This window comes from Colias croceus, chromosome 6 (assembly GCF_905220415.1).
Source record: "Colias croceus chromosome 6, ilColCroc2.1".
NCBI lineage: Eukaryota > Metazoa > Arthropoda > Insecta > Lepidoptera > Pieridae > Colias > Colias croceus.
In genome coordinates, this window is record NC_059542.1 from 1111706 (window position 1) to 1255884 (window position 144179).

General features: G+C 32.8%; 2 protein-coding genes across 3 annotated transcripts in view; one reads left to right on the forward strand and one right to left on the reverse strand.

The window, feature by feature from the left end:
* The window catches only part of LOC123692567, a 5547-nt gene extending 1683 nt beyond the window's left edge, over window positions 1-3864 (reverse strand). Inside the window, exon 1 of the mRNA XM_045637323.1 lies at window positions 1700-3864. Coding sequence (XP_045493279.1) covers window positions 1700-3298 — 1599 coding nt within the window. The 5' untranslated portion in view covers window positions 3299-3864. The remainder of the gene's footprint in view (window positions 1-1699) is intronic.
* Window positions 3865-20126: 16262 nt separating this feature from the next.
* On the forward strand, window positions 20127-87550 carry LOC123692438 (netrin receptor UNC5B-like). 2 transcript variants are annotated; one of them, XM_045637183.1, is made up of 12 exons: window positions 20127-20292; window positions 32090-32175; window positions 41690-42256; window positions 54546-54745; window positions 58152-58230; window positions 65423-65593; window positions 72284-72442; window positions 81511-81648; window positions 82052-82193; window positions 82774-82895; window positions 84661-84891; window positions 85509-87550. In XM_045637183.1, exons 2-12 carry the CDS (start codon window positions 32115-32117, stop codon window positions 86651-86653), a joined length of 3015 nt encoding a protein of 1004 aa, XP_045493139.1. In that variant the 5' UTR covers window positions 20127-20292; window positions 32090-32114; the 3' UTR covers window positions 86654-87550. The 2 variants fall into 2 exon arrangements, with proteins under 2 accessions (XP_045493139.1, XP_045493140.1); XM_045637184.1 differs by having other exon boundaries at window positions 81514-81648.
* Window positions 87551-144179: the final 56629 nt, after the last annotated feature.

Here is a 144179-nt window from a genome sequence, read left to right on the forward strand (position 1 = left end):
CTAACCTGTCTCCATTTAGTGTTTTTCTATATAATCTTTCATCTTTAATTTTGTAATTACTAGACACCTCTGTACTACAATTATTATGTTTTAACTGTTCAATAATATTATGAAGTTTACTATCTTGCATTTGTACTGTCAAAAACCAATCATTCGCCGTTATCTGATTGATATTTATAGTGTCAAATTGATTAGGGATGGGATCACATTCATTTGTTTCTAGTTGTATCGGACTCCGACTTAATGCATCGACGTGTTGCATGCGTTCTTGTGGCCTATATTCTATACTCAGATCGTATTCTTGAATCGTTAACCACCATCGCGCTATTCTCGGAACGATCTCTTTTTTTAATAATGTATAACGAACTGCTGAACAGTCTGTGACAATTTTAACCGGTTTCCCTATAATGTATACTCTAAAATACTTTAAAGATTCGACAACCGCAAGCGTCTCTAATTCATAACTGTGATAAAAAGATTCTTCCCGAGTAGTCACACGACTATAAAAATAAACAGGTTTTAATTCTCCATTTTCCTGTTTTTGAAAGAGAATACCCGCTAGGCCGTTTTTACAAGCGTCAGTATGAACCTCGCAATTTTGTGCTGGATTGAATATCGCGAGAACTGGTCTAGAACACAATTTCTCTTTGAGCTTAGCAAAACTATCGGCTTGTTCACTGTCCCATCTCCAAGGCTGATTTTTTTTTGTTAAATTAGTCAATGGTTTAGCAATGATGGCAAACCCAGCAATATATTTCCGAAAATAACTACATAACCCTATAAATTGACGAATTTCGCGAACGTTTTCGGGTTGTTTAAAATTAGCAACAGCTTCGATTTTATAGTTACCGGGTCTTATACCCTCAGCACTAATTTCATGCCCTAGAAATGTCACTTGTGATTTAAGGAACGAACATTTTGACATATTTAATTTTAGGTTAGAATCTCGAAATTTTATCAAAAATCTTCGGAGTAGATCTATTCCTTGTGTAGTTGTTGATGTTGACAATAATATATCATCGATAAATGCTATTATATCGTTACTATTTACGGAATTAACTAGTTTTTGAACAATGCGCATGAACACGGCAGGGGCATTTGCTAAACCAAATGGAACCTTCATAAATTCAAAGAGACCATCCGGCGTAATAAAAGCTGTTTTGTGTATAGAATCAGGACTTACTGATACGTTATGGTAACCTGAGTACAAATCTAGACTTGTAAAGCAGAATTTACCATTTAAACAGGCGATTTGGTCATCAATATGTGGCAGTGGAAACCGTTCTTTAACAGTGACAGCATTTAGATCGCGATAATCTACACACAACCGATAATCTCCATTTTTCTTTCGGACTAAAATAATTGGAGAAGCATATTGTGACGTCGATTCTCGAATTATATTACCTTCTAACATTTCTGATACCTTATTCCTAACTATCTGTCTCTCGCTATGTCCTAATCGGTATGGTTTCTTATTAATAGGTTTGTCTGTAGTCAAATTAATCTGCATTTCACCTAAATTAGTACAACCTATATCCTTATTAGAACCAGCAAAACAATCACTATATGACTTCAATAAAGTAATCAATTCATGCCTCTGAATGCTATCGACCTCTCCTATGTCAATGTCAGCAATATCAACACCACCAATACTCTCCTCACCTCTTAACTCACAGCTATTAACAGTAAGTATGCTCACCTCTGAAACCTCCACAGCATCACACCTCTCCGCCCTTGATATAGTACTGTCCCTCTTCCAGTGAATCTCTGCGCTCCCAAGATTGCAGACTCTCACATAACCGCTACCATCTCGAATCAGGCTACTTGCTATTGCATACTCCACCTCCCCAAGGCTGAACTGTCTTGATCTTGAACACATCATGCCTATTGGTTTGTCTTCTATGTAAACTTTCACCAAGCTATCACCTCTTGGGATTGTTATATCTTCTTCCAGCAATACCTTATAACTTGCAGTTGCCTCAATAGCACAGATAGTGTTCACTGGGTTAGTATTATTCATGCTTAATTCAGCTTTCAGTTGAGAAACATTCAAGTTGATATCGCTTCGGTTCAAGATTGTTTGTCCAATAATGAGAGCTATACTTCCCATTTCCACATCTGCAACTAATGCACTTGTATTCATTTGTATCTGATCAATTTTTATGTCAAAATTCACCTCTCCTTTTGCTTGAACTTGTGCACCAGTAAAACCACTTAGTCGCTTGAATGAGGGTTTCAGTTTCAAATTCAATGTTTCTGCTGCGGTCAATGACATGACATTCACCTCACTCCCTGTGTCAATATATGCTTTTGTCAATATGTTGTTTACACATACAGTTTTCACAAATGAATTTTTTGTTTCTGCTAGTATTTGTATTTTCTTAGTCATTTCTCCACCTGTCTTTTCTGCACACCGATTAGCTATGTGCCCAGTTTTACCACAGCGATAGCATTTTCGCATATCTGGCATAGTACACTGTGGTGCTGTGTGTCCGGGTTCCTTACACCGATAGCAAATCTGGGATGGATCTTGGGTTCCATTGTTCTTTGCAACCATTCTCTGTGTGCTCACATAATGGCCTTTATTAATAATTCTTGAAGATTGAGGTATCAATGTAGAGTTAGGCTTTTCTGAGGGTTTGTAACTGTCTAAAGCGGACAAAAATCCTTCATATAGGTCATCCGGGCTGCCACTCTGGAATGCTTGAGCATTAGCTTGCAGCTCTAAGGGGAGACCTCGGATGATACACGAAACAGCAGCTTGCCCACTTATTTGGCATCTGTAGCACATTGCTAGCTTCTCTTGATAGTACTTAGTCATGCTTTCACCCGCTTGTTTCTTCCTATTCATAAGCTCATCTAGGAGTGACGCATAGTCATGATATCTAGGGAAAGCTTTAGTTAGCTTCGTCTTCCATTCACTCCATGAATACTCGTATGAGTCCAATCGGTTGAACCAAGTGCGAGCTTGTCCTTGTAATTTTGATTGTAGATGAAAGGACTTCACTTCATCGCTCCACTTGTAGATCTCTCCAAGTTGTTCAATCTTTTTGATCCAACTAGTGACATTCATGTCTTTGTTTTCTGGATCAAAATCCGGTATAAGACGATCTGCATTCACTTCACTGTTCTTAGACTTGGTCATTTTTTCAGACGCTAGATCATTTAGCTTCTTAGTCACAATAGACTCGACGACATTACGATACAGAACCTCCTCATCTTCATCACTTACTTGATCCTGATAAGCTTTTGGACGTTTCATCCGCACGAAGCGGCCGTTTCCTGACGACCTCTTCATCCCACCGCTGCCACCAAATATAATGTCCAAAAGATATAAATTAAACACTTTGATTAATTAATATGTCTTTAATCGCAGATCACTCACTATAAGTAGTTCACAATACCAGCTTACATATAACAGTCAAGGTATATCTGTTTAGAACACACTTTTCTTATACAATCTAAGTCTATAATAACAATATCAAGTAATTAAACAGATAACAGTGTCTTTTCACTAAATAACTCACTCACAATACTTTCTTATAAAAGATAAAATATTACAGTGTTAACGCTATCGCTCCTCAAAACTAACTGTCGGAGGCAAGACCGCACCTCTCCTCTAACAACTCGCCTCTCAGGGACTTTACCGTCAGGGGATTCACCGTAGGGAATTTTCCATGGTACACATTACACAACTAGAACAAGAGAGCTTTGTCTCGACATCCGTGAATCCCCTTCGGTACAGTCCCGTCTCAATTTACAACGCATAGCCAAAATGTCTTGCCCCCTCTGCACCTCACCTCACCTCACCTCTCCTCTACACACCTCACCTTTACGCGCCTCTCATCGCTCCTCGTTACAGATTATTTTCAAGGTTCGTAAAAGTTATCATTTAAGATTTTTAATGTTTGTTCAACAAGTTGTGCCTTGTAAATGAATTTAAAGTTTAGCAAATTTCTGACATGACGTATTATTACGGGAGCTAGCAACGTTTAAAAAAAAGTCATTTTAGTATAGTTGGGTTTTTGATATCTTGATAGAATTTCACTTATTTCGATGACATTTTAATTATTTTAAATAAAAAATTGCGTCTGGCACCTATTTAACAACGAATAAAACGTCTTGCAATAAAAAAATTATGTCTGTTGGATCTATCTAAAGGCAAAAGATTAAAAATTACGCGTTAAAAAATGACTTTAAATTAAGGATATTTTCCTGTGCAGATAAGATGCGCACTAATAAACGCAACCACTGCGGCCAGCCAGACAGCCCGGACTGTAACCGAAATAGCAAGAGGAACAGCATATCAAAGAACCAACTATACTAAAATGCTCACTTGTCAACGTTGCTACCTCCTATACTATATAATATATACAGGCTAACAAAATAATTTGTAATTATATTTATTTAAGCACTTAAAATAGCAGTAACGTAATTATATAAGTTTTCTTGTGCATACCTGTAATTGGTGATCATATTAGGTGGATTTATTTGTTATAATTTTTATGTGTACTCTGTTGGTATGTCTAAATAAATAAATAAAATAAAGCTCGCAATAGATATTTTTTGGGTTAATAAATAGTTAAGAAATAATACACTCTTAATAAAAATAATGCTTCTGAATTGTTATAATAATAACATACGACTAATAAAATAAGTTCCAGATAGGAACATATTGTTTAATGTTTATCTTTATTTCATGTCACATCCGAGCTTTTTTATAGTTTTTGTGTCTGCAAGTGTTTAGGATAATATAATTATAGGCTTGTTTAAACATAAAATTCCAATGGAACTTCTTTTCAATACTCACCGTATCCTTGCTCAGAAAGCTAGTTGACAAGACAATATCAATACTCATTGAGAATAAACATTCATCGATATCGTTATCTCAAGATCGGTTCCATTGCTATGCAGGCGTTGTGCATCCATCCGTCGTGACACTACATTGATAAGATCGTCACGTATGGCATAGCGTGGCGTTAAGGACTCGTGTGTGAGTCCTTGAAAGTTGTAAGAGCCTAATATCATCTAAACTTATAGGAAACTAGCTTACCGCCCGCGGCTTCGCCCGCTTTGCCTAAAACCTAATAAATTATATTCTAAAACCTTCGTCTTGAATCACTCTATCTATTAAAAAAACCGCATCAAAATCCGTTGCGTAGTTTTAAATATTTAAGCATACAAAGGGAAATAAGGACAGAGAAAGCGACTTAGTTTTATACTATGTAGTGATACTTTTTATTTGTTACGATTTTACACAAAACTATACGATCCTATCACTAGATAGAAAACATCAAGATATATTTGACATTGAAAACACACTAAATTAATATGAATTTAAAATCATTATCAAATTTAAATCTTATACTTTTAAGAAGTAATGGAAATAGTGTAGAAATATTATGCTAACATATTATAGGCATCCGTGGCCTTTCTAGATATTTCTAAAAGTCAACTTTGCTGCAGCAACATTCAACATGCTTATCACGATCGGCGATCGCTGTCTATCAGCCAATTTTAACTTCGATAGTATTTTCTTGTATGTTATTTTTTAAAGTCTGTGGCTAAAGATGTCTTTCGAATATGAGCTTAATTTTTAGCAGTACCAAATCTATTACAGGCAAGTAAGGTAAAACATTTATACGATTATGAGTTTTATTATTTAGCAGCCGTCTCTTACGAACGAGCAGTGCGTGTTAAAATAATTGAAACATACTACATACTATGATGAGGAATTTTAACAGTTTAAAAGACAAATTATACAATATAATATTATTCAACTCGAAGTTTCAAACGACAGCAAAACACTGCGATAATACATATTACTAAATAGTTACTGCCGACACTAAAAATCGTTTTAATAGAAATTGTTCAGGTCACAGGTTCAAAGATAGTGAACGTAACGTCATGTCGGCACTTTGTGGCTTTCCTAGAGCTGTTATCAGTGACGTATAGTTTATTATTTATTGTTTCGCTATTTTAGTGTAATCAATTTGTTTGCGTAATTGTTTTGATAGGTGATAAATTTTGTCGGTTATTGCAGTGACTTTGTTGCAAGGAATTTGAATTATACATTGGAGTCATGTTATTAATATGTAGTACTAGTTATTTGTTAAAGGGTTACTTATAGTTTTAATATTCTAGTTACAAAAAAATAAAAATAATTCACGCTGTGGAAAAAATCAGGACTGAGGACACACATATTTGAGAGTAGGGTTTTGAGATGAAAAGATGTATTTTTATTTTACTGGGCGTCTATTGTCTATAGTAGCACCTGGTTACTTTGATTAATTAAGCGCATTCTAAGTGAATATTTGACTAAAACTGCTCACAATAGGAAGACGTGGATGGAGGGAAGAGAAGCCTTTGCCCAGCAGTGGGACAACCATGGCTGAAAAAAAAAGGCTGAATATTTAGACTCTAGTTTCTAAGTGAATGTGTTATCACAAGTACTATGGTCTTTAAAAACATTATTTTACCTATTGATATTATCTATTGAAACTGTCTAGACAGTTCGAAATATTTAAGACAGTCATGGAATATCGGTAGGTATTGTAAATCTATACAAAGCCTAGCTGGTCGTTGGAAAGGCATCTTAGAATCACAAATACTTAACGGTGATGGTTCGTGACAATTGATTCTAGGCTTCTATTGTATTGTACGTAGAAACATTATTATTGATGGATACATTGTGATCGATTTTAATGAAGCTTTTTCATTTGATAAGGTATGGTAAGTAGAATTGAAACAGATCAGAATAAATATTATCACACTAGAAAGTGGAACCGTAAAGTATTGTTTGGAACGTAATAAAACCTATACATATAAATTAATTTACTGTCATGATTTTAGTTTTTCAAAATCTCCAAAGTACACACAATTTTCAAAATTTGTGTGATATATTTATTGCAATTATCAACGGTTTCAATTGTTTTTCAAAACATCATACCTAAGCATCATACATACCTAGGTACTGATACACATTTAACCTATAGAAATGTAAATTCTGTACATTAAAATTTAAAATTATTAATTTTATGCACAGAACTTACAAATAAGACATAGGTACAACAATATACACAATTACCGTCTTACCACAGTCTTACCCTGTAAAGAAAAAGACCAGTTCACAACAAAACTGCGCCATACTGGGTACTGATTAATTTAGCGTCTGCCCCCAGGGATCTTCAGCAATATAATTTTATCCACATCTTATAATCAACGTCGGTGCAAAATGTATTCGCTACATTTGCATCGATGAATATGAAATTTTAGACTCGGCTAATGGGCAGCGCAATAGAAATGGTTTACTCTAGCATATTTATTAGACTATGTTAACTATGTTCTTTATGAAGATAATATTACAACTCGTAGATGGTTTCATTTATCAGTTAGTTTTGTACCTAGCGAAATTGTATATTCTAATTTGTGTTTTTTTAGTTTTACTTACATAGGTACCTAATAATTTTACGGTCGTTGAATCTATACTGGCATTAGCTTAAAAATATCAATGTAGCATAAGCAGTATGCACTCAGAATACTGGAGCTTCCTTCTTGTATAATTATTAAGTTTCCTTACTTTAAAAAAAACCCACAAAGTTCTATAAACATCAACGAAATTGCTAAGTTCCTATGAAGCCGTTATTATAGAACTATGAGTTTATTCTTCAGGAAACTCAATATGTATTGTTTTTAATCTTTCTTAGACATAGAGTAAATGTGGGTTACTGAAATAAGAAGCAGAATTTCACTGCAATCGAAATTGATAAATTCACTGTACCTCTTGCAAATTAAGATATTTAGTACAAAAACGCGAAAGGTGGCCCTTTCCAATTTTAAATATCTAATATTCTACGTGACTTTTTGCTACTATTCCGTCTGAATCCAATGGGCGCAGGTTTTTGCTGCTTTCCTTTGTTGGTGTGTAATCTTTCGTAACGGCTTTCTCGTTACTTCGCGTTCAAATATATTGAACATTCTTTAAGATATTTCCAATAAAAAATTGCTTTCACTGATTTTTCTAATCTCCATTCAATTCGCTTTTTGGTATTAGAGCGTTTGGAAATAGCATGAGCTTTGATGGAAAGTATGTTAAATACGAAATTGGCTTATTTGTTGGTGAGTTTTTCATGCATAATGGAAATGTTATATTTTCATTTGCTTTTTATATCTCTTTATATGGAAACCATGTTTTTTGGTGTTCGTCAAATATAGGTGTTATAAGTTGAGCTTATTGATGTCTATTTAAATTCTTATTTTATTTGACTTTCAATTGATTCAATACAAATCACAAACCTCGTAAGAGAAAGCTGTATTATAAAGATTTCTCGTCATCTGGTATATTATTATTGAAATATATAGTAGCAAAGAAAATTTTGCTAAGCTCTGTTTGATAACAAGGATGGTTAAGTAGGTACTTATTATGATACTTTATGTCTTTTATCTGGTATTTTTTCCTTTGCATTTCATTTTTTTTTCTTATTATTTGATGAATAAGAGATTATTTATAAGTTTCCGAACTTGAACAAAAAATAACACTCATCAAATCAACAAGAAAGCACCAAGACGAACACAATGGACTAAGAATAATTACAATTTTATCTCGATTCTATCAAATTGATTTCCAGACTCCAGTACCGAAGATAGCAAATTGATCTTACAATAACCCACTTCAGGAAACTGGATCGGGCTTTTCTAGAGCATTTTAGTTTGACCGCAGTGAATTGTTGGATTGTAATGGAATTGAAAATATTTTAAGTTTAAATTCAAAAGCGCAATGAGGCCAACGTTGTTGGGATAAAGGAATTTCCGGTCGCAGTCTAAATAACGTTTAATTTTATAAATTTAGTGTACCTTCAGGTATGGTATTGGGGAACGTGACCTATGTTTGGTATTTGGTCGTGGATTGGGGAATTTTGGTTAAAATAAATAAACTTAAAATAAAATAAATGTATTCAATGAAAATATTTACTTCAACTAGACCTTTACATCTTCAACAATGTAAAGAATCTCATAATCTTCACCAGGAATCGAACAAAAATAGAAGTCGTACACATACCAATTATTATCTAGTAAAAAGTACAGCTTACCTCTTATAGCAATGACGACCAGAAGTCAGAACACATTAACAGTTGCCCCACAGCTCCACTACTCAAACAAAAATCATAGCACCCATCACTCAAGCAAGATCTAGTTCCCAACCAAAGACGGAGCATTTTGAAATCAAGCTGGTCTATAATAGTAAACCCCGCGGCGCCGTGTGCTACCGGTGTGGCGTACTCACGACGCTATTTGTTAAGTGCCTGGGGCTCATAATTTCGCACACTCCCACTGGCTTCCACACTGCATTCGACTACCTTTCCAGTAGGGGATATACTGGTTTAGGGATTATTCAATGGTGATTGGAAGAGATTATTGTTGTTTGTTGATATGAGGACTTAACTGATGAAACGTAAAATGGTAATAACTGTATAAATTATTACGGGCGGCTTTATAAGGTATGTATAGGTATGTATAGGCGTATAGGTCATTTATATGACTAGGTAATGCAGTAAATTTAACTATTCGACGAATTCCAGAAGAGCATTGTAGTCAAGTATATGGAACAGTTAAAACTTTTGCTTGTTTGAACACTTCTATCCATTTCTTTCTTACCCTCCAATTGCGCATCTCCAACACTCTGTGGAGCTTTGAGTTTGAATTTAAATGTTTCTTATAGGAAAGGTTGTCTTTACTTCCTTTAGCTTTGATACAGCATACCAGTGGAAGCCGTTCCTAACAAACCCATTGTCCTAGTAATCCAGTGTGATCTTTAGCTATATCGTGTCGTGTCCGCTCGCGGTGACGAGTGACATTTGCCACTTTGATACGATTACGAGAATACATTATTTTGTAGAGCAATTGAAATATAGTACTTACCTACTTTTGTTTTCCAAGTAAGTAATATAATTGTTTTTTTTAAGTGATTGAACGTTTCATTGGAGATATTTTTAGGCAAATCTATGCTATGGCATCCATTCAAGAAATTGCTTCCTGAAACATAATTTTTTTTAACATTATAAATATAAATTTGATATTTTAAATTATCCATAAAAGTAATAAGTAATACTAACAATACTTCCCTTCCTCCTTTCCATATATTTCACCACCATCAAGTTTTATTTTTGCAATACAAATAACAAGTTGTTGTGCATTTCTTTTTACACATTTCTGACTTGAAATTCCTATAGGTGCGTAAGTTTATTCCGCCGCGTGTGTGGTGTGATAATACAGCAGTTTAATCACAAAATTATTCTTGAAACTGTATCCAAAATATATTTCAATACGCCCCATTTTAATAATAAGCTTACTGTAATTAAATCATTGCGTTAAAATTCGTTAACAAAAATCTCATTTCCCGTGCAAAGTGTTTTTAATCAATGTTTCATACAATACTTTAATAATACGCGTTAAAGTATGCGAAGTAATCATTTCTTAATTACATGTTACACACAATATACACCCACCTATAATTAATTATTTAATCCACAAAGCTGGCACGGCAAAAACAGTTTTATCTAAAACGCAACAGGGAATAATTTAGCGTGTAGGTATTAATTTTGCGTCGTAAATTTATCAAAACTTCCTTGAATTTTTTAATGTAAAACTGGTATGCAATATTAGGCTCTATGTTACCAGAGTATGAGACGAGATTGGCGTCAAAATTTAATAATTTTTCATCCTGTCTTGTTACGCTTTGTAAAAGATGTAAAAGAATTTCATTCGGCGCTCATCACAGTTGCTTGAGCGTCTTACCGTCAGACGAAATATGAAATTCTCATTGTATTACTAGGGTAGAGGCTAAAATATGAAAAACAAGAGCAAATTCTAGTTATGACCACACTTTGTGCTATAAAAATAGAAATGCGAAAGGACAAAGGTTGTGAGAGCGAAAATCTGCGCAAATCTTTATCAAGATTTCCTTTAAAGAAATTATCTAAATTGCAGGATTCTTTATTTTATTTGAACAATAATAATTTTATGAGATTTATATTGTCGTCGACTTTCGTGATATATATAAAGAAAATATTCAAATTTTTAATATCATTAATAATAATAGTTAGGTATTCTGTTCAATGCATTTAGAATTCATCTCGTCATCATCATCAGCCCATATACGTTCCCACTGCTGGGACACGGGCCTCCTATGAGGGTACAGGCCATAATCCACCACGCTGGCCAAGTGCGTGTTGGCGGATGACACATGTCGTCGAACTTTTTAATTCTTCGACATGTCGGTTTCCTCACGATGTTTTCCTTCACCGTTCGAGCAGTGGTGATGTAACAACATGCGCAGAAGAAAGAATTCATCTAATACAGTTCAACTAATAGATAGTAATTATAATTTAAAATACTACGCCCAAGATACAATACACCTACTACATATACAATATGTACTAATAATAATCTAAAATAATCACAACCGTGTTAACACAATCCTTTATTTAATCGCGACAACGGATTTCATAAACAATTAATCACTTCAAAAAACTGTCGTAAACAGAAATGATAAACGTAGCATTCTCGCGTCAAAACTCAAAGGTTTCCGCATTAAATGAGTACAAAAATATATAAACAGAGTTGTTTTTGAAAGACATTTAGACGTCAAATAAAGCGTCAAAGATCCCGCGGAATGGGATTATGATTTATTAAACAGGATAAATGGGTTACGAAAATGTTAAACTCCTCAGTGAGTTTTTGGCTGTCGAGTTATAATCATTTTGATGTTGCTGTTGTCTGTGTTTTAAAAATAACAAGGGAATTAGATGATTTTTTTTTATACAATACCATAGAAGCGATTTGATTTTTACTAATATTCGTCATGCAAAATCTTACCATGGGATAGATACTCATAGATACTCATTCAGATACGCTAAATTTTGCACTGTACATTGCCAAAATATTGATAAATACTTGCTTGAAGTTCATTATTTAAAATTAATTAATATTCTTAAAACATTGAACGACGAAAACAAAACATTTTTATCTAAAATCATTTTCAAATCAACAACTTTGTGGTAAAATCTTAAAAAATTAACCCCTAAATGAAAGATGACACGGCTTTAAAGTTTAAAATTTGTATTTATTGTACCCTAATTAACTAAATGAAGACACAATAAATTTAGACAGATCCAATATCGGATAAAAATGCACTAAAAAACAATACCCTCAGTTTCTCATAGACGTGCCATAAGGTTCAATCAATCAATGTCCCTAAAAATAAAAAAGGCACCGCTACGAGCAACCCACGTAAAGTTGGAATATGAAAAAAACTTGTATATTTTTTGTGCTTCGACCACGTTGTAGGAATTGTTTGAATACACATTAGGGACTATTTCGGTTTTGGGTAGCTTGTGTGCAAGTCGAAATATGCGTTGGGCGCATTTCGAAAGCCCCTTGAGGAGCGGAAATTTCTATATTCTTCTGTTTTAGTTTTATAAGATGTAGAGCATAGTTATTCTTATAATATATTTCCATTTAGATGATAATTACGTCAATATGAAGCTATAATTAAATTTCTCCGATTGTTTCAAAGGGACAGATCCTATCGAATTACTATAATATACGTGTAGAGATTGTTCTGTTTGCATAGTTAGCTCTGAGGAGATTTCAGACAAACTATAAGTTGATCTTAGTGGAATTCCTATTGTCAGTGTGAGTGCTGATTACATTATATTTTATATAGGTAACGTATCTATTTCCATTTCAAGATCATTAATTTTTCATTCATTTGAAGAGCGAAATGTAAAAAAACAAATTAGTAGGTATGTATAAATTTTACTATAATATAGATCTTATCTATCTAATAGTAAAATTTTCATTTCATTAAAAACATAAATCTTCAACTTAAAATCTACGCCTCCACGACATAGTCTCCCAGTAATAATAATTACACTAAATATTCAACTCAGCGTAACACCATCACCAAGACGTCTAATGTACGCGCGTTTAGGGTTATAAAAAATTATGATTACTCTTTGACAAAGCAATATTTCCAGCACTTAGTACCCTTCCTTGGAACGAATGAATATTTATGTGGGAGGGTACATTTTTATCATTTGAAGGGACGTTTGTACCTGTTCGGCTCGGTCACAGAGACAAAAAAGGGCTCACACATACACGCTCTTATTAGAGGGTTAAATTAGAATCCGCCTTGTTCCAAATTTGGCGTGGGTTGCGGTTGAAATTTTAAATTTTGGTATTGTTTTTGTTAAAGTTTAAATTCTAGTTTGGGTTTATATCGAGGTGTATGTTTATTCAATGACTAGCTGCGCTCTGCAGTTTCGTCTGTATAAATCAAATCGTGCGACTAAAATTTATTTAGTTTAATATGATAGAGCGTAAATTAAAAATATGTTTACACAATTTTAACTGTTTTAAAAATGTAATAAAAAATACATTTTCCTTTATATTTCAGTCTTTATGAAAATACATAATAGGTATATTCAATTTTTACCTTGACAGCCTTAATTAAAAACAGAGCCATTATATTGTCAGTCCGTAATTGGTATACGCAGCTACGTCAAATTGAAATAAAATTTCAATATGGAATGTAAACGTATAAAAAATAAAAATGTTATTATTCAATGAATAAATGTAAGTATACGTTGTATAAATTATTAGAAGTCCTAAAAATTATTATTTTATAATTACCATTTATACGCATTGATACTTTCATCCATGTCCTTAGGCGGCTGTAGTTCGAATTAGCAAGAAATAAAAGCTCCTTAGCTTAATTATTATAATTAATAATTCTTTTATAGACTCATAGATAAACGCTCCTTACAATTACGACGATTATTTAGTACCAACATAACTACAAAGACAAAGCGAAAATTGTTAGAAACTAGGCAACCGTAATTCAAACATGAATCAACGTACTTATATTTGCTATTTCTATATCCTACATTTACATTCAAAAATTATCGCTCACCTTCTCATTTATTTCTAGGAAATAGTCTATTACTAACGTTAGCTACTTTCAAGTATTCTGTGCTATTAGGTACTGTAAAAGTGAAGTCCCATGTCCCCTTGTGGGGGCAGATGCATTGACATCTGTTTCACTGATCAATCTTTACGGACACGTAAGTGTCATCCTTCTGTGTACTGCCAGACTAAGAAATTTATTTTTTCCATCGGGAATCGAACCCAAGACAGCACACTAACCACGATGTAGACACTTATTAGTATGTCAATCTTCAAACAGCATCAGCAGTCAATAAATAAATAAAATTATCTAATTAATTTCCAACATAATTAATCCCACTAAAAACTTCAATAGAGAGCCCATACATCACTCTAAATAAACCAATATGAGTATATAACTTAAAGAATATTTCTTCACGCAATAAATCGATAAGATACCATCAATGAATTAAATACCTTCCGATGATATCATGTTCAATTACAAGCGAAAAGAATTTTAATTGATTTAAAATTATGACAAGTCGATTATGCCTCTCGTATGTCGATGGAGGCATATTGCGCGATTTCTCGGCATGATAATATTTGTTTTAATCGAAAATTGTGTCACGTACGTATTTTTTATTTCGATGGTTGTAGTTTCGCGTAGCGAATTGCAATATGGATATTTGATTAATTTAGAATTATTACCAAAGATAGGAGATAGAGTTATAAAATGTTCAGATAGCAGTGAGAAAAAACGTAATGCAAGCCCATCATCATCATCATCATCATCATCAGCCCATATACGTTCCCACTGCTGGGACACGGGCCTCCTATGAGGGTACAGGCCATAATCCACCGCGCTGGCCAAGTGCGTGTTGGCGGATGACACATGTCGTCGAACTTTTTAATTCTTCGACATGTCGGTTTCCTCACGATGTTTTCCTTCACCGTTCGAGCAGTGGTGATGTTACAACATGCGCAGATAAATAGAAAAATCAATTTAATTCCTGCGCGCTCGCCTGGTCTCGAACCCCGGACTTATCGATTCGAAGTCCGAGGTCTCACCACTGGGCCACCACTGCTCTGCCCAAAAAATGTTAAAGCCACGAAAAATATACTTACATTCATATTCAAATCATAGTAGAGTAAATGGGCAGAAATACTAGGTATACCTAGTAAGAACTAAAGTTATATCAGTCATATCAAGGATACCTACCTATTAATCGATTCTTCATCAAATTTTCATCTAAAACTCCTCAACTGTTCTTACGTCATATAAAGTTCTACGTACTTCACTTTAACACCAGTCTGTAACACAGAAATAGTAGTCAATACACATTTATGATATAATTACACTAATTTTAATAATAATGGATATAAAGTACGATTAATGAGTATTTCCAATAGACTAGTTACTTCTTCTATTTTGACACCGCAATTACCTACTGAAACTTTTTAAACAGTGTGAAAATGATAACAAAAAGGAGAGGTGAATGGTGATAAACTTTGAGATAATATTAAGCAAGCTGCATGCATATGTTAGACATGGCTTGTAAAAACATTCAAGAGGGTCATAAAAATACGCCAAAGGGTAAATTGTTCGTAGTTAAACTGAAATTTTAATTGACGGATAAGGGAAGTTCTTATTGTTTTTCAGAATATAATTTTTAGCATGAATAAAGGGAAGGAAATAACGAATCAACAATTGTTATATTTATATTTTTTGGTTTTTATGGCATTCAAATGCTTTATAAATATAAATTTATAAAGAATAGAAAAAATTCGATCACGAGGAATGGCGCGAAGGATGCGGGTTCGAGTCCCGCCTCGTGATCGAATTTTTTCTATTCTTTATAAATTTATATTTATAAAGCATTTGAATGCCATAAAAACCAAAAAATATAAATTCAACAAAAGGTCGTGTTCCATCGTTACAATATTGTATTCACTGAAATGTGCTTCATATTGGTTGAGATGGTTGTTAAATCATCTCAATAGATGGCGCGCGGTGTGTCCCTTAAGACACATAAAACTGAAAGAATAGATTAAATTCGATTGCTCAGGCGGGTCACGAGTGGCTGAGTTGGTTAGGCATCCGCCCCGGAATGGCGCGAAGGATGCGGGTTCGAGTCCCGCCTCGTGATCGAATTTTTTCTATTCTTTATAAATTTATATTTATAAAGCATTTGAATGCCATAAAAACCAAAAAATATAAATTCAACAAAAGGTCGTGTTCCATCGTTACAATATTGTATTCACTGAAAAGTGCTTCATATTGGTTGAGATGGTTGTTAAATCATCTCAATAGATGGCGCGCGGTGTGTCCCTTAAGACACATAAAACTGAAAGAATAGATTAAATTCGATTGCTCAGGCGGGTCACGAGTGGCTGAGTTGGTTAGGCATCCGCCCCGGAATGGCGCGAAGGATGCGGGTTCGAGTCCCGCCTCGTGATCGAATTTTTTCTATTCTTTATAAATTTATATTTATAAAGCATTTGAATGCCATAAAAACCAAAAAATATAAATTCAACAAAAGGTCGTGTTCCATCGTTACAATATTGTATTCACTGAAAAGTGCTTCATATTGGTTGAGATGGTTGTTAAATCATCTCAATAGATGGCGCGCGGTGTGTCCCTTAAGACACATAAAACTGAAAGAATAGATTAAATTCGATTGCTCAGGCGGGTCACGAGTGGCTGAGTTGGTTAGGCATCCGCCCCGGAATGGCGCGAAGGATGCGGGTTCGAGTCCCGCCTCGTGATCGAATTTTTTCTATTCTTTATAAATTTATATTTATAAAGCATTTGAATGCCATAAAAACCAAAAAATATAAATTCAACAAAAGGTCGTGTTCCATCGTTACAATATTGTATTCACTGAAAAGTGCTTCATATTGGTTGAGATGGTTGTTAAATCATCTCAATAGATGGCGCGCGGTGTGTCCCTTAAGACACATAAAACTGAAAGAATAGATTAAATTCGATTGCTCAGGCGGGTCACGAGTGGCTGAGTTGGTTAGGCATCCGCCCCGGAATGGCGCGAAGGATGCGGGTTCGAGTCCCGCCTCGTGATCGAATTTTTTCTATTCTTTATAAATTTATAATTGTTATATTTCACAATTTATTACTATAATTATTTATTTTACTTGCCTAGAAAATTAAAGCGACAATAGCCTGTGGTTTCATACCTGTACAGGATTTAAAGTGACGTATTAAGCCGTACCACAGACTAATAATAATATACTACGTATGTACCATCGTTTAATACTTAATTTCGGTAAGGTAAGTTGTTTACCTACGCGAAATATACAACGAAATCAGAGCCACATATTTTTTCTACATCATTATATGTATAAGAAACAATACAAACTTCATGTTTTCTTTATTAAAATAGTTTACATTCCGGCACCAACCTAATTAAAAACACAAAAACTCACAAGCAGGTGTTCAGAAGATGCTTTTTGCCGCACTCCAACACACGCCATCTTTACACATATAATATTACCTATTATCTTTTAAGATACTCCCCTAGTGATGACAGATTACGGTAAGGTGCAGGGTGGGTAATGATCTACCATTTCTCATAGTATATCTACCATTTGTATGCTCTTTGAGGGTTAGGATGATTTCTTATAGAAATACTAGATTTTCGTACGCAGCTTCGTCCGCGTCAAAGGAGAACCGACATAGGTATCGCAAACTACCCTTTGTGTTAATCAAGTAGTGTGTCAATTTTAATGAAAATCAGTTCAGCAGGTTTTGCGTTAAGTAGCAACAGACAAAAAAAACAAACTCGCATAAATGCGAGTTTTAAATTTAAATTTAAAATATTAGTAGGATTATTTCTAGCGTGGGATAGTGATGGCGAGGCGAGGGATGGTACGTGGGCAGGAGTTGTTATACCTATTAAAACAGGAAATTGATAAGCAAATAATTGTGTAATGATCACCAAAAATTATACACGGAAGAACAGAAAACGTCCTCCACTTTTTGGTAATCGATTAAAAAGTGAGAACTAATTGCTGTCGACAGTCAAGACTTGCTTCTACATAATATATATGAATTAACAAATTAATCAATAAAACTTTTATAATAATACGCAAAAAATAGCATAGTAAGATTACTAAAGATCAATATTCCGTTCATTTTCAACACGAAACAGAGAAAAGCTCAAAAATGTATAATAAATATATATATTTCAGCTTCCAGACATGTAAAAACTGTCATTGACAGATGACACTAAGCTCCAGACTCCAGAGGAATGCTAGTTGGACCACAACGATCACTCATTACCGCTTCCACTATTTATCTTTACTTTTCAGTTCTATTTACTGCAGAATATTCTAGAATTAACATTGAAATATACACGAAAAATATATGTATTGTAAAATGTAATAATAATAATTAATAATGTAGGTGATCTTAATTTTATAAAAAGCTTTAATTTTGCAGTCTACTTTCGCTCGTAGTAAAGTTGTTTTTAAATCGAGTAGTTTTTTTTTTAATAATAAGCAACAAAAAACGAAAAAATATTTCTATTATTATTAGTTCATACCATAGATTATATTATTATATGGTATTTAATTGCAAATTGCTCCATAAATATAACCATTTGTAAGTGTAGATTTTCATAAGAGATTATGGATATGTATAGAATTTATAGTTAACACATACGTAGCAAAATCTGATAAATATTTACTAAGAATCGCACTCGACCCTAAATAGGAACGCTCACGAACGCTGCACTTCACAAACCGAAACAGCGGTCACGGATCAAATAATCGTAAAGATGCAACAAGAATCCGGGATTATAAGATTTAAATCCACATCGCACACCTTTGGGAAAATACTTCATACAATGTAGCTACTTATTGCTAGTAACGGTACGCCTCCTAAACAATTCTACTATCATATTGATAATCGATGAGAATGAAGTACAGGAGCCTTCAACAATAGGACAATGCAGTTGTAAATTTTTTGGGATATCAATCCATGGGTTGTAACTCGAAGCTGGGGTCTTTTGTACCTGCTATGGCCTTTTGTACCCCTGACATATGCGGGGACAAAAAAGCCTTGCGCAATATCTGAGATGGAACGTCTTTTGAGAATATTAAAATGCAATGCGACTCTAGCGTTAGATTTTAAGATGTATGGACTATGCTGTATGCATTGTATTTATCAGATTCTATGCGAGTGTAAGGATAGTAATCATTTTTAGGAAAGCGAAAGACGAATGTAGTAGGTACACAGTAGTAATAGGTTTTAAAATAACAATTTATTGGTCTTTCCTTTAAATTTATATACCTAGGTAGCGACTGGTTAGGTAATTAGTGGTGTAAATTTGAATCTTGTTTCTAAATTCTATGAAATACAAAATTTATATTTTAAGCTATAAAATAGGTTCGTACGTAAATAAATTATAAAGAGTACCTAATAAGTTATAACTGACCCGAAATTATTAATAGCATTATTCCAAGAGATAAGTAATAAATAATCACTTATCGTTAGTTATTGTTAAACAGAGTCGTTAAACTACATTTATTAACATGTTATTATCGTTATGTTATTTAAACAAGTAAGTAGGTAGGTACTTTGTTGTAGTTTTGTTGAAATAAGTTGCGCGCGGCATGTGAGCTCTAAGCTCTTGTATGGACTTGATAACAAATCAAAGATCTACGTAGGTAATTAAAACTGTGCTGGTAGGTATTAGGTAATTACTGTAAATTGTACAGTACCTACCTACCTACTAAGTAATTAAAAGTATTTTCAAAATTGTAACGGTTCTTTAGTTCGAACTTTAAATAGATTTTAAGGACTGACTTTTTATTATGGCTCTAGGGAACTCGAACATCTCCGCGTTGACATCACTCGTGTCCTCAAACCTTCCCAATCAATCGCATTTTTTTGTTTCCAACCTCATATTGGGCTATTTATAAAAATGTCACCCGCAACCTCCGTATCGCTTTTTCTAACACGTCGTTTCCACTAAGCCCTTGACATGCATTAACACTTAGTGCACTTTTTCTATCCAATCTCCAGATGTGAGTGTGTCATTAAAATCTTCTATAGCACCAAAAAGATCAAAAGTTATCTTCTCTGTTGGAGTTCCCTCTCCTCACCCCGCCCCTTCGTTCCTGTTCGGCGTCCCTGTGTTTAGTTAAGTACGCGACTCCGCGGAATGTAGACGCTTCGATGGGCGAACCGAGTTTGTGCCGCGTAAAGTAAAACTATTTTCTGTTTTCATTCTGTGCGATTTGCATATCGAAGTGAAACTCGATTCGTTACTGAAGTGATGTGAACATAATTAAACGTGATTAGTGATTTCTGGATTTCAGTTTCAAAGTGTAAGTTTTGTTTTGGCCGTTATCTTTGCGATGTTTTGTAATTGCCGCGATTGAAATGTTACCGCGACGGCAGTTAACATCTCGTTAAGTTTTTATAAGCTCTTTTATTGACTTTTTGTTGTGTGTAATGCATGGAATAAATTAAGATTACTCAACATTGGTTGAAACAAAATTGTTAATCACTGATGAAGCACAGAATAATTAATAGTAGCTAACGCTAGATGAAGTAAATATGTAATACATCTAGTGTATTTGTAATGTGTCTTTAAAAAAACCTTATGTACTAGTAAACATCTATTATTATTAATACTAGATATTATTTAAGTAAGTAAGAATTTATAAACATAGGTATTAGGATGATTCCAATAAGTTTTACCGACGATATCTAGCTCTAGGTTTGGCTGACTCATCCAAGTTCAGGAGCTTTATTTTATTACTGTTATCGTTGGCTTTTTACGAGAGTAAGTACCTACTTACCTATTTTGTATTTTTATCTCCAACAGTTTGACATTTAAAGTCTATAAATTGAGGAAAGAAGAAAGATAAGTTTTATGCATTCGGGAGTTTTAATTCACCAACTTATTTAATTATCTACGAGAATTTAATTATTCAAAGTTTGCATTGTTTAATTAAATAAGATTTTTTATTTAGGTACCCATAATATTTTAGAATTAGATACCTACTTAACGAAAGAAAAAGCAAATTTAAATAGGTAGGTAGGTAGTCAAATGAGAATTGATTCATTTGCATAATTTTCATTAACATTTCTTAAAGGTAGTTGTAGGTCATAAAACTACATAGGTATATAACAACATATAACATATATAACAAACTACATAGGTATATAACAACGAACAGCATAACCTCTAAGTACATAGGTAATTATATCAGGCTTTAGGCGTTAGAATCTGTAGAGCGGGTGTTTATCTATAGATTTCCCTTGAGGTTATCAAGCGTAATCAATTACAATTAGAAGTGATAATTACATCGCAAATAACTTTAATAAATTGTATTTCTTGCACTCCGGGGGGTTTTGCGAATGATAGATGGGTTTATTGTACATAGATTATACCTACCTAACTATCTTGGTTTCTATCGCCGCGTAGTTTTTGAGGTAAAAAATGAGAGAGAGCTCAAGAGCTCAAGAGCCTTCGGATTCATTCATAAGGTTTAACACGGTTTCTGGGTGTAATTTAAATGGATTGATTCATTCATTTTTTTAAAATCAACGATTGTTACACATTATCTTACCTAGGTACCTCATTTTGGTGAAATTTAATAATATCTTGTTTGAAACAACTTAAGTATAGTTACATACCTATACCTATAATAATTCATTGTTTCTAAACATAGTGATTGCTGTGATACAGATTAAAAATGACATAAAAAAAAACTCAAAGGCGCGAGCCGTACGCGTAGTTTTTGTTCGGAGGCATTTTACAAAAACTTGCATAACCACTAGTTATTGCTTTTCATTTCAATCTCAAAGCTCAATAGAATTAACGGAAAACTAAAAATAAACGACACTTAGGCCGAGTTTACGAGCAAACGGTACACCATTGTTATGGGCTCTTCTGATAAAATATAATAAAAAACATTTTAAGATATTGCTGATGGAACTGCCTTTTACTGCCGTTATGTGTTTTTATATTGCCTTTGGATGTTTATTATGTCTTATGTCACGTTGTAGAGGTTTTTAAAGATATTGAACAAAACTCAATGAGGGCCACAGTTTCAGCTTTAAAATTTGAACAACCTCAAACTAGAAGTTAGAACAGAAATAATAAATGCGGAACAAAATTTTAATTTTTAACTGGAAAAGATTTCTTAAAATGTTTTGCAATTTTATTAAAATTTCTAGCAATATTTTTGGACACTCATCACTAAGACTGAATTGTTTATTTGTTTCGAACGTTTGTACAAACAATAGATTTATATACCTAGGTAGGTATGTACCTACAGAGAGTCTTTCGGTAAACTCAAAAATTCTTTAAAAAGCCTACGGATGGAACACGTGAAGTTTTCATTCAGCATATTTTTACCAGTTGTAGGTACCTACATACATTTTAAAGGTTTTCGTTTCGCTTTATTAATTAAATTTAACAAATACAAAGCTGATATTTCTGAACGTTAACAAGGTACCTACCTAGCATAATAATTACTTATAACGCACTAAATTGGTTGTCATACGAAATACGAATATAAAACATCAAAAACTTTCTTCTAACTTTCAAAATAGTCAAGTTTACGAGTATTGTATGGGAGCTTCATCAGATAAATTGTGGTATTATATAAATGGGTTAATGTCATATAGCAGTCGTCACGCGGAGATGGGCGTCGATAGCTAGCTAGTACGTGCCTTGTTATGGAAAGCGGTTTCCGCAATCAAAATGTTATAACTATTTGGTATGTCCACACAGAGCTTAAACATGAAGGTACCTACTTAGGTACCTAAATGTTTTTTTTTACTTTTGATATTCTTAATAGATTCGAATTCTTGCAATGACGAACAGAGTAGAAACTATTGATTAACTACTACCTATTTACCTAAGAATTAAGTAAGGCCAAAAAAGCCCTCGTAGAGATTTTTGTTTATGCGCGTTACCGTAATTTACAAACGCGAGCAACAATATTGTTTATCACAAAAAAGTAGTTTGAAAAGCCTTACAACCTTAGCTATCCGAACAGTGAAAGTTTCAAAATCTAACTAGCCATTTCCTGAACCCGGAACAAACAATTATTTCTTTGTACACAGAGCAAGAATTAACCGAATGTTCGTTCGTGCACTGTGTGGACGTACCATTACATGTAGCTACCGTGGCCCATCGCACATGGTCTATCTTAGAATCAAAATATATGGTGAAATAGTCGCATTTTGTTTGTGACTCATATTTTATCTACCATTTTATGTAAGCTACTTTTTAGAGTTTTTATTGAGAGGTTGATGTTTGGTACTCCGAGTTTCTAAAATATCGTAAATTTGTTATTTTTTTAATACCTCGATGTAGACTGATTTCTAATTAGTTTAGGTAGGTAGGTACCATAGTTATTTTAAATACAGGTTGTAACATGTCTAGACATTAAAAATGGATTCGTGATCGTGATGAGAGTCTACAATAACTTGGTAAATAATAATATTATTGGATTGAATAGCATTTATTTACTAATATATAGATGTTTAAATGTGTGTTTAGGTACGTTCATAAAATATTTAGATCGAATAGCTTTAAGAAAACTGTCTTAACTATGGAAAAAAGAAATGCCTTTTTCGTGGATGTTTATGAAGATCCGAAAACGTAATATTATTAAATTATTTAATCTATTTATACATATAATAAATCTGTAGAAGGGTCAATTCTGTACATTGAAAATATTGAAAAAATAAATAGCAGGGGGTGTTACTGGATCGATACCAACCCCAAATATGTGATTAAAAAAAATTTTTTCTGTCTGTCTGTCTGTCTGTCTGTCTGTCTGTCTGTCTGTATGTGAAGACATCACGTGAAAACTACCGGTTCGATTTCGATGAAACTTGGTATAATTATACCTTATTATCCTGGGCGTAAAATAGGATACTTTTTATCCTGGAAAAATACGTAGAAAAAAAATAATCTTAATTTTTCAGTTATCCATAGACGTTGTTCTGTAGAACCGCGAACACACGTTGCGTATTATTATTACTAGCTGTTGCCCGCGACTTCGTCCGCGATTAGGTCGTTTTTCGTCATTCGTCGTTTAAAAAAAATACGTGACACTTTATTTTAAAATTTTCTTAATTAGGTATTGTCTCTTATAAAATTTAACTACATTAAAATTGAACACTCTGATAAGAAAATCTTAAAATCTGAAGAAAACATGAATGTGGTTTAAATTCTACATTACTTAGTATCAAATAATAATCTACTTAAATTAAATGTAGATTAACAGTTTGAGCACACCATTATAGAATATGTACCTAAGTATTAAATTACGTTAGTTTACATAGTAACTTTACTAAAAACACGATGACTATCTTTCGCGCTCGATACCACAAACTAAGCATGTTTGTGGTACGTGGCCCGCGTCACTTGACCCCCCGCGAGTTCCCCTCCGTTGCTATGCGAAAATACATTCGTCGCCCTACTGTAGGAAAAATTGTAATACTGTGGCCTGGGCGTTATAACACGTCCAGGGAGTTCCTGAGTGCCGATATCACCATCTTGAGGAAAAGCTTCTAATGTCGATTTAAAACTGCATACATACGAATTTACCTGTTCTAAAATTGTGAAATGAGTTCAGTTTTAAATTTGAGAAATATTGATTTCTTGTATTCCACTATTCGTTGTAGTCGAATACAAAATATATTTAAACAAACTTAGGTTGGCCTTCAGGCAAAAGGGATCCTATCAAATGGTAAACTTGACCTTGTATCTTAAAAGTAAGCATGAACGGATCTTCTGATAATTATTGAGCACCAAAGGATCATTTGAAACGCACTACTATAAGAGCGAATATTGTCTAATAACAGTTTACATTGCACCACAGAATACATAATAGTAGCTAAACGCTAATTGCACAGTATGTTCCTCTAAAAGTAGTGATTTCAAAGGTTCCGGTGTATCTTCAAACGAAAGCCGACTCGCCTTACTACACTTTAAAGCATTACAAAAAGAACATACTACGTTAATATCGCCTATACAGAAGATGATCTGTAATCAATTGTGAGGTTATAAGCAAACCCACTTTTATATTTGTCAGACCACACCACCGAATTCGTAGATTGTTTACCTCAAGACATTAAGACTATGACGAAATCTGTCTGCAGTAAGACGGGCCTCTCGCTATTCGTACGTTTCCAGAGACTGAATAGTTTCAATTCTTAATCTTTCATTAAACAAACTTATTAATCGTTCTTGTCTCATATAATTGTAATATTCGCGTCCCTACTCTAGTCATTGCTTATGCTCATGTTCATCTTATTATGATGCACCCTATCATTTGTCAAACGGTCTTCATATTGAGTAAGTAAAGTTTTTAATTGTGAAAAAATGTATTATGATTTACACTACATATTAACACTCTTTTAACATTTAACATAAAATATAAGTCTGTGAGTGTGTAAAAATAAATCCAGCTAATTACACATTAAACTTATGTTTATAATTTGGTATACGACATGAAAATATATTAATTGTCAAGAAATAATAATACAGATAAATACTGAACATAAGTATAATAGATATTAAGTAGTATTAGTTAAAATATACTTTGACTACTTTGACTGTAAGTTAAAGTTTATTTTTACTAACAACATGTAAATGAAGAAGAAATAATAATTACCAACGTACTAACCTTTTCTATAATACTTAACACGGCACATTTTTCAAATTATCTTGCTCAACTCTACTAAAAAATTTGAGGGTTTTGTTGGAACTTTAATATGTAAAAACTATGATATATCTAAACTACAATACAACTTGCATGCGGAAATGCTCATTACAATTGTGAATCTAAAGAACATACTGTTTCTAACAACATACTGTTCAATTTTATTGAGCTGATGAATATCTTTTGCCTGGAAGAAATCACCGTCGCCTAACAAATATAATGTGTTTTCTTATAAAACCGTTACATAATTTATTTTATCTACTTAAATAATGAAAATGATATATTTATAAAATATAAAACATATTATGTAAAATGATTAAAAATAAATAAATGAAGCAACTACGATTCAAAGAAAACATCTTTTTCAGTGTGAAAATGCTCTAAGCAATCCTGGATTATGAACTGTATATCATGTACCTACTCTGATCCCAGTACGGTCGGTACGTCGATAGCCATAACGATAAATATTATAATCAGATAACCGCAAAGTCAAAAAAAAAAAAAAAATTTGACTTTGCGGTTATCTGATAACTTAAAACATTACTTGTAAAGTTGTGAGTGCAAAATTTACGTTTCATTTGGCAATAACATTTTTTTCGGTACTAAAACGTAGTAGTTTGATATGTGGTTGGCTGCCCCTCCTCTCCTTCCTGAAAAATATCCTCCAAAATTTCCCGAGATACTTCCAATGATTGAACCATTGGACGTTGGACATTAACTTCAGTCAAAAATTGACGAAGCGGATGATTACTAATTTCCACTTAATCCTCGCTGCTACTGTCTTTATCATCAAATCATCAATTTTCAAGTGGTGTAGTAAAAATATCAGCAGAAATCGTCTTCCAAAGGCGATATAATTTTATTAGCATTAAATCTGTAAATAAAAAAATCAAAAGTTAACTGTAAATCTATAAAAAAAGCTACTTACAAATAAAATTTTATCAAAAACTTCTGTTCCCAATGCACCTCAAAATAATAAAAGAATCATTCATTTCATTTCATTTAACAACTTACCAACAAACAACAACAACTTACCTTTTGTGGGAACGCATGATGGTGAAAATTCACAAAACACGAAGATTGCATTTGATATTTTTGGTTTTATGGCATTCAATTGCTTTATAAATATCACTACATAGTATAAAAAAAGTCGCTTTCTGTGTCCCTATGTCCCTATGTCCCTTTGTATGCTTAAATCTTTAAACTTCGCAACAGATTTTGATGCGGTTTTTTTAATAGATAGACTAATTCAAGAGGAAGGTTTTAGTACATAATTTATTAGGTTTTAGACAAAGCGGACGAAGCCGCGGGCGGTAAGCTAGTAAATTTATAAAACACGAAGATTTTTAAAATTGTAACTAATGAACACAACAATATATTATTATACTCTTTGGAACACAATCATTAGATTAACTGTAGATAATGGTGTCTATTTTTACTTAAAATAATAAACATCTACCCTCACTTTAAAAAATGTAGTTTATTATTTACACGAAATATATCTTATAGGGAACGGAAGATATGGGTTAAAGAGTTAAATAAATAAATAACATAATTAAGTATATTTAAATTATTAATTTTTAACATTGTGTTCAGTAGTGTTAACATGTAAATTGATTTGATTTTTACGAAATCTCATAGATGGCGCTGTTACAAAATTAACATTATACAACTTACATTCTTTAAGCTATGTTTCTCTTCCCAAGTTACTTAAGTGGCATAATTTTTTATAGTGTCAATCTAGATATTGTCAAACAACATTTATATATGCGTCATTTGATTATTAATTTCCAATAGTTAACGTGTAAATTGATTTGATTTTTATAACATTTAATAGATGGCGCTGTTTCTAATTTGTCTTTATACTACTAAATTCATTAAACTGTTTCTCTGCCCAAATTACGTAAATGACATAGTTTTTATTTTGTAAAGCTAGATAATAGCATGGCTTACTCGAAACCAACATTTAAACATGAGTCTTTAGATTGTACGCTGTCGTAATACACGGAATACGTAAGAAAAATAAAGGTTCACAGCTCCTCCCCCGTAGGTGATAGCTTAATAATATGTAGCCTATAGCCTCACCCGTCCTGTTAGTAATATTCATGCAAAATTTGAAGTAAATCTATGCAGTACTTTTCGAGATTAGCTCGGACAAACATACAGACAAACAGACAAACAGACAAACAGACAAACAGACAAAAATTCTAAAAACTATGTTTTTGGCTTCTATATCGATTATAGATCACGGCCCAGGTATTCTTTTAAAAAAATATTCAATGTACAGTTTTGACTTTCCTACGATTTTATTATATGTATAGATTATAGGCCTAGCCGTATTTGGGTCCAATAGATATTTATAAGATGTCATTGTCAGAGTTACTCAAAATGGAGAAATAAACCATCCACGCGAAGACCGACATCCGCGCGGACGGAGTCGCGGGCGGAAGCTAGTAACCAATAAAAATCTGCAGTTCATAATATAAAATCTATTGAAACAATTCGATACAGCACAACAAAAAGTGAGAATTATTTGAATGAATGGATTTCACGGAACTATGACTCACAAAATAGACCTATGAAAAATATTCTCAATTGAAGCGTATTAATTTATCGAATTATCGGATTTTATGCTGAAAATCCAGTAGAATCTGGTGAAATTGATAACCAAAATCATAGCGGATTGTTTAAATTAATTTTTCAAGTAAATAAATATGTTAAAAGCTATTTGAAGAACATTGAATCACTACAACTAAGAATATTAAAACAAATAGTATCTCCTAAGATAAAAACATTATGTAAAAATAGTAATGAAAATCTCTTTCACCATTGTAAAGTTTTGCCGGTAGAATCTTTGTTCCATTACACTATAATAAAAGAACAATTCTTTAACTTTGACCTGCAGAAAAAACTTGATAACGTAATCATTACCCGTCAACAAACCAACCAACGCTTAATCATTCCAAAAATAACTAACATTTACGGTAAAAGAACAACTCGTTATTTAGTTCCTCAATTATTAAATAATCTTGATTTGAACTTTAAAAAAACCATAAATAATAATAATGTTAAATCTAAATTAAAATTGCATTTTGTAAACAACCTGTATAATGTGGCATAATTATTGTATCTAACTTGTCGCGAGCACACGAGCACGCTGTGCATTGAATTTTGTCGTGGATGGATTGCTTTGCATGCCGGACAAATCTTCGTGGTTTTTGGCATGTTCAATTATAATGTATTTTTCTTTTATTGATAAATAAAAAAATAAATAAAAAAATGTACCAACCTAAATAAATTGAGACTCACGTTTGATGATAAATAAATATTTCAAGTAAATAAATATGTACCAACTTAAATAAAATGAGACTCATGATATAATAAAATCAAATTGCCTATTTTGAAGAACTATCGAGAAAACCTGAGATGAGATCGTTCATAGTTATGATTATCACCTCTAAAACAAGGCTCGTCTTACTATTTATTTCAATGTAAAAATAAACAACTTTGTAGAAGCCAGTCAATATCTAAAATGTAATCTCAGTTTTAAAATAATATTAAATAGAGTTACACTTCAAAACGCTGAAATCCTAACTCCCATCAAAATCAAGTTATTAATTACGCTAAGTTACATCCAAGTTGTTCGTAAGAGGCCTTTCATAAACCCCTTTGACAATAACGGTATAACAAGTTGTAAGTTACACCTGTAAACAGTATTCTATGAGTTTCAAGTTAAGCCTTTGTGCATAACATAAGTTTGACAAGTATAATTGCTGGCAAATATTTCGTTCATTGACCTTCAATGTTCGCGAGCTTTTTGGGTCTCTTTAGAATAACAAATATCTTACTACGAGAATGATTAACAATCGGGAATTGATGTAGATTAGGGAATTTAATTTTAACTAACACCTTGAAGAATCCATTTCAAATTTTGATTTAACGAAAAAAGGAAAAGTAGCCCTTGAGATTTTGAAAGATTTACTCACATTTTAATTAAGTGGAGTTACGTTGAGTGTAAATCACACATACTATTACCATATCACAGTCAGTAATCCTATAATAACAATATAAATAAAGCGCTAAAAAATCTTCAACTTTATCACCATCCTACCCAAGCAGCAAAAAACACATCCACACACAAAAACACGATCCTTAGTTTCCAAACACGATTAGGCCTAGTATTCACGATCACTACATCAAAGCCAAGAGGTCGATAAATATGCAAAGCTAAGGAGCGATAAGGCAGCGGAAGTAGGCCTTATCTCAAATAAAACAATGTGCTTCAGGCGTTCAACTACTGGAAAGTTATTACTTTTTATGCACCTCTCTGATAACCTGCTTTGAGCTTTCTTTGCTATAAAATCTTGAGAATTGTTAAGAGAATTATATTGCATACAATATAGAAATAAAGCCATAAATAGTCATAAAATTGCATAGGAAAGTGACGTAATGGTTGGTCTGTGCGATAAAAATTACTGCATGCATTTAAATTAATCAAATTTTCGACTGTAGGTATTTGAAATTTAAAATGCATTTTGTAGATTAACTATCTATGCAGGTAGGTTAAGTGCAAAGGTTATATTTTAATTAATAAAACATACGTTTTCATATTAGCTTGAAAATAATTACGACGCGCCAAAAGATAATTAATATAGTTACAACGACAAAATCCAAGAGATATTTACCCAACTAAACCGCGAAGGAAAGGTAAACTCAACGTTATTAACTGTAAAATCCACAATTTAGCTAACTTTCAAACCATTAGTTAGCTGTGTACATAGATCGGAATTACTGAGCAAATCATGTATCGGTTACTCGCCTTTTAAGGTCTCGGAAATTTGATCAGATAATTTCAACAATAGACGACAATAATTTAAATAAGGAATAAATTTAATAATTTCACCTTCACCTTGTGCTTGTATGGTAGGTTTCATATAATGTACAGGTTGCAGTGTTCTTAGGATAATGGCTGCAATATTTCGACTTATCATGAAATAAATATTTGTACTTATAATAAAAGTTATCACATCATTTTAACAGTAAGTACCGTAACAAAGTATAAAACTCCTTGAATATAACTATATTTTTATCGAAAAACCACCTCTATAGCTAAAATCAATAATGTTTTAGAAAATCTTCAAAAAGCTTTTACACCAAATATCCAAACGCTATCTCATTCATAATTCATCCAAATATTTGTATCAAGATTATCCGGCGAGGTAAAAATGTCGTCACGTTCAAAAGAGCACTAAATCATTTCTAATACATTAATCTCGGCCGGCTTATCTTGCCTTGATAAAGCTATTATGAGCACTTAACAGGTGCTACTGTATCATCGATGTTATCAGATGCCTTGCGAGACCCCACACGAGTATTACATCACCGTATAATATGTGATTAATTAACAATATTCTAGGAACGTGGTAATAAATTTTAATTAAAAGATCGACTAACAGATTATTTTGTAAATGTGGTGTCATACCGAGTTAGCATACATTTTTATTTTGAAGGGAAAATTCGAATAAAAAGTCGAAAAAAACCTGATTTAGAAGTTAGATTGTATCGACTTACAGATTATTTCATAAATGTGGTGTCATACCGAGTTAGCATACATTTTTATTTTGAAGGGAAAATTCGAATAAAAAGTCGAAAAAAAACGGATTTAGAAGTTAGATTGTTTTCACATCCAAATGTCGCTAGAAATTTTAGAAAAAAGCGAAATGTGAAATGTCACTAACAAGTATTTGTAAAGCCAAAAGCTGATGAAATAGTGTTAAAACTCGTCGACGTTCCATTCGGGTTAAAGTAAAATCGAATATCTAAAATTTCATGCCCGCTGAATCCATTAGCTCTCTATTATTTTAAATTCCTATCCCAAACGCATTTTTTGTTCGAGCGCTGTTTGTTTTTTCCAAAAACCCAAAGGGACCAATCTGTTACGGTGTGTTGCCTACGAAACCGCATTGTTACCGATGTCTTAACTAATGAACCAGTTCGACTTCGTGACTATATTTCAAAATCTAAAACGTAGGCTTTAAGACATTTCAATAGATAATTTTATTCACTCTGAAATATATTTTTACATAATGACACCTATGAATGATGAATGGTCAGTTTCGTTGATAAAATAATTTTAATCAAGATTTTTGAAGTGAAACTTCATGAGAGTAAAATTTCTGAGCGCGTCCTGACAATACCGTCACGTCATGAAGTAAGGCGATTTTTTATCATTGAAAGTTTCACTTCTGACAAGTGTGCTCGATAAACACAGTCTTTTTTAGTAACTTCCAAAAGGTAGATAACTCAGAAAAGACATTCCATTGTTACGCGACGAGTTCATTTTAAAATTATAATGAAAAAGCAAACACTCAAGCGACATGTCTTCAAATATTAGTCAGCTTTTAAGTATTCAAACAATGTATTGTTTTAGGTGATGAGAGCGCGAGTGTGAAGCCATGGCGAAGAGAGCGCTGCTCTTGATATGGGTGGTCGCCGTCGTCACTGCAGAACAACATGGTGAGTTACTATGCTACTATATATTTTGATTTATCGAACAGTTTAAGACGGCTGATAAGCGTTACTTATGGAATAAAAAAATGTACCTTTTTTGTAAGAGTTTAAAAGCTCAATACCTAGAATAGGGAATTAACCTTATTTTCGTAATACCTTGAATTTATTATAAATAGAAAACAACGTAAGCTATAGATTTTTGATAATTCGTCTCAACATACCTTGGATAAGTGGTGCTATTACCGACATACAGTTAATGGATCCCGTAGTTCTTGACAAAACATCACTGCAAAACCTACATTAGCTCCAAATTGAGCTGACAAAAGACCGATATCCGAAGAGTACTCTCAGGCCCACTTAAAACTCCTTAAAAGTGTGAGGGTTGATAAAAAATTTAGAGATATCGCCGAAAATTCACTAAGAGTCTTGGCACCTAATCTACAATGAGATAAGAAAAGGTACAAAAAAGTTAACAGTCCGCTTGGATGAGACGAATCTTGTGGATTAAAAAAACTTTTAAACTTGGGGTTTCGCATTCAAAGTCGTCGCATTAGGGGAATGAAAAATTCAGTTATATAATAGATTTTTCTACATTTAACGGATGGGTTAATCAAATTACAGATATTTTTATGGATCAGATAATATTATCAGTGAACAAACCGTCATTACATTTCACGTTTATTATATTCCGTTTGTTAAAATAACTTCTAAATTGCGTATACAATAAATGGAAACAAAAAGTACATCGAGTTCTAAGCATCACTTTGACAAAACAAAAATACTTAAAAAGAAATAATATTTACGAATAACATTTCACTTCTTGCGTACAATAACGGAACCCTAAACCCATCCAAAGATGAAAAAAGTAATAGATTAGAAAGGTACTGGAGTGAAGATCGCAAAAAATGCTTAATCGTGACGGAGCGAGTGCTACTTCCGAACATGACTATCCCATTTAACTTGTCGATAGTAATTTTTATTTTTCCTTCGTGAATTGCAGTCGTGGTTTTAAAAGAAGTCCTTGATTCTAGACATTTAAAACGTATATGGAAAAGCTTTAAGAAAGTAACCCAGATTGAAGAAATCGATAATTGTTTCTTAATCTCTCTCCAATGGAAATGAAATGCAATTTCGTCCGTACAGAGCAATAAACGTACAAAGGACTCATTGAATCGAACTATTCCAAGAACAAATTCTCACTTAAAAGCTATTTGCAGAATAAAGACACAAAACAGTTATAACATCTCAGTTGCAACAGGATAGCGCACTAGAAATTAAAGCAACATTAACTTTGAAACACGAAACCCAAAACATCACAGCTGCTGTGAAAATAGAAAATAATAGAAGTCTGAGGCCATTATAACTCGACTAACAAAGGTATTATCTTGTTTGGGAACCTCTTGACTGGCACTCGACGTCTCTTTAAATATATCGTGTTACAATTCCTAAGGCTATTCACAAAGTTTTTGTAGGTGTGGTCGGTCTTTGTATTTTTTCTGCAACAGGGGTGAGAATTCGGTTCCGAGCTCAAAGGATACTCGAAGGTAATTTTAGATTTGGGTTTGCACCTTGCTGGTACATTGTTAATGGAAGACGGTCGCTTTGTCGGCCGTTATTTTTTATGATCCTGTGTTGTTATGAGTATGGCGACTTCCGTTAGCTTAGTACATGCTTGAACAGTATATCGCTTTTTAATTCAATAACGCATTTTGTTTTTAACTTGATGCTTGGGTTATGTTAATACTTTTACCAAAATGTTTACTGTCTGAGCTTTGTTCCTATTTCACATTTTAAACAAGAAATATCTAAGAATAAGGTATTTCTTATCGTATGATACAAGTCATAAATTTCCGAAAGTCGACTTTACTTTAGCCTTAACTGTATTAAAACACGGAAACAAATCGCAGTTTCGCAAAAATAACCAGTCGGCAACAATTACAAACGCATTACCCAATCCATGAGTCAGACAATACAAACTTTTGATTTACTTTAAAACTCCCATAATGTAACTAGCTGCATTTTATGTTCCCACTTGAGTGCATTTACGAGTAAACTGCAGTTCGGCTGAACGGATGCGAATTCTCCCCTTGAATGTTTTATGATGCTCTTTGAACAGATGTATCAGAATTCAGATTTATTTCGTCCTTATCTGTATTATTGGTGCGATTGAAATGGAGTGCCTTAGCGTGCATCGCTTTGAGATTCCGCTCGGAAGTCTGGACGTAATAACACTGGAATGGTCACTATTGCGAGATTTTATCGCAGTATTGCATACAAGGGATTTGTTGTTTAATAGTTTGATATGTGAGAAGAATGAAAATAAAGAACTACATGTTGTCATGTTTTATTTTGAAGCTTTGGACGATATTTGTATTAACAAATGTCCTATGAGAAATTTGATAGGTACTAGCAGAGGCGGCTCGTGACAAAATTTTATGGGTGTTCACTTGAAATAAAACACTGAAAATACATGGTGTAAATCAGTACAATTTAATTAAAAAATTACTTATAAAGGAAATGCATACGTCTTTCTTTTTGGTGTGCAATAATATCTATAACTTGACACAATCTATTTAACCTTCGTAAAATATGTCTGTTTTCATCGACACGGTCATTGAACTCGCGTATTGACTTTCGGTACGCGGAATCTAATGCTTTACGAATGTCTTGTCGTTCGATAGACGCCAATTGCAGTTCATTCAACAAATGGTACCTACCGAGATTGTGAATGTTTTTTCATCTTGATTGAAAGATGAGCTAAGTCGTCAACGCCCGTTTCAGTCCAAGCACTCTCACCTCCGCCGGCCGCGCCCGCTTCAAATAAAAGACACGGAAAACAAAATATTTTGTTGCTTTCATGTTCATCACAACCACACAACCACGGTGTTTTCACATATTGTTCGGATTTAAACACACGCGTATATGTTTTCGTTTTTGTCGTACATTTTTGCGTAAGGTCAAGTTCAAGCCGTGGCGGTCCCTTAGCTTTCAATTCAAGCCGAATTTGTAACGTTTTAACACACTTTTTAATGAACGCCACATTATAATTGTCCATTTTAACACTCACAAGTAATACTGATAACTACAGGCTATTTCAACAGTCAACACGTATCTTATGATTTTAATTAGACAATTCCCGAATATACATTCGCGCGCGTGCAGTCAAGTTGACTAGAGTGTTTGTTTATATAGACAACGTCGCGCGAAATCGCTGTCTTGTGTACGGGCGCGCGGTAAAAACGAACCGGCAACGTTTGCGGGAGCGGCGCTCCGAATTTTGCTATTTTTTCATAGAAAATCTTCTGTTTCACGCGCAGGACTCTGACAAAACTATCTCTTTCACTCCTATTGGATTTCGTATTAGAAAATGTACTAAATATTTTTTCATTGGAGCGCAATCGTGAGCGCTCCGCTTCGCGCGTTTTATAATACAGTATTATACCTACAGGTGTATGGAATGATGGAATGATGGATATATTCATTGGTATTGCCAGTAGTTTTTTACGATTACGATTGATTTTAAATAGTAATAATTAATATTAATAATGAAATTAAGGAGCATGATTTTATTATAATTATTTATGGGAGTTCACTGCACCAGCGCTCCTTAGGGCGAGCCGCCTCTGGGTACTAGTAACGTAATAGTTGGTATGAATTTTAAGCCCTAAAAAATTCTGATACTCATAGTGGGATTATCATCATATCCTTTAGGCATCCTACAATTAATTGAATACAATTATAATTTTCAATACGGCATAACATACCAAGTCAAAATTCCAAACTACATTTAAAAATAAATCAAAAATAGAGCACGCTAAGCACCCAACAGTTTTATCAAAGCTCAGAATGATCAATTTATATAACGGTATAATGTTACCATCTCCATTCGGGAGTAACGTCCGATATCTTATAGCGTTCGTCTATATTTGGTTCAACATATTACTGACATCTGTAATGCTGAGCGATAAAAAGTGGGTGTTATTTTTAATGACTATTACTCAATCTTAAAGTACTTTCCATTACGCTGATAAGGGAGTGTTTTTAATGTTCAGTCGGCAATATGGATGATTTAATAGCTGGTGCTTAATAGTTTTTGTAATCAATACATTTGCTGCGTTTAGATTTATACTTTATAGTTATAGTGTGTGTTGTCCCAAGGGAAAGCAGTCAGATTAGAGGCGTAAACAAATATTGTTTTAAGTGCTACTGTGTTTATACAATGAATTAAAGTGACACGGTCTGGAGCCTGGAGGCCATTATTCGTCTTTTACTTCTAAGAGTCTCTTTATGTGTGAGAGTCCCTTTACAAAGTGTTTGTATTTTATATCTGTATGAAAAGACATTTCAAGATTTGTCACACGCAGAATTTTATAAGTTAACTACAATAGTAATATTTACTTGCTGTTGTTCAAAATCATTAGTCCTTCTTTTATAATTCTTACAAGTAACTAATGCACTATGACCGGAGGAAAGTCCGTAGTATGGTACTTGAATTTACGAGCACAAAACTACATTTCTCAGTCAATCAAGTACATAGATTTAAAAGCCATTAAGTTTGTTCTGTCACAGTCTAGATAGGGCATTACTCGAGGATCTTTTGTGAGGCCGGCGGCGACGAGTGCATTCGACTTAAGACGGTGATTAAGTACTCTTCATCAATAAGCTCTCAGCTCGTGGACAGAGATCTTATTTTTATTGACTTCTAAAGGAGATGTATTGATTTTCGGTTAGTAGATACGAATACCCTTTCTGATAACAATATGCACACTAATGATAGAGTTTAGGTAACGTTTAAACGAAAGTAAAATAATAATGCAATGCTAAATGATGATGATGGTGATTTAACTCGAATTTACGGATGCATTATGAATGCACCTGACCATGACATAAGCCTGACCTCCCAAATAACCACTACGACGGGAATTGGCCTACTAAATAATGTAAATGTGAAAACATGTGAACGTGGTTGAAATTGACATTTATAAGGCAATCATGTTTAAACTGATGAAAGGAATTTAATAGTATTTGACGCTCATATCGACGATTGAGGAAAATAATAGCAGAAATATGGCAATAAATATGCATGAATATTTTGGGATAACTTCTAGAAGGTTATCTGAACCACTTAAATTGGTCTAAAGCAATGGTAACCTTCCTCCAAGTATGAATTATAAATAAACAACACATTATTCAGCTCCCTTAATTAAATGATTACCGTGACAAGCGGTCTCTTTCATCCCAACGACGATATACAGTATTTTTAGATCTCATTAGTGCTGTAGGAATGCGTCCATTCATCAGTGTGCGCATACTTTAATTCGTGGCGATAAGGCATTTCTCCATTTGTATGAGATTCCTTTTGTACAGAATTTTAAGCGAAAGAAAACACGCTGTCAACAGGTTTGGTGACAGCTGGTTTTGGAAGACGCCAAATGAGTGAATTGTCCCCTAAGTGTATAAATAATTTTAAGTTTCTGCATTTCGAGCTAGGAATGCGTTAAGATAACTTTAATATATATTTTTTTTATTGTTCAATAATTGCTTTTTATGTTTTGTGTTTATAATGTAGATATGTTTGGCGTTCTGTGAATAAACGTTTTATCTATCTATCTAATAGCTAAATGTATGATGCCACAAATCATAGTTTAAAATATCGTTATTGTATGCCACATAAACCCTAAGTTTAAGTTTAATTAAAACCCTGCCATCCAATTACTTATCATCAAAGACCATAAACAAAAGGATACACAGAAAATAGAAATAACATGACTAATGAATCCATTTCGAGTATAACGTAATGAGGTCGCTCTGCTACTTACAGATAATCCTTGACATAGTTTCGCAAAGCTTACCTTAATCCTGAGCCAGAATTTTCCGTCCATGTTGCACAAAAACTGACATCGCTACACAATATCTTGTTACTTTCTAAGTCTCTTTATACACTACATTAGAATTCACTTATTCTCTTTTCTATACAGCTAAAGATGTGATATAACAATACCAAATATAATTTATGGTTCACAAAAAACCTCTGATTTTTCAATCCTCTGTAAAAACTTATTCACCCGCATTATTGTGTGAATAAACTGTACTACAAATACCTTCTTATATGGACAGATAAAATTTTAACAAATTAAGTATTGAAAATTTGCACCTGTATCTAATTGCGTTTCAACACAATGCTCAATGTCATCAATACTTGACTTAAATCTTCATTATGCAACAACAACTACATCAGTTAACTTATTAAAATCCCACATCGAGAAAAGTACCATAAAGCGGCTAAACGTTTCACTCATAAAATTGCATCGTTGAAGCAAACACTAAAAGCTATGATGTACAATAATTTATAATAATCGTTACTAAATTCACGCTAACACCACATTATGAGCAATAACTCTTAGTATTATTTAAAGTTTAAACCTCTTTGTAGCACTTTAAATAGTCTTTCGTAACGAGATAACTACATAGTTATAAGAATCGTGAACAGCCGATAAAGGGCGAGCAAATGACGAAACAACTGATTTGAACTTTGAAATTAATGGCATACATTCGTGTAATAATAGGGAAGTAAATAAAAATACATTGATGCAAGTACTAATACTTGAAAACGTTTAGAATATGCGGATTTATGATGTTAAATATTGTTAATCCAATTCTGGAATTTATTACACGCATTGTTCTATATTTGAAAGGAGTTGTAGATTATAATGTGAAGCTAAAATACCCTTTATAATAAAAATCTGATATAATAATAACAATGTTCAGTTGGTAGTTAAATTAATATAGAAATTAAACCAACTAAAGAAACAATTCGAAAAACAATGCAAATTTTCTTCAATATTTACATAGCCAGTCGCTTTCATGGTCATAAGAAACGTGTAAGATTCTTTTTACTGCATATTACGTACATCGAACCGATAATATTACTGTTTTACTGCATATAACGTTCCACGAACTAAGAAAATTAATGCAAATCAATCAATAATTAATCTCCCCTTATTAATAGACACTGTTTTAAACACAACAGCTAGAGAAACTAGTCATTAATCAAAGTAAAAAGCAATTAAACATGGGAGTTGCACAATGATGGCGGTTTGAGTTAATCAAACGGTTCTCGTTTGATAGAATATTCAATAGGTGTTCGACGGGTTATTATTGTTATGGTGCAGGTGTAACAAAATATTTAATTGGAATATTAAATATTGATGTTACTGAAATTGTATATTATTATAACTTTTGGTTTGTCCTACAACTTCAACAACCCAATAGCTTTTACAACTGTAGACTGTAGACATAATAACTCAAAAGACGTTCTGTGACAGCCAAATACTTATTTTACGTTACTGAAATTATGTATTTTCCTACGCATCTAACTATACCATCTTCTCTTTCAAGATTAGGCACTACAAAAAAGCAATTAGCAACTTATTACAAAACAATATACAATTGATTTAGATGACAAGAGTCATTGAGTCGTGTGGGACTGTTGTTAATTTATTTAAATTAACCTGTCTATATGACGATTTAATTTAATTTGAATGAGAATTAATGTGACGATTTAGAAAATCGATTTATGAATGAGAAACTTTTACTAATCAACATAAAAGAAGAATTAATGAATTGATACTAACTATTGCTACATCATATAGTTATTGTATATAGCTAAAAGCCACATCATATGTGTGTAATTGTGTATATACCAAAATATTTTAAATCAAACCCAATAGCTATAGAATAAAATACCCAAAATTAATGCAATTTGCGTCTATGATGTAGGTTCTAGTCTAGCCTTTCGTAGATTTTTGTAAATATGCAAATTAATATACTGCTTAGGAAAGGTACTTTTGAAAATATGCATTTAATTCACAATTATGTAACTTCCTCTACGCCAAACTTTCACTCGTAAAACGCATGCTGGAGTTGGGACAAAGTTAAAATTGTCTTAGATATAAAATATGAAAGAAAGTTGAACTGCGATCACAGTTTCATTCAAAAATATTTCCTAACACTGATATTGTTGTAAGTACTCCTTTTATTTTTACCTTTGATGTTACGTGATTGTGAATAGAATATATTAAAAGTTTTTGCTCATTAATTCACAGTCCAGTTCAGTCTATTGTTCCAGCATTATCTTCTTTCAATCAGTACACCATTTATCACGTTAGAGTTGTCAACAAAAACCGATCCGACTCAAGCGTTAAGTTTCCCCTTTTTGTTGTGTGCCAGAATTATTGATTCAAGCTTGATTCAAGCTCATGATTATACAATATCGGTTCGAGAAGTTACCTCCATAAATATTGATGTTACAGTTCTTGGAAATTCTAAGTTGGCATTTCAACGGTTACGCATGTCAAATTGACAATCTTTTATTGAGTTTTGCGATCAAGTTCCCAAGTTTGCTGGAATTGCGTCATTGATGGTGTATTGGGACTTTCAAAGACTTTAACTAATCTATAAATGTGGATTACACGAGCATTGTATGGCATAGTTATGTAGCTATCTCTTATATCGATGGGTAGAAGTATAATCTACCTATCATTATAATCTCATTAACTTTGGAAAGGAACATTTAAAAGTAAGCAACACTTAATATAGCTTAATTCAAATATAATCTGTGAAAATACTTGCCTCTTTGTTTCACATTAGAAATAAGAAATTATAATTGCATGATAATAAAGTCGATACAGTAAACGCAGAGAAGAGGCGAGCAAATCCCATTAAAGAATAATAGATTCCTAAAGGAAATCACACTCCGTCCCCACAGGATCGGAATTAGAAATACACATCGGAAGTGAAACTAATTAAGTTATCTGCGCTTCACGTGACTTGCGGTTTATTTTCGTACTCCACGAATCTATTTCAAATAGTAACACAATACTAGAGGTATTACTGTCAACACTGTTGGAAGAGAAACATACACTGATGTACTGATAACGATTTCGAGCGAAATTTTGTCGAGGGTGCTTAAAATTTAGGCGATAGAAAAGCAACTTTCGCGCCAAGCCGCTAGGAGCAATTTCGGGTGTCGATTGTGAAATTGGTAAAGTGGGGTATACAATATCCAAATATCTATATTTTGCGTGTAAACAGGCGCGAGTGAGGCGTCAAGCCAGGTGCGGACTTTTGAGAGAAATCGATGGCGGCACTCGAGGTAGGACTTATTATGACAGTTGCCGTTTATTTCCAATGACACCCGAGTTTATTAACAGTCTACAATTAGAATGTATTAAGAGATCACGGTGCTTATTTGTATATGTGCTTAACATTACGACTTAATCCATGGGAGAGAATTGTGATTTAATAGCTCCATTAAGAATGACTCAACGTAACTTAAAGGGCTGTTATGCTATAAAATGACTCAATATTTACGACTTATGTAAAACATTTAATAATTTATACATCTTATTCAATAGATGTACATATTTTAAGCGCTGCTTTTTCAGAGCAATTCGTCCCACGAATAGCTTTTTTTTCATATCGGTTGATAAAAACTAAAACTGGATTTCCTTTGTTTCAGATGACACAAGTTCCACAGAGCCAGAGCACACCACAGCCGCGCCAACACCACCGATACCTTTACGACCAGAATATGCTCATCCAGCTGGCGTAGAAGCATTAGACCCTTACAACTCTGAAAAGAATCCTCCACCACACAGAGACTATTTAGAAGAAGATTACGACCACGAAGGTCACAAAGAAGACGACCATGACAACAGAGACGACGCAGACGAATTGCCGTCTCTGTCCGGAGATCATCTGTTACAAAGTTCTACAGATGACTTACCAATGTTTTTATTAGAACCGCAACATGCGTATGTAGTGCGAAATAAACCGGCTATGTTGAGATGTCGTGCTGCTAATGCGTTGCAAGTGTACTTCATGTGCAATGATGTTCGGTCGGTTGGTAGTACACAATTTGAGTTTGTGGACCCTCAAAGTGGTGTTCGTATTGTGGAAGCAGAGTGCAATGTGACGAGGGACCATTTGGAAGAGTATTTTGGTGAAGACAGGTTCGAGTGTAGATGCCATGCTTGGAGCAGTAGAGGTGATATTAGGAGTCAACCAGCAGTTGTTGAATTGGCATGTGAGTATAAGTTTTATCGTATAATTCTTTTTATCTTGACAAATGAGCGCAAATAAACAAAACGTTAATAGATCGTAAAGATTTATATTAATTTTATTGGGTTTTACTGAAAGATGATTTCCTGTATTTTTACTAATCTCTTTGAGTACACATGGCGAGAACTTCAAAAGATATTATTTTTTCGTGGTTAAGAAATAAAATATGCTAATGCCAATTAATAGGAAAAGTTTTTGAATCAGCATTAATCAATATCAAATATCCACCATTCAATATATTAAGTCATGAATGTTGAATAAAATATAGACGCTTTATACTCCGTTCACATATTCGTACTTTTACGACTTAAAGATTTTACAACACTTAACATTCAAGCCCATTTTAACAAATGCTTTACACCTGTTCCAAAAGCTATGAATATTAAAGCAAAGAATCGGATAAACTATAGCAATAAAGACGTCAATATAAATTTGATACAACCGTAAAATCACGTCCGGACTAAATGCGGCGTGATGCAACATTTCGTCAAAACTCATAATTTGAGTATTTCCGCTGGTTATTTTGATATAACCTAGTTTTTAGACGTCGCTTGAACCGGAACGATCCTGTGGCTATAATTAAAAGTTTCTACGAATTTGTCGCCCTATCTTGAAAACTAATAAAACTTGATATTTTCACGAAAGTTTCAAGGTTTGGAAGTAGACAGTATTGGAAAAATAATCTTGTTATTTATCTTTCTCGTGTTTTCTTTATTTATCTTTTTCGTGTTTACGCCATATTCAGGTTCATGGACATCTAAGAAAGCTGTGTACGTGACGTGACTTACTGCCATAGAACTACGCTTAAATTCGTAGCTACGTAATACCTTTTCATATTCCTCTTTTAATTCAAATAAAGTATGTACAACCTATTTTTTCCGACATTATTACATTTTTCCATAAATAACGTAACATAAATTAAAAATTCCATTAATTTATATCGAGCCTTTGCACCACCGCAATAATTTCCCACCAAATAAATTCTCAAAACACGAATTGTAGATTCAATATTTATGAAATACACTAACGTAATGGCACCGAATACCGACCACTGATTGATACGGCTAAATGAATCCTTTAAAAGATAAATTAAATACTCTAGAGGTCATAAGAAAAAATGATATTATGAAAGATTACGAACTTATATTTTAAAATATGAACATAATTGTATTTCATAATGGCTTTTTATTACCTAAATTTGGATTTTAACTGTCACGACTGGAAATTAACTGAAAGCACCATTTTCCGACCGACTGAGTACAAATACACGTGTTTCCGACCACTGAGTAGCTAGATTCCGACCAGTCAAATATTTTCTACTAAATTCAACTTTATGGTAATAGAAATACAATGGAAATTCGTAAAAACCCGTTTCGTCTTTTCACTGCATCACGCGTGGACCGATTTCGATAATTCTTTTTTTATTATATTACTTGAAGAACGAGGATGGTTCTTATGGAGAGATATTTTAAATATGTACCACGGGCGAAGCCGGGGCGGACCGCTAGTTCTAAATAATATTTGAGCATTTATTATAACAACAAAAACTAACTCTATGTTAGACTGTAGTAGTTTAAAATTACATTTACTCAAACTCAAACTCATAATATGCCTCACTGGCACATCCACACTAAATTAGAATGTTCCATTGACTACTTTGCCCAATTCTAAAATCCATTTCACCAAAAGTATTATTTCAGCTAATGAGAATACTTCAGCCTCTTTTTTATCACTCATGATGATGACCTGAAATAAACGCATGCAATTTCACTCAAGCACAGCGCAAGCAAAAGCAACCCAGTTGGACGGAAACAGGGAAATATATCGCACCTAGATTCCGACCAAACCTAAATTTGCGTAATAAAGCCTCTAAACCGAAATTGATATTCATTTTTAGTTCATTTCTATTTCATATGTACACTTATAAAGATCTCACAATTTCGTAGTTATGCAATTATGTGTCATAAACGTAAAATATAGGGGTTTTAAACCAGACCGGTCTTTGTAAATGAATAACGAAAAAATCAAAAAAGAGTGTCAGTTAAAACGTATATTACAAATAATCCATTAAAGTTAGCATTGGTCGCATACAGGTGTAGTATGTAAGCATAGCGTTTAGAATAAATAACTTAATACGAAACCTCCACAAAACAACATGCATAATAGATAATTACCTTCTTTTACAAAGTGCGAAATTCCGTTTACCGACCGATTCGGTCGGATTTCGGAATGTTGTTATTTTGAAAAGCTCCTCATTCCGTCCATAATTATTTGTCCAAAAAAACCTATAAAAACACGCTATCTTTGCATGTATATTTTAAAATTAATAATTTAAAACACCAATAAAACGTTCAAAGTAAATAAACCACAAACTTGCGAGAGTATTCAGCGTAAAAATCCAAATGTTTATTTTCACCGTTTTATGTTTTTTTCGCATTCAATTCAATACAAACTACACCCTCGCCTAGCTTTTCTTGGATTGACGAAATGTCGGTTAAAAGAAACCCAATTTTGGACAGATGACGTACGATAAGTTATTGAATCGAAAGCCTTCAGTTTCACGAGTGTCACGCGTATTTTAAACGTTTTATCAAATAAAAATCAAAATGGTCGGATAGAGGAGGCTAGTCGGAAACCGGTGCCGTTACGTTATCCAATTAACGTCTGTGTAAATTTGTTTTGACATGACAAATGGCTACCATCAAATATCGTAAGATGTATGAGTACTTATGAAATCCATTATGGCCGTCGATTTAATTCAATGTACGCAAGTAAATCTTGCTCGGATATTTAAGTAAACGTTTGGGTAGTTTGTATGATTTATTGTCTATTTTATGGAAACATGCCTGGACGAGTAGTGAATAGAGTAATGAGTTCGCTTTGATGTATTTCCATTTTGGGTTGTTTTGTTGCGTATGGTAACTTCTGAAGAATCTTCTAGAACCTTTTTATGGGAGACGAAGAATAGTCGCTTGGTAACTAATACATGAGAAAATCTGCAATATTATGAACAATGCATAGCATAAGAAGAAGTAGCATAATTTTGTAATTATTTAACTAAAGCTATAATACCTTTCACAAATAACAGAAATCTTTGTTATCCTATTAGATCTATTTATAGTTCGTTTCTTAGGAATCGTTAATATGTTTCGGTGTATAGTAAACAACACATTACGTAATAAGCTTCTGCATCTATTAAGATAAAAAGAACTAATAATAGGCTAATAATTATTTAGTTTAATACAATAATATAAATACACTGATTATTAACAATGAATGAATATAAAAACATAAAAGTATAAAGTCTATAGGAAAATATAATAATTTTATTAGACTAGCTGTGCCCCGCGGTTTTACCCGCGTTGCTCAGCTCCTTAGCGTGGTGATATACCCGCCTTCCTCGATAAATGGGCTTTCTAACACCGAAATAATTTTTCAAATCGGACCAGTATTGCCTGAGATTAGTGCGTTCGAACAAACAGACTCATCAGCTTTATAATATTATAGTATAGATATATACGAATAAAGTTATTGTGAACATAAAGCTTACAAATACAAGCAATAAAATTAATGTCAAGATAATCGTAGCTTCCATTGGAAAAATGATAATAAGACGACATACTTTTCCCAATCATACCATTAAAACTAGCGAAGAAAAATGGCTACACGGAGATTAAAACTAGCCGTAAATTATTTCGTATAGCTTTTATATTTAATTGAATATTAATGATGCAACTGTATTTTTATTTACATATCAGTCTCGTCACTTTACATAATCGCTAGCCGACTCCATTTAAGCCTTACATTGAATATTTAATAAAGAATAAATAATGTGAAACACACCTGCTATTTCTCAGGCACCGTTTGAATAATCTTATTAATGACTAGCTTCCGCCCGCGACTCCGTCCGCGCGGATGTCGGTCTTCGCGTGGATGGTTTATTTCTCCATTTTGAGTAACTCTGACAATGACATCTTATAAATATCTATTGGACCCAAATACGGCTAGGCCTATAATAATACGCAACGTGTGTTCGCGGTTCTACAGAACAACGTCTATGGATAACTGAAAAATTAAGATTTTTTTTTCTACGTATTTTTCCAGGATAAAAAGTAATCTATTTTACGCCCAGGATAATAAGGTATAATTATACCAAGTTTCATCGAAATCGAACCGTTAGTTTTCACGTGATGCCGTCACATACAGACAGACAGACAGACAGACAAAAATTTTTTTAATCACATATTTGGGTTTGGTATCGATCCAGTAACACCCCCCGATATTTATTTTTTCAATATTATCAATGTACAGAATTGACCCTTTTACAGATTTATTATATGTATAGAAGATTTGCATTAATAAACGCATTTGACTTGAAATCGTTGGATGTTCGTGCTGGCTATGAAATCCTCTTACGAATTCGAAACGTTAGGTACATGCATAGGTGATATAATGCGCAAAGTATTTATAGGATTTGTATGAATTTTAGTGCGTCCTGAAGAACATTTATATGATAAACGTGTAGTCACTATCCTCCTAAACGTGTAGTCTGCACTATCGTAGCATAAGTGTGAGCTATCTCAAACGGAACACAGATGTTTTAATTTACCTCTATATACATATCCATAGTTTCCACATATCTTTATTTTTGGTACATCGTTCTCGTTAATTCATAGCTATTTTTTCGCCATTAAAATATTAGTTTCATTCTATTCCATTTCATAACTGAAAACCATTTGACAATCTTATCATATTCACCAAGTGACCCATACGCTCCACGGTTCCTACAGTTTGAATTGTGGCCAGGAAATGAAACGCAGTCCCATAATTTATGGGACACGGAGCCGGCTTTACCCCACTTATCATTAATGGCTATCTCACCATTTTCCACCCGTTTAAAGTTTTAATGGAATATTCGAAACGGTTTTCACATAATTATTTTAAAACGTTTTAAACGTGATTGTTTTTGCGCTGCGGAAAACAGGCTGTGTTATAGATTTTTCATTTATAGATATTTAACTTAACAACACAGTTATTAAAAGTATCTCATGCAAGCCTCCCATCCTACGAATTATTATGAGGATATACTTTTATATTTACTTAGGTATCCTTACTCCTATATGTTTCAATCAGTAATATAGCTTCATGAGAAACTTTACCCAGTTCAATATTAAACCATTTATTAAAAATTCTAGAAAATTCGATCGCGTCTATAAGTAACAACAGCACTGCTTAGGTAATGATCGATACAGCTGCAATCAATTTTATACCGACACTGCACTTACCGTAACATGTGTTACGTTTAATGCGTGGCATAAAGATTGTAGGCGCCTGTAAATCTTTAGCTGTAAGACTTAGCTGTGACACTTTTACGCGCACTTTCGATTCTGTTGAGTATAGTCCGGGAGACTGCGTGAGATATTGTGGGGTGATGTGATTTAGGACGTTTAATGGGTTTGCAGTGGATGTATTTTGGAGGAAATTGGAATATTGTTATACAAATTTTACTATGAAGATAATATTGTTGTGAAAGCTTTTAATGCTTTAGTCGAAGTATGATAAATCACTTTTAAAATACATTGACAAGTTATGTATTGATTATAATACGAAAAATACCGTTTTGAAACATAACTGAAACATTAATATACATATTTATCCAACTAATTATTGTTGATATTACTCCAACGGTTTTTTCTCACACAAATCCTCGTAGTTTTCGCTACATAGCCTTAACTAGATATACAGTTTATAACTACGATAAAAAGTCTGAAATATTACCATACAAGGCCGACCAGCTCCCGGGCTACGTATTATCATTAATAGCTATGTAGAAGCCACTTCTGCGCGTATTTAAAGCTCGGCGAACAATTAAAACTGTCGGGATGGGAATTTAAAGCGTATTACACACGGTTCTTCGCAATTAGAGGCGTCTTAGATTGTATATTTAGATGTTATGAGTTTCATGTGTACTGGGGTTAATGCGCTATACCTACACATGTTTATTCCCTTAGTTTATTCCAGATATCAATATAATGTTAAAAGGAAAATTGTAGTTCAAATTATGAATAGGACTAACCGAGGTATGTACTTTGTTGTACGTATTATTACGGTTGTACAGATTTTAGTAGTGTCGAAATAAAATTAGGTCCTGAAATCCAGAAAAATATCCGTTCACTTCGTGTTAACTATTTGTAGATAAAAATGAGACAGCTAAACAAACATCTTTTCAATTATTTTATAATGTAAATAATTATAATCAATCTTGCTCTGCAAATAATTAGGAACATAATACATTATGTAGTTATTATCAAAGAGATTTGAATATAATACAAAATACAAAGCTCTACTTTAATAATCAAGACGCATCTCCATATCACCAATGACTACCAATATACAAATGTCAATAATTATCCCAATTCAGAGTCACGTGCTCCAATTTTTTTATTATTCATAACATCATCCAACCCGCATCATATTAGGAACCGAGCATTAGATGGAACAAAACACCGATATGCTATCAAATGTCAATTTTAATATTATCCAAATAGGGCTGTTAGCGCATCAATCGAGATGGTTTTGTTGCGTAGGTGACTGGTCCAAGAGTGGAGAGACAGGCTTATGTTGGGGAGACTATAAAATTATAAGGCTGGTTGCAGAGCTTGACCGACCATCAGTGCGTAACGTCGTTCCTGACGATACGCATCAACAATGTGTATGACTATGACACTAATACGCATGACAATACGCGTGCGTATCGTCGGTCTAGCTATGAACGGTTTTATGAATTTCCATACATATATGATAATATGATAAGCGCGACTGACGTACGCACTGATGGTCGGTCAAGCTCTGCAACCAGACTAAGGATGTTTAGTTGAATTGTAAGTCAATACATAGAAGGCTACCAATGCCTCATAATACCTACAATAGGTATTATTAGACTAGATGTTTTTGATTGAATTATAGAAAGACAATGATATCCCTAAAGATTCTAAGATAGTAAATAAGTATGATAAAAAGCAAGTGAAAACGAAAAATATATTATAAATAAATAATATATTTGAAAATCGATTTTACCCATTTTTTAAGTTTGAGTGATATAGGTTTTTTTATTCATCACTATGAAAACTATAAACTATAGAATTCCAGCATTGTTGCAATCTCGACTATGACAACGAGTTTATCACATATATCTATGTGTAGGTACTTTTATAATTAACACGTAAAACAATCACACCACGTAAAAGAACAAAGTTCCCATAACGGTACAGTAATTACATATGGGTGAGAAACAGCAGTTCGCTTGCAAATGCATTACCAATTTAAATTGATAACTGGGCAAAGGCGCCGCCGCGTTTTGTATGCGAAAGAAGTGTGTGTTCACTCGCAGCTTCCGGAACGCCATGGTGAAAATTAATCAAGATCACACTATTTGATGTTCAACCTCTTGTCTTGTGCGCTTTGGGAATATATTATTGTGAACTAGCGCATGCACGTAGTCGAATGTGAATGGCATTGTTGTAGTTTTTTGCAAGGCTCATTCCTGAAATGTTATATAAGGTAAAGGCTCCTAATACGGCGGTAGTCAAAATCGCTTCCTAATACGGTGGTATTTCTTTTTTCGAGTTTTATTCCTGTTTTATAAATTTTAAGTACACCAAAACGTAAGCTATTTATTCCAAATTTATTACTCCATGACTTAACTAACGTTTGCAAGTATAGCACATAGACAACACAACAAGATCAATCAATCTGTGTAACGGCATCGACATGAGAGGTGTTTCCATACAAACGCGAAACAACAAAAGTAAGTACACTAATATTTATAAACTAAGTTTTTCGTATTAAAAAGCCGTTCAAGTTTGTATATGTATTGTTTATTGCATTTTCCTACTATTACACTCACTATTTAAATAGCTTGTTTCATATTTGTAAGTCATTTTCTACCCAAAAAATAAGAAATAAAATACCGCCGTAATACGATACAAATTTTATAGATTAATCCTAATACGGTGGCATAACTCCGAAATAGGAAAAATACTGGGCATGTTTAATTGTTTATAACTTTAATTTTATTTACTTATTGAATTAATTCCAAGATTAGTTGGAATAATTATTAATCTGATAAATTAGAAACCATATTCTGCGGTATGTTTTCTTAATTAGAAATCCAGTTAAATATGAAAATGGTTGAGTACAAAATGTTTGTTTCTTAGAAGGGGTAAAAATAGGAAGGTGTATTTTAATGTATCACAAATCATTTATTTTGTATAACTGTTGATTTGAGTTTTACACATCTGAGCCAAAAAACTGTTATCATTTGATTAAGCATTTACATTCTCTTGTTTATCGAATTTTTGATGGGTCAGAATTAGGATTATTAAAAACACGAGTAGTTTTCCTATTACGGTGGTAGATATTTCCAGGTAACTCTGTATTAGGTTATATATGATCTCCTATTACGGCCCTATTTATTTATTATATATAGAACTTAAAATTACCAGATTTAGGGTTGCGTAAATAAATAAGAAGTTTTGTGTCTTTTTTTGTGGATTCTTATTTGATATGCGTGTTTTTTTTCCGATAAAACTAAAAGCATAAATGAAACACATTAAAAGTGAATCAACGTAATCAAACCAATGGTTAATGAATAAAAAACTTACAATTTACTTTACTAACACATTCCTATTATTTAACAAATATTATTTGTACGGAACTTCAATGTATATAATATCTGACCCTCCGTATTAGGAGCCGCCTACCGCAGTATTAGGCTCTGACCAAAATCATACCTCCGTATTAGGGAAAATCGACATGACTATTTAAATATTTTTTTAAAATAAGAAATATTATGAAAATAAACATAGACTCAACAGCAATACAAAATTTAAGTTCCACTTTTAACGATAAAGTGGTTTGGCACCTTTAGAAATACTTACAAATGCTTATTTTTGATACTTACTTTCAAATGTTGCGAAATACCTCCGTATTAGGTGCTTTTACCTTAGTGTGATTCCTTTGAGGACTGCCGAAATCGAGTTCATATCAATCCAGTTGAAACATCATTATGTTATAGCATCCTTATTCAGAAATAATAAAAATCTTCTGCTTCAGCTCTTGAATTAAGGTACAAGTGTATGGTAAAATATCCACAAAAAAGTCAATAAAAAACATTTTGAAGAATCGAAATTTACTAAATTTTATTTTGTTACGAAAAAAATATATGCCATTTATTAAATTAAGTAATATGATACAGTATTGTTAAATACGCATGGAGAATGGAGAAATATAAAGAAAGAGCTATTGTGAAAACTTGGAGGCAAAAGACATTGTTAAATGTAAAAGATAAGGTACAAAAGGTCATTGAAATACATTTAACAAGGTTTTTAATTAAGATAAAATCATATTCACTATCTTTCCCTGACGAATTATAAATTTTAAGTATTTATTTTATTTTATTAATAAATTTGAAAAATTAAAATCGCCAACAAAATTCGAAAATTTGCATATTTTTACTTAATGCAATCATTTTAGCTACGCAATAAAAAACGCACAACCCCACAAGTAAACGAAAAACCCAAACATCCAGCTTCCATTACATTTAATAATCGAAAAATAATTAACCCGCTTCCGCCCTCAAATTGCATAACGATGTCGCTTTCTCACGTCAATCCTAATAAAAAACGTTAGAAGTCCCATTATACAATACTCGTCCCACGACGATAATTGCCCTTCATTAAACAATTAAGTGACGATTTGGCGCGCTCCAGGAGTATTGGATTAGGTAATTGGATGCAACTGGAATTAGTTTGTCTCTTGTCGTAATTGTATTGGACCAGTTTTTCTTAATGATCGTAAGGTAGAGGTTCAGCTTTGACCTGATTCCTTGGTTCCCTGTGAATTGGGTCAAATACCAATGTAACAATAACAAAATGGTTTGCTGAATTAGGAGTAAATATTATCTATAATTCTGTACAATTGAATAACCATTAATTGATAACAGAATATATTTCCTACTCGTAGATAATAAAACGTTCATAAATAATATCTAAGGATCTTTTTGCGGTTTTTCTGACCCTCCTTTTCCATTTGGTGAGATATAATGGGAGTTGGATTGACCCTGTCCCTTTACTTAATCACGCATAAGACTTATTTAAACCATCCTTGTACAAAAATAAGTTGGTTTTATTAAAAAAAAAAAAACAGTGCAACTTAACGATGATGATCTAAATCAATCACGTAACGATGCATCATATTTACAAATGTATAATTAGCATTTCACTAAAATTAACAACAAAGCAGATACAAATGAAACTGCGAACGATCCTCAATTCTATTCCAATCTATCTATTGAAATTGAAGCGAAACTAATAGCCAAGTCGGTGTATTCAGCAAAATGAACAGTCCAACTCTTGAGTGCTGCAGTGAGCCATAAATCTGACGCACGCTCCATTACTCCGGATGGACCGTGATGTGTTTGTTCGGCTGACAACCTTTGTGGCTGAGAGGGCCAAGTAAGTGTTTAATAGTTCTTTGGAAATGATAATACACTTTCCGTTCCGTTTTCATTATCTTGCCAAGATGATCAGTTTCTGGGGAGAATTCGATGATTGACCCTAATAGGTTAACAACTAGTTATAAGATTATACCAGCTCACTGAGAAGAAGTGCGTCATCTATTGCTTTTGTTTAAATGTCAAAATAGTTAGCCTGCATCATAAAATTCGGTCGTTCAATTTGACTGATGAACAAATTTATGGTTTATATTATTCCTAGCAACTTTTTCGCCTATCAACATCTCCTTCGGGAATTCTTCCACAGAGCTCAATTTAACCTACATTTTAAGCTACTGTATTTCCAGTAGTTAGTTTCTTAGTATTATCTTTTTATGTAGTTAAGTTTTGGTCTTAAAATATGAAATTCTGGAAAGCTGTAGCGAGCTATAAATCTGGCGCACGCCCCATTACTCCGGCCCGTCCGTGATGTGTTTGTTCGGATGACAACCTTTGTGGTTAAGGGCCGAGATTATTTAATGCTCTTCTTTATCGCAATTCGCAAACAATTAAATTGGTGCTATTTGTTGCTTATTTTGAATTTCATCCGTAAATGGACAACATCCTTTGTTGGAGTAAAGTTTTGGTATGGGCACAAATTGTGAAATAATTTGACCATCTTCGATGTTATGTTGATATTTTACTCTGTTATATTTTTTGTGTTCGATAATAGTAATTCTTTTTTGTATAACGAAATATAATAGTTTTAATAATCAGTTACTCCGTAGCTTCGTAATAAAGTAAATATAGGCAATACATAGAGATTTATATCAACCTGAAATAAACATGGATAATATGTTGGCTGACAACGTATGCTATAATATAAATTCCATTTCGTGTCTGTCATAGTACAAACGACTACGAAATATTAATAGATGCACGTTTAGTTCTGAGCACGCCTCTAAATCTCGAAATAATGAAATGTCCCATATTATTTATACGTGTAATTAAACCACTTAAGAGCTCCTTGTTAATTATGTTAGTACTATAACATAAATTCCATAAGATATAAAAGACACGGAGCAAGACAGATGGTGTAAATTGTAAGAGGAATTTATTAAAAGCTTTGTTCCAAGTCAAAACAGATAAATCCAGGACGTTATAAATTATTGCGACACTGTTTTCGACGTGCAAACATCTGCTCGAAAATAATTTAATTCTTATCCCAGTAACAGTATAAACGGAATGATATAACGCGAATGATAGAAAAACGAGACGAACAAGCAAAGCAATTTCATTAGAGATGAAAATCAAATCATTTTATTTGCAAATATATTACGACGATAATGAAATAAAGCCAGTCATATCTTACCAATATTGACAAGAATTAATGAATTTCTGTTTTTCTTGTTCATAATACTATACAATAAGTTTCAAGATGATAAAATCACAATTGAATACAAGGAGTTTACGGTATTGCTTTCTATTGATATGTTATTCTTTTTCTGTTATCGGTATGTCCGCGTCATTGAATCCGTCTGTAATATATAACACGGAAAGTTTATTTTACTTTTAAATTGACAAAGGTAGAAATAATTGTGTTCAAATGATATTATGCATTAGCAAAGGTCTAAGAACAAGGTAATTTATAATTGTGAAAATATATTACAATAAACCAAACCCTTTTATCACATTTTATGCTCACATCATAAAATATAAAGTGTTATTGAAACACAAATAACTATTTCATTTTGTCCACCAGATCTTAAGAAGCAGTTCGCCATGTCACCCGCGTCTTCATCAGTGGAAGCAGGGTCTGCTGCATCTCTCCGCTGCACTCCACCTCCAGCAGCCCCTCCCCCACGAGTATCCTGGCTGAAGCATGGAGTACCCTTACAACAGGACCATAATGTTCTAATTTCTGCTGAAGGAAATCTGCTCATTTCAAGAGCTACTCTCCAGGTAATAAGTTTATCCCTTTTTAATTCACCTAATAGGGCCAACGTTTGTGACCCTTTCTTTAATTGAATTTACTAGATAAGTCTATAGGTAGGACGCGCTATCATCGTTTTATAATAGAGTGCAAAATTTCCAACCATTACACCTCAAAAGCTCCCATTAACTTTCATCATTCCTCATAAACTTTTTTCTTAGTCATCCTTTTATTAATTTTCTGTGAAATTCCCCCAACTTTAAATGTTTCGTAACTTTTCTATTAAAAACTGAATACAATTTTCATATTCTAAGTGATTAATTATACTTCAGCAAGTTCTCAACTTCGTTCTTCAGCACTATTGTTTTATTCATGTCGGTCAAAACTATGAGATAATATTAAATTCGTTTTCGTTCATCATTCATCCGATGAACGTCTAATTTATTCTGAGGCGGATCAAGTCTAAAGAATGCTTTTGTAAGCGGTTACATCTCCATAAGCTGATGTTTCATTTGCATTTTGTAATTTCGTTACATATGCATATATTTTTATACAAATATATTCATAACATTAAGTTTCATGTGCTCTTTTTTGTTTACATAGTCTTATTTTGAAAGCTGAAGAATAATTTCTCACTACTTACATATTGTATTGAATACAATATGGTATATTAAATATTAAATTTATTTTTATTTACCATACCTACTTACATTTTATTATTACAAATCAATACCAGCAGCTGTGATCTCCATAAAATATTTAATTAAAACAAGAACACCATAAGTTTTAAATTAATATATTTTTTTATTTTTTTTATTAAAAAGGTTCATCACCAGTTGTTACATATGTATCATTCTCGTTAAATAGTAACAATAGGATTTACACATTATTATGCACAACTATTACAGATGAACACTACATTCACAATAATTAATAATAAATTAGGCGATATCTACATACAATACAAATTAAACAAAAATGAAATGTGTGTGCTCTTAACATTAAAGAATTCTGATTAACTACAGCAGGCAATATTAAAAAAAAAGTTATTACATTTAACCTATAAATTACGGACATACTGACAATAATTATAATATGTGAATTAAAAACAAGCGTTTTATCTTCATAACTTGAATATTTATTGCTTAAACGGAACATCAATCTCGTTTTTGTGTACTTTATGAAGCCATAACATGTGAGGATTCATAATAAATGGAACCGCAAATTAAAACAATGACTTTTATGTTCCGAACGCAAACATGTGCTACAATTAGGTCGTATTCCGCGTTCATTTCATCTAAATCAGTTTTATTATCAAGTGAATTTATAACTAATTACTCATGTGAAAGAGCTGAAAATCCTGAATAAGCTTCATTAAGCATTTTACTCATCATGAGTCACTGGTCTGGTTTGACACACGTGGTCATTGAAACGTGTATGTAACTTTTGATGGGTTATTATTCCCTCGACTGTGTTGTGCGTCGCTTTTGATTTTTACTCGTTTTCTCTCACTGTTTCTGACAGCCTACAAAATTGTGGAACATATATCATCTGCTTTAGTCATCAAATGTGCCAATTACGGAGATGTGGCTTCAGAACTTATAATTAAACATGCGATGTCAGAAACGTAATATTTCAAGTGAATGAATTTATTATATTCCCCGTCATAAATCTAATAATACCAGAATAAAATTCTGCGTTCGAGATACAGATTTTTTAGTTTTATAATATAATTCTTGGCTTGTAGAAAGAATCTTGCCCTGCTACATCGAGAGCATTGGGTGGTCTATTTTATTATGTAATATTCATGACTTTCAATCTCAGTTCCACAATGTTTAAGTTGGTGGTTTTACCCATATGTTTTTATAAAATTCCCAAGGGAAAGTTTACAATTATGAGATCTAAAGTAGATCTTTACTTTAATAATTTATGTAACGCAATTTCTTTTATCTCATTAAGGAAATCGACTTAAATAAACTTCTCTATTAAATTAAAATGTAAAATTTCATCAAGCTTGCCAACAAATATTGTGCAATCGAATCTTGGCTCATTTACGGTACCTTCACGATCCAGGCGATAGCATCTCGGAGTATTCAATAGACGTACAACGTAACTTCATTCGTCTCGCTGACTGGTAACCATTATCTTAAATGCTTGCTATTAAACGACACAGCTTTCACTCGAGATGGGGAACTGATAAAACCGACAAACGCATTCTCCGCGACAATCGTGGCATCTTGTCGCAAGTTTATTTATTCCCGCCCTGCGACTAATTAGTCGAGTGGACGTTTATTAATTGTGACACAAGTCCCTGTCAAATGCGACTCGCCTTTTTGCAATCGTGTACTCTCTCAGAGCGCTTGATAAAAGTCGAAAGGCTTGGGTTAATTTAATTCTATATTTCTCGGTTGAATGTTCTTCAGTAATTCATTTAATTTCGAGCAGTGGAATTGAGTTCGGTTTTTTGCTACAAGCAGTAAATGCTGTGCCAGTTTGAAGCATTTTTACTTTAAATATTCCTATGCAAATATATTTTTATGAAAACTAGAAGTGGTTTAAGTGTTAATTGATTTTGACTTTATTTTATTGATAATTGCTTAAAAATAATCTAAGATAATAATACTCCTACGTGCTATTACTCGTTTTAGAAACACTAATTTATTTAAGGTTTTTTGAACTTCATTCCTCTCAGACTTGTTGTCCTTTATACCATCCTTGCTCGGTAATTTTGTAAACATATAGATACATCTTCTGTTATAAAAATTGCTCATCACATCTATATGCCCTTCCAAAAGCTACAACTCTTGTCCATACAACGAATGTAATTAAACGTCAATTCCTATTACCATGTAATCATCACGGTCCAGTGTCCGACATAATCCACTCCGGTTTCGCGGTAGAATTGCTAATGTTTCACACCATCTCTCGTTTCCTACAAAGCACTCCGCTAATTACCGTTTGCGGCGAGACATGTATTAATTGCAACCAGTGTCGCTCGTAACAGTACCTCGTGTGTACCATTTTCTTAATTAAATGTAATGGCGGTGCGACGGTTCGCGCGTTTTTGTTGTGATTTCGAGTTGTAAACTGCTTCTTTGTGTCTTGTTATGTTAACAATGAGAGTGTTCATTTCCATTGTATATGAATTATGTTTCTTTATATACCTTTATATGCAATTTTTTATCAACTTTGTGCTCGAGAACAACATTGCATGGTCTTGTGGGAATTCCTTTGTAAAATACTTTTTCAGAAATTAAACAATTATGTGTTTGAAATCTAAATCTAATGTTTACTTAATTTTTCTTGTAGCCATAATTAAAAGAAAATTCTCGTACAGAAATAATAAAAAGCATATTAGCAGCACGAAACAGGAAACAGCAAGTCCTGAAATTAATTCTAAGTACAAAAAACAATTTTCAAGAATATTTTTTGCAGGACATGGCGAACTACAGTTGCGTGGCAGAAAACATAGCTGGCAAAAGAATTTCCGAGTCCGCCACCCTTACTGTTTATGGTAAGCATTATTTCCTTATGAAGCAATAAATTACACATTTTAATTTCGCATAGGAGCATGCGAGGAATGCCTTTACGCTTTTTTACGGTAAACGAATGTATATGTAGCAGCACAAGATCTGAAACGCGCAATTGAAAAATTTGCTTCACTACTTCTTATTATTAGTTTTACTACTTGCTTGTTATAAAAGGTACGTAAGTATAAAATATTTAACACGCGCATATTCAGGTAAATTTGATACAAGATCGAATAATTCTACCAACACAGACTGAACAATGAATCTTATAAACTTTAAACTAAACTTTCTTGTTCCCAATTCACTTACAAAAACGCAATCGAATATTAATTTTCTAATTCCTAATCAATAGCCATTGTTTCAACCGTTACAATTAGCATACACGCAATACTTCCAAGGTTTCTAATAAAGGTAATTGGTGCAACAGAAATAACTACACCAATTAGCTAGCTTTGTCCGGAATTCGAACTCCCGCGGATTCGGGAGCTAACCGCGTCATTGTTTTGTCAATTAGAATGCGTTTGTGGATACGGCGGAGCTACGGGACTTTATTAACGGAATTCAGGATATGCTATGACAAATATCTTGCATATGGATTGTGTGTTTATCAAAAACTAAGCTATAACGGGAAAGAGAGAATTACAAGGATCTTTGAATGGCAATTGCCCTTTTGTTGCGGAAATTTTTAACGTGATTCGCATTCGTTTTAATTACCGTCACTATTTTAGGAAAGGATTTTACTTTTTTTTATCATAACAGAATATCACATACATTATAGAAATTAAATGGATTTTTCAATACTCCATTTACCATTTAATAAGTACGTCAGTATTTTTTAAATAATTAATTCCAACTAAATTTATTATAGTTAATTAGTTAAATTCATTATATTGTCGATTTCAAATTGTGTGTTTGTTTCTAACGCTTCTCCAACTTCGTTTGTGTCATTCGAGTTGCTTTACAGTTTCTCAGTTAATTAGAAGTCAAACTGTGGTTCGTTATTTGGTGCTCGAAGGTGACTATTGTTAAAGTTGCAGTCGTCATACAAATTCGAGTACTCGTCGTTCGAGTTCTCGTAGTTTAGACATGTAATTACTTTCCAAATGTACCTAAGTTCATTAATTTGGATGATGTTTTCTTTTTAAAGATTTGTCTATCTTCTCTTTAACAGCTTCTTCTCTTTAATCTCATACAGTTAAACCACAACTATGATTTCTTTGATTCGTAATTATTTCCCATCTTTTATTAATTGCTTAACTAACGTTAAAACAACTCTTTAAAATCACTCTCACATCTCCATAACAGTTTTAATATCTATAAAATAAATCTTTTTTAATAAGCATAAAGTCGCATCTTGAAATTCGGACGTGCCAAGTCATAGGTGTTGATCGCTATCGTAGGCGCCCGCGTGGGCGCAGCTAATGACTCTCCCATGCGCCTGCGCCTATAATTGTGAGCCCTTTGATCTTAGCACGGTTATTATATAAGGGTAGTGCGCTAAATGGCATTGAATTGTAGGCTTTAATAATAGTGGTTGGACGCCTTGTTAGGGACTCAATTGTAAATGCGTAAAGTATGGTACTGCGAAATTGTTACTTGATATAAATTTGTTTTATGTTCGTTAATTTTGATTTAAAACTAAGCGTAGGCCCGTATACAACTTTTTGAGAAGAACAATAATACTTTACAAATAATAATAATTGTGTATAATCTTTAATAATAATTTGTGTATAATCTTGGAACAAAATTTCGCTTAAAACGAAGACTTGTTATAATCGATTAACTAACAGAAGAGAACTATTTTTATTTATATTTTATCTTATATTCTAATCAGTGAATATTTTAATAATCACAAAGACTATAAATAAGCCCTAAGAACCTTAACAATCTTCATGGCTTTCATGATTAAAATAAAAACTTTTATACCTGCCCTTTCCACGAGTATGTAAAAATTAAAACACAGCTTGTTTGTTATTGTGTCACGCAACCCTTTTGATGGATCGTTTGTTTAAAATTTCATGAACATTATTAATTGGCTTGTAACTGGGAATTAAAAATATATGCGACGGCATATTGAGTGAGGCGTCCAGACATTTTTGAATGTGCAATCTGTTAAAATTGTTATTTTCGATGAAGCAAGGTATTGCGAATTGTATTTATGTTATTTGCTGATTTTTCTTCTCCCGTCTTAGCTTTCATTGCATATTTTTGTGATAAAATTTTTCACATGTGGGCTCAACTTAAGTAGTCATAGAAAAAAATGTACTAAAAAAAGTCGTGTGGCACTCGGGGACTGCCGCGGTAAAGCTAATGCTTGCTATGCCTTCAAGCCACACCTCCGCCCGTCGGAGTGGGGAGCGTGAGGTTTTTTCGTTACGGAATTTCTCGATTCGGTTCCCACGCTCAAGGCCCGCGATAGAAGCTATGCAATAGCTTAATAAATTATTATTCCAATTCAATGTTATCGACCAAAGCTTATAACAGAGTAAATTCAAAACCATATCAGGGTTCAGTTGAAATATTTCATAAATGCAAACAATTCCTAACTTTCGGTTATAAATCACCATAATTGGAAAATACCTCTATTAAATAAAATGATTACGTATTATAGCGAACATTTACGTCTTAAACCTTTCAATAAGCTCTTAAATTAAGCGATATTAAAATTCTATAAAAATTTCACTTCAATTTGAAACCCATTACCGCATTAAAGTTTATATACGCGTATAAATTACGTTATTTTAACGACGTTAAATATAAAATGAAATCATTTTACGAGGATTCTCCAAGATTACTAGCCGCCTGGTGCATTAAATAAATACCACGGTTAATTGATTTTAACAATCCATTACTGTAATGTGAGCATGAGGGTTTTATTGGATACGCATAAAATTTTGGTTCCCTCCAACCGGTATTGTAGTCTCACTATAGCATTATCTATGGATAAAGTCGAATGAGTTGATAGCGTATCAAAGTAGTAACAATATCCTGATTTAAGAGCAGGATAAAAGATTATAGCTAACTCATTATGCATAAGCAAGTACCTAGGTATCAAAGCACCATCTAGGTATATTAAAAATGAATAAATTTAGTTCACCAACATATTTATAAAATATGAAAATTATAATTATAGCTCTGAAACAAAGACATTTAGCGACATACGCAACTTCGAATCTCGCTTCACAATAATTTTGTAACAATTATTAACATAGTTTCTACAAAAAAACAGATCCAAATTAACCCCTATTATAAACCAGATACATTAAAACTACACGTGTCCACGATATAAACATATTTATAATCATTACATATACCGTTTAACTGTAATAGACCAATGAAATTTTACGCGCTATGGGCGGCAATATCAATGGTAACTCGAAATTGCCTTAGTTTTTATTCACATTACCCATGTAAATGGATATTGGTTATTACTGTTGAATATGGTAATTCTTAATGATTTTATTTCGGCGGATAAATCTGGATTTGTGATATTTAGTTTAATTTTGTTTTGTATTGTTATTGAAGTATCGATACTCGATCAGTTCAAATAGTATAAAAAGATACAGCGTGTGTGCCGAGCACGTGTCAGAAGTTAAAATTCTTTGGCAAGGTTTAAATATACCAAAATCGTTGCCACTCCACGACGCCACCTTAAAATTTTACTCTCAACGAACATCATAAATGTGTGTATCAATAAATAGGTACAGTATTTTTTTTTTATTTAGCCTACATATTCGGTTTTATTATTAAAAAGTTTAGTGTCTTCTTATGGGGTAATACATGTGTTTTTTTTTTAATTTTTACTACCTACTTGAAACAATCCAAATTGAAACCTTAATCTACCTAAAAAATGAAATCCCAAAGTATATCACTTAACTAAAAGTTAATAATTAATCTACTTACACGTTATATGTATTTCACTATATACTAAGCATAAGTTTTTACGATAACAGCTAGGGTTACCACTTAAAAGTTTAGCGTGGTAACTTGCCGCCTCCAGAGATATTACGAGCTTGGTTTAGTATGTCGCCTGTCATTATCTCGCATATTGCTAGTGTAAACCATTATACTGGCGTTAAACCCTGTGGTTAAACCTCTTGGGAATTTTATTTAGTTTAGCTCGTACAGATTGCATGATGACAGTTGAATTGACAACATTTCATTTTTTATAAGGCCACGAAAGAAAAAAACCGTTTCTTTATTTTGCTCTTGCGATTACAGAATAAAATTTATTTCATTTTTTAATCGCATATTTTAAGAGAAATTAAATAAAAACGATAAATGTGATGATGACGTCATACATACGGAGGAACAAAAATGCGCCTTAGCCTAATTTAAAAAAAGTAAAAAAAAAAATTATCACTGACATTTACAGGGTATGGCATGTGTCAAATTACATATTATTGTCATTTTTGTGAATTATTCATGTCAACAAACTTTTAAATCGTGTTTTTGTGTTTTGGTTTTCTAATTTAATCTCATTAGCGTGATGTTTGTTGGATTGGATTTGGACCAATTTATTTATACTATACAAATAGTGCCTATAGTGTTCATAATTTTCTTGAAATAAAAGACTTTGTTTACTTACTAAAAGTTTTATTTATTTAACACTTTCCAACGTTTTTGGGATACTATATTTGTTTCCCAGAAATTTTCAGCACCCCTTAACAAATCCTGCATAAAGTCAACATCATCAGTACTTGTGAATAAGTTTCTTTTGTTCAAAATTTGGATCAGAAAATAACAAATAACAATGTAAACAAAGTTTGACGAATCAAAGTGACAAATGTGCCATAATGTCAACTGTCAAGATTTTTTTTTAATTTTAACTAGGTATGTGACAAAGGAAAAAATGTATTCCTCCGTATGTATGACGTCATTTGGCGCTTACGACATTTTAGAATGAGACTTTAAAACTCAAAAAGATGAATGAAAACTTCAATATTTATAAAAAGAAAAAAATACATGTATCATAATTTTTGATCTAGTTTTCATTAAAATAAAAAAATAAGTAGCTTAAAATTTTGAAATGTTGTCAATTGCGAAAGTTTTGAACATTTATATAGGGTGTCCCACTGTTGGTATACTAAGCTCAAAGGAGGTTATAGTTTTGCATACGCTGAGTTCGTAAAAATACTTATAAAATTTCAGACGCATTTTTTTTTCAAAAACATGAATTCTCAAAACTCTATGTGTACACCCGCATAACAAGCAACCCGTCCAACTTTGCCACCAGCACGTGAGCTATCGTTTAAGATTATGTTTTCATAGACAAAATTCTCACATTAGCGAAGCGGTATATGCCGGCTGCACCATGCTAGAGAAGAAAACGGATTTTCAGGAAAAATTTATCAAAAAAATTTTGAGTGCATGCAAAACTACAAGTCGCTTCGCGCTTAGTATACCAATAGTTGGACACCTGTATATTGGTTTATGGTATATTTGGCATAAATTCCTTCATCGTATTGGCTGTAAATTCTTTCATCGTACCTATAGTCCCAAAATACTTACATTTATCTTGCAAATCACAATACGGTCATCAATTCTAATAGTCCTTGCATGTGGCATGTGAAATTGGCTCTAACGATCATTATGATGTAATTTGCGTATCGATGTAACGCTTTTGAAAAACGTTCCAAATGGTTATGAAAATGAATGCAATGGTTATGGTAATGGGTTGTGGGGAATCGCTTTCTTGCTTGCCATATGTTTTGGTGTTTGATAATTTGCTTTGTTTGTTTGGAAGCTTAATTTGAATTGCTTTCGAATCGTTTGCGGTTAGGTTAAGTTAGGTTAGGTTAAATTTTCTTTATGATTCATTGCAATCTGGCTTGCTATTATTTGCTGTTTATCTTTTTAAAGTATTGCGAAACAGAAACGAAACCATTTGCAGTCTGATTAATTGATAATATTGATGGAATCATAATATTATATAATTTTTATTAATTAATGATAAACTATCAATATTTATGACTGTTAACATTTTCCAAACGCAATAATTATGTTAAATGTTCTTTTAAACGCTAATATAATTATTTTATGCAACCATCATGCCTCATAGCAACTACACATAAAACCTTTTGTTTCATTTAATACATAATGCGTTTTATGCCGTGCCTAGGCAAAAAGGACATTTTCCTGACCTAGCGGTAACAAGTGTAGTTAAATAGGTCTAACCAGGTCATTTAGGTAACACGCGAGTTAGCATGACTAAATTGTGTACGATTTCGAAAAAAGATATAGAAACGCGTGCTGGCGAGGCGACTTTTAATTAAAATTTTACAGCTTCATTTACGTACTGTTTTTGTATTGTTCGTTTCCCCGGACTAATGAATTTTGACGTCCATGATATGACATATGAGAAAGGAAGTTTTGTGTTTTTACGTTTGAATCTGGACATATTTGGAGATTAATAAAATCTTGGACAAGGATTTAGGTTATGCTGAAAACAAAACTTTATAGGATAAAATTTGGGGATAGAACTACCTATAACAATGTACCAAGTGTATTACGTGCCATTTAATATCAAGACGAAGATCAAAACAAAACATGCGTAAACTTACGAGACACAAAAAGTAATTTTGAACTGATTTTAATGTCCCCAAATATGGTAACATAGCGGGTGGTATGATCCCAAAAAGTCGCCATAAAGTTGGAACTTTATTGGTTCAATTACGGTGACAGTCGAGATGTTTTGCCTTGTGTAAATACGCCGGTGTCTTTTTGTATCGTAAAATATAATTAAGTCAGTTAATAACAGAGATGTGTGGGCTTTTTTAGAGCTTGTTGACTATATTTAAAATATAGTAGCATATCATTTTGTATACTGTTTGACATGCGTGGTTTTAGCGTTGTTTGAAAATAGATGTCATAAATATGAAGATGAAGAAACATTTTAATAACATTGAGGACGAAAATAAATCAATGTCATGTTTTTATTTTTTGTTTGGTGTAGATTTTTATGCATAGGTATTAATAGTGATGTGGTGAACATAATTTCTATTAGATAGTAGTTGATAATCAATAAGACGAATTGAAAAATTCACACGTCGTTCACAACAGATATTAAAGAGACGTTCAATTATGTTTGTATGTTCTTAATTTTTAAATGAATGTTTGTATGTTCGTTGTCAAATATACTTGTTCTTCTTATTAAATCTTTTTTCTTTCTCACAGTAAACGGTGGCTGGAGCGCCTGGGGCGCCTGGACGCAATGCAGATGCAACGGGCGGGCCTCAGGGCAGCGCCGCACCAGGACCTGCACGGAGCCCCACCCGCTGAACGGCGGAGCCCCCTGCCAGGGCCAGAGCGTTCAGAAGACGTCTGAATGCGTGTTATGTCAGAGTGGTCAGTATTTTTAAAAATTTACTTATTTAATAGCACAGATACGTGTGCGTACTACATTCTAGAATAGCTTCGCTATAGGTAATGTTCAGCCTATGGCTTAGCATTATATCTTGAATGTTAGAAGGATTTTCTGTTAACATTATATTATACGAGTACATGATATATTTCTTTTTTTTTATGCTAATACTTTAGCAATACTACGCATTATAAACTAGAGTTCTGCGTAGAGTCTTGTAGACAACAGCAAAAATAATAGCTAGTTGTAAGAACGTGCTAAAGTATAATTCATTTGTAAAATAATATGGATTATTAATTTTATGCAGACACAATTCACGCACATGGAAGATTATCTGCATGTTAATTTTTATCTAATGAATGAAAGAATATATTGAGCCTATATACTTGTGCCAATACGTACCATCCATTAATCCTGCACATACTTAATTCAAATTATCGTTAACAAAGTCCGTAACATCAATGCAATTCAATACAATAATCTACAAGTTGTTACGAAGTCATACAGCCCATAGATTGCTTTGCAATAAGTCACTTTCAAATCAAAGGGAAATGCAATTCCCTATCCGACTTGTATACAAGCTCTCCATAAATATATAGTCATTAGTTTTCTTTGATGACGGAGATATATTCATAATTAGTTTGTGTCTGTGTGTGTGATTTATGATGTGGGCTTGAATCAAAGACCTTTTCATTGTAAGACAGGGTATGAGTTATATTTAGTTCCATATTCCTACTATAGATACATTATTTACTCGTCGGTAATATCTAAATTTAATTTAAGGAAAATACCTAGGTACTCCTTATAAAGATATACACGAAGTTAAAAAATAAATTTCATAAAAATACAGAGAAAAGTAAATACCAAAAACATTTTACCGATAAATAATAAGAAAAATAGTAGGTACTCTTTTCAAAGGTTATCGAATGTTATCTAGAATAAATATTCAATTAATCTTAAGTAATATCATGGACCCAATAAATATCTAGATCTAGATTATATTCGTCCATGGTAATATGAAAAAATTTTGTACATTAGAAAAATACCTTTTATAACGAAGATTGGTATTATGATACCTACTTGTATTAATGTTTCAACTAAGTAATACATTTTTAGTATTAATATTTATAATAATGTTATGGCATTTTTTGTGCTTACCCAAGATGGATACAACATGGATCTTCAAATATATGACAATACGCAACAGTTATTGATTGGTAAGTCTGTTTGTGAATTTCACACCTTGATATACATATTAATATTTCCTCAGAGAAGCATTTTTTAAAAAACCGAAATCTGCAACAGCATTTTTTAAAAATTAGAGTTGGATAGCTTTGTTATTGCTAACCTAACCTAACAGTTCTTACAAGAAGTTAAAAAAAAACAACCGTTTTCACTAAGAATTAAAATAAACACAAATACACCCAACGCTATAAACATCACGTCTAGTAAAAAAAGTAAAAACATGTATTACATAATCATCATTTAACCCGTAACCAACTATAAGAATAAAACAAAAGCATTCCCACTTACATTTGTAATGAGCACGTGCTGTACAATTTAACGTTTAACCATATCTTGGATCTGATCATAAAAACCCCTTTAATTCAGTATAGCGAACGGCGTCCAGGGAGGGACTCACACGTGTGGCCCCATGCCGGGCCCCAAATGTAGCAGATGTTTTTAGAATTTGTACGATTGATTGAGTGATGATTAGATAGGTTTATGTTAAAATTGACACATTTATACACACATTTAATTAATAAGATATGTGTTAAAATTATGTTACACTTAATTAGATCTCGAATCATAGTGTATTATTACACGTACTATTACAACAGTAATGAGAAAGTAAAATAAAAACTCTAAAATCTGAAATAATATTAAATATCTAATAATATAATGTAATAAAAAATGTTTGCGTAGCTGTAAAACAATACATATTCTTTAGGGCTCCATAACTGAGGCCCCACTGACATAGCCGCTCAACTATTAACATCAAAGGGAGAAATATTTCATAGCGATTGTAAAAGTCTGCCGGATGCTGTGAAGTGTTCAACACCGGAGCAAAGATTCTTGCGTAATCATATTAAGTTTTATACAAATGGCCCGTCAGTTTGTACGTATAACAGAATCTATATTTTAGCTGCAGCGTGTGGTGCGAATGATGGTCACGGACGAATTCTACTTATACCCGTGGCCCCGTCGTTGATGTGGCTTGACGGAACACAGTGGGGTTTTGGTCGGTAGGAATCCGACATAACCCACGGCCCTTTCCCCGGAGGCCGTGGGTATCTATGCAAGATTTCCCCACTTAAAAAAAAAGAAAAAAAAAGGCTATCGATTATCCTACTAATATTATAAATGCGAAAGTTTGTATGGATGTATGGATGTTTGTTACTCTTTCACGTAAAAACTACTGAACCGACTAACCGACTACAATGAAATTTAGCACACATATAGAGGGTAACTTGGATTTACACAGGATAGTTTTTATCCCGAAAATCCCACGGGAACGGGAACTATGCTGGTATTCCTTTGCAAACGCGGGCGAAGCCTCGGGCGGAAATCTAGTTTTATATAAAAGAGCAACCTAAATTACTTTTCCTCATATTCATACTAATACGTTTTATGTTACTATCATATATTGTTTAGTATTTCTAGTTAATAATGAACAAACAAAGAATATTTTAATTAATTATTAATCACGTTTCAGCGAGAAAAATAGATTTAAAGTTAAGGAAATGTAGGTATTTGAATAATATAATGATACAAAACGATTTTTTCTACTCTTGTCCTTTATTATTAAAACCACAGAACAAAATATTCCCATTTTATATTATCCTGTTCCATTTAAAAATAATCCAAATACAATGTATTCAAGAATCGTGCAATTAAAGTTTATAACAAAAGCTCGCTGACCGCTAAATCTGTGTGTATTCAGAGCGTAAACTAGACCAAGCGCGTAGACAATAAAACCTAATCAAGAAGTTTCAGCTCGACGCAGTGCGAACATTGTTCCCACTAATTGCGTACACGTGTGACACACGGCTGTAAAAAACGTCCAATAAATTTTCACGTTCCGTTTTGTAAAGCAAATTTTGGGAACAGACAAAATATTTAAATATTTATGTCAGACTGTGTGAACAAAAGTTGTAGTTATGTATTTAAAGAACAAGCTATAATATTATATAAAAAAATGGGATAATTAATTTTACAGGTTTCAGATAACAAATGAGGATAAATAACATACTACTGATTTAAATTGTTAGCATTGATCAGTGAACATTTATGATCTTTTCCTTTGCCACACTACTAAAGATTTATTTAATAAGTATTTTAGCTTAGGTATACGGACATAATCTTAAATTGTAATCAATAGATTTCCAGTAATTCCCTCTATTATTCTGCTATAACGGTAGACACTTATAAACAACAATCTACACAACTATAATATCTTCTCCAATAAAGTACAAAGAAATTCCTTTTACCATTCGTACAAAAATAACAAATGTAACCTCTCTGTCAAGACTTCCGCTACAAGTTCCCTAAAAATTCGTTCCGTCCCATTATGCGCGTACATAATTACAATTTATTTACTTCAAGCTATAAAAACTTAAATATTCCTTCATTCTAACGAACCTCGACTGATTTATGTGTTTTTTAATTAATAAGATGTGCATGAGTGTATGCATTAGTGCATACACCTACGTGAGGGTGTGGCGTAAAGATAAAATCTTATGTTGCAAATAAGCAGTTATAGTTGATTTTATATAGGTACTAGCGGTCCGCCCCGGCTTCGCCCGTGGTACATATTTCGCAATAAAAAGTAGCCTATGTGCTTTCTCGGGTATCAAAATATCTCCATACCAAATTTCATGCAAATTGGTTCAGTAGTTTAGGCGTGATTGAGTAACAGACAGACAGACAGAGTTACTTTCGCATTTATAATATTAGTATGGATATTTTTATAATGTTGATTCACCGTCTCTTGGTAACTTAAGACTTTTAACTATGATGATTAAAATTTAAAACTGCCATTCTTTATGCGATAACTGCGATTCTGATTTGAACATGTTAAGTTAACTAAATCTATTCATCAAAACATAAAAGTTATACGTACTTATTAATTTTAATTTTAATAATAACGTACTTAAGGATATAGTCTCCCTTCTTTCCTTGTTATAGATTATTACATCTATAGACAACATTAATTTCGTACTTAATAGATTATAACAATTGGTTTTTTGCTATTGTTTACGTAATTAAAATAGTGTTAAATATCCATATAGAAATAACCAATAAACATCCAGAATATGAGCATAATTAAAAGTACAAATTTATTTATAAAAACATATTAGGAGAACGCGATTCGTTTCGATTTTCGCAGTACTAATTAATCGTAGCGAACAATAATTCGCAGAGTGCAATTAAAAATAGACCTTAATACATGAGTAAAATAAAAGGAATTAAAGCTGAACATCGCTTGCAGCGTATGACCTGACCACTATTTTTACAAACAAGTGATTTATCCATCTCTCGTCTTATTTTAATTTTCAATTACGGAGCACTATACTTTGTTTTCTTGTTTGTATTGTAGCAATTATTTGTATGAAATGGTTATTCTTTACTACGAATGATTTTATTATAACCAGTGCGATATTGTTGAGATATAATGAGATACCTTTGGTTTAATATTTTTTCTTCTTTTGGTCGAGGTATGTTTTGTAATACTTTGTACTTATTGTTTTCTTGTTAGCTATAAACTCGATTATGTGCAGAATAATATGGACTTGGTAGGAAGATGTACTACATAGCTTTATTAATTACGGTTCTAGGGATGTCACATATCATAATTATACACAATATATTAACTAACCCTAATTTATGGTAGAGCAATTTAGATCTTATTGATATAACATCCAATTTGTTCGATCACTATATCTACATTTTTTCACTGCGCCCGTTTTCACATGGACCCTGCACAATGCGTTATTAAAATCGTTTAGTACGATAACTAAAATACTTTAATTTCCAAATTAAAATACATCTAAATCACTACCTCTGACAAATAAGGTAATTTTTAAACAAGAATACATTTTCAATGAAAACAAATTACTACCATCGTTAATCATTATAATAAATACAATAATCCCCAAAATCGTGTTCAAAACTACATAATCCATACTTAACTAATCATAACTTTATTGAAATAAATAGCCGTCGATACATCGGTTATATTGCTCATATCAAATTCGCAAATGGGCCGATAGCGTGAGCCGGTTTAATGAAATTGCAATTGACTCGATCAATTTCGTTTTATTGTTATATTTTTATAAGCGGAATTGGTTTTATCAAATTAAGGTGTACGCTTACGGATTATTGCGAGCTTTATAACTCATTTTGTTATTGTGAGGTAGTTCTTTGCAAGTTTTATCTTGGTTTTTTTCGAATAAATGTTAATAAAAGACGAAAGTATTTTACTTATTGGTACCTAAATATTTTAATTTTATATTTAAAACATATCAGACACAAATATATATATCATATAACCGACGTTGTTTAAACATATATCTCATACAATAAAGAGATTGCGACATTAAAACGTTTAATAGGTTACTCTTATCCCAAAGTTATTCCTTTGACGATAAAACAACATACTTTATTCACGAGACATTGTTGTGCGAATATAACCAAAAACGACGGCAAATTGAATTATATACAGGCTTTTATCTCACAAAAATAACGTAGTAAACGAAGGTCCTACATATTTAATAAGGAACTTGGTCTAACGTTATGTATAAATGTTGGAACACTGATTATAACAAGCCTGTTATGAATATTAAATGCCGCGTAATATTTTCTTCATCCCTTGTACATATTTGCGGACGGTATTCTGAATTACAGTGATGTATGTCGCAGGGAGAAAGGTTTTAATATTGATAATCATACGTTTTGTTATCATATTACCTACGAGTCGGCTGTATTGCTTTTCGCAACGGATCGTGTGTGTTACTAAAGGCCTCGGTTTTACATTAATCTTTTGAAAATAAACTTTAATATCCTATGGCCTATATATACCTCTGTCTGCTATCTTTCTAAAGAATATTTACGCAAGAAAGATTTCATTAGGGTTGAACAATTCCTATATGAGAATAATGTAACTTTCTACTGGTGAAGTTCAAAATCGGTCCCAGAGTTTCGGAACAAATACAATTATCTTTCGTCTTTATCTCAGTATACATTATTATAGATCCATCGCTAATTGGCATTTCCTGGGACAATATGGGAGAAAGCGCTGAGTCATACAGGTTGTCGTAGTTTGAGAGACTTCATTCACTAGAAATAAAGAAACATGTACACACACACGCCCACGTAAATTATAAATAAAACCGGCTAAGTGCGAGTCGAACTCGCGCACGCATCTTCAAAAATTATTGATTTTTTTTTGTATTAACCCCCTGAAATACTTATTTTATTCTGGTTTTTTAGTTTTTATTTAAGTGGCAACAAAAATACATCATAACAGATAAGGAGTAGGTAATGATTACCTACGTAGTAACTTTTTAGTAATATGTGGTATTCATGATAAGGTTCCCGTTCCCGCCTTTACCTACCCTACGGAAAACACTTTAACATATAACAAGGTAATAATTTTATAATTTCCCTCACAGCATCACCAGGCTCCGGCCGATGGGGCAGCTGGACGGAGTGGTCAGAGTGCGGCTCAGACTGCCGGCAGTCGCGGCGGCGCGCGTGCGTGGGCGACGCGTGCTCCGGCGCTCAGGTGCAGCACGCGGACTGTATCGGGGACTTCTGTGGCGTGCACGGAGGTAGGTCCTATTTTGAAGAAGAGCAAGGGTGAAAAAAAATTTGAAGATACATGGAAAACTTTCACATAAGTGTTCCAAAGTCGCGCATAGCCAACTGAATAATAAAGTTTGTCATGCTGTCTATAATACGGACACATTCCAAGCAATACAGTGAATAATGTAATGTTGACCACAGCACGCATCCATAGCACACATCGATAGCACGCACCCAAAGCACGCATCCTTCCATATAAAAACGTAGGTATCTTAGTTGAATCTGTTTCCACCTTAGCTGTGTGTATGAACGAATATGATTGGTTGGAAATCAAACGCATCCACAGCAAGTAGCAAAGCCAATCTCTGGTGAAAAAGCACCCTTAGACATGTGTTCCCTGAAAATAACTCCATAATTAACAACTAATATACTTTACCAAATACTACAGCAAATAAAAAGCAGCATTTCCGGTCAATGAAAATTTATAATTAACTGAAACGTGTAAACCCAAAACAACTCACGAATTTTTCATGCATTTGTGAAAGGCTCAAATAAAAACTGGGTCATGTATAATAAATGCTGGAAATTCATTCGCTGAAGTACTCATGATATTCTGTGTTCTTGACTCATTAAATTTTGATGTAGTACTGGAATAAAAAAACTTAGTATGAGCTTTATTTTTGTATGTGAAAGTACAGTAGATGTTATTCAATGCTGCGTCTGTACTAGAATTTATCAAATCGGTAGTTTCACTTAAACCGACAAACAAACAATTTGTTAAATTATAAACGAATCCTAGTAAAAATAACAAATACGATACGCAATAAAAACTATCAGTAATCAGCCGACTGTACGAAAAAATTCAGTTGAAGAAATATCATACGCCATTTTTGAATTCAGTGCCGGTATAAGTTTAATATAACCATAATTATTTTATTGCAGACATTAAATCCAACCGAACAAATACAGTCATATCCGTTACTTTGCCGCACTCCAACGACTTGAAAAGTGCTCTTTGAAGTCAGTTACAGCTTTACCTAACCTGCTTGTAAACTCTTTAAACGAGGTCAGATATAAACCAACTAAAATCAAGACACTAACAAAAGTTTCCAAATAGAAGTGGAAGTTTAAATTACAGTTAGTCGGGTTATAAATATCTCACAATTCACGTAATTGTTGTGGGTGCTGACTATTACTACTTCAACTGTTATTGTAGTTTTAACTTTTAATTCAATTATTTGATGTAGATACTACAAAAAAAGTATGATGGAAATATGGATGATATCCTATAAATAGGTTTTAAAATTAACGATAATACAATCGTATATAAACGTAACGAATAGAGTTATAAAAAACACCTATGGATTAATTATTCTGAATGTATGAAATTGACAATAAGGACATAGGTACAAACTACAAACCTCGGTCTTCCTTAATTAGCATATACTAGCTGCACAAGAAAGGGGATGAACTCCAGTCTCCATCGCACTAATTGCATCCACCAAAATATATTTAACATGACATCTCGCCTCCAAACAGAACTCAGGACATGAGAAATTTGAACTTCTGCTTATAATTCGCTGTCACAAGATCGGGCAAGTTATGAAACTTCCAGGGACATGTTAATTAAGCCGATTCTATGAAAGGCACACGGTTCCAGCCAGATGCCGAGTTAAAAATAAACTTCCTTTTCCGCGCTCATAACTATGAAATGTTACACGGTCTTCATAACAGGCTATCGGTAACCCAGAGCCACCAGCGTATTTAGATCCATCGTACCTTTCGTCAGCAGTCTAAATTTTATGGACCGAATTACACGATAAGGCTCACAAAGGGTCCGTCTTTGGGCGGCCGCGTTAAAAAGATTCAAAAGATACTCAATTCGGGCACTGTGACCATCTGGGTCGGATCATACCGTCTAAATATAGACAGGCCTAAAATTTTATGGTGCACTTACGTAACATTGACTTAGACATTCATATCTTAATGCTTTTGCAGCTAAATTGGACAGTATCCCATATTCTTTTGAAGTAAACAAGTTTTATTCTGATCGTTAGTAGGAAATGTTAGGCTTAGAAGATACGCCATATAAAGATTTCGATCTCGTTTTACGAATTATCATACTTTCGCATACGACGATAACTAACCTTAATGCATGTGGGAGCTACTGTATATACTTTTTTTCTTTATTAACAAGTTCTTTGAAATCAAGTCCTTTAAAGCATGAATAAAAAAACGACGTGTGGCACTCGGGGACTGCCGCGGTAAAGCTATTGCATGCTATGCCTTCAAACTACACCTCCGCCTGTCGGAGTGGGGAGCGTGAGGTTTTTTCGTTACGGAATTTCTCGATTCGGTTCCCGCGCTCAAGGCAATAGCTTAACATAATACGACATTTTTCGTGTATACATTCCACACTGGATACATTTCACGTTAATATTACAAAAACCATTTAATATTCTATCATGTGATACGGGGAAGTCATATTATTGTTTGCCGCGTCCATTTACAAAATATCAATCACCATTTAATATTTAATGACAAACTCCCCTGGCGGCCGACCAATACACCAAATGTAATGATCAATCCATATTTTGTTCACAATGTCAATATATCATCCTTGGCCCCCGCTGATTTCGTTTCAATTTCCTATCCTGTTTATCGATTCGATATATTCCCTAAAGCTGCATTCGGTTAACCTCCAAACCGCACCACTTTCTTTTTTCACGCTATATAAATCTGAATCTGACATATTTGCGTATAAATTGCTTTTGTTTATCTTTTCCTCGAGATTGATCGTTATTTATAGCTAGCTCATCATATTTCAGGGGTTTATTTTTCGCGTATTATTTATCGGCGAAATTTCTGCAGTATTCATCTATCAAAATTCGCGAAACACGATCGCTTTTATCACTTGTAATGTGATGGAATTTGTAAAATCTTTTCGTTCCTTACAAATCTGGTGAAATAAATTCGCGGCGAATGGAGCGAATTATAAATTTATTCCGTGATGAAATATTTCTAGAAATCTCTGTGGAATTATAAATGTTATATCGGATGAATATGAGGTTTACATACATGTGGGATTCACAGCTAATTCAACACGAACATCAGTGAATTGGCCACATGAAAGGTGAGCGTTGAATGAAGAACTGGAAGAGGACTATTCATTTGCACTGGAACTCTGCCCTCTTCATTAGCCTAATTGCTCACATACAAAGGGGAAATGGTGAAATTTTATAGTCGCTTCATCTTTTATTATCCAAACACTGGGTAGTGAAATGCTTTCTAACCTTTTTAATCAATGATAGATTAATAGATGTTATTTCCGTATCAGTTGATAGGGAAATAAAATTACACATTTGTATAATTTGGTGACGATTGTTTCTCAAATCTATCAAATGTATACTTTTACAAATTACGATAAGATGTTAAACAGCTTAACTATTAAGCATCTAAAGTGAATCAATGTTTATAAAACTCTAGACGATTTAAATCATCTTCGACTAATGAGAGAGTAAGAAACTTACTTTAATCTAGTATTAGATATGCGTCTGATTTGTTAGTATGCTTACGATGCCCATTATTTTCATTAGAATATTTACGTCTACCATTACATAAATTCTCAACGTAAGCATTCGAACATTCATTATTGTCTCGCGAATAAATATCGCGCTAATGATTTTGTATTTCTTCAAGTACAAGTGTTTTCAGTTTGCTTAAATAACGACGTGATAAAATATGGTAATGATATAAATATGCGTATGGCATGTCTCGGGCGGAAACTAAAATGGCTGGGGAACACTTATAACTATAAATAGTAATGTTTGTCGTGATATTATGTGGCATAGGTGTACGAACTTTTCCCATTGAATTGGATGGTTTAAGAGAATATGCATTGTCGATTTGAAAATTGAAATGGTATATTCTAAACATATAGCTATGGTTTACTTGGTAACTACGAATGCGTTTTAAATTTTTAACGAACTATGCAGAAGGGGCAGATGTACTTGTACATCTGCTGTTAGTTCTTAACGATCAAATAGTAATTATTATTGTATAGAAAATTGTTGAATTTACACAATTAAATGTAACATCGTTTTTGTATTATGTTATTTTTAAATACGTATCAATGTTTGATATACTAAAAAAAACAATAAAATAATACAAAATTGTTAATCTTTTCTAAATCTATTTACCAAATCTTTCAATGCAATTGCATTAACACCAAATGATATTTACTTTTATCAAATACATACAACTCTATACACACATACATGTCAAACACACAGCACTTGCAAACACGGATGCGTACTGCAATTCTCATTACTGGAGGTGGACTCCGTAAATGATTTGTTGTGATTTCGCCGAGCCAACTCAGCGGGCGATCGCTGCATCCAAACTCTGCGAACCTCTACCCCACTATACCCTCTATGATTAATAGCCTTAGTGCCACATTCGCGTGCACACAGAAGAATTTAATTCCACCAGGCCTCCTACCACGTTATGGCCAACAAGGGTTTGTCGATTGGATTCTGTATCTCCAATCTCTGCATTGGACTCATACGACTGGCACTGACAAATGTTTACACTGTACAAATTTCAATATTAACCCCCGAATGTCGACGGGGTGCATCAGACCCGCGTTTTATTTTTGCTATTAACTTTTTACTGCGCCCAAGGAAATTTAATTCTCATATCAATTTGTCTGAACAACGACTTGGTGAAAGCATGACGTAAATTATGTATTTGATTTATACATTGTTTGCGGTATGATTTGTGTTGTTTATTTCTCGGCGGGTAATAGCGACTTACTGCTGGGTAATAATTTGCGTCCTATAACAAACAGTAATGCTTTATCGCAGGCTGTTATAAAATGACGCCTCCAATATGCTTTCATAATAAATTGGCCTTTAGTGTATATTTATTTTAAAATTTATTAACAATAAACAATTTTATTCATACAAATATCTTACTGGATACTCATGAATTATATTATAACCAAGACAAATAAAGTTGACATTTAATGAAAATAAATAACAAGTTTTCAGCCATTCGTAAATGGTCCACTTAACCATCATCAAAATCAAGGATCAAATCGAAACCCGGGTCCCTAACACCCCTTTACTATGTCACAGCTTAAGCCAGCAGTCACAGGTTAATCGGATAAGCTAACGCAAATTAATTCCAACAGCGTTTTATGACGTTTAGTTAACGGCCGAGTGCACCCGAGAGGCGGATGTATTATATATCTTATGCGGATATAAACTTATGTTTATATTGGAGATTTATGAACATCATGACCATGTTGCGTCACGCGTGCGTACTTAATGGTGCTACGGACGGACAGTTTGTGGTTTTTATATGTAAATATTTAATTTATGGCGCATAAAGTCGTGTTCTTCAATATCTGAGTGGCACTTAGTGAGTTTCGTATCTGTTAATAATAGTTTTGGATTGTTAGTGAGCCCTTTTGATACGTAATTTGGTGTATTTGGTAATGTTAGATTTATAGCCCGAAACGTGGAATAGTACAAACCTTTCTAATAAATCTTGTGTGCACTATTGAATATATTTAATACAAATTACAAAATTTTAATAGTTTACAGTAGTTGTGTATATTATTTGTAATGATTTACTTTCTTAGCCTTTGTAGCTTCTACATTTTTCAATCATAAAATAACAAATTTCTAATTGAATATAACATGAACATTACGAAGGATTTGAGTTAATCAAGTAATGATTAACTCAAATCCTTCGTAAAAGTTTAAAAGCGCAGTTTAAACCTTAAATATTTAAAGTTTAAACTCAAAAAGAATTCATTCATCACGGCTTAAAATCTATGCACAACTGCAGTAAGTCACCTCATTTCTATTTAGCAGAAAATTGCCCCAAAAACCATACGACCTGCCGTGTATTGAATCGCAGTATGTGGGTCAAACGTGGTTGGCTTGACAATGTGCGAATGTGTACGAAATGTAACTTAGTACGTACAGAAATGCATATTTTGTAAATAAAAATTGTTAAATTTTTAACGGTGCATTTACATCACACGAGGAATCATTCTAACCCCACGATGTCAAATTATTTTAGTGTAAACAGGCGTAGAGTATTCTTTCGTTGTTCTTAGTGCGTTCGAAAAGATTCTACGCTATGTTCTAATACTGAACAACACTGAATACGCATACACAACTCATTTTCCTTCAATATCACAAACTACTAATTCAAATCTATAAGCTAAATTAAGACCAACCTGTAAGTTTCCGATAAAAATCTAGCCTACGGCTGTACAAGATTCCCATCTTTTTATACAGGTAAAAAGCGGAAATATAATTTAGGTCACTAACGATCCTATCGATGTCTCGATAATCGTTTTTAGATTACGATCTCGGTAAATTATACCTTCGCTTGTTTAATTGCATCGATATAGACTGGAATGATGACTTTATTTAGAACTGGTTTATAGTTTTAAATAACATTGGGTAGCTAGAAGTTATTTACGTCTTCTTAATGGATATATTTTGAGAAACATTATCGACTCTGAGTGAAATACAAAACAATTTTCATCCAGTACCTAGCGCGTAAAAATGACTTGCTGAAATTATGCACTTTGCTTCTGAGTTTTGTTTGTGTCAAAAAAATTTATATTCGCATGAATTGTGCTATATATTTATATGTATGTATATTAGAATTTATTGATAAAACTGCTGCTTAATAGTATTTCGAAACGAGTCTTTAATTTCTTCATTACGCTTTCTACATTTTATACGTAAATCTTCTTTAATATTTTTCTTCTGATAACCTGTCAGATTTGTTTAACTGTGATTGCTTCTATTGACTTCTGCATTAGCTTTGAAAGTCGATGTGTTTACGAATCAAGAATGATTGTTTAGGCTTGGTCTATTTTTGAATAATGTGTGTAACTGTGAAATTAAAGCAAAGGATTTCTTAGTATCTTGGTATATATAGGTTACAAGGACAAATATCTTAGAGGGGTATATTTTAAAACAGTTAATGCTCATTGTCCCCTCGGTGTCCTATATAAAGACCTAGAGGAAATATTTATTTCAGTTACTTGAAATAAGATGCTAGAGCATGCGACATTCTTAATAACGTAATAAATCTTAGAAAACTTTATTAAAAAGAAAAAAAAATCTACATAGATTCTGTCCCCGAAATGTTTATCCTAATTAAATCATATAAATTAAGCCAACAACATATTAGCCCTTATCCATCTTTCTATACAAACTTACAATCGTTAATCCCCTAATTTGAAGTCCTACAAAAAACATCTCGTTAAAATTCATCCAGGGACGAATCGTAAAGTCGAGGACGACATAAATAATATTAAAAGCTATAGCAAGAAATGCGATGCCCGTTTCACTGCGGTAATAAAACGCAGAGTTAAGTTTTCATCTTAGATCGTCTATAGATAGGTTAAATTAAGGCTGGTCATATACGACTCTACAAAAAAAATAATTGTATTTATATTACGAATTAAAAAGTGTGTCAAGGTGTTTTATATACGGCAAACTGAAACGGAATAATAATAAGTTAAAATAAATAGGTATTAATAAGTTTCATTAGGAGCATGGAGTCCATTGTTTTAAAATAAAGCCTATTTATTCCTAAGATAAACGCTCGGCCTGGTTTGAGTTTTAATAATTTTAAATAATGTTTGTATTCTGAAGAATACTCTAGAAAATACAATACCCAGATAATTAATCCATGCAAATTTAAAAAAAATTAAGCTCCCACATTTCTATACTTATAAATTCAACATTACTAAAGAATATGTTAGTTTAAATTGTTTCTAATTTTGTTCTTGTTTGATCTTGAACGTTGAGTCATAAAAAAATAAATAGTAAAATTCTATCCTCTTCGCTTGCCTTCTAAGATTTTACTCAAGGTTAGTGTTGCCAGGTTTATAAACCCCCTAAAAGGCAGCGGCTGTGGTGAGCATTTCAATGTGAACATATTTCAAATTTTATTGCCAACTCGTAAAATTTTAAAAGCTTATCATACAGGTGTAGTTGATTATCTGCCACAGTGTATTTTGACAGTACTTTTATGACTAGTTTTGTTATGTACTTATCGCAAATAGCGGAATTGTGTCCGCGAAATAAGGTATCAATGTATTTTTCTTTTGCAGTTTGTTGTGAACATGATGAAGTTACCTTATCGTCATTTATGAAGTTACCCTATCGTTCGTAGATTGGATATTTTCAACTGTATTACTAAAGGAATATACTTTTGAATTTATTAACATATTTATCTTACTTATCAATACTATTACGAAATATCTCTATTCAAGAGAAATGTAACCAGACAATTCTTTACTTACAACAACGTTTATAATCATATTAAACTTTAACATAGTACAAATATTTAGTGCAGATTTTAGCACAGCTGTTCATTAATATAATACTCTAGTGTTTAAGTTTACATAGAAGCCATTCGGAAAGTTTACCAACAGTGACGTAGCAATATTTTCTCGTAAAGTGAGTTAAAAGTTTGTAATTTATTCCGCTTCTCTTAACTTTGTAGGGCATCTTGTGAAGAATCGCGTGTCGGAACTGAAAATAAGATTAACATTTTAAGTTATATGCATTTTAATAAATTTAACCAATTTTATCGAGTATAAAATGATTGGTTTTTGTGTGTGGTCGCCTTCGTAGTATTAACGAATGATTTATTAGTAACCGATGCTTTACTTTTACACTTGTGCACAAAGTAAACTAAAATAAAGTTAAGATTTGCGTATGGTTTTATACATCACATTGAATATTTCATTTAATTTATGTAAGTTAACAAGTTGTAAAATTGTGTACAGTTGAAAACACACTTTTTTCAGTTATGTTTTCGCACATAACTCAAACATTTATTTATTCAATAATTCTTGTAGTTGCAATTTTGAATCGTCATAACATAGTTTTTACCATTATCAACCGATCCGAAAAGCAGCTTCTTCGGAGAAGAAATGTAGAGAAACTACGTAGTTGCTCTTTTAAAATCACATCCTAACATATCATCGTCTACTATTAGCTACATTGTTTCCTAACTACCATAGCTCTAACCCCAAATCTTGTTACAGTAGCTGCGCACAGCGACATACCACTATACATTGGTATCGCGGTCGCCGTGGTGGTGTTCCTCGCGGGTGCAGCCGTGCTATATAAACTGCTGCAGAGGAAGACCAGGGATCATTCGCTGTATACAATGACGAGGACAGGTGAGCTTTTATATCATTCTAAATTAAGGAGAGAAGACTGTACATTTTTAAATACTACGTGTATTGTGATTAGCAAATCGAGGAGGTAATATGAAGCCTATAACGCAGCAGACTTTTTTGAAACAAAAATAGTGCATTCAGAGGTAAAAAATAAATGATTACATATTTTAATGTTTCGTAAGCACCAGAGCACGCTGCAGCTGCACAAAAAATGATATATAAACATCTAATAGATTATTGAAAGCTTTTCTATATAATGTTACAGTGGATATTTGCTTTATCGTAGTTCTTGTGTTAGTGTATTATGTTTATTAAACTTCATCAAGTTCATTCAAGATCTTCAGTTAAATACTGAAAATTACTTTCAATACATCGTTATCTACAAATGAACAATTTGTTGTAGACTTCCAACCAGAAATCTACCCCACGGTGGAGAAGCAGTCCCTCTCGTTGGCTCCAGACCTGATGCAGCACCGACCCCCCCGCTACGACCCCCCGGACCCTCGTACCGAACACCATTATGATGTACCGCATCTTACCAATAGGTAAGCTATGTTTAAATTGAGTTCATTACTATTCGTGTTAAAATATTATAGGTACTTGTGTTTATTGCTTTAATAAGATAAAAAAAATAATTTTGCTAAAAAAGAATCGGAAATCTTCCAAAACTTAAAAAATAAAAAACGACGTGTGTCACTCGGGGACTGCCGCGGTAAAGCTATTGCATGCTATGCCTTCAAGCCACACCTCCGCCCGTCGGAGTGAGGAGCGTGAGGATTTTTCGTTACGGAATTTCTCGATTCGGTCCCCGCACTCAAGGCCCGCGATAGAAGCTATGCAATAGCTTAATAATATCCTAAACTATTAATGTTTAAAACAGTGTAAACTAATAATTATACCAATCAACCTGTAATTTACATAATATTTCATTTATAAACTAGCAGTAATTTATCTTCATCTTCCAATCCGACATCTTTTATACCTCAATGTTGTGTGCTTTATCTATCAACTGTTAATGTTTAAAAAAATGGTATAATTTTGAATTATTCTGTTTCTTTATATCGAATAGACGGATTCATCCAATTGCCAGAATATTCTTCTATTCATATTTAATTTTTTGTCTAGCTACGCATCACCCGTGGACCAGCAAATTACCCCAAGTGCGTCAAGCAAGGGGCACAGTGATGAATACGACACGAAGCCGTATAGCGAGTCGGAACATTCTGCCTCTAGCTGCTTTACAAGTTGTGAGTATATGCTTATTACTATTACTACTAAAACTACTATTAATGTTACTATTTCTGCGATTACTACATGTACTTTTATACTACTGCTATCACCTACTACTTCTAGTTGTATTGACGTGACAACGTCATATAATTCGATAGAGCATTCGCGTGCACGCACGAAAAAACATGACTCATGCGGCGTTACCTCGCTCTGAGGCGTTCCATGTAAGGCTTGAAGTGCGAGCGAGAGCGCGGAACGAGCGACAAAGAAGCACAATCGGACGTTGTCACGTTCAACTATCGTCAGTAAACCGACTTTACAGACAACCAATCTTTTTTTTTAATTCAAGTGTTTTATTCATAAGTGTACAATTTAATTCCAATCTTTACTTTTCGTCTTGTTTTCGCATGTAGATAGTTAAAGCGAAAGTGCTCTCGTTTCTTGTTGAGGACTCCGAGGAGACATGCTTATTTCAGATGATGCACATAAATGCATAAGTTAACCCCGGCACAGTTGCAAACGACCGTTTTCATTCTACTTATTAATAAATAAATAAATACTTTAAGTACGGGGATCTATTTTAACGTACTTTCAAAAAGGTTATACGATGTTAATTATTTACACGTTGATATATTGATGGTTAAACAATTTAATGAATACTAGCTAACTATAATATGTCCTATCCATGTCCTATCTTTAGTACAAATCGTATAAAATGATCCCTTTCTAATGAGTCACCGCTGAGTCAACAGTGAGCCGAACTCATCAAGTATTCGATTCTTATCAACGATTTGTAAAACAAATTTGATTAAAATGAATATAGTTCATGTTTAATAGGGTGGTTAGATAAGGTTGTCACTCGGGGACTGCCGCGGTAAAGCTATTTGCATGTGCCTTCAAGCCACACCTCCGCCCGTCGGAGTGGGGAGCGTGAGGTTTTTTCGTTACGGAATTTCTGGATTCGGTCCCCGCGCTCAAGGCCCGCGATAGAAGCTATGCAATAGCTTAATAAGTTAATATGTTTTCCGTAGTATAAAGTCTTTATTATTCCGTTCACAACAAAAAGACGTAAAATCGTGAATCTATTACCAACTATCGAACTAACGTTTAAAAGAGATTAATGCGTTTGTAAATAAATATGGTCGGTCAAAGAAGCTCCAAAATATTCTTATCTATGTAGTAAACAAATTAGATTGTATAATACATAAAATTACCCAATTATATATTTACTTATATGAAGTACCTTTATACAATATTCCAAGCATTTCTCATAAGCGGATTATATTATTGTTTTAGTAAGCCCCTTGTTCACCCACGTGCCTGACAATCGAGAGGTCTTTATTTCGATTCTCAAAGAAATAAAACAATAGCCCTGTATTTGCCTTCGGTGATTTCTATAACAAAAATAGATCAGTAATGACATGACATTGACATCAAATACTCCCCAGATGACCTAATAACTAAGATATTCAGGAGTCAAGAAGTACATATTTTACAAAACATATAATCATTGGTTAAATGCTTTTAGAAATAATGTTGCCATTAGTTTTCAAGTTCAACTGTAGATGACTTGCTAGGTTTGAAGACCTTATCAAAAAGCAACCGAAACGGTCAAGATAAACATTACCTATTCCTAAAAGCAGTTAGCGAATCACACATTTATGTACAGAAAAACAATCAGAAAACAAATAAAAAGGTTATTTCTTATATTTTTCGATCACCTTACTCCCACTTTTTCCAGGTCTTTCCTTAAATCATCGCTAAATAGCCATTTTTTTCTAGCCGGATCCATGTACGACGCAGCCAACGAATCCGTGACCCTGCAACTTGCTGAACTAGTATCAAACTCGCCTACATCTCAGTCCTTATCAGTGTCCAATGTTGGGGCGCGGCTGAGTCTCCCCGCGGGGGTCGCGCTGACCATCCCGGAGGGCGCGCTGACCAGGGGCAGACGGGAACAGTTGTACGTGGCGGTTGTTAAGGATGATAGATACCGCGCTAGGTTGGGGAAAGGTGAGTTTTTGATGTTATTTTTTCAGGTTTTTATGAAGTGGAAAATTTTTGAAAACATTTTTTGTCGTAAAAATTCTATTTCTAACCCTTTTTTTTTTCAAATATAAAGATTAAAATTAATTTTAAAGATTAATACCAACATCATAATTTCTAATAAGTAGGTATAGTATAAATTTAAGATTTAAAATATCTAATTACGTATCAATTTAATACATAAACGATTAAATTACATAATTTTTATCTGATCCCATAAATCTGTTAGAAAATTATTATCCTGTTAAAATAATTATACTCTATCAAATTTATTAACTTCTGAAGTATAAATATTAATTCGATACGGTTATTAAGTCAACTTCAAAGGGTTCAGTTTTTTGCGATAACCAATTAAACCAATCGATAAAACTTGTACTCAATTACTATATTCGAGGCTCGATTTAAAATTAATAGTAATAAAAAAGCAAAAAAGCTAACTACATCCAATATTTGTTTAATCCGCAACGATTATCCATATCAAAAACATCGGCAAACAATTTCAACATATAATTACAAACGAAGTAGTAATTTATTTAAAACATTCGCCCGCAGCATCTCACTTGAAAATAATTTTTTGCCCGCAGGTATCACGCAACTGAGTCCGGTAGTAAAATGTGGCCCGCCTAGACTCCAGCTTAGCAAGTCGGTTATATTGCAAATACCGCACTGTGCGAGCCTCAAACACGGCTTCTGGAATCTCGCCCTATACGCCATAGACAATAACAAAGACAACTCGCCGCACTGGAAAAAAGTCGTCAACCTCGGCCAAGAGACCATAAACACCCCGGTTTTTACGCAGCTAGACACCGATAAAATATTCTTAGTCACAGACATGCTGACGACTTTTGTTCTAGTCGGCGAAAGTTTCAACGGGAAAGCCGTAAAAGCGCTCCAATTAGCACTCTACGCTACTCCCATTAACGAAACAGCCACCGAATATACTATCCGCGTTTATATTTTCGAAGACACGCCTTGTGCTACGTACTATTGCCAGGAGCAAGAGAAAAAACTCGGCGGTGTTCTTCTAGACCGACCTAAGTCTTTGCTATTCCAAGATGGCGGCTCCAATTTGTGTTTGAATTTGGAACACGTCAGTCCCGGTTGGAAAGCGAAACCCGGCGTAGCGTACCAAGAGATTCCGTTCAACCACATATGGACGTCGAATTACAACGCGGTGCACTGCAATTTTACGTTAGACCGGACGTACGATAGCGACAACATCGACTTCTCGATATCCGCGTGTCAAAGGACGAATCCTTCGTACAAGCAAACATTCCGAATATCCGTGGACATGACGCATCGCGGCCGTTCGCCGCGCGGGGAATCCAGAAATTTCAATATCACAGAGAATTTGCTCGAAGCGAGACTCGGCAGGAGCGACGCGAGCGACGACGGGAGCGTGAAACGGAACGTCACAGTCAACGAGACGGGCATCAATGAGGCAGAGGGGCCGTTCAAACTGAGCGTTCGGATCAAACGTCAGTTGTGTGCGATTCTCGACCCGCCGAACGCGCGCGGGAATGACTGGCGCGGTTTGGCGTCTAGGTTAGGTGTCGATCGGTATACTACCTGGTTTGCAACCAAGAGCTCCCCCACGGAGGCTATTCTTGAACTTTGGGAATGTAGGGAACGAGGCCCGGGGGCTATCTCTTCGCTGGCGACAGCCTTGCGACAAATGGACAGGCACGACGCCGCCGACTTGCTTCAAGGCAGACCGTCTTGGTTATGAATTGGGACTTAATGCGATACCGTTCGACGCAACGGCGAATGCTTCGATGGTTAGTTTTAGTTGAAGTTTGATTTCGATTTCGACTTAAGAAGGCGACGGCTTACTTACACTGCACAATTTTTTGTATTTTTTTTAAGTAGAATTCGTATTGATTTTTACATCGTAGCATTCGTCGTTGGTTGATTCGTTGCTAATTATCTTGTAGATTAAATGTTATTTAGAACATAGTACGGGCCGTTGGCCGTGTAAAATCGTGGTAGTTTTGTATAGAAGCTCTATCTATGTTGTAGATAAGCGGAATAAATTATATTATAGTAGCAATAATAGTGCCTAATCTTTAAAAGAACTCGGTCGTGCGCGGCCATCTTGTTAATTTTATAAGCGTTTGAGTGTTCATTGTATTGGAATGTGGAATATACATTTTGTTCTTGCTTTTTCAGTTCTTAGGGATACGTGCCAAATTATCGATATTGTTTGGCTATCTATACGCACTATGCAGAGCTTATTGTAAAAATAACCGTTTATCGTAAGACTAAAATGCATTTATACTTTACTTACTCTCCCTCACTGCCTATTTCTATAATAGATTTTTTATCATCACTATAATATATGATTTAAAATATTAAGTTTAAAATTCTAAAATATGGTAATGTTAGTGAAGTGGGAAAATTTATACGTATATTGTTTTTGGATATTTTTACTTTTCGAATGTATGAATGACCAGTTAATTTTGTTCCTGTTACGAAATATATCGATTTGTATATACCGTGATTGTGATTGTACTTTAAGTGGCAACTATTAATAATAATAAATTTTCTTTTAATTTATCAAAAATAATATGTATTACGGTTTTAAGATAATTTTTTTTTTGAAGTGAAACTTCTTTATCTGGGTTGGAAAAAAATTTAGTGTAACATTTTTTCGTTACGCGTGACATTTTTCCGTTACGCGCCATCTTTTTCTTATCCCTACCACGCGTGATTCGACGTATTTCTGTAAAGTTGCATATAGTAAATTATTTTTTTTTTTAATAAGGTCATAAAGATGTTCCGCTTCTTACGTGTGTACACGCACACATTTTTTTTTCATGGAGTATGAAAATAAATTTTTAAATTCAAGCAAAAATAAATGATATTTTGTTTATTAGATATTAATGTTGCCACCTTAAGTACAAGATTTAATTGTAAATAATTTTAAAACACGTAGAAAAATGTATAACCTGAGAATGAGTTGTATAATACGGAATCCTCACCGCTGTAGACTATATATTTTTGTTAACGTGATGACTATTAAATAAATGGATCTGTGATAATTAAAATAATATGAAATAAATTATGTTTAACTGTGTATTTTGTTGTTTTATTGTTTCTACCTTACATATTTTTAATTGTTTTCCTAAATTATCATAATCAAATATACAAACAAACTAACTATCAAATGATTGAAAATTACTAAACACGGAATGCTACTTCGAATTATGTAGTTTCTTTACACATTACAAATAAATGGAAATTCTGACATAAGCCTGAAATATCTATTACCTATTAGTCTATTTAATTGCTTTTAATTGAATATAAAAAATATTAGATACGTCTAGTAATACTTTCCATGTTTAGCAATAAAACGGCTGAACTGATTTTGTTATTTTTTAGATAAGCAACTATAGTTCAACATTATCGCTAAGGCAGCGTCGTGGTAATACAGTTTTGTTGATCCACTTCTTTGTCAAAATCAGTTCTTAATCCCATAACAGCCTTTAACCTCTCGTAACTCTAAATATAACAAGAAAGCCAAAAATAACAATATAACTCAACCACCAACACAGCAACACTATCTCACACAATACCCAAAACGTGGCCAAATAATAATTACTCAACGCGTCGAAAAACACTTAAAAGTTATGATTTGGACAAGCGTGAAACAACGTATCGTTAACAATGTGTAGCGTGTCAATAGGCAGGTGTTGGCTTGTATCAGTGGAACTATGACTAATTGCGGGTTGAGTGGTGGAGGTGACAGCGGGTTAAGCTTTTTTCTACAGTACTATATTTATAAATGGAAACACACATCTAATTACAGAAAAAAAATGTACCTGCAAACTTACGTCCACAGAAAAATCGTTAGGGGTCAAAAACCATTTTTTGTGTCAAATTCTCAATACCTATTGTTCTTACTATAATATAGGTACTAGCTTTCCATAGCTTTGCCTGCGTGGTCAAAATTCCTATGCGAATGAGATATATCAACTCCGTAGCCTATGTCACTCTCTAGTCTCCTATCTCAAAACAAAATGATATTAGGTATAGGATCTTAAATGCGGTTTGAATGAAAGACACTTTTGCATTATTAATATTAGTCAGGATTAAATACGAAAGTTACTCTGTCGGTCCGTTTCTTCTACACGACTTGAACTGCGATTTGTACATAAAACGTTTAAACTCAATAGAATATCATCATTATCAGTCCATACTGCATCGTTGATCACTTAAGGTCTATGAGCTATGAGAGTGTTAAAGTTAAAATTCTACTACTTCCTGTCCTTCATTATAAACTTCCAAATGTTATCATTTAAAATTATATAACTCCACGCTACAAATTGTATATTTTATTTCCATAAAGCTTAATCAAAAAGTTTATGGCGACGAAAGTTTCATAATATAAAATGATAAAAAACTTTAACAACGTTCCAAAAACCTCTGACAATAAAACCATACATTAGGAACTTTTTTGGGGAATAAATTAGAATACATTTAAGAACCATTTGGTATTTATTATAGCCAGGTGCAGTCACAAAAACTATTGTTTTGTAAAAAATAATAAATTACTGTTTAGAACAACTGTCTTACCTGTAAATTATAATAAATGGCGTCATGAATACTATAAATGCGTAATTTTTTGAAGTTGCGTATGTGGAGTATTCTTTGTTTCATTATTTCAACAGAAGTGCTAATTTTCTTCTAAGATATTAGTAACCTTATTGAAAACTATTATGTTCTCCGAAGCAGGATATGCCAAATAATTCACACGAATATTGGACAACTTGTAAACTAAAATTTCATGGTAGAACATACAAATATGTACCACTATTAACATTTCTAAATCATAATTATCTAATCTAGTTATAACTGAATCTTTACACCGAACAACAGAATATCTATTAATATTACAAATAATACAACAAAAAAATACACAATAAATTTTCAAAGTTCTAGATTAGCAACCTACACCAATCAATTGCCCTTACTCCAATAACACCAGGAACGGAAATGTCACGCGATGTCATACAGCAGCGGAACTGACACCGAAAATTAATTTGCCGGCAAAAAGACCCCACTTCCTAACCTTATCCTTGATGAATAACCCTTGGCCCTCGATAAGGGCATTCGATTGATTAGCCGGCATTTCAGACCCTTTCAGTTGTGGGGCGTCTTGGGAGAAGCCGTATTATGCAGGTAAGGGCTGCGGTCTGTGAATATTGAAGGTTAATTAATGTTCCCCCTTTAAAGGCATTATTTTATGTGAAACGCGGGATTAGTCATTTTTCAAATGTGTTGGACTCATAACTGCAATATAGTTTTGAAGGTGCTTATGCTATATTATGCTTATCCTAAACACTACCCACTACCCACGCAGTAACTATAAGTTAATGCTATACTATGGTATGCTATACTACACATATATTATAGTAGTATTATTTCAAATAGTGTAAGTACCTACCTAATATTCATATTTTATTTGTAGTTTTTGTTAGGTAGTATATTGTTTTTAATAAAAGAGAGCAGGATGATTATTTATACACTAGCTGTGCCCGCGACTTCGTCCGCGTGGAATAGCGACTGCATAGTAGTTACTACTTTACATACAATTATGTAGTAAACATGTACTACTATAAACAATTCATAGAATTGTTAATAGAATTTATTACTAATCTAAGCAAAAAAACTTACGTACTTTCCGGAAATCCGGGGCATTTTCCGGGGATATCCGGAAAATGCCTGTAAAATATCTGGAAAATCCCCCGGAAAATGTGTGAAAATGTCCGGAATAGGCGTGGAAAATGCCTGGAAAATTCCCGGAAAATGTCAGGAAAATGTCTGGAAAATGTCTGGAAAATCCCCGGAAAATGCGTGAAAATGTCCGGAAAAAGCGTGGAAAATGCCTGGAAAATCTCAGGGAAATGTTCAGAAAATGCCTGGAAAATATCTAGAAAATATCCGGAAAATGCATGAAAATGTCTGGAAAAAGCGTGGAAAATGCCTGGAAATCCCCGGAAAAATGTCAGGGAATGTCCGGAAAATGCTTGGGAAATGCCTGGAAAATGCCTGGGAAATATCTGGAAAATATCCGGAAGAAGCGTGGAAAATGCCTGGAAAATCCCCGGAAATTTCCTGGGAATTACCCAGAAAATTCCCGGAAAATGTCTGGAAAACGCGTGAAAATGTCCGGAAAAGCGTGGAAAATGCCTGGATAATCTCCGGAAAATGTCAGGGAAATGTCAGGAAAATGACTGGGAAATGCCTGGAAAATATCTGGAAAATATCCGGAAAATGCGTGAAATGGTCCGGAAAAGGCGTGGAAAATGCCTGGAAAATCCCCGGAAAATGCGTGAGGAATTGCCCGGAAAATATCCGGAAAATGCGTGAAAATGTCCGGAAAAAGCGTGGAAAATGCTACTTCAAATTTGCGAAGTAATTAAAGCAGACAACCAAAAAAAGAAAAAGAAAGCTAAAATATTTCATATTAAATGTATATGGGATATTCATATTTCATATTATGTACTTAATGTATGGGTTTAAAGATATTTTTTTTTTTAATTTCTCGATTTATTTAAAAAAAATGATTACGGCCATTATTAGGTTAAGTACTTTCGATATCAGTTTAAAGTTTTTTGTTATCTGTAATACTTACAAAAAAAATCGCCTGTGCACACTGAACGATTACACCTTGTACATAAATGCCTTAGCAAATGTTCGCCGTGATTATTTAAATGATCATAATTTTTTTTATTAATGAACCAATTGACATGAATTAAACACTAAATGACAAAAAAAATTAACTACAGTTTTGGGTTCGGGATCAATTTAATAATTACACCTGCTAATATTTTTTTACATATTTTCATTGTATAAAATCGTAACATAATTTCCTTTATGTATTGTTCTATTAACACATAGATAATATCTTCCCAAGGTATTAAATTTTAATAAAAAAGTTGTTTTTGTTATTTATATCTAAAAAAGAGTATTTATATTAGACAGAAATAAACATAAAATTTTTATAAGTTTTATGGTAGCTGAATGTAATGCAAATGGGCAAATATAAAAGTAAAATTAGGTATTTAAAATAAATAAATGAAACAACTACCAAACAGAAAAACTTCTTTTTCGGTTGAAAATTGCTGGATCATGAGTATAATTCTTTATCTCTTAACTTGGGCAGTCTGGAAGAGATCGCTAGTAAGCGATAAGACCGCCTTATGTACATACCGTGTTAATCCATTTGGTATGATTGTAAATATTTTACTTGGTGTGGTACGTATATTACCACACCAATTGATAAATAATATGTACTCTGATCCCAGTACGATCTGTACCGCGATAGCCATAACGATTATAAAACAATCAGATGACAGTAAAGCACGATTAAAAATCATACTTGTACAGTAGTTGTGAGTGCAATATTTACGTTTCAAAATAACATTTTTTTGGTACTAAAACGTAGGTAGATTCTCACGCACGCACGCTGATACGTGGTTGGCTGCCCCTTTTCTCATTCCCGAAAAATATCCTCTAAAATTACCCAAGATTCTTCCAATGATTGTACCATACGTTGGAAATTAACTTTAGTCAACAATTGACCACGCGCCAGGATACTTATTTCTACTACATCCTCATGCAAATCGTTAATTTTTATGAACATTGAATCTGTAAATAAAAAAAATGAAAACATTACTTTACCTAATTTTATTAAAAAGCTACTAACAAATAAAATTCTATCAAGAACTAAAGTGACCTTCTTTGGGCGTTTTGTAAAAGTTATACATAAAAATAAAATTTCATCATTTTCTTATTTTGTCGTAACTTCAATTCTAATTAAAAACATGAGTCTAACTATATAATTAATTAATAAAGAATAAATATAAAAGCTACAACTTACCTTTTGTGGGAACGCAAGAAGGATTTTTTAAAATGTCACAATTAACTGTTAATAGTGTCTTGTTTGACATCAAATAATAAACATCTACCCTCACTTGTAAAATTTTATTTAGTATATTCACATAAAATATAAGCACCTGAAGTGGACTCTGGGAAGACATGGGTTAAAAAGTTAAATAAATAAGTACAATTAAAAACCCCACCAACATCATATTATTTAATTTTTAATTATAAATTTGCAAGAAGCGTTAAACATGTAAATTGATTTGATTTTAATGAAGTCTCATAGATGGCGCTGTTTCAAATTTGTCTTTATACTACTAAGATTCATTAAACTGTTTCTCTGCCAAAATTACGTAAATGACGTAGTTTTTATAGTGTAAAGCTAGATAATAGCGTGGCTTACCCAAAAACAACATTTAAACATGAGTCTTTAGATTGTACGCTGTGTAATACACGGAATACGTTAGAAAAATAAAGGTTCACAGCTCCTCCCCCGGAGGTGATAGCATGATAATGTGTATATAAAAGCCTCACCCGACCTGTTAGTAATATTCATGCAAAATTTGAAGTCAATCTATGCGGTACTTTTCGAGATTAGCTCGGACAAATATACAGACAAACAGACAAACAGACAAACCGACAAACAGACAAACAGACAAAAATTCTAAAAACTATATTTTTGGCTTCTATATCGATTATAGATCATGGATTATGTATTCTTTTAAAAAAATATTCAATGTACAGTTTTGACTTTCCTACGATTTTATTATATGTATAGATGATGCAGTAACTAAAGTTTACTTAACAATCCTTTCACTGATTACTAAAAGTTATAGCATAAGTGGTTTCGCATTTCAAATGGATGTAGTATGAGTAATAGGGCCGATAACCTATGCCATCCTTGAAGTTTAATCCCATCTCGACGCGCAATTTCTTTATAGCGCCGCAGAACATCACTTCTATTTAGCCAAATAAGGGAGACTTGAGATAGAGTAAGTTAACATGCATTTTGTTTTTTACCTAAGTCAATTTGCAACTTAGATTAATATTATTTTAGGTTCATAAATGAATATTAATCTAAGTAGTGCTAAGTATGTACATGTGGAATTAAAAGAAAAAAATTGATCATAATTAGGTTTAGAGACATTTATTTCAAAGATATGCTTAATATGTTTTGTAATTATGTGTTTAAATATGAAACATCAAATATCATTGTTGAAGATTTTGCCTTATTTACATTTTTCGGACCGTTCAGTTTAGAACTAATTTTCGAAATATACTTCCTTGATTTCAGATTGTATAGTGTATACCCCTTGACTAGTAAAGTAATATATTGATTAAAATGATTACTTAATCGAATTGTATACATAGTATTACAGCATCCTCCCTTATCCCTTTATCATAGACCCACATGAGTCAGAAACATTTCAATAAGTCCAGTAGCAATAGAAAGGTCAGAATGGTGAAATTACGCAGATACAAAGACAAACTCGGCCCAGCGTTCAAAGGTCCACTTGGGGTCAAATGAAACGGGAACGATATTATCAAATGTTGCTTTTGGCTCGGTGGCCGTCGTGACTTACCTTACGTGTTGGTTGTGGAACTAGGGAGGAGATGAAGCGAGTTTTAGTGTATGGCTTATTGTTATAAGAATATAGCGTAAATATCAATGTGAATTGCGGAGAAATGTGAATATATTTTGCTCTAGCTAGAGCTCTTTAGATATTAAAGGATGATCACAACAAAAGTTTGTAAAAAGACGTAGATAGATACAATTTTCGATTATATTTAGACTTGGTAGAGTCAATTTTTAAATGGTTGTAAAAATTGCAAATGTCCTATTATACTTTTTTAATAAAAAATAAAATGGTCATATTGGACTCTTTTTACAATGTGTCTCTAAAAGGTTATCTACGCTTAGGTACCTACTCGATTATAAATATTTTTTGTATATTAGCTTCTCACATACAAACATAGGGTTCTTTCTCTCCAAGAGTAGATGAATGCATAAATAACTTTGTAAATTGCATCTATATTAATTAAAATATATAAATAACATTCGCTTATAACTTAAACCTCGGTCGAATTAGCTCGGACAAAGAAGTGGGCGAAGCAGGACTGATGAACTACTCACAGACGGTTAATTTAAGAATGGGAACTGTTTGTTTTCAGTTTAATGAGACATTAGATATGGATCTTGGTTGAATATTCAGGAGATTTGAGAGTGTATGCAATTATGTTGCATTTCCTATTACTTAGATAAATATTAATATGGAGTTCTTCTCTAACATATTTTGAGGGTTATTTTGACGTGGTGAATATAATATGGCTAAGGATTTAAATTTTAATATAGGTAACATGGTATAACGATGTACTTTGTGTTGTGTGTGTTATATCTTGATTTGTGAAATGTATAGTAAGTGAGAACCATTTGAGTGAGGTTTCATATATTGTAACACAAACATTGATCAAAAAAATAATAGATAGAGTTATTTAAGAAGAATATTTTAGTATATTATATTGAAGGAGCGGGAGGAAAGTTTGTGGAATTTTAATATTGGTATTTGGATGTTCTACCAATAAAGTACTTTTTAGAACTAATTATTTGTAGGCTTTTGTATTTTAGGAGAATGCAAAATAGTTTGAATTGATTTATTTTTAAAATACTAATAAGAAAGTGGATTTTTAGTTGAAAATAACTAAAGAATTTTTAATGATCTTCAAAGCTTTGAAAGTATGTTACAATATCACCAGTAACTTGAGGCTATTCACATAAATTACGTCACTATATCTTTCTCGCATTGTGCAATGATATACAACCGAAGCCTTCACAATAGTCTGTTCTAATTCCATCTATAAAGCCTGAGAATCAATTCAATTTATATATTTTATAGTTAAATAATACGCTTATTCAATTGTAAATGCGTTTTAGCAGTCAAAGCGTCAGGTTATAAATTTTAACAGTGAAATATGTGGTAATAAATGGATATTGGCCACCGCTCTCGATAACTTTGACAGTTCTATTATTTTAGGCGATATCTGATTGGTCGATCTTTGTTATAACCTGTATCACGTGTTCGTGATCTCTCTGTAATTTGTGCAGTACAAATAGGAACTTTGTGTATTTATTGTGATTTTTTATGGAATAAACTATCTTTATAGATATTTTCTAGCCATGTTCTTTTTATGGAATACCGTGGTCTTTTTCAGGATTATCGCTAATTTCCCATGTAACCCAAAAAGACAACATCCAGATCTTACGCCAAACACTACCTTATGTATTAACCATAAACAATACCCCAAACATTGGCCAAACCCTTATCAGACATTTCTATACACTGTTGGTGGCCTTTATCACTCAGATCAATGTTCTTCATTCATTAAACCGTGTCCGATTAGGCAGTGCTATCTTATCTCGACATCGCTTGACAAAAACAGGGATACATGCGACAAGCTAAACTACTTAGAGATAGATTAAAGTTTTATTAGATGGAACAAGGAATGGAGACAATGGAACAGGCACGTCATCTAATTGGATAAGCGATATGTGCATTTTAAGGGTAACGGCCTTTAATATTGGAAGCGTTTATGCTACTGTTTGAGATGGTTTCAAATGAATGCACCAATTTTACGTTTCCAGTAGATACAGGTAGAATAGAATTTATATAGGGAAATTCGTAAACGGTTATTCATTTTCATAGAATCCAGAAAGACATTTTCACAACCTTTCACATTAATAATCTATAGGTACTAATATTATAAAGCTAAGTGTGTTTGTTTGTTTGAACGCGCTAATCTCAGGAACTACTGGTCCGATTTGAAAAATTCTTTCGGTGTTAGATAGCCCATTTATCGAGGAAGTAAGGCTATATAATATCATCACGCTAAGACGAACACGAGCAGAGCAATGCGTTATGCGGGTGAAACCGCGCGGCACAGCTAGTTATAAATATATAGTAACTGAGACTCACAGCCGTGATGCTTGCGAGACATAAGCATCTCTTTGCCTAACGGTAATTTATAATTTTATTCAATTCATTCGTATATATTCACATAACCTTAAAACCTATTTAAATACTGGATAGTATATTTCCCCGCGGCACAGCACTTAACGCGAAACAATAATAGAAAACATAATTCAAACCGAATCAATGATCTATGTTATAGCCACAATAAACATTTATTTTTAATTAAAACAAAAAATTCGAATAATCGTAAACATGCCAACATCATAATTATATTAAATCATCTTCTGGCCCCGCTGTGCTCATGTATGGACCGCCCAAGAAAGTTATTCATAGATTGATTCTGTTATTTATTAATTTTAATTTTAGCGCTCCGTGCATAACTTGTGACCATTATAGGAAGAGCCGTGGTATGTTTGTTAGTTTTGTACTTTTATATGACAAGGAGAGGTCAAGTTATCCAGGTGAAAGTTAAATATAATCTGGTTTAAAATTCTTTTAGTTTTTGTCATGACGCGGTGAACGCGTTCAAAATCTTTAAATTGAATCAAAATAATTCAATGAATGCTATTTAACTTATCTACTTTGTTGTATCATTTTAATAATAGAGGGTAAAATAATTTTCTTATCATTGCACCGTATCATCTTTAAACCGAATAGGTACCTGTTTTAGTATTCAGATCTGTATCCAACTATGCTACTTCACATCAAACTCAGCCCCCTAAAACTATTATCGTAAGGAAATTGTAATAAATAAATTGGATTATTAAACACGATATATAGGTTTGTATAAAAAATGTAAAAAGCTTCAAAGTAGAGTTGTTACAAGCACTCTTTAAATACAAGTGATAACTGCGTTAAAAACAACCGACTTCAAACTTGCACTTGCAACATTTACAAATACCTACAGACAAAAATGCTCATAAAATAAAAACTACTGGGCCTATCTGAATAAAATTTTTATGTGACCAATTAGACACCATCCCGCATCGAACAAAAAAAGAATCACGTAAATCGGTTCAGAAACCTCGGAGTAATCGGTGTACAATGTACATACATAAAAAAAAAGAAAAAAAAACATACCGGCCGAATTGATAACCTCCTCCTTTTTTTGAAGTCGGTTAATAAACCAAAATATTGATATCGTTCAGTTAACTTTGAATTGCACGTCAATACTCAATATGTACTTAGCTGATGGGCGGAAATGAAAAAAAAAAGTTCACGGACCAAAACAAATTTGAGTTGGCAAAACACTGATATAAGTTTATTATTTTAACAATATAATATGTTTATTCCACCTTGTCTTCATTTTAAATGACTTTAATAAGACTTCAAAGCGATAATATAAAATACTGCTATCTAATTTTCTTCAGATTACGCCCACATTCCTATTAGGTTTGTTATTATATTATAATACTTAATATATTTAAATCTGCGCGTCTGTTTTAATGGCATAACAATAGCAATTAAAAAGGACATTAATGAACTTGTCTTATTCCTCGTAAAATCTGACAAATATAATACACACATAAAAATATCGTAAAATAAACAATGAATTCTTAAACTCGATACCTATCCGCTATTCGATTTCTCGATTACAATTCGAGTGGAACAAATAAAAAATCGATAAATTTTACTATCGGTGTATAATTAAAACGTTCTCTCGTTATTTATGAATGTAATAATGTCTTTCGTTCGATAACTTGTGTTTAATTACGTAGTTGTAACAGTAATTATTTTTATTCCACTGTTATTTGTTGCTTATGAAATATGTATTTTAATAGCTGTTTTATTATTTATGCGACGTTTTCTAGACCTTCGTATTGATATTTCGATCATCAATCACTACATAGTATAAAACAAAGTCGCTTTCTCTGTCCCTATGTCCCTATATCCCTTTGTATGCTTAAATCTTTAAAACTACGCAACGGATTTTTATGCGGTTTTTTTTAATAGATAGAGTGATTCAAGACGAAGGTTTTAGTATATAATTTATTAGGTTTTAGACAAAGCGGGCGAAGCCGCGTTCGGTAAGCTAGTATTTTATAAAATATTTAGTATCTAACGTAAAATCTTTCAATCTAGCTACCGTTATAACTTATAATCTATACTATCAACTATGTCTACACTAATATCTACACTAATATTATAAAGAGGAAAACTTTGTTTGTTTGTTTGTTTCATTGTAATGAATAGGCTCATAAACTACTGGACCGATTTTAAAAATTCTTTCACCATTCGAAAGCTACATTATCCACGAGTAATATAGGCTATACATATATATTATCACGCCAAGACCAACAGGAGCGGAGCCACGCGGGTGAAACCGCGCGGCACAGCTAGTATAATATTATAAAGCTAAAGAGTTAGTGTTTGTTTATTTGATCGCGCTTATCTCAGGAACTACAGTTACATTACATTTGAAAAATATATAAAGGCTATCGAATATCGATATCACTACGCGAGCCACGCGGGTGAAACCGCGAAGCGCAGCTAGTATTGACTATACATTACAAAAAATATTTTCATTACAATTTAACGTAGACTAAACTTTTCACGAATTTTTAAACAATTACTTCTCTTTCAATACAATTATTCATATTTAGCATGCATCTAAGACCAAGTTAATTAGCCATAAACTCTAACTTTTAAGCCCTTCAATCAACCCTCTCAATTCGTAGCGTATTTTTTATACTTATATAGATAGAACACTACATTTTTAAAGTATATAATGTTATATCTATATTTAAAATTCATTTATTTCCCTTCAAATTCATCTAAGAGATACCATATATATAAGTTAATCTTGCACTCCAGCTTTTAACCCCACAATCTTAATTCTCAATTCGTAGCATATTCTCCATACATGTACATTGTTTACATAAGATGGTCCACTTCAAGATGCATCTCAACGGATTATAATTCGGACATCTCTATCCGCCACACACGATTTCTCGGAACGAAAGCCCACAGCGGTGCAAAGCCTGCAATTACTGGTCCCGCTCATTAATAATGCATAACTCGATCAAATGCTACGGAAAAGATGCGTTCATATGGCTCGTTTTATAATATATAATATACTAGCGTGTGACACGCGGTTTCGCCCCCGTAAGTGAGATTTTCCATTTAATGCTAATGTTACTTATTCGAATTCGAATGACAAATAAGATAAATATGTCGAGGTTTTGTGTAGCAAACAAATAGATGAGTGATGAATAGGGAATTCAGTACTATTTACTTGCGATTATACACATCTTACATAGTCATATAATATTACAGTTCATAGCAAATATAATCCAAATTCAGCTAGCTCTATCTAATAATAAATTTTGTAACATCTCAAAAAATGTATGAATTAAAACGAGTATTCAAAATATGTAGTTCTAAAATACTTTACTTATAACAAAACTGTGTCTTTCGTATAATTTATGCAAAGTGTTTGTTACTAAAGAAAGAAAAGAGCAAAGCAAACTTTGGTCAAACTTTCATCTTTGCGTAGTGGAACTTTCCAACCGTTTTCTATCCGTTACCCATTTTTGTAGCAAATACGACTTCTTAGTATATTTTTTTAAGAAATAATGGAAAATCTTCGTCGCCTTTGGAATTTTAAATTGAATTGTAGCTTTTTAAATTTTGTGCTAAACAGATAGAGAGCTATAGAGATAAGATATTTAGCTGAGATATTACCTACTCAAATTCAATCAAATCATTTACATTTGATTAAATATAGGCCATCTTCAAAATTAATTCTAATCCAATTAATTATTTAAAATATTGTTTCATCTTAATTTTTAATGTACCTACATACTATAAAAATTAAAAAATATATATATTTAAAGTAGACTATTGCATTAAAACACACCTTTACTTATTGAATACGACGCTGTTATTGTGTAAATTAAATCTTGACACGCATATATACATTAATATTATAAATAACCTTTGATTATCGACACTCAAACACGAAATATGTAATTTTAACCGATAGAGTTATATTTTAAGTGTTTTGTGAATAACTATTATGATAATATCCACCTAAAGAGTCTAGATGAAAGAATTACGCAAATATTTTCAAATTTACATAGGTACGTTGATATACAGTAATAATATAAGTTCTATTAACAACATTTCAATCACGACAGCCTAGCTATGAAACTAGCCAATTTCCCAGGAGTTGTAATAAGTACAAAAACGCACGAAGATAACGAATAATAAAATCGTTGTAACAAGTGATACTTACTTATTATTTCAAAGAACCGTAAGCTAGCACTCTATATTCCGCCTATATTAAATTATCAACATTTTGTTACCTATTACAATGAAGAGACTTTTCAACTTACACCCACAAAAAGACTGTTACCCAAATCAATACACGCACACTACAATTAGCTCTAAGCTTCCTAATACCTAAAAGCCTCCAACCTTGCGCCCTTTAAGTAGGTCAGCTGACTGAACCCAACACCTGCCAGGTGACTTAAAATTTATAATCCAAGGGACTCTCTGAGTAATCGAAAATCCTTGCGAGGGTATGGCCTATTTTTGAAACGTTTTTAGGTAAAAACGTTAGTAACGTATTTTATTATGCAATAAGAATTGAAAATATAATATATCGCTATTGAAATTCATTCATTTTCCAATACATACAAATCATTACAATAAATAATCAACCAAATTTTCAAATGTATATTAATTAAACGCGCATAAAGTGTAGGATTGGTTCCAAATTCTATAGAAAATGTCCTGTAATATTAATTAATATACCTAGGCTACAACTAGTTCCACTGTCACTTAGTATGTTCACTGTTTTTTATTCACGGAAAAATTGAAAGCTAATTGAATATTTCCTGGCACCTAAGTATAGGCAAATAAATAATATTATATCTCGTCGTTTTTCAACAGTATTACAGAACAATACTCCAGTTAATCACAGCATATCTTACGATTTCATTCAATCGATAATGAAAATACCAAGAACGTCTGTAACAACTCTAACAAAGCAAAGAAGTAAATCTTACAAAATCACCAATAGCGAATTCTCGTTCTAAATGAGACATTCCTAACTATTATGTTATGGGCCCCTCAATAGAGCCTTTGTGATCAAATTAATTGCATTTTTCCCCCATGCAGGCTACACGCTCATATAACGGTATGTGAAAACATTTGGTACAGATAACATAATCCTAAATTAATCCTTAAGATATCGAAATGCGGTTTAGAATCATTATGGTATTTGCAGATTGGTTTTGCAATTAATTTAGCATCCGATAAAATTAATTTCGTATATAACACTACTTGCAGATGAGGGGAATATAATTCTTTTGGTTTCTTAGATTTATGTCCGCTTCTTTTAAGATAAATGTAATTAAATGTATTTGAAAAAGATTACAAATATCAACCACCCAGGTGGAGTTAGGGCAAGCAGGAAGTTAACAATAAAATTTTTAATTACAAACAATGTTTATTAAAAACAAAGGTTTTCGTCTTAAAGTTTGTTTTTGTGACAACATTAATTTAATTCAATTGAAATGATTAGAACACGAACAATAAAATATGAAGCATTTTTATTACAAGCAAAAAGTATCCAAACCTGTACAATCACGATGCAATTGTTATCGAAGCAAGGATCCCTGGCATTCGTGGTGACTCTCATTTCGTTTATTGGCAATTTGTTACAACACATTGTTGAGGCTTCACTCAATTGGATGTCAAACAAAATTGAATGAAGACGAAGAAGACAATTAAAAGCTAAAACGTGTTCCATTTTTTACAATATGAGAAACGACGCGTAAGGGTGCTTTTCCACCAATCGTTCATTATTGGTGAAAATGCACCTTAACAATAACACGGTATTTTAAAAGGACTTTATTACGATTAAAATTATTCAAGAGTTTTAAATTTTAGTTATAAGGTATGTTTCAACACACAATAAAGATTTTATTATTTGCAAACAAATCTTGTAATCTGATAAAATTACCATATTTTACCTACTAAAAAAAATATCTTTAATCTTTGACAAAAAAGAACGGATTTAAAAAGATATTTAAATAAAAGCAATCACGGAGAAAGGATAAAAACTCCGCATATTCTTCGTCTGCTTATAATTCGAAAGCTGCGCATTATCTAAACAAAAATACAGTAACATTTTTTCCTTTTGCAAATTCGAAAAGCCAATTGTATATTAATAACTGCGGACTAGTAGCATGTGGTAAGCACGTACTTTTTAAACCATTTTCTTGCAGTTTGTCCCATCTTTATTCCGTGTGAATAAAGTTCAAAATGGTTTGTATTTAAATAGTTTTATGTTTGTCCAACTCGGCAGTAACAGATGTTGTAATCGACCCCAAATATTTGAAGGGTACTCCAGAATTGATTACGGTATTGTATAAAGAACCTAAAGCGGATTTCTTTTTAATAGTATTTCCTTTGAAAGGACAAGGGATGCCCTGATAAGGAGCTTGCGAATTGATTGACATGTGGAACTGATTGGTAACAAATATAATGAACTTAAGGACTTAAGATTTGTGGACTAGCGAGTCATGTTGACTATGAACTATATACTTTGGAAACATTTTATGCAGGCGTGGGAGGTACAAAACGTTGAAAATCTTTTAGTTATCCAACTCTATGTGACAAACTATATTTCCTTATCCTCGTATTTTTAAGACATTGAAACATTAATAGGATATTATATTATATACATATTATACACTCTTATTCTATATACAATATACATATTATCTCCTCCATCTTTACAACGAGTTTACAATAGTTTAGGATTTAGACCATTTATACCAAATTATGGCTATTTTTTTTTTGGGATTAGACTAATTCGCCGCTTTTTGACAATTAATGTCAAAAGATTTAACACAAACGTTGGCTATAATTTTAAGTTTAATCTCTCACAGACAGCCGGTCAAGGTAACTCAAAGACAAAATGATAATATATTTTGGCGTTGTAAACATACGAACTCATATTGTTGACAGAAATGCGATGACCATAAATTATTTGTAGATGGGTAAGAATTATTTTTTCTTGGGGTGTCTAGTGAAACATTACAATGTACTTTTAGTTCAGTAGAATTTTTATTTGTCACTCTACCTCTATGCTGCACTCAACCTCTATGTAAATCCTACGTATATAATAAACATGAAAGTTTGTACGAATGTATGGATGTTTTTTACTCTATCATGCGATAACTACTGAACGAATTTTGATGATAGCAAAGCTTCAGCAATGCCAAGGCATTTATTAAGCTTTGCGGTTTTAAAGCAAATTATCTGAAAAGTTTCCTAATAATTAATTACAATGAACATAATTACCACATATTTTATTGAAAATACCACATATTTATATGTATAAATTATTAGTTTCGACGACAAATTATTGTACTTCGTAGAGCTCTATGTAAAACTCTATGTAAGTGTATCTTTGCAGTGGGATCAAAATAACTACGATAGGATCTTGTAAAAAAACAGTAAAGACCAAAAACAGCTGCGTTGCTTTACCGAGTAACAGCCAGTACAATATCTACTTCCTAATCTGTCAGATCCGCAGTAATTCGCTAAGTGACGTCAAGATCCCGGTCTTAATGTGAACTCAATTAAGTTTCATTAATGAACTTCGCCTTTTCCAGTCCCGAAATTTTAATAAACGGTAATTATACATTTAATACGCGTTCGAGGTAACCCGCGATCGGTATTAACTTTGATGAATTATTGATTTTCGACTTTATATCTTATGGATGAGGATTTAAAATCGAATAAGAGGTTTTAGATGTATTTTCATTATTCCTTATATAAATTAGACTTATTTATACATTAAAGTCTAAGTCTTACATCTAAATTTATTATTATATTTCTAACAAATTAGAAGTAAGTACTTAGTAATTGCGTAATTTAGTTAGAAAATATTCACAAACTTTCATAGATATGATATGAATTATGTAAATATGACGTATTGAAGTCGATTGGATAACTATACAACACAACCAATTGGATAGAAGTTATTTTTAACCAATATTTCATGTTTTATTTGATCTATCAGCATCACATCTCACTCTCTGTGAATAGTCGCAGTAAATGTGAAGAACAACCTCTATAAAAGTGGTATTAAAAGTCATACTCCTAAAAATATATTCTATATTCTATATTCCCAAACAAAAATATATTTTTCCTCTTTTATAAAGGAAACAATGCCCTCTAAGCTGCTATTTTATTCAGATTATCATGAGTCACGGCTTTATCAGTGAGATGTCATGATACATCTTCGTGCCGCTGGGCGCCTGGTAGCCGCTCAATAAATATCAACGCTACGCTTTTGTTTTATTGATAACTTCTGCATTATATATCAAAATTGGCACGACACAACGAACTTATAGGTTTATGCTTTCCTGTTCAGGGTTCCGTAGCGAAAGGGGGAAAAAACCCATATTTTTTAAAACTTTCTTGGCAAAGGACCTCCAAGGTTTTGAGTCAATAACTTCATTACGATTTTATGATAATAAAGATACCATTTTTTATTCCTAGAAAAGAAAAACAAACACAACTCCCTTTTAGGTAAGGACTAATGTTATAGTTAAATTCTACAAATTTAAAAGTGAATTTGTCAAATATTCTTTACAAATTAGCGTTTACTAGTGTTGTCAGCACGAGCACGAAAAATAAATAGGTCATACCGAAAACTACATACATCAATCATACAAAAGTATACTAATTTCGTTGCGTTTTTACTCGCCAAGCAAAACCATAGACAACGTTTAAACTTGACAGCTGAAAATATTGCCTCATTACTAGAGTATCGTAACACACTACACTAATTGTTGTGCTAATATTCTGTCGTTGAAATTCATATTTTCCGTACGACGATTAAAAATGCCTACGAAGCTTTGTCTCTACAGTCTACAATGAAACAAAACATAGCATTCAATACAATGAAACAAAACTTTCAAAAGACGTCCGTTACATGTACCTAGAGACGTACGTTGCTCACATCAAACGAATATTTTTCTCAAAAGGTAGCTGAATTATGACAGCAACATACGATACGGCAGGCATTGTCGAAACGGCCGGAACACTTTGACTGTGACATGCATTGTTATAGTCAGGGAAGAGTTACAAAGTACCGGGTATCGAGCAAACGGAGCGTGTATGTAAGCGCGTCTTTATTTTCATGCTGAGGATGAATTAACCTTTGTTAAGGGTTTTAATGCTTGTACTGAATTAGAAATATGGAATGGGTAATGAAATAGGTTGGATCCGTAGGTTATGAAAGCTGCTAATTTTTGGTGTAATTTGGTTTTAAAAAAGAGAAAATTCCAAAATTACAACATTGTTGAGTTTAACATAGTACCTAACCAAACAGTTACAAACAATGATTTATAAGAAGATTGTAATTTTATTTACAAACGCACAAACTGACTAGAAAACATTTAATATAATAACACAAGTTCACAGACAAATACAACAATTTATATCAAACAACGCAAATACTGCCAAGGGGTAGAAAGTCACGCACTCCATTACAAGGGCTTGCACCAAACGAATGCTCGGAAAATTGCCAGCTCTAAGATGCAAACAAAACGGTCAATTAATACCAGAAATCGCTTATGTATACACGTTTTTAAAAATGTAAATAAAAGGCAAAGAGAAGTTATCTAATAAAAGTAAAAAGTTTGATAACAGTGATTGCAGAAATATTAGGACGTTTAACAAAAAGGCGGAAAATTCGCAAGAATTTACAGTAATATTACGTAGTTAGCTATGATAATGTGAAATAATTCCTTATCAAAAATACGAGTATTGTATCCTTTCTCTGCTTTTCAATATAGCCTTTAATTATACATGTATGTAGGAACTACTCGTTCTCGTTTGTCTCTATAATATATTATGCTTAGGTACTCACGTACAAGTTAAGAAAAACTGAGGCCACGTTAATTATCCTAGGATGATCCCATCTATTTCTGATCGATTTTCTTCAGACAGACTTATAATCTTTTTTAGTGAATTTATGATTGCGATTATAATACATAATTTAAAATAGTTATGACATAGGTAATATGATTACAACAAAGAATAATATGATGACAATAAAGAATTAATCACAAATTCTTGTAGTTGTACAGCGTCAAAACCATGAAAGAAGGGGTGTAGACCAATTCAAATCAACAATATAAAGCAACTTGATAAAGCTTAGTAAAATATTGAACTGTGATCAAGTTATCCAATGACCTCATTGCACAAAGACCTCATAATCTTTAACTACGTCATTTGAAACAATAAGTAAACACACTACACTGTAATAGGCTATATACCTAACTTTATTAGCAATACTGCGTTACAATGTACCGAACTATAAAACTATTATAAGCAAATATCACTTCATCTAACCCGCTACTAACCCACAACGGTCGTTCCTGCCATACAACAACTTTATCGTAAAAACCATTTTATTGATACTCCGTACTTTACCTTATTGTATTGGAGTAAGGTCTATTTTTGTGTGTGAAGAGGATAAGTTATGTTTGTCAACTGACATCGATTGACGCGACCAGTGAAGCGTGAACCCCGATAGAGGCGATAAAACTAATAGAGTTTTGGCTAACATGTCGTTAATAGAATTTGCGGTAGCTTTGAGCAAAAAGTGTTTGCGAAATACGGAAAGGGATAATTCTTTGGGATGTAAGATATTTTCTGTTTGGGAATCTTGATTGAAACTACCTGAAATTGTGTGTTGAAAGAAAATTGATTTAATCTAAGTAATAGGTGGTAATAGGTACAAATCTTGTACAAATCTATACTAATATTATAAAGCTGAAGAGTTTGGTTGTTTGTTTGTATGTTTGTTTGACCGCGCTAATCCCGGGAAACTACTGGTCCGATTTGAAAAATTATTTCGGTGTTAGATAGCCCATTTATCGAGGAAGGTTATAGGCTATATATCATCACGCTACGACTAACAGGAGTGGAGCCACGGGGGTGAAACCGAGCGGAGCAGCTAGTTTTGGTATAATAACAATTAACAAATTAAATATATTAGGTAATGTTGTACAAATATAATAAATGGAACACAATACTTTAAATATACCTAATTAGTACCTCGAGCATGCGGCTTTTCATACAGATCAAATGTTTTTTGTAAGACAGAATAACAAATAAATATTTTTTATCCATTCTCAGACTTTCTTTCGTTTCCACAATATAAGTGGGATTAATCGAAAAGAAGAAATTGATGATATTTATCAGAAAATATTTATTCGGCTGTGGGAAGTTAAATAGCATTAGGCTCAATTTATTCAATCTTTATTCCGAATATTATATCGTCGAATTCAAGCCTCTAAGAATGAAATATATTGTAACAAGATCTCTCAAGAAGGTATTCAGGCATAGGGGATATAATCTGTATCATATAAGTAATATAATGCGGTTAAAAAATACAATAAGTAATAAATAAAAATCAGAGTTGCAAGTAAGTAACCCATAAATGAAACTTTAGTAATTAAAGTAAAGGTTGGTTTTTGGTGAAAACTATTCTGCTGTTGGAGAATTTAAATAACTCTCCATAATTAATTATATTTAGTTAGATATGTGAAATAATATTAAATAATGACTCAGTACGTACACCTTGCGCGGTCGATCGTAGTACCGACTACCGAGACTATATCGAGCTACTGACTCAAGGAATATAAACCATAGCATGGCCCGTAACTCCATGCATATTGCATTTCACATCAATTCAATATCGACATTATGTTGTACACCATAGAATACATAACAACTACTCTGTTATAATTCTCTCACAGTGGAATTGTTTCTGAATGACCTAAACAACATTATTTAATTGTTTATATACCGTATCAATTAACTATTGATAAATCAAAACAAACAACATTAACTATCCACACATACTAGGAACATCTATCTCAGTTACAGGCTACATTTACCAACACACTGAGATTGTTGTGATTAAACTTCTGTAGTGATATACTATTCCCGCGCGTGTATGGAATTAAAGAAAGCTCTCTAGAAGAATAATGGTTGGCTTGAAACTTTAAAGTGCAACCTGAAAAATGGTATTTCACAGATTGGATATGATGTATGTTTCGCAGAAGGAAGGACAGATTTGAGAGATTATAAATTGTTGTTTTTCATTGCTTATTAATCACTAGCCTTCTGCCCGCGGCATCGTCCGCGCAGTCAAAGAAAAACCCGCATAGTTCTCGTTCCCGTGGGATTTCCGGGATAAAACCTATCCTATGTCCCGGGGTAAAAAGTAGCCTATGTCCTTTCTTGGGTATCAAAATATCTCTATACCAAATTTCATGCAAATTGGTTCAGTAGTTAAGGCGTGATTGAGTAACAGGCAGACAGAGTTACTTTCGCATTTCTATTATTAGTATGGATATGGATAAAAATACTAGAGAGTTAGGTATTGTTACGTTATACGTATCACTTTGCCTAGTCGTTAGTAGGTACACCTTTTAGTAACTATTTATAAATTTCAAGCCAATTCATTTGAAAACAATATTAACGATTTTGTATAGGAAAGAAAAACATTAACAAATTACTTAATACAAATATAAAAAAAAAACATTGTTGAATTTTCTGGAAATTTCCATTTCAATCCTGATTACTCCGCTGTTATAGTATTATATTTGGATTTCGTGGAAATTAGAATTATTGAGGGTTTCATGAACAGATTGTTTGAATAAATGGCTAATCACTTCGTAAGAAGATTTTGAAAGTAGCAAAAAAAATTATTAAGCTATTGCATAGCTTCTATCGCGGGCCTTGAGCGCGGGGACCGAATCGAGAAATTCCGTAACGAAAAACCTCACGCTCCCCACTCCGACGGGCGGATGTGTGGCTCGAAGGCATAGCATGCAATAGCTTTACCGCGGCAGTCCCCGAGTGCCACATGTATTTTTTTAATTATATTTTCAATCCTTTATCTAAATAAACACTCTTGAAAATGTTACCAATAAAAAGCTGATTAGTTTGGTCAAGGTATCCACTCTCCATACAAAACTTACCTAATAAAAGACAATAAACAAATATAAAAAAATTAAGGCGCTAAAAACTATATAAGTAACTTTGAATAAGGAATAAACTTCTAAATTATTCGTTTCATAAAAAAAAATCAAATAAAAGAACGTTACTGATTACTGGAATCCCATAAATTTTTAACGCGTTAGTAATTGCTATGCTAAGCATAAAGATAATGCTAAATTAGAGATTTAGCTAGTTATTACTAGAAGTGCTCTTACACAATATTCTCTGAAGCTCATGTTACAACTCATTCTGCTAACTCATAATATACTACTCATTCTGCTAACTCATAATATACTAGCTAAGCCGTAAAACGATTATAACATAGCCATGAAATTAATAGGAAGTGAGTGAAGTTGCGGTCTTAGCGATAATATTTACATAATACTAGTTTTAGAACTTCCCTGATTGTTCCGAGAATAGCGTAACCGCCGCAAGAGAGACTAATGTATGGATTTTGCATATCTAAGGAACTTTGGGTACACTGTTCTATGGGTGTCTATTTTGACAGTAGACGAGCATTTTTGGGCATTGACCACTTATTAATTCTGGACGTAGAGTGTAGACGTAGTAGCACAGTTGACAGATATATACTACGTACATATATTGTGGTAGTAGGCTTGAATTTCATGGAAAACGACGATCATCGTTTTAGGAATATAAGACACAGTACGCTTTTGAAACTCTGCTTTATTTCTATACTATACTTCATATCGCATTTTGTCTTCCGTTTAGAAATCCGAGTCGAGTTCATTACGTTTCATAAATGATCCAAGAAATATCCTGAAACAGAAAAAAAATAGAGATAAGGTGCGTGAACGATAAGGATGCTCTAATTACACGTTAGAAATCGTATATTGTTAAAAGCAAAATTTAATAAAGTTATGAAAACTAATTCTTCCGAATCTACATTAAACACCTAGTAAGCAGATAGGTATTTAAAAGATTTAATAAATTAATAATTAATAACAGTTTTTGTAAAATTTGGTAAAGTATACTCTCAGAACGAGATTTTTAAATGAGCTTCCATTATTTTTAACTTATAGGTAGGTACTCTGTTTTTATCATCATTGATTAATGATGATGTGTAAGGAATATGTGACATAAAAAACATAATCATTGTCAAAACATGACAGCTGTCAAATAATACATCACTAGTTGTTGATATAATATTAAGGTTTCCGAAATCGATATTTCGATTATTAGTATCGAGTTGCAAACACGTGGCTACGAAAATGATATCCATCGCAGGTGTCACATAGATTAGTGATTATTAGATGAGGGAAATTCAATCTTAATACTAGAGTAATAAGGTACAATACGGTGTTTAATGTTTTGGTTTGTTATTAATGAATGTTGACGGATTATGGGCAAAGGAATTAATAGTAAGGCTTCCTAAAATTACGAAGGCATGTTCAAGGAAGAAGAGTCAACTTGTTTTTAAAGACGAGTATTAATCTGTTAGGTACTTATCGTAAAAATGTTATATAAGGATATAGTAAATAGGTAGGTACCTCATCAAATTCAGTCTGTTTGGGAAGATGGATTATAAATTCTAACAGCCTTTGCTTCTATGGAAAAAAAGAAATATTTTTTTTGTTAAACTCATTATTTAAATGTAGAACTTGGTATGGAACTAATATAATATGTATTTAATTTTATTTAATTTTGGACATCCTTTCTCTATTATTTACCTACCAAATCGGAAAAATGACACTAAATTAGTTATATTATAAAAATAAGTAAATAATTAAAACATAGAAACATTAATCTGTAATTGAATCCCATCTTTTTCCCTCAAAGGGTTACAAAAACCGCGGATTAAATTGCATTTCAAAGCCAAGGGTTAAAAGATTAAAAGTGACATAAACAAAGGGGACAACAATAGCTACCGTGACCACATCGACTGCTGGCTAGCTAACCTTTATTGGAAAAGTTCTTGTTTTAGCACGTGACTCAAGGTATGCGATATAGCGATCATTGTAAACTTCTTTATGTATTCGTTACTTTAACACACCCTAAAAACAATAAAAGAGTAAATTAGCGCAGAGCATGGAAGTAGATTAAAGAAGATGAAGTAGAAGATTAAACTCTTCCTAATTAAATTGTTATATCAGAAAATACTGAATTTCAGAGTGATTAAAAATAATTACAAAACTACAGCATAAAAATAGCAGTTTAAAATAAAAAGTTTTTTTTTTAATGTCACATCAAGATAAAATAATTTTCATATAGTTCGTATGTACAGCAATTAGCAGGGTGAAGGAAAGCAGCAATTAGGTACAGCTTCTTACAAATTACTCTAGAACTGTTTCTACTTCTGACTCTGTTTACATAAATATTGATTGATAAATTACATAATAGATCCAGCAACAAATGAAGGCACTTACCTCCAACCCGAGATGAAAACTTGTTTAAAAGAAATAAACAATTTTTATTTATTTTTTATTATAACAACGTTGAAAGATTAAGTGAAAAACAGGGGAGAAATTTGTCATCATTGTACGGTATTTAAATACGGTATTAATGATCACAAAAATTACGCTTCGAAATAATCTTCTATCGTTTTGGTATAAACCTCAATTCGCTCATACCTTGCGCCGTAGACAAATATGCAAGGAATGGCTGCGCACTGTACCTGGGTGCGGACAAATCCCTGAACACCCGAGACGTTAGAATATAATTATAAGTTCAATGTGCTAATGCTAGCCAATTGTCTTATATTTCCTCGATTTTATGCTTAATTGTGCAGTAAACGAGCTAAGAAGTCAACTGGAAGTATTTCTTGCAAAATCATGTATAAGTATTTTGTGGAATTGTTTTATTCGTAGCCACGGTACCTAATCCACTTCTGTAGTAATTTTAATATAATCTATTCAGTGGAAGTCTCATATTTATATAAACCATTAAATCTAACCGCAAAGTTCACAATGTAGGTACATATTTTTTTAGATTTTTCTCTCAAAAGTTGTTTGCGAATATCACGAAAAATTATCAGTCCCTAAACTTTTTTGGCTTAACATCTCAAAGAATATTTATATTATTAAGAACTAGGCTAAACATGGACAATGTGGCGTGCAACAGCTAACAAATAGATGCAATGCGGCGCTCCTGATTGTCATGAGGAACATTATAACCTAGTTGGGATGCCGCCAAAATAGTACCTGTGGGGGTTATTCTGAGTGCGGTATTGCAGTTTACTATATATCACTACTGTGAAATAATTGAGAAATTTTCAATATTTTGTGAGAATTATGGGTTGCGTAGTGTAATTAATATTGTTGTTAATTGTACTATAGTGATTGTAGCCGCGGACATAGCTATACACGAAAAACACGACACACGTATGAAAAATGTAAAATTTAGGATAGAGCATAGAATCTATAGTAAAATAAATACACATAATATATTATCACAAATATTTTAGTGCCATTTACAGAATGCAGATATAATCCTTTATCAGTTTACGTTAGCTTAAAAATACTAATCTATACTAATATTGTAAAGAGGAAAGGTTTGTAACTATGTATGTATGTATGGTTTTCACGCATAAACTACTGGACCGATTTCAAAAATTCTTTCACCATTAGAAAGATGCATCTTCACTGAGCAACATAGGCTCAGTGAAGATGCATCTTTACCAAAAATGCAATAATGTAACCCAAGGTGTAAAAAATTCCTTAATAAAAATTCTGTCATTATGAAAAAAAAACGTAAACATGTAGGTACCACGGGCGAAGCCGGGGCGGACCGCTAGTAATTATATAAAAAGGATTTATTACAATACCTATTATAAAGATAACTCCAAAATAACATTCCAATATTATCGTTTTGAAATCGTAACAACTTCGTTAGCCGTAATAAGAACGAAGATTTGAACGCCAAGTTTCAGAATCAATTAAAAATTAATTAAAAGATCCTCTTGGGCCGTTTTGACAGTTTGGCGGAGATCCGGTTCCTTGTTACTATTAAACTTTATATATTGGAATAATTAATTATTTTATAGCAAAACGTTATAGCTAATGAATGTTGTACTTAAAAGGCAATATAATTATGGAATATGTTGAAGAACTTATATAGGGTGTCCCAACAAGAACGCAAGATTTAAATTTGGCGTCATTCGAAGTGTCATTATTTGACATATCAACAAGTGTTATTTTTTTTAGTAGAAGGTATAAGGTTAGTAAAAATGGAAGGCTAAACGAAGGATCAACGCATTCTCATTGTAAAATTTGTTTTACCAAAATAGTAAAAGTTTTGCGGCGTACAGTACGCAAATTGCGATCAAAGAAATTGCGATCAGTAAAGAGATTAATGGAAAAATTTGCTGAAACTGGGTCTGTAAGTTATGTAAAGACAACAACGCGCCTTCGACCAGGTCGATCAAACGAAAATATCGCAGCTGTACGTGATGATATCGCCCATCCATCTCAATTCAACACCGAGCTCCAAAAATTGGTGTTTCCGAATCCACAATGCAGCGAATTTTAACGAAAGATTTGCGTCTTGCATGCTGGAGGGGATGTGGTTTCAACAAGACGGCGCCACATGTCATACAGCCAGAGAAACAATACAATTGCTGCATCAGTCATTTCTCGGTCGTGTTATTTCACGCTTTGGGGACCATAATTGGCCACCTAGATCATGCGATTTAGGTTTTTTTTTTTTGAAATCGATGGTTTATGCGATTAAGCCGACGACGGCTCAAGCCTTAAAAGACGAAATTGGATGCTGTATTAATGAAACACCACAGCATTTATGTAAAACGGTCATTGAAAATTTCATTAAAAGATCGCGTGCCAGCAAAGCCGCGGCGGCCATCTCCCTGATGTGTTGTTCCAAACAACCTCATCTTGTGTACTTTACGATATAATATAGTTTTCGCAATTTTTTTTAATATCTGCGTTTTATGTCAAATTTAAATCTTGCGTTCTTGTTGGGACACCCTATATAAGGATTATTTTGATGTTGTTCTAAAACTAAATTAAATACATAATACCAAGAACCGTTAATAAGAGTTTAACAATACAAACATTTCTAATTAAAAAAGTTAAATAATGAATTATAAGCTACGAAGGTAGACAATTAATGTCAACCATCTGCAAATATTATATGTACCTAATTAAATTTTAATAAGTATATCTACAATTCGCACTTCTGTATTTTAAATTATTGTTTGTGTTCTATATTTCATAGTTGGTATAATAAATTACCAACTAAAAGTATCCAGTACCAATACAAGTACATAAATACGAATCTATAACACATCTATAACTTCTTTCAAAGTCGGTAAAAGCATGTTTCAGCACCTCATTATCAAAGCGACTATCGAATAATCGAATGCCATTACTATCGAATAAAACGAATCGATTCCATTTCAATTTAATTTAGCATAATAAAATTCCCGTGAAAATGTTGTCAATTAACATCTCTCGGGAACTCGATGAATTATTAAATCCCTATCGATAATTACCAGATACAGACCAATTTTAAACTTTATACCTTTGGAATAAAGCTGAAATTTGTAAATTAAATAAATATGTCGATAATTATGAAGTAGAAATCGGTTTGTACCTTATTCAGTTTAAATGAAGGCAGTTTAATTAATTATTATAATTATCAAATGTTCATCTTGAAATAGCACATGCATATTATATTTTGTGAATTGGTTTTTGTTTACGCTTAGTAATTAACAAATAATAAATGGAAACACAACTCAAGGATTAAATTAATAAAGGAAAATATGCTTATTGTATGCTTATTTCATTAAAACTTTGCTCATACGATATATGCCTTCCTCGATACAAGGTACCCTATCCAAGTTAACAATAATTTTATACTATGAAATTATAGCAATCACAGAAATAAGTAGTTTATTAAAATGATTAATGAAACAGCTCTATAATTGTAGTATGGTTGTTAGTATGATGTAATCACTTAACACCTGGACCGATTTTGATGAAATTTGATAAACTGCATCCCTACATTTAAATCACTGTTGTAACTTGTAACCAGGTAAAGGCTAATCAAGTAAGTAAGTAGTTAATTGTCTCTGTGACTGAGTGTTAATTATTATCTATACTATAAGTATTTATGTAAAATTATATATGTATGTTAATCAGGTTTCCATAACACAAGCGAAAGCTTAGTATGGGATCAGATCGAGCCGTGTGTGAAAATTGTCTTGAAATATTTATTTATTTATTAAATTACAATCAAACGCTTTTTATACGTGAAACTCTACAAAGAATAAACATTATCAATAGCCAGTTAACTCAAATGAAGTCACTGATCAATACACAATATAACTGTTTATTATCTATTTGAATTGCAAACCAAATTAACAGTACTTAGTTAAATATTTGAAGCTGGAAACTTGGCTAATTTCGTCTAAGCACACTCAATTGTTGAATAAAACAAGTTAGAAGAGGAATTAACAGTTTCTTTGGTGTAACTTGGAACTTCGTTAAGTGATTGATGGACAGCTTTTAACAACAATCAGGGTGTTAAATCACAGCGATAAATAACTGTGATTTTTATAGCTGGTAGCGGTAACGATGCGTTACTTTGAAATATTTAGATATTAATATGTGATATGAATAATACTTTTTTCGTATTTGGAAAGAACTACCATTTTTTTTCAAATATTAGGTAATTAACGTTTTTCTTCAGAAGAGGTCAATATTATAGTGGTTATGTATCCTATATGGAAATGCCCTAAAATTATGTTCATTTTTTATATGAAGCATGTAAAAAACAACATAAGAAAAGGACAATATATTTTTAATGACAAATTTGAAATAACTGGTACCAAAAATCACTGTGATTTTAAAGAGAAAATAATGTTATATCACTGTTACAATTAACACATCCCTAAAATATTCTTCAAAGTAAAGGTGAAGCCGCTTAAATTCATTATGATAGAAACTTCTCGAATTTAAACAAAGTGATTGATAATAGCTCGCTTCAACGTTTTCGCGAAATTCCTTTTAAAATTAGTGAACCGGGAATAATTTAAATTAGTTGATTCAAATTATATTTGATTTAAAAATCTCTGTAGCTAATAATTAGTACCTAGATATTGTTTTAATATTTACTTCATTACCCATTGATTAATAATAATTGACGATGATTTTAATTACTTTAATTTCATTTTATACACAAATAGCTGTGCCACGCGGTTTTACCCGCATTGATCCGCTCCTATTGGTTTAAGCGTGATGATATTATAGGTAGGTACAGCCTTAAAGCCATTTAAAGCCTATCTTGATAAATGGAGTATCTAACAGTGAAATAATTTTTCTAATCGAACCCTTGGTTCCTGAGATTAGCGCGTTCAAACAAACAAACTATTCAACATTATAATATTAGTAAGATTAGATAGATTATTCCATAGTTTAATTTCCCTTTACTCATCCTCTATTTTCGACACACGTTTTGTTATAAGCAAAGTCGCGTAGGTAGGTACGCATTAAAAATATAATGTAGAATCTATAAACTAAATTTAAGCAAAGATTCAGGCAACCCAACAATACGACAAAAAATTCCTTAACAAATACATACACCAGCCTCCTACGAAGCCTACTTCCATAATAGATTATGAGCTGAAAGCAAAACGCTGTTACTCCACGGGAGGCGAAAACAACATCTCTGCTTAATAAGCCACGGTTTTAAGGTATTATGGACGAAAATGCAAAATATATTTGAAGTATTGTGGTTTTGAGACGAAATTTCTACGAAATTAACGTGCAAAAGCTATGTTTGAAATAAAACAAATTCAAATTCAAACTTCAAATTATATTTATTTGCAAGAATATTACAAATATAGATTCACTAAGAATGTTCTTTCATTATACAATATAGCCATAAAATATAAAATTTGTTTAACTTTAATTTACACAATAGGAGAAAATAATACTCACCTATTTATTTTAAAAGCGCCTTAATTAATGAAAATCATCATCATAATATTATAATACTCGAAGACAAGTCCATTAATTTAACAGCTTACTAATTACACAGAATACTTAATAGCAGCTAACGCTACTAATTATGAAAAGATACTATATTTAATAGTTGAATTATATGGAAAACTTCTATTTAATTAAGGCCTTGTATAACTTATTTCATTAAGTTACAAAATAATAACATCAAATCTTTGTTCAAATTGAAACTAAAGACGAAAAGATGAAAATATATAAAAAGGCGTGTGGCACTCGGGGACTGCCGCGGTAAAGCTATTGCATAGCATGCCTTCCAGCTACACCTCCGTGCCCGTCAGAGTGGGGATCGTGAGGTTTTTTCGTTACGGAATTTCTCGATTTGGTCCCCGCGCTCAAGGCCCGCGATATATGCAATAGCTTAAAAACCTAATAAAAATAAAGTTGAAATGGCATACTAATGGCGTAATTTTTTTTAATGTCAATGTTACTTATATATTATTCATAAAAATTCCGTTATAATATGTTTTTTTTTACAACAATATTCCAGTGGTTATCAAACTTCTTGCCAAAATTTAAAACAACTCAAACAGTTAATCGATTAGTTTTGCATTAAAATAAATTCATTTCGAATAATTTACAAAAACAAACACAAAATAACAAAGGACATTTAGATAAAGCGAAACGTTAATATATTATTTTCGCGCCATTAAACCCGACGTAACTCTAGCAAGTTCATATTTCAGAATGCAGAATATTCCGCTAAGGAAACATAAGTACGGCTTTAACTTGTCTATGGTGCTCATAATACATAATAAAGCCCATATTCTTATGTGAGCTTTTCAATTTTCGTAGACTACACCAATATTATAAAGAAGAAAAATTGTTTTTTGCTTGAATTGGATAGGCTCCGATACTATTGGACCGATTAAAAAAAATACCACCCACTTACAGGACGCAAACCTAGTGCCTAATGTGTATCTTATAATATCACTACCGTCAACTTTTCTCCTGTGCGTGCTTTTTTTTGTCTATATCTCTACAGTCTACATACCTGATCCGTAACCTTAACTGATCATCAGAAAGTATCTCACCTTCCATTTTACCTTTCTTTCAAGATAGAAATGTTATAAATAAATTTAATAAACCCCATACTTATTAAAAGCACAATCAGTATCTATACATATAATAAATCTGTAGAAGGGTCAATTCTGTACATTGAAAATATTGAAAAAACAACTAGCAGGGGGTGTTACTGGATCGATACCAAACCCAAATATGTGATTAAAAAAATTTTTGTCTGTCTGTCTGTCTGTCTGTCTGTCTGTCTGTCTGTCTGTCTGTATGTGAAGACATCACGTGAAAACTACCGGTTCGATTTCGATGAAACTTGGTATAATTATACCTTATTATCCTGGGCGTAAAATAGGATACTTTTTATCCTGGAAAAATACGTAGAAAAAAAATTAATCTCAATTTTTCAGTTATCCATAGACGTTGTTCTGTAGTAGGTACCGCGAACACACGTTGCGTATTATTATAGACCTAGCCGTATTTGGGTCCAATAGATGTTTATAAGATGTCATTGTCCGAGTTACTCAAAATGGAGAAATAAACCATCCACGCAAAGACCGACATCCGCGCGGACGGAGTCGCGGGCGGAAGCTAGTTAGTAAAATATTTAGCCACAAATCACAAGCAAATGGTGAAACTAGTTACCCAAGTTGGACCCATGCCCCATACACGTTTCTATTACGCAGCGATTGTGGAAGCTGTGAAACGAGCGATTAATTATAATTATATTTTAACTGTCTGAATTGAGAAGATAAACTTATAGAGAGAAGATACTTATATTATACATTTATCAGAAAAACTACACAGAAGAAAGCATAAAATGAGGCTGTGTAACGGACTTAAAACGCGTGAAAATGTGTTTAAAAGTACATAATTAATTAATATCAATTGCTGTAATAAAAGATAACCAGATAGTTGTAAATTGGTCAGTAAATTTATGTAGAAAAATCATATTAGGAGACAAAATTTTCTTCAATCTGTTACATTACCATTTCATGTTTTACGTATTTATATATTTTCGTATTACATTTCTCAATGTTGGTACAATTATAGCCTACACCAAACAAAAACAACTTCACAGATCTACATACTGCATTTAATACACAACAAAAAGATAAGGTAAACTATGGCATGCCATTATGGCATATTGTTATGTATAAATCATCGAAATTTATGAGTCAATAAGCACCACCGGTGTTATCTTTTTAGCCTCATGATATACTGTTCTTGTCCGAAAGTCAACCAACAGGGTATATATGTATTTTCAATCAGTTTAACTGAAGTCTGTTTGTCTTTGTTAATAATCAGTAGAAAGTATATAAAGATGTTCAACAGTAGATTAAAATGTACCTACTGTTTATAATTGCATTATAAAGATAAATTTAAGTAACAAGATTAGTCGTTTGATCAAATTGTTATCCCTGATGCTTAGAATAAAGAGATAGAGAAGTTTGTTGATATTTATACGAGTAGTAACTCGTAGAGATGACGATATAATTTAGCCAATAGCCTTCCTCGATAAATGGTGAAATAATTTTAGCGTGTTCAAACAAACAAACTCATCAGCTTTATAATATTAGTAAAGACTACAAAGAATATCCTTTTATTAGCCTGAATATTAGGTACTAGACGTCTATGAAGTTCTAACTTGCCCAACAAAACAGATCACTGCATCATATCGCCTATTTCATTGCTTATCCCAAGTTTGTCCCAGACCAAGTATATTTGGTACGGTTTCTGTAAGTTTTGTCGTAACTCGTCCCCTCCTCTAGGTCACGTCCCGAAACTACGAAAACACCAATTCCTTATGTTGAGAAACATTCTAATGGCTTCTAGAAATACATCTTTTGATTATTCTATAAATTCCTTGTACCAAATACTTTAAAAGTCCTAGCAAAATACAGTTATTACGATTAATGTAGGAAGGCAACTTTGATGAAACTTTTTGAAGAGATAAAGAGTAAACTGTATGTATTATGTAATAGCTGTGTCCCGCGGTTTTACGCGCAGTGCTCCGCGCCTGTTGGTCATAACGTGATGATAAATAGTTTATAGCCTTCCTCGATAAATAGGCTATCTAAAACCGAAATTATTTTTCTAATCGGACTAGTAGTTTCTAAGATAAGCGCGTTCAAACAAACAAACAAACTCTTCAGATTTATAAATCTACTAATATTATAATATTAGTATAGATTAAGCAGCATGGCTCATATTGTGGTAATTAAAGCAAAAATATTACCATCGTTTCGCTCTATAATGTGAGAAGAAAAAGCCCGATTGAGGACGATCGATACTAATTATCAAGTCTGTCTGAATGCCGTGAATCTATAATAGCAGGTCTTTTATCAAAATGAGGGAAATTTTATACGGAGAACATTTTCACTTAATATTATTCTACTCTAAAAGTAAAATGTAAATGCTGAATTACATACTGAGTATGTAATTCAGCATTTACATTTTCACTATTTACACATTAAATACAAGCTGCGCTCCGCGGTTACACCCGCGTGGCTCCGCTTCTGTTTTTCTTAGCGTGATGATATATAAGCCTAAAGCCCTTCTCGATAAATGGGCTATCCAACACCGAAATAATTTTTCAAATCGGATCAGTATTTCTTGAGATTAGCGCGTTCAAACAAACAAACTCTTCAGTTTTATAATATAGTATAGATAATACTAATACCTACTTACTACTTTAGTCATAACATTAAAATTCATATTAAACATGAATGTTTCTGGGATCAAGACATCAAGTTTACATGTGTTACCAATACTATTCTTACTCCAAGATGTGTTCTAAAATGTACATTCTGCACGTGTAGAAAACAGTTTAGTTTTCACAGTCCAAATAAAAATAAATTTTCCAGGTCAGCGCATTTACATTTAAAACAACATAAAAACAAAACAAGAGAAGTGAAAATTCAATTTAAATAACAGAGAAGCCACTGCGGTACAATGAAAGGTGGAATTATTGGAAATTTATAGCTCACTTTGTTTCCTTTCTCATTGAGACGCCTTTGAAATTTATAAGCCATAAAGCTTTTCTGTTCTGGCTACTTTGTGCCTTGTTTTGACCCTTTGAGTTTTAAACAAACAGTTATATTACTATGTTATCTATTTAAGAGTCGTTTAAATGTTTTCGTGAATGATACAGGTTTTACTTAGCTTTGTTTCGTAGTTTAAGAGAGATAGAAATTAACATATCTACCCAAATCATTTACTACCTATCACGAAAAAGAAAGTCTCCTTTGCCCTTACGTGTCATTACCACACATGCCACGTGACAGACAAAAATGATATTAAAATATCAATAAAGTTATATTTTGATGCATTAATTAATTAACTATGGTGTTGAATTGTAGGATCTTAGAGTGTAGGATATTCTTTTATATTCCTCATTCATTCACATCAATAAATTTTAATTTGCAATCGTCAATACACTCACCATCTTTCAAAAACATGAAAAACAAGTCATATTTCTTTGGCAGATTGCAATTCATCTTGAGATAAAACAAGATGGGGTTTTAATTAATGTTCAATAAGCATCGGAGTTTCATAAAGTAACAAATTTCTCTTCTAATCAGTCCCAGTCTGTTTCTTATTAATACCTCCACAAAATCACCTCTCTAACGGAAGCAAAAAGATTTAGCCCATCAAGCAACGTTGCAGTTTTTGCTTGCCCCTACTATGTGTTATTTTAATTATAGTCTATGATGTCAAATATATTTCTTTATGAAAATACTTAATTTTTATCCCACCCATTATTATTCCACATTCTAATAGCGTTCAAGCTCTTGTCTCCGCCGAGGATCTTCCATCTTCATCAGGCATTCATTCGTCAATTTAAGGAAGTCATCAAGTCATAAAGTATTTTGAACTTTGTAGTGGTTTTAGTGAGCCAGGGAAAATAGATTTATAAGATATGTGATAAAATTGAATTTCAAGTTCGACAAAAATCATCAATTAATACATTTAGGATATTTTTATTAGATACATAGAATGATATTCAAATATTATACAGATAGAAAAAAAAACTTCGTAGATAAGTAATATTATTATAGCAAAAAAGCCATAAAATGCATTTAAAACTAAATAAGAAATAAAAATGAGAAATAAGAAACGAAGCTTAACATTAAATACAATACAAATTCAGAAAAATGAGACAGTATCGAGAACAAATGGTAATAAGTATTTTAATCCTGCTGCGCCGGTCGGTCCAGAAACTCATTAACGGTTAAATAAAAGGTTTTATTACATATTTTTGTTTGAGCAACTAACACGTTCCATGGATACGAGACATTTAAAAATCAACAAACTTGCTAAACGCTTGCTTTAATTGTATGTACGGAAATTTTACAAGCGTTTTTGTTTTAGAGATACATTGAGAGTATTTGAGAGGTTAGTAAATAATAATGAATTCCAATAGACAGTGAATATTATGATAAATACGACATTATCTTGTACGATAAGTAATAAGTAATTCTAATGTTCATATTTAATTTTACTTTAAATGAATATTAGACTTTGCACCGGTTATGACAGATTATGCTGAAAACCCAAAAAATATACATCCTCTATCACATAATTTATCGCTTCGATTATGCTATTTTCGCAATAACTGATGAGTAATTAGATAGCTCTTTCGTTACTGACTTTCATTTTCTACGAAATACAATATGTAGAGATACAATCTAGAAAATAACAAGTTACGTATTATACAGGGTTACTTGTAACTGGACGTATTCCCGTCAAGAATAGATCGGGGAGCTCAAATGCAACAAATTTAACCCCCTATATGTATATCCGAAAGTTAACGGTTTTCGATTTATATTTAACTTTGTGATTTTTGAAAAAATATCAACTTTTACCCCTTTTCGACATTATTAAAAAAAAATGAGTGGTAAAATGTTATTAAACATATTTTTTTCTAGTAGAGGACTTAGCAACATAACATAATAACCCATAAACATATCAATAAATGCTTAATAAGTAATCGTTAAAAATAAACATATTTTTGATTTATTTGCATAAACTAACGTCACTCGAGTTAAAGTGCTACGCAGCTTAAAAAATCACTATGAAGCTTAACGTACAAATTACTGATAAAACTTCCTCATCTAATAAGCTATGCAAAAAGGTATAATAGTCAATATTTAACTGCCTAAAAATAATTATTATCATTATTGGCGCTGTAACAGACATGACAGAGTATCCACTGTATTTTTTATGACGACCGGTTTTCTACCTGAGTGAGTTTTTTTCACGTGCAAACAAGGCCCTGATTGGTTGTTCCTATTGATGGTGTGTGTTTTGGGTACACTTCTATTTGAAACTCATAAATATGTGCCTTGTCTCAGTCAGTTAGTTTCAACTTTACTTTGCGTTAGCACGTATTGTTTGGTATCTGGCTAATATTCCCATATTTTCTATCGTTTTGTGTTACTTCCTCGGATTATTTCACATTTGTAGTGTGCGTGATCTAGACTGACTATGGCTACTTACTCCAATAATGAATACGCAGACATAATGTACTGTTACGGATTTTGTGACGGCAACGCTGCCGAAGCTCGGAGAGAATACCAACGCCGTTTCCCTGACCGAAGGATTCCACATGTAACAGTGTTCTCATCAACCTATCGACGATTATCTGAAACTGGCTCCGTACAAGTACGAAAAATTGATACCGGAAGACCTCGGCGATATACTGCAAATGACGAAGAAGAGATCATTCAACGCTTTATTAATGATCCTAATACGTCAACAAATATCGTTGCACGGGAGTTAGGTATATCACAGTGGAAAGTTTGGTCTGTTGTACATTTATCGGGTCGACATCCCTACCATTACCAGCCTGTGCAAACGCTAGAAGAAGGAGATCCAGCAAGGCGATTAGAATTCTGTCGGTACATACTCAATGCCGACGCGGAAGATGAAGAATTTTTAAAAAACATTTTATGGACCGATGAATCCAAATTTGACAAGGACGGCATAACAAATTTTCATAATTTGCATTACTGGGCGCCAAAACAAGAAAAAAACCCGAAAAAACTGAAAGAAACTGCATCACAACGAAGATTTTCACTAAACGTGTGGATGGGCGTTATTAATGATAAATTGATTGGCCCACATTTCTTGCCCCAGAACTTAAATGGTCAACATTATGAAGATTTTTTAAGAAACGAGCTACCCGCACTGTTGACCAGCGTACCTGAGGATATTAGAAATAATTTAATGTTTCAACATGATGGATGCCCAGCTCATTATCGCGTTAGTGTTAGGCAGTGGCTAGATGCAAATTACCCTAACAGGTGGATAGGCAGAGGTGGACCAGTGCCATGGCCTGCAAGAAGTCCCGACCTAACGCCGTTAGATTTTTATGTCTGGGGTCATATGAAGGACTTGGTTTATGTGACACCAATCAGATCTATAGAAGAATTGAGGGAGAAAATTATTCACGCAGCAGACCAATTGAGGAACTCGTTTTCTTCAAGAATAACAAAAACCGAAGTGCGAAAACGTGTCCGCACATGTATCAGGAATAGAGGGTCACACATTGAACATGATGTGTAGGTAAATAAAATAAAAAAATGTTCCTGCATTCATTTGTTTTATTTTTTCTTTTCAAAGTAATTCTACTCCGTTTTAAGATTCAGCTTACCTTTGTCAAGTTAAAAAAGATTTAAAATTATTTTTAGGCGCTTAAATATTGACTATTATATCTTTTTGCATAGCTTATTAGATGAGGAAGTTTTATCAGTAATTTGTACGTTTAGCTTCATAGTGACTTTTTAAGCTGCGTAGCACTTTAACTCGAGTGACGTTAGTTTATGCAAATAAATCAAAAATATGTTTATTTTTAACGATTACTTATTAAGCATTTATTGATATGTTTATGGGTTATTATGTTATGTTGCTAAGTCCTCTACTAGAAAAAAATATGTTTGATAACATTTTACCACCCATTTTTTTTAAATAATGTCAAAAAGGGGTAAAAGTTGATATTTTTTCAAAAATCACAAAGTTAAATATAAATCGAAAACCGTTAACTTTCGGATATACATATAGGGGGTTAAATTTGTTGCATTTGAGCTCCCCGATCTATTCTTGACGGGAATACGTCCAGTTACAAGTAACCCTGTATGTAATCGAATAAATAACTGTTATTTCAATGAAAGGCAAATAAACCAACATTTCATACGCATTTCTGATGATTAATACAATTGCTTCTCCATAACTCCTCAATATGGCCGTATAATAATTATCCCAATACAAGAACGACCTACAAAATAGACAATAAAAGAAGACAAATATTCGTAATCCCGGGAATCTGCTTTATAAACATGGCCCAATACAAATTAGAGGCTCTAGGCATTTTACCGATTCCGACCGAATCTCATTTACGTAAAATTGCTTCCAATTTATTAGGATGCCTTAAATTTTACTCCTCGGGGAACGTGGATGCTTTAAAAATTACTTATTTCTTAGTTTTAAAGTACGGTACATTTTATAAATTAATAGAAATAAAATTCTTCTTATAATAGGTACGTTTTACAATTTGAAAGTTCGTATATTGTTCGGTATAAAATAGTCACGCAAAAACCGCTGAAGTAAGCAAAGTCGTGGTTTAGTAGCATGTTATTTTAACAAACGACTAAGATTACATCCTATTAATAAATTTATTATCTTAAATAAACAAAGAAAAAGAGCATTTCTTTATAAAGATAATATGTATAAGTGCAAACTTGCCAAGACTTTTTATGTACAAAAGTATAAAGTTAAAAGATGTATAATGAATTGGTCTCGCATAAAAAGGACGTAAACTTTGATCACTGTTTAAAATGAACGAGGTTTCATCCCCAGTTTAATGCTGGCCATTCTAAGTTTATGATTGCTGTTAATCGTAACTGCAATTCAATATTCCTTCAGTACTTTTTTATTTCAATTAAATCGTATAAAACATAGGGTAGTGAAGGAGCAAGCTATTATTATTTTCATAACTACATTTATATAAAGAAATAAATTTGTATAGTTTTTCACCATTAGAGCGATGAATAACTATGTGATAGAGGCTTTATTTTATTGGTATTAAAACAGGATCTATTAGTTTTTGCGAAGATAGCGTGGTGAAATTACTCGTATAGTATGCATAATATTATTATTTCGTACGTATAAGTGAAATCTGTCTATTGACATAATATAATATTATGTTAAGATTAATTATCATTGTTATTTAAGATGGTTAAGTATGTATTTACATAAAGTTATGTTTGAGTGTTGTATACTATTTTTTTAATGTTAAGTTTGAGAGTAGTACGTTATGTACACAGTAGAAATATTCAAACACAAAAATATCACCTCCAAATAAAAACATACTTTCTCACTTCGCAATCAACATTCAAACAATACACACCGTTCAAACCACATAGAAAAACAAACAATTAAGTAAAACCAAAAAACAGACGGATCCATTTATCCTGTCACGTCACGTCACGTCGCGTGTCGCACTGACAGCCGGGATGACGTGTCGCGTGAAAGATTGTCTCGCGGCTACGGTGTGACAATATGATACTTTATGCTCGAATTTGGTGACGTTTATATAAACCATATTTTTGTATAAAAGAGAAGGTGGTAATGAACACCATATAGCTCTATAGAAATATTAATGTAGAACGCTTGTAGATGAAGTTATCTCAACTAGAGGTACGTTCTCGCGTTAGCGTAAATAAAACCATCTATGTTATGCAGTATTACGCTTTTCAGTGCGTAAATAGGAAAAGAGACTTCAGTACCTCATTACTAAACTTCTTCTCTGTTTCTTAATTTAGGTATTTTGTTTTCTTAAATTTAAACAAAAAATACATTTTGTTAGTTATAAAAACATAGCAAATAGCAACAAATTACGCTAACAGATGTTGAAAAAATAGTGACACCAGAACATAAAATAAGTTTAAGAACCTTTGCACCTTTGTGTCTAAGATGAAAAATGATATCGTTGAATATAAAATGTCCCGTAAAATCTGAACACTGCCGTGACGCGACGTCAGCTAACGTGCAGATATTAAAAGTGCCACGTTATTGTGTTGGCGTATTTTAAATTGTAAAATGGCTATTTGATCATTATTTCATGTGCTGTATATTTTTACATTGAAATTATACTTTTATAAAAACGAATCATCGAACACGTTTGGATAAAAGCCGTATACTATAAAATCGAAGCTTCTAGTTACTAGTACTTCTTCTAGAATTTTTTATAATTCTAATAATAATGAACAGTAGCATCAATACGATGAATATTGAATTTAATAATTTGAAGATCTACTCTCCTTTCGTATCACTATAATTATATATTATCGACATAAAATAATCTGTATACAGGGTGAACATAATTATAACATCAAACAATTTATGATATGCAATTATTTAGCATTTCAACTTTCGTTGTAATTTATCGTGCGACTCAAGACGTATAATTTTCAAGGCATCGTGGCTGCTTTTTAATTTGCATATTAATAGAGCTACTGTCTGTAATTATGGCCCTGACGTTGTAAATGAGACAAGAAAGTGACAAGTCACAGCTTGATTTTATTATTTACTAGTTCCTGCCCCTGTTGGCCGCCATCTTGGATTTATGATACTACTATAGCTTCTGCCCACGACTTTGTATGTGCATTCCCGTTTTTCCCCGTTCCCGCAAGAATTTCGGGAAATCCTTTCTTAGGGGACGCCTACGTTATGACATCTACCTGCATGCCAAATTTCAGCCCGATACGTCCAGTGGTTTGGGCTGTGCGTTGATAGATCACTAGTCACCTTTGAGTTTTATATATATGTTACCGGAAATGTATGTAATCCGTCATTGTATACAATTCCTAGGAAATGTATATAATTCCTAAAATCATACGGAAATGTGTGAAATGAATTATTTTATACACATTTCCTAGGAAATCTATACATTTCCTAAATAGCTATCGGAAATGTAAAATATTTAAGATATTGATATGTCGCAGGCAAGTTGTATATAATCTGGCCGTTTACAAACGGTCGGCATTTTGTAGTAACTATGCCGATAATTAGTAATCAGAAATTTTTGGTTTGGATAAGGAGGTGGGTTAGGTTAGGTTCGTGTTTTTTAAAACTACACAGAAATAGGAGCCCCACGAAGTGGGGCTCCGTCGGCTCGCGACCGTCTTTTTGTAGAATTTTGGAAAAAGACGAATTTTCGGCATATAAAAACAGCTAGCCGTAATGTAATACGGCGGATTGTACAATCCGACTGCGCCAAATATATAAGGGAGGACAGGGACGAGGGGACTGATTGCTTGCAAAATGAAAATTTGATTTTATAAGAATAAATATAAGTTGATTTTGTGATATTTACGTTAAGAGTTAGATAGTTGATTTTAAAAAAATTAATTAGTAAGATAATAATATTATATCGTCGAATAGATGCTGTTCTCTATAATCTGGTGTATTTTTGTTTATCAAATCTGAAATCAACGGAAGAGTCTACAAGCAAAAATAGCTCAAAACATAATTAAAAACCTCATAAGAAAACACTAAATCTATACAAAAAAGCACAAAAAAAGTCTAGAACAAGATATGATAAAAAACATGTCAAGATACGTCATATTAACGATGTCACGTCGTAATGTTGGCACACTTGTCACGTTTCCCGCCTTATGAGCTTGGCTGAAGGATATGGTAAGAAAATGATACAGCTATTATGTTGGATCGAAAGGGGCATTTTAAAGGATAGTTTACACTGTACCTTTATATATATAATGTTAACAAAATAGTGCGCTGAGTTTGAGATAGAACATGACATCTATGTTAGGCTAAGCGCGCACCACGATTTTATGCAGCGTGATTATTTTATCGCAGAAATACAACGTATGAGTTACTATGAGAATGCGCGCACATGCGATTAAATAATCGCAGCGATTTTAAAATTGTGATTTGTCACATTTTGCTGCGACTGCTCGCGACGCGATTGTCGCGAAAATGAAATGCAGAATATGAAATTGTATGGTACCGCGCGCACTGCGATAATAAAATCGCACACTCGGGCCCGGCCGGCAATTCACTTGTGTTTCGTCTGTCCAACAGTAAACATCGTAGTGGTATAATAGGTAGGTACTGTTTGGTAAACATAAATTCAGTAATCTGTCAAAGGTTTGAATTTATTTATTTATTTAACACTTTATTGTACAAGAAACAAAATATACATAAAGGTTACAATAATAAAAAAAATAAAAAAGCACAAAGGGCGGCCTTTTGGCGGAATTTTCATTCTATAATAGCTAAAGAATTTTTTGGGATACATCCGAAGTTTATTGTATTTCTGACTAGCTTTCCACCCGCGGCATCACCCGCGCAGTCAAAGAAAAACCCGCATAGTTCCCGATTTCCGGGATAAAACCGATCCTATGTCCTTTCTCGGGTATCAAAATATCTCTATACCAAATTTACAGACAGACAGAGTTACTTTCGCATTTATAATATTAGTATGGATAAAAGAAACTTTTGACAATTCTATCTGCTGTAAAAGAATGAGTCCAATATAGACAAATTTTCTTTTTTTTTTCTTCTTATCCTCCGAAGTAGAGTATAAAGACAAGCAACTTGTACGAAATCCATGATGAAAGTGAGTAAGGATCACTATTAAATTATCGCTGTGCGCGCACCGTACTCTCTGCGATTTTCTACAGCGCGATTTTGAAATCGTGTCGTAAAAATTAAAATCGTGGTGCGCGCTTAGCCTTATAGATGTCATGTTCTAAACTATGTTATATTAGTTATATTTTTATGAAAAGCTCGTTTTAGTTAAAAGCTACTATAATTTTCAGTACGACAATTCAAAACAGAAACTTTGTTCTTAAACGAATGTTGAGTATAGTCATATCATAATTTAGAAACAAAAATTAATGACATACTCTAAAACGTACTAAAAATGTGAACGTGTTAGCACCGAATAAACCGATTCCGCTCCTAAAGATGTTGTCGAGCTTCGTGACATGGAATTCCTTGAAGGCTCTACAATCTATATTCTATATCATACAATGTTTTCTCCGTTATTCTTAGACTAGCTGCGCTTTATGGTTTCACCCACGTGGCTCTGCTCCTGTTGGTCTTAGCGTAATGATATATATACTTTATAGCCTATAGCCGTCCTTGATAAATGGGCTTTCTTACACGGAAAGAATTTTTCAAATCGGACAAGTAGTTCCTGAGATTAGTGCGTTCAAACAAACAAACTCTTCAGCTGTATAATATTAAGTATAGATTTATTAGCAACTGAAATTGAAGATATATCTATTTCAAGCCGTTTTATATGAAAATCATTAATCAATTGATTGATTTCATACATTTCCGGTAACATATATTTAACTGTAGTCTTTACATATGGTCACCATCAGAATCAGAAAATTAGACAGTACAAAGTTTCCCAGTTTTTAATAAATAAACAAAAAATAAAGATGCGTAGATTACCCGTCTCCTACATTACACAGAACAAAGCCGAAATCTTCAGAGTCAGGTAAAGGGAGTGAGTACCCTTATTTCATTTCAGTAAATTATGGCGTCTAATTATACAGCCATTGTTGAATTTCGTCGGTGCATTTAAATTTGTTTGTACTTACGATACGCGTGGGATGTGGGATAAGGGAAAAGAATATGGAAAAGAACTGTATGACACAATTTTCCTTCCGTTGAAGTTGTCAGTTCCTTGCATAAAGTACGTACAGCTGTGTGCCTAGTGCGAGTTTTCATCGAGTACGAAACGTTACTATCGCGTTTGCGTCACAGCCGAATTAGTATGGGAAATCGAACAGCGCCCCTAGCGGACGTATGGGGAAGCTTTGATTCCCCATACAAATTTCGCTGTGACGCAGACGCGATAGTAACGTTTCGTACTCGATGAAAACTCGCACTAGGCACACTGTACATAAGTAATGTAATTGACTTTTTATTTATTGTCTTAACTTATTTTTTGAGTGTGCTGATCCATTAATTTCATCGACTTTCTAAATAAGTTTGTGCCTTATATGATATACCTACTTATCAGCTGCAACCAGGAATCAAGAGCTGTAAGGACGTTGACAGAATAATCTTCGTTGCAAGGTCGCTTATCTAGACGAATATAAACACCTAAATTTCACGAAATAGTTCATGGAAATAAATTTGACAGCAGTAGAAAAGTGGATAAGGTATGTGCTACGAGAAATGTAGCATAATTATTTAAGGTATATTATGCAACTTCCTTTTCTACTGCTGTTAAATATAAAAGCGCAAGTATTTAATTCAAAGAAATTATCAAAGTATGCACATTGAAAATCCCCACAGAACACAGAATTTGTATTTTATCAAAAATAATTAATCGTCACAGTAAAGCGATCCGCTATAACATGTCCCAAACATCAAATGTCATTTAATTATATGAGGGCATTGAAGTGTGTGCTGATAATTTATCCCTCTCTACCTGATAATATTGTTCGTAGCCAAAAATTAATTTAAAACACCCCTGTTATTGTCAGTTAATTACGCGCCGTGTTTATGTGAACTCCCACTTGGCTGCGGTCTAACTTATGTGATAATTACAAGGTGTTTTGATAAATTTGCCTTTATGGTTTTTAAATGTAAGATCGTTTGATGTAGAGAAATAACAGCTAGATGACTACGCTAGATGCAACTACAATGTTCTATAAAATGTTACATTTGTTACCAGATAAAGTGAATGTTATCTATTTAGATTTTTTATTCATAAGCATTGCATTAATTTCAAATGTATGTGGTATTTGGGAGAATTAACAATACAATATTTATTTTTTACTGCAAATAATAGAAAATAAAAGCTCTTTAATGCCCATGAAGCTCTACCTACATGCTATACCGAAAATTTGTTTCTTTTGCCAAATTTGATCCACATCTATACGTGTAATATCGTTTTGACTTCATTACTTCATCATTACGTAACAAATATCCAAATCTAACCTTCTTTCTACAAAAACGATAAACTTTTGCAAATGAATTCTAAATTACTGTCTAACAATTGACTACATCAATTCTCATACTTTTCCTCTATTAGTTAACTACGTAAGTTAACTACGTAAAGCGTCCAATTGTACTAAATAAACGAGTTAAACATAAACATCTAGAAAGTAGTTACGATGCCGGCGCTTAAACAATTGCATCTGAACTCACCTGCGAGATGGTGATAATGAACCTAATTTACTAGATTTAGTTCAGCTGGAGCTAGGAAAACTAGATGTGGTATATACAGCTAGAGAATTTAACAGGTTTCATGAAACACGTTACTCTGCTACTCAAATCGTATGAAATAATATTGCAAAAGAGTATGATTACAATTATATTTAATTTACTCTATAAATTTTGTTTCATTATCAAGCCGCTTTTCCCAGTTTAACCCAGCATAAAAATAAGCTATATCAGTTCCGAATAGCGTAGCTTTCTGAGGGAAAACAATTTCAAGATCGGATCAGTACTTCCGAAGGTACATCCTACAAAAACATAAAATAAAGAACATTAATTCTTTATAAAATCAGTACAGCATTTTTTGTTTATAAAGTAATACAAACAGGCAATCGTATGAAACATTTTAATACAATAAACACATCCACCATTACCTCTTCAATGTAAGAAATTCTTATCGCTTATTAATCTTAGTTGATTCAGAATTAAACTATTCCTCGAAAGGAATGGAGAGGCGTCGTAAATCTCCTTACAATGAAAGATTATCAAGTTTGCAGTCGCTGACGTTTCTTAAGCTTTCTTTGTGCTACTATTCAATTTATCTGGAATGAAAATAAGTTTATTTAATTATGTTGCAAACTGTTATATAATATTTGTGTTTGTTTAATTTGAACTTAGCCATAAACGGATAATTTATCTGACAAATATTAACTAAATTCAAAATTACCCATGTTTAAAACTCATTGGTACTTTTATTACGACGTATAATTCAAAACTGTTACTGAATATACTAATTACATTTATAATTTATTACTAACTAATTACATACAAGCGAACGGTATTCATTATATTGAAATAAAAGTATCTATATTCTCTACATTTCGGGTGACACCACCCAGTTCGTACGGAACATAATTACGCATAAATCCTCAGAATAAAACGATACAATCAGCTAATTACTGGAAGTCCAATCAATAACAACGGACGTCAATTAAATAATCATGACTACGAGCGCCAATTATGTCGAAAAACAAACATGAAGTATTGTGTATTGGCAAATAAAATTTGGTTCGCGGTTCGTTGCATGGCCTGTCCACTGTTTCGGATGAATTCGTAAGGGGTTTTTGTTTCGAATATTGTTTGACAAAATTTTGTCAAAACTTTTGTAGTGTCTATTGAGAGTCGAAAATGTGAGTGTAAATAAAATACAGATCTGTGCATAGTGACTTCTTTGATATGGAAATAATTTTCGATATAGAATATAGAATTCTACGGAATATAAGATGCGGTTCCACCCCCGTGGCTCCACTCCTGTTGGTCGTAGCGTGATGATATAAAGCCTATAGCCTGCCTCGATAAATGACCTATCTAATACCGAAAGAATTTTTCAAATCGGACCAGTAGTTACCGAGATTAGCGCGTTCAAACAAACAAACAAACTCTTCAGCTTTAATATTAGTATACATATACCAGATACCTGTTAATATAAAGGCAAAATTCTTTACCATAAGATAATAATCGTTATTTTTATAGGCTTTAAAGCCAACCCATATTTCAGATTTATGATGAAAACAAATCAATTTAATGGGTGTAAATAAAGGAAGACAAAAGCCTCGAAAAATACGCCAGATGTGACAAAATCAATAACAGCTTTTGTTTTACTTCGCTGACTTTTTAGGTCAGAGATTTCATTTTAATTTTCGTATACATGATTAATTAATTTTTCAGGAACAAGTATTGGCGCTTTTTAGATCAACAGATGTCCAATTTTTTGTTTTGCTTATTGCTGTTTATGTATAATTTCAATATCTTAATCTCGTTTATTGATCAATTATATAGAGTTGTTATAAAACTTGCAGTTCTCTCATTCTCAGGTGAAATAAATTTCTGTTTTTTTTTTTTCTATAACCTGGACTTTTTATCCTTTGGACAAATAAGAATAACAGGCTATTATATTTTGCCATCATATAAATACTTATTATTACAAGTTAATATAGTATCGTACGTGTCCAACTTTTCAGAAACCTTACTTCAGAAAAGTGTAAACATTAAAACCAGTGACATCTTTACATAGATTACTATAATAATTAGAGTATCTCTGTATACCCCAGCCTTATAGGCTTAATTGATAATTTTAATGATAATAAAGCAGTTTACATTACATCGTTTTATATACTTGATATCAGATTGAGTAAGTAGGTATATAAACGATCCAGTTTCCATGTCGCTGCTATTACAAGACATTATTATGGTAATACGTTGTATAATGAGCGGATTATGACTCCCTTTACTACGGTACGCGCAAACGCGTCGATAATTAGATTTTTATGGAGTTTTGCTGTAATGGATATCCATAATAATAATAGGGTAAGAGGTAAATAACGTGGATGGTCCATGTTTAAAGTCCACATAGAGTCTTATTCTGGTCAAGAAAGACAGTGCCAAATCATAATGCTTTAAGTTTTATACCGAATTTTAAAACTCGGTTCTATATTCAACTGTAAGCATATTGATACTTGAGCCACAGAATACATAATAGTACCTAGCTAAACGCTACAGAACGGACACTCTCCCCCTCCCGCCAAAATTAAACACTTACCTCACCCCGCACGATCGGCCATGTTATGGTACCCATTTCCCGCAAGGACGATACCAACGACGTCTTTAGACGAAACGCAACGAAGATTGACAACATTAATCAAATTGACTTAAAGTAATTTTATTATTTTGTATTTGTGATTATCGTTTTTCGTAGAAAATGGTTAAATATTGTGCTGTTTACGGATGTATTTCATCAGAAAAACGCGAAATTTTTTTACGCTAGTCACAAATGTGCCAACCATAAAGCGTTAACACACACATTTGCAGTCTCTACAATGTGACTGTCAAAACGATAATTTTGTATGGAGTGTCCGGGGTGTGCTTGAGCCCTATTATGCAATAATGTTTTATCCCACAAAAATATAAATTCTATATGTTAACATGTCTTATACTAGCCTTGGATAATAAAAACGGAGACTGAATGATTTAAGTTTGTGAGCTTAACTTAAGGTCCAGGAATTATAAGACTTACTTAGTATCTATCAGTAAAATACGCGAAAACATCCTAAAATGTGTAAAAAGTCTTGTATTCATTTCATTTTTATTCCATAAACGAAATAATTTAATTAGAAATCTCCCAAAGCTTACATAACACCGCACAAGATTCCAGCACCTAAGCCTTCACGACAACCTTATCCCCCAGTATTTATAGGTTCGCGAAGTTTTCTAATAAATATACTTTAATTAAATGTCTCGTGTTGATTTCATTATGAACTTATATTTTAGTTCATTATGAAGATAAGGACTTTAAAGTTTACTTTGTATCTATTAAATAATAACGTAAAGTTAATATTCGTGTTTTTATTAAAATTTTGATTTCGTCATATTTATATTTCCAATAATAATTTTCTTTGGATATTATGTAGCTATATTAATTCAATAACACATATCTAAGTGCTTGAATGACGTAATATAATCTATTAGTCAATATTTTGATAAATAGCAAAATTTTATGAGCGGTTAATTTTACTCATGATTTATCAAATTATTAATGTTGTATTTTATGCATTTGAAAATTTTTAACGATATAAAGCCATGAGGCATGGTCAACGTATATTTTATAACGTAGGTATATATTTTCAAAATTGTATAACCTAAATACAAAGACTTCGTATGCTAAATCATTAAAATAGATCAGAGCCATATAAAATAATTCATTAGAAAAGCTCAAAGGCAGACAGTAACTATGCAGTACCTACTAGAACGTAAATCGGATTATTTTTACCTCGAAGCGTGTGGCCTAGATAAAATTCAGTCTAGATATAGTGCAGACTAATGAATTATCTAGAAAATATATAAAAGTTTTAAAATGGATGAACCTTGATGATATAAAGTCGAGAGTGTTTTGTTATTATTCGTATAAGTCGTTGTTTTTTATTTTAATTTCATTTCACCATATTATTTTTAAGAGCATAGATTTCTTATACGTACTGCTTTTAATTTTTAGTGACAACGCAAATATCACTAAACTTTTTGGAAAATATTTAGGACGAATTTATCTGAGCTTGTAAAGGGCAAAAACTCTACTAAGGAAGTCCGTAAGAATAATAATACAAATAACATTACTTCTTTTTTATTGATATTCAGTTCCCCTCATTGGCTCCATCCTGTATAATCCCATTGTAGTCACAGCAAAGCAACTAATACAGTTTCTATTGCGAAATCGATATGTCTACAATCGAGTATATTGATGGAACCGGAAATCGATACATCGGATTTCCCGAAGGACTGCGACTGAATCGAGACGGATTTATAAAGCATTCATAAAAGGATACATTTCCTATGATTCATACATTTCTTAGAAGCTCGGTGGTGAAAATATTAAGCAGCTTATGGTATTATGGAGCTTTTTAGCTATGTAGCCTTGTAATCTACACTTGTAACGGAGAGGATAGTTTTGTATATTCCTTGAAACATAAAACCACAGGTTACTTAATATTCAGTACGGTAAAACTCCTATTTATAAAGATTTAATTTCAAAGTTAGCTTATGCTACTTAGTAATATTTTTTGACTAGGTACTTCCAATCAGGTTTATACCTACTTATTCTGTGGCATCCTTAAAGACGGTAGGTAGTCAGGCAGTACTAAATTCCGATATCGAAAGGTATTTTAGAAACTATTAGATATCATTTTTTTATTCATAGAAAACTCTATTATGTCACATTTCTACGATGATTTGAAAAGGCTGAAGCTATCTTTCAAAGGCTACTACGGCCCTACCGGCACAGCAAAGAATACCAATTAATAATAGCTTCTCGCGATGATTTTTGTCAACGATTTGATTAACTTCCAAGCCTTTTACAGCTCTGTCCATTACGCTAATGGATCGCAGAGTGCATTTACATTGCAAATCTTTACCGAGACACTTATGTACTCAGTACGAATTTATTCGAAAACACTGACAACGAATACTACTTGTAACACTAAATCAATTAACCAAATGTTGTGACCAGGTCTATCCAGAATTTTAACAAGTGCAATACTGTTTTCGTGAAATATTTTTTCACGTTTTATTTTCGTGAATTAAATCTTTAAAAGCAATTGATTTTGAAATTGTTGTGCATGAGCGCACGAAGTGAGTTGATACGTCAAACCTTTCACAGTGCCTTGTAGTTGCGAAGCCCAGTACAGCTAGTAATAAACAAAAGCAATCTTTCACTACTCAATAGTCACTACAATAGTAAAACGCCAGGTCCCAAAGACGCACAATACACAAAGAAGTAATTGAATGCAGCGGGGCACACAGATGCATCGCAACAAGATTACCTCACAATCGAATTGGACCCGTCGATATTAAATTTTCGATAACGTCTTCAAAGCGATGTATGCACTTGGCAGTCTTACCAGATGGTATGTAATGAAGTCCTGGAGGGATTTTTAGCAACTTTAGGTGTATGAAAAACTAAATGCTTGATAGAGGCTGTCAATATTCTATTGAAATGAGAATTATCGGAATATATTCAGGATTATTTTTTACATTTCTTTACAAAGATGGGTTCCATTTTGTACTGATAACATAGTCTTTCATCCTATATTATAAGTATAATACGTGATGGAAAGATTGGTCTAGAATCCAAGAATCGTTGAAATGTCCGGAAAATTAAAAAAATACCATTTGATATCCATCCGCGATTCATTAAATTAAATCTGTACATCACATTCACAATTATGTTAATTTACTTCAATGACGTAAAAACCACTCTCATAATGCTATTACCGAAAATAAGAGCAGAATTAAAATAGTTAATGCCGCCAACCACATCGAAGGCTTAGCGATAAAATTATTCTATTGTATACAAATTAAATGACCACAATGCATAACATTACAATTCAATTTTCAAATTGAGCAAAACCGCATGGTTTATTTATTGCAGTTTGGTTAAATAGATACGTATGTCAGAATATAATTGCAGGCCGTGTTCGGGAATAATTATGACTTCATTATCGGCTTATACTATCAATAATAAATGGATAATCCAAACATTACGACTCATTAATTACCCTGGTATACTGTTGAAAGATAAACAACAAGTTTAAGTACATAAATACCTTCTATAATGGAGTTTAAAGTAACGAAGTAAACTAAACGAGTGCCACATTGGTCATATGATAACTACAAATTTGGCTATGTAAGAATCTTTACAACACTTAATAGCACTATTCGTTTTAATTATTTTTACAAACTAGATAATTTAACTATATGTAATTAATATACTATTTTATTGACTACATGTTAAACCATCGCCTTTCCACAAAAAGTTTAAGAGCTTCTTCGTTGACAGTTCTGTATTCTATTTTTCCTAGTAACTTCCTACATACGAGAACATCTTATTTAATATCATTAGCAAAGTAACAGTAGTATTTTCATCCGATAAATTATGCAAAGGTATTCGTTAATATATTTCTCAAAAAACTTTCCTTATATCAAAGTCCATTATCAAGATGGTATTACGGGAATCAAACGGAATGGTGAACAATTGAACAATAAACATAGTGATAAAAATTTATCATCACATTTCAACGTAAATACCTTAGAGTTTCAATACACCTGATTCACTTGAATATGGGATAGATGTTTATTTTATGCACCCTCACGCTTTTTATTTCTCAAAGAAAGTTGGAAGTAGGTTTCCGTTTTAATAAGTAATGCTTTGTGAATCTCTTGCATAGTTCTGGAAATTGCAGATAATTCTCGCAAACTGCAGTTTAATATTCTAAACTAATGTTATGAAAAGGTGTTGATTTAATGCAAGTTTTAAAAACAAAACCTGAAAATCTTCAAGATGTATGAAAACATAATTTATTAGTTAAATGTAATACTTGTAGTTATGCTATCGTAAACGTGAAGTTTTATTAAGCTATTGCATAGCTTCTATCGCGGGCCTTGAGCGCGGGGACCGAATCGAGAAATTCCGTAACGAAAAAACCTCACGCTCCCCACTCCGACGGGCGGAGGTGTGGCTTGAAGGCATAGCATGCAATAGCTTTACCGCGGCAGTCCCCGAGTGCCACACGTCGTTTTTTTTTTATTTAGACACTTAATTTTTGACTTTTGCATTCGTGTTCAATGTGCAATAATTAATAACGACATAAAAAAAATAACAAAAAAACACACTTGTGTACTCTTTTTGATAAACAATCGAACCCGTTAATAAAAATTACTATCCTATAAAACATAAAGAACCGAATTACGCTACGGTAACAGAATTCTCAAAATAAACAAAAAATCAATAGTAGAGCTATTTATCAAAATTAATTAATGAAAATGATACAATTAGTTCCAAATGAACTGTAACTAAATGATACAATAACAATACGATACCCTGTTGACCGAATGAAATTACCATTAATCTTCGAGAAACGTCCATCTAAATTAATATGGCGGCATTTGTTCCCTAAATTGATAAAAATTGGCCTTCATTACTCTATATTATAGAATACAGAATTTAGAGTAGATGAATGAATAAAAAGTGATGTAAGTAACATTGTTGTTGATGTATATTAACATAAAGTAGGTATCAAAAAAGAGATGATGTTAAACGTGCCGTAATACATACACACTTTTGTACACATAATATGTTTTATAACAACTATTAAAAATATGTTGCTGAATGCTGAATAATGATCATGTTATCACTACATAGTATAAAACAAAGTCGCTTTCTAATCTTTAAAACTACGCAACGGATTTTGATGCGGTTTTTTTTAATAGATAAGAGTGATTCAAGAGGAAGGTTTTAGTATATAATTTATTAGGTTTTAGACAAAGCGGGCAAAGCCGCGGGCGGTAAGCTAGTAACTATTAAAATAAAAATTTAAATCTTAAAAAATACATTAATTAGCATCTAACGAATTATAATGTCTTAAACGTTATAATTCCAATGTAGAGTTAATTACTCTTCTTTAATTACTCTTGAATAACGAAATATTTCCCCATTTCCTCATAAATATTACTTTCCTCTTAAAAAGCTTTCGGATTTGTCAATTCCACATTTTTCGTATTAAATGAATTAAAATTATTCATTTATTTTAAATTGTATGACTGAATTGATGCTAGAAAATAAGCTAATAACAAAATAAGTCATTTCAATGGGAGCCAACAAACATTTAAATGATTAGAGAAGTAAAATACAAAGCCTCTCGTAAAAATATCTTACCCAGAATAAAAAATAGATCCTAGTATAAAATGTATAATATATGGTTTTCTACGTTTGTCTAAGGCCCCGTCTTAGACAAACGTACGTAACGCCATGGAATAGAAACTGCTAACGCTAATTATTGACATAAGCTCATGACATTTTGGTAATGGTTCGATCACACTACCAACGACGCAGACGACCACGATCAAAGTTCCAATCTTGCCGAAATTTGTTCAAAATCAATATTAAAATCTCCCGTCATTCTGGTACTCAGAAATAAAAAATTTCGAGGTCAATTAATAAAAAGAAATAGGGTTTTTTGCGATTTTCGCCGAGACGGTAAGTTTATCATACAATCACCTGAACCAAAATTGTATATAATCTAATTATCTATAAAAAAGGTTAAATACATTTTTTTCTAGGAGCCACCGTTTCTATGAAAAACCTGTTTGTTTATCCATTGATCTCAAATTTTTTTTTTCCAAACACCAATACGACAGGAAATTCTTAAATTTCATTTTTTTAATTGTGTTTTGCACAATTTTATTTAATTGCGACTGGATGAAAATTTTGTTCGTGGTCGTCGTTGTCGTTGGTAGGGTGACCGAATCCTTAGGCAAAACATCATACGCTTATGTCAATTTCTATCGATAGCGTATTCTATTCCTTGGCGTTTTGACGTTTGGCTAAAGGGGCAGATACGTATTCTAAAAATACCTTTCCTAAGATATCAATCAGAAATGAAAGTTCATAAAACATCGTTTAAACAATTCCTGCTTACAAACATAAACTCTAAAACTTTTTTATTCACGTAAACTTTTACAAGTTGATAACATAGTTAATAAATAATAGGTATTAATATTCATCAACAACTCTCATATACACCAGAGTCAAAATTTAAATGACCACATAGTAAATAACTGAATTACAATCATTTTACGTACCTCCATACAAAGAGCTGAAAGTACTACCATATAAGTCGAACCTACGTGTACAGTACTTTCATATAATAAGCAACCGCGTATATTTGTATACAATCAATAAATAGTATTCATTGGCAGCGTATCCCAAACAAAGCAGTCCATACATTACCTAACAATACACTGGCTCCTATTGTGAGATAATGACAAATGTTCAATCCCGCATGCTTTTCCTTTATTGATTTTCTATATCTATATATATGGAAGGCTTTGGGAAATCCGAATGTCGTATGAATTAATCGCAACACAATTTGATGGTTGCAATCAAATTTAAACTCAATGGTACAGCAATTAGAGTAGGGTTTAGTGGTATTATTGATAATTTCAATGGTATTATCGGAGAATATCTGCTGAAACTATTTGCTGTAAAAATATATACACTCGTATCGTTATTCTTAAAATAGATCTAGTTGAGATTAAAGTTTTATATAAATACAAAATAGATTACCTATTGCAATAGTTTTATTGATTATATTCTTATTAACTGTTTTTGTGAAACGACGCAATTTGTGAAAACAAACTTAATTGTTATTTTCAATCACATTGGTAAATAACATTGCAGAATTACCAATTTTCTCAAAGTGATTCCTTTTCATTATCTCAATCTCACTATTGAAATATTGCGACTTAACGTACATATGTTTTACAAACATCATACTAAAGATCAAACTTCAAGCAAGGCAATATCATGTAAATTGAATATCCCTTACATCAAAAGATACAGCCCTTTGTATCTACGGTTTTTTATTTATCGGTCGCTTATTTCCAAACATGCTGAACTTTCATTTCTGATTGATATCTTTGGAAAAGGTATTTTTAGAATACGTATCTGTTTATGAAAATCTTATATTATACATTTTTTAAATGACATGATATCTATTTGATGCCATGTTCATTTATCTATACTAATATTATAAAGCTGAAGAGTTTGTTTGTTTGTATGTTTGTTTGAACGCGCTAATCTCGGGAACTACTGGTCCGATTGAAAAATTCTTTCGGTGTTAGATAGCCCTTTTATCGAGGAAGGAATAGCCCTTTTATAGGCTATATATCATCACGCTAAGAACAACAGGAGCGGAGCACTGCAGGTAAAACCGCGGAGCACAGCTAGTTTGAAATAAGGAACTTAACTAGGACCCTATCATGTCGCTCTAAACCAAAACTTATGAAACAAGAATATCTGCGCAGCACTCAAACCTAAAAATAAACCAAACAACGAATATATCTCTTGAAAAAAAGATGGCCAAAATTTATCTATCCAAAGTTACGAAACAGTGTGAAAAACTCAACTCAATTTTAAAGCGGAAAAATTGTTACATCGCATCGGCCCGTTTTCATCAGCACCAGGTCTGTCGTCCATTTTTGTTTATTCAACTTTAAATTACTATTGCAAACGCGAAACACGTCCGTTGCAAGTTTAATAGTTTCCAACATTCACTAACTATGGTATTACATCGGTCCCTGTACTATGACATGGTTAGATTTTAACACGCTTGCATTAGCTTCACCTGTATGTGTGTATGTTTGTATGTTACCCGTCACCGACTCCTTAGACTCGAATTAGATCCACTTTTAACGGACAGATTTAATTCATACTTTGTACACTTATCAACGACCGCTGACAATATTAAAATTTCATGAATAGACCTTATTATTCTGAATAATAAAAATAATTATGTAAATAAATTATGTTTAAAAATAGGTACTTTTGATTCTCAGTTGTTTCTATTATTAAAGCATGTTTGTTCAAAAATACTTTCATTTTCAGTTGATATAGAATCAATAAAGTTTTTTTCAGTATTTTTAACTCACTAAAGAGTTTTATGAATTAATACTGCCAAGGTAAATGCTCTCTTACTTTGTTTCGCTCGGAAAGCTATTCACAGCCCTCTAGTGGTCCTTAACGTAGCAGAGA

Coding starts and splice junctions, on each gene's coding strand:
- LOC123692438 (XM_045637183.1), top strand. CDS start 32,115: ATGGCGAAGAGAGCGCTGCTCTTGATATGGGTGGTCGCCGTCGTCACT. Junction 42,257..54,545: donor AGCAGTTGTTGAATTGGCAT/GTGAGTATAAGT, acceptor TTTGTCCACCAG/ATCTTAAGAAGCAGTTCGCC. Junction 82,896..84,660: donor CTCTAGCTGCTTTACAAGTT/GTGAGTATATGC, acceptor ATTTTTTTCTAG/CCGGATCCATGTACGACGCA.